The 102,389-nt window shown below is 42.5% G+C and overlaps 5 protein-coding genes across 14 annotated transcripts; all 5 read right to left on the bottom strand.

Moving 5' to 3' along the window:
- Nucleotides 1-16,521: 16,521 nt before the first annotated feature.
- Nucleotides 16,522-20,724, bottom strand: LOC139367686 (lysosomal amino acid transporter 1 homolog). 2 transcript variants are annotated; one of them, XM_071105971.1, is made up of 8 exons: nucleotides 20,620-20,724; nucleotides 20,089-20,295; nucleotides 19,868-19,997; nucleotides 19,542-19,629; nucleotides 18,527-18,672; nucleotides 18,323-18,415; nucleotides 18,027-18,212; nucleotides 16,522-17,707 (listed from the first exon to the last, which is right to left on the bottom strand). In XM_071105971.1, exons 2-8 carry the CDS (start codon nucleotides 20,292-20,294, stop codon nucleotides 17,618-17,620), a joined length of 939 nt encoding a protein of 312 aa, XP_070962072.1. In that variant the 5' UTR covers nucleotide 20,295; nucleotides 20,620-20,724; the 3' UTR covers nucleotides 16,522-17,617. The 2 variants fall into 2 exon arrangements, with proteins under 2 accessions (XP_070962072.1, XP_070962073.1); XM_071105972.1 differs by having other exon boundaries at nucleotides 20,407-20,675.
- Nucleotides 20,725-26,828: 6,104 nt separating this feature from the next.
- LOC139368670 (E3 ubiquitin-protein ligase TRIM33-like) lies at nucleotides 26,829-46,245 on the bottom strand. Of its 7 annotated transcripts, none has more exons than XM_071107841.1 (21): nucleotides 45,452-46,245; nucleotides 41,675-41,793; nucleotides 41,392-41,539; nucleotides 40,845-40,977; nucleotides 40,506-40,622; nucleotides 40,093-40,207; nucleotides 39,569-39,715; nucleotides 39,256-39,373; nucleotides 38,161-38,579; nucleotides 37,593-37,778; nucleotides 37,083-37,139; nucleotides 36,410-36,619; nucleotides 35,233-35,374; nucleotides 34,978-35,041; nucleotides 34,565-34,727; nucleotides 32,552-32,970; nucleotides 32,228-32,351; nucleotides 31,232-31,306; nucleotides 30,710-30,862; nucleotides 27,846-27,896; nucleotides 26,829-27,659 (listed from the first exon to the last, which is right to left on the bottom strand). In XM_071107841.1, the coding sequence occupies exons 1-21, from the start codon at nucleotides 46,224-46,226 to the stop codon at nucleotides 27,408-27,410; spliced, it is 3,987 nt and encodes a 1,328-aa protein (XP_070963942.1). In that variant the 5' UTR covers nucleotides 46,227-46,245; the 3' UTR covers nucleotides 26,829-27,407. The 7 variants fall into 7 exon arrangements, with proteins under 7 accessions (XP_070963942.1, XP_070963941.1, XP_070963943.1 ...); XM_071107840.1 differs by having other exon boundaries at nucleotides 38,161-38,583; nucleotides 39,257-39,373; XM_071107842.1 differs by having other exon boundaries at nucleotides 34,565-34,709; nucleotides 38,161-38,583; nucleotides 39,257-39,373.
- A 1,159-nt stretch (nucleotides 46,246-47,404) lies between these two features.
- Nucleotides 47,405-50,244, bottom strand: LOC139367685 (pre-mRNA-splicing factor SPF27). The gene is made up of 7 exons (XM_071105970.1): nucleotides 49,799-50,244; nucleotides 49,183-49,275; nucleotides 48,947-49,017; nucleotides 48,634-48,795; nucleotides 48,319-48,369; nucleotides 48,069-48,149; nucleotides 47,405-47,975 (listed from the first exon to the last, which is right to left on the bottom strand). Exons 1-7 carry the CDS (start codon nucleotides 49,889-49,891, stop codon nucleotides 47,849-47,851), a joined length of 678 nt encoding a protein of 225 aa, XP_070962071.1. The 5' UTR covers nucleotides 49,892-50,244; the 3' UTR covers nucleotides 47,405-47,848.
- A 13,315-nt stretch (nucleotides 50,245-63,559) lies between these two features.
- Nucleotides 63,560-72,396, bottom strand: LOC139367340 (DENN domain-containing protein 2C-like). Its single transcript, XM_071105546.1, has 9 exons — nucleotides 71,933-72,396; nucleotides 71,769-71,890; nucleotides 71,297-71,542; nucleotides 70,939-71,048; nucleotides 70,493-70,562; nucleotides 70,059-70,136; nucleotides 65,105-65,245; nucleotides 64,187-64,335; nucleotides 63,560-63,743 (listed from the first exon to the last, which is right to left on the bottom strand). Exons 1-9 carry the CDS (start codon nucleotides 72,111-72,113, stop codon nucleotides 63,560-63,562), a joined length of 1,281 nt encoding a protein of 426 aa, XP_070961647.1. The 5' UTR covers nucleotides 72,114-72,396.
- Nucleotides 72,397-79,820: 7,424 nt separating this feature from the next.
- On the bottom strand, nucleotides 79,821-100,584 carry LOC139368669 (AMP deaminase 1-like). Of its 3 annotated transcripts, XM_071107838.1 has the most exons (16): nucleotides 100,396-100,470; nucleotides 97,425-97,537; nucleotides 92,535-92,700; nucleotides 90,170-90,335; nucleotides 89,408-89,573; nucleotides 89,068-89,290; nucleotides 86,337-86,466; nucleotides 85,386-85,580; nucleotides 85,011-85,142; nucleotides 84,768-84,931; nucleotides 84,370-84,496; nucleotides 83,951-84,114; nucleotides 83,674-83,794; nucleotides 83,385-83,558; nucleotides 83,063-83,173; nucleotides 79,821-80,368 (listed from the first exon to the last, which is right to left on the bottom strand). In XM_071107838.1, exons 3-16 carry the CDS (start codon nucleotides 92,684-92,686, stop codon nucleotides 80,213-80,215), a joined length of 2,181 nt encoding a protein of 726 aa, XP_070963939.1. In that variant the 5' UTR covers nucleotides 92,687-92,700; nucleotides 97,425-97,537; nucleotides 100,396-100,470; the 3' UTR covers nucleotides 79,821-80,212. The 3 variants fall into 3 exon arrangements, with proteins under 3 accessions (XP_070963939.1, XP_070963938.1, XP_070963940.1); XM_071107837.1 differs by lacking the exon at nucleotides 97,425-97,537 and having other exon boundaries at nucleotides 100,396-100,584; XM_071107839.1 differs by lacking the exons at nucleotides 97,425-97,537; nucleotides 100,396-100,470 and adding an exon at nucleotides 93,578-93,610.
- Between the last annotated feature and the right edge of the window lie 1,805 nt (nucleotides 100,585-102,389).

The following is a 102,389-nucleotide window of genomic DNA, read 5'->3' as shown; positions in this document are numbered from 1 at the left end:
GAGAGCATAGAGGGATATATAGGAAGTATGCGGAGCGGAGGGGAATGTGTGTGTGATGGTGTGGGCTCTGGCCCTGCAGTGAGAGAGAGCAGGCTCATTAAGACATTCCCAGTATTGTGTGTTTATAAACAGCCTCTTGTTCGTCCCAGTGATGGATGATGGCCCACTATCACTGGCTCTTCCTGCTGCCCTCTGTAAGAAGCCCTGGGACTGCCTAGGAACACAACCTCTTTGCCACTGTTTCACAACCGACTACAACTACATGCACGCACACACTCCTACTCCCTCACTGTCACTGCATGAGATCAGCCCCCCACACAGTTCATCTCCTTTTAGAACCCATCGTGATAGTTTTGTTCTGACCTTTCCTCCCTCGCTGGGTGGGCCCTCAATGTCACTTATATGTGTGTACGTGTGTGAGGGAGAACGTGTATGTGTGCGTGTGTGAGAGGAGGGTTTCTCAGGGTCAGAATTCCATAACTAGTTTTTTTCAATAACAGGACAGTAATAACAATAACTGCACTAATAAAGAGAAACAACATGGCTGTGTCTTCCAGGAACATTAGAGTCAGTGACAGATCTACCAGGGTCCCCCAGGGTCTACCAGAGTGTGGAGTGGAAAGGTCAGAGGTCAGCTTGACCTCCACATGACATGATAAATTAAGGTTGAGTGTACACGGGGTAAAGTCAAGGTTACAGTTGGGTAAAATGGTGAAATACATGTTACTATTGAAATACAAGATAGTATTTAAAGGGTGCTGCATTGCATCTATTTCTAGATGTTTGATTATGAATGTCTTAAAAATATACTTTATTTTAGTTTTTACAATCAACAGTAAAATGTTTTTGGTTGTCATTAAAGGACAAGTAAAATCCACACACACATATACATACACACACACATATACATATACACATATATACATATATATATATATACAGTGGGGCAAAATATATACAGTATATATATATATATATATATATATATATATATACAGTGGGGCAAAAAAGTATTTAGTCAGCCACCAATTGTGCAAGTTCACCCACTTAAAAAGATGAGAGAGGCCTGTAATTTTCATCATAGGTACACTTCAACTATGACAGACAAAATTATTTTAAAAAATCCTGAAAATCACATTGTAGGATTTTTTATGAATTTATTTGCAAATTATGGTGGAAAATAAGTATTTGGTCAATAACAAAAGTTTATCTCAATACTTTGTTATATACCCTTTGTTGGCAATGACAGAGGTCAAACGTTTTTTGGAAGTCTTCACAAGGTTCACACACACTGTTGCTGGTATTTTGGCCCATTCCTCCATGCAGATCTCCTCTAGAGCAGTGATGTTTTGGGGCTGTTGCTGGGCAACATGGACTTTCAACTCCCTCCAAAGATTTTCTATGGGGTTGAGATCTGGAGACTGGCTAGGCCACTCCAGGACCTTGAAATGCTTCTTACGAAGCCACTCCTTCGTTGCCCGGGCGGTGTGTTTGGGATCATTGTCATGCTGAAAGACCCAGCCACGTTTAATCTTCAATGCCCTTGCTGATGGAAGGAGGTTTTCACTCAAAATCTCACGATACATGGCCCCATTCATTCTTTACACAGATCAGTCGTCCTGGTCCCTTTGCAGAAAAACAACCCCAAAGCATGATGTTTCCACCCCCATGCTTCACAGTGGGTATGGTGTTTTTTGGATGCAACTCAGCATTCTTTGTCCTCCGAAAACGACGAGTTGAGTTTTTACCAAAAAGTAATATTTTGGTTTAATCTGACCATATGACATTCTCCCAATCTTCTTCTGGATCATCCAAATGCTCTCTAGCAAACTTCAGACGGGCCTGGACATGTACTGGCTTAAGCAGGGGGACACGTCTGGCACTGCAGGATTTGAGTCCCTGGCGGCGTAGTGTGTTACTGATGGTAGGCTTTGTTACTTTGGTCCCAGCTCTCTGCAGGTCATTCACTAGGACCCCCGTGTGGTTCTGGGATTTTTGCTCACCGTTCTTGTGATCATTTTGACCCCACGGGGTGAGATCTTGCGTGGAGCCCCAGATCGAGGGAGATTATTAGTGGTCTTGTATGTCTTCCATTTCCGAATAATTGCTCCCACAGTTGATTTCTTCAAACCAAGCTGCTTACCTATTGCAGATTCAGTCTTCCCAGCCAGGTGCAGGTCTACAATTTTGTTTCTGGTGTCCTTTGACAGCTCTTTGGTCTTGGCCATAGTGGAGTTTGGAGTGTGACTATTTGAGGTTGTGGACAGGTGTCTTTTATACTGATAACAAGTTCAAGCAGGTGCCATTAATACAGGCAATGAGTGGAGGACAGAGGAGCCTCTTAAAGAAGAAGTTACAGGTCTGTGAGAGACAGAAATCTTGCTTGTTTGTAGGTGACCAAATACTTATTTCCCACCATAATTTGCAAATAAATTCATACAAAATCCTACAATGTGATTTTCTGGATATTTTTTCTTCTCATTTTGTCTGTCATAGTTGAAGTGTACCTATGATGAAAATTACAGGCCTCTCTCATCTTTTTAAGTGAGAGAACTTGCACAATTTGTGGCTGACTAAATACTTTTTTGCCCCACTGTATATATATATATATATACACACACACACACACACACACACACACACACACACACACACACACACACAGACACACACACACACACACACACACACACACACACACACACACACACTTGGGTCATTAGAAATGTCCTTGTTTTTGAAAGAAAAGCACATTTATTGTCCATTAAAATAACATCAAATTGATCCGAAATACAGTGTAGACATTGTTAATGTTAATGTTAATGACTATTGTAGCTGGAAACAGCTGTTTTTTTTAATGGAATATCTACATAAGTGTACAGAGGCCCATTATCAGCAACCATCACTCCTGTGTTCCAATGGCACGTTGTGTTAGCTAATCCAAGTTTATCATTTTAAAAGTCTAAGTCTAAAACCCTTTTGCAATTTTGCTGCACAGCTGACTACTGTTGTTCTGATTAAAGAAACAATACAACTGGCCTTCTTTTGACTAGTTGAGTATCTGGAGCATCAGCATTTGTGAGTTCCATTACAGGCTCCAATGGCCAGAAACAAATAACTTTCTTCTGAAACTCGTCAGTCTATTCTTGTTCTGAGAAATGAAGCCTATTCCATGCGAGAAATTGCAAGAAAATTATGATCTCATACAAAGCTGGGTACTACTCCCTTCACAGAACAACACACCTGGCCCTAACCAGAATAGAAAGAGGAGTGGGAGGCCCCGGTGCACAACTGAGCAAGAGGGCAAGCACATTAGAATGTCTAGTTTGAGAAACAGACAAGTCCTCAACTGGCAGCTTCATTAAATATTAACAGCAAAACAACAGTCTCAATGTCAATAGTGAAGAGGCAACTCCGGAATGCTGGCCTTCTACTGAGGAGTATTTCTGTTTGTAATAAAGCCCTTTTGTGGGAAAAACTCATTACGATTAGCTGGGCCAGGCTCCTAGGTGGATGGGCCCCTGCCCAGTCATTGGAAATCTATAGATTAGGGCCTAATGAATTTATTTCAGTTGACTGATATCCTTCTATGAATTGTATCTCAGTAAAATCGTTTAAATTGTTATATGTTGCGTTTATATTTTTGTTCAGTATATATACAGTACCAGTCAAAAGTTTGGACACACCTACTCATTCAAGGGTTTCTTTATTGTATATATGTGATAACCTTTGTATGTTTGCAATGCGCAATGATGAAAAAATACTGGGTAATGGAGATGTACTGCTTTAGTTCTCAGGCTGAGAACTAAAGCACCTGCTGATAGTCACTCAGCCTCAAGGATGAGATAGTAGAGTGAGAAACCACAGTCTAGACATGTTTTTCTCATCTTAGATCATCTAAAAACAAGGCTCCCTAAATTTTATCAGCATATCGAACGCGTGACCCGGGCTGGCAAAATTCTGGATCATTGCTACTCTAACTTCCGCGATGCATACAAAGCCCTCCCTTGCCCTCCTTTCGGCAAATCTGACCATGACTCCATTTTGTTGCTCCTAGCCTATAGACAGAAACTAAAACAGGAAACCCCCGTGCTCAGGTCTGTTCAACGCAGGTCCGACCAATCTGATTCCACGCTTCATGATTGCTTCGATCACGTGGACTGGGATATGTTCTGAATAGCCTCAGACAACAACATTGATGTATATGCTGATTCAGTGAGCAAGTTTATTAGCAACTGCATCGGTGATGTTGTGCCCACGGTGACTATTAAAATCCTCTCCAACCAGAAACCGTTTGATGGCAGCATTCACGCAAAACTGAAAGCGCGAACCACTGCTTTTAATCATGGCAAGGCGACCAGAAACATGACCGACTACAAACAGTGTAGCTATTCCCTCCGCAAGGTAATCAAACAAGCTAAGCGTCAGTATAGAGACAAAGTAGAGTCTCAATTCAACGGCTCAGATACGAGATGTATATGGCAGGGCCTACAGTCAATCACGGACTACAAAAAGAAAACCAGCCATGTCGCGGACACCGATGTCTTGCTCACAAACAAACTAAACAACTTCTTTGCTCGCTTTTAGGACAATACAGTGCCACTGACACGGCCTGCTACCAAAACCGACGGATTCTCCTTCATCGCAGCGAAAGCGAGTAAAACTTTTAAACGTGTTAACCCTCGCAAGGCTGCAGGCCCAGATGGCATCCCTAGCTGTGTCCTCAGAACATGCACAGATCAGATGGCTGGTGTGTTTACGGACATATTCAATCAATCCCTATCCCAGTCTGCTGTTCCCACATGCTTCAAGAGGGCTACCATTGTTCTTGTTCCCAAGATAGCTAAGGTAACTTAGCTAAATGACTATCACCCCGTACCACTCACTTCTGTCATCATAAAGTGCTTTGAGAGACTAGTGAAGGATCATATCACCTCCACCCTACCTGACACCCTAGACCCACTCCAATTTGCTTACCACCCCAATAGGTCCACAGACGACGCAATCGCAATCACACTGCACACTGCCCGATCCCATCTGGACAAGTGGAATACCTATGTAAGAATTCTGTTAATCAAATCAAATCAAATTTATTTATATAGCCCTTCGTACATCAGCTGATATCTCAAAGTGCTGTACAGAAACCCAGCCTAAAACCCCAAACAGCAAGCAATGCAGGTGTAGAAGCACGGTGGCTAGGAAAAACTCCCTAGAAAGGCCAAAACCTAGGAAGAAACCTAGAGAGGAACCAGGCTATGTGGGGTGGCCAGTCCTCTTCTGGCTGTGCCGGGTGGAGATTATAACAAAACATGGTCAAGATGTTCAAATGTTCATAGATGACCAGCATGGTCGAATAATAATCGATTACAGCTCAGCATTTAACACCATAGTACCCTCCAAACTCGTCATTAAGCTCGAGACCCTGGGTCTCGACCCCGCCCTGTGCAACTGGGTCCTGGACTTTCTGAGGGACCGCCCCCAGGTGGTGAGGGTAGGAAACAACATCTCCACCCCGCTGATCCTCAACACTAGGCCCCACAAGGGTGCATTCTCAGCCCTCTCCTGTACTTCCTGTTCACCCATGAATGCGTGGCCATGCACGTCTCCAACTCAATCATCAAGTTTGCAGACGACACTACAGTGGTAGGCTTGATTACCAACAATGACGAGACGGCCTACGGGGAGGAGGTGAGGGCCCTCAGAATGTGGTGTCAGGAAAATAACCTCACACTCAACGTCACCAAAACAAAGGAGATGATCGTGGACTTCAGGAAACAGCAGAGGGAGCACCCCACTATCCACATCAACGAGACAGTAGTGGAGAAGGTGGAAAGTTTTAAGTTCCTCGGCGTACACATCACGGGCAAATTGAAATCGTCCACCCAAACAGACAGCATGGTGAAGAAGGCACAACGGTGCCTCTTCAACCTCAGGAGGCTGAAGAAATTTGGCTTGTCACCATAAACACTCACAAACTTTTACAGATGCACAATCCAGAGCACCTAGTCGGGTACGGCAACTGCTCCGCACACAACCATAAGGCTTTCCAGAGGGTAGTGAGGTCTGCACAACGCATCACCGGGGGCAAAGTACCTGCCCTCCAGGACACCTACACCACCCGATGTCACAAGAAGGCCAAAAAGATCATCAAGGACAACAACCACCCGAGCCACTGCCTGTTCACCCCACTATCATCCAGAAGGCGAGGTCAGTACATGTGCATCAAAGCTGGGGCCGAGGAACTGAAACTTAAGGCCATCAGACTGTTAAAACCTGTTGTAACTCCCCATCCCGTGTCCGGGATCGTTGTCATCATCTGACACTAATTAGCATAACGCAACGGACATAAATGTTACTAGAAAATATTCCTATTCATGAAATCACAAGTGAAATATATTGAAACACAGCTTAGCCTTTTGTTAATCACCCTGTCATCTCAGATTTTTACAGCCAAAGCAAGACAAGCATTTGTGTACGTTTATCGATAGCCTAGCATAGCATTATGTCCAGCTAGCAGTAGGCAACTTGGTCACGAAAATCAGAAAAGCAATCAAATTAAATTGTTTACCTTTGATGAGCTTTGGATGTTTTCACTCATGAGACTCCCAGTTAGATAGCAAATGCTCCTTTTTTCCAAAAATATTATTTTTGTAGGCGAAATAGCTCCGTTTGTTCTTCACGTTTGGCTGAGAAATCGACCGGAAATTGAGGTCACGAAAACGGCGAAAAATATTCCAAATGAGCTCCATAATATCGACAGAAACATGGCGTCTCACAGTACGGACATTGCAATTTATTGCCCTGGCCACATCTGCTGTCCTCATGCCTCCTTGCAGCATGCCTAAGGCACATTCACGCAGATGAGCAGGGACCCTGGGCATCTTTCTTTTGGTGTTTATCAGAGTTAGTAGAAAGGCCTCTTTAGTGTCAAATCAAATTGTGCCCATCTAAATTCAGCGGGTGAATTTAGATGGAGCCCTTGGAAAGATGATACCCAAAATTATTATTCTCGGATATAAATACTATGTTATATCAACAAAAAAACAGATTTCAACTTGATAACATGCTGGAAGAAAATGACAGACAGGCGCAACAACTTCCAAATTTGTTTGACATTTGAAGCTGCACAAAGAACAGTAAGTCGTGGATAATGTAGCCGACACCTATATAATTCATAACTTTGCTAGTGTAGCATGTTGGCTAACATAACATTAAATCAATGAGTCTCCACACAGTCAGTCAGTGCGGGAACGTGATCATTGCACCCAAGATTGAGCTACAACTGGTTAGGCAGTTGGTAGCCTAAACCCTGCATGATGTCAATGGCTTTAGGAACAGCAGTAACATATGTTAGCCTACTGTAACCATGAAATATAAAGTTTATTTGGAAAGAAAGAAATATATTTTTAAAAGCATTCATGATTTGCATAAATGTAATATACTAACTATTACTCTTGCTAAAAATATGAAATGGTATTACATTTGGTGAAGAGCATGTTGTGACTTGTTTAGGACTCAAAACTCTGTCACACCCCTCAGTCCCGAGCTACCCCTCAGTCCCGAGCTGCCCCTCAGTCCAGTGGGGCCCTTTGTTAGGGTTCCTAGGCCAAGGTCGGCGGCGAGGGTCGCCACTCAAAGGACGCTAAGGAGGTGGAATAAGACAATTATGGAGTGGGGTCCACGTCCAGCGCCAGAGCCACCACCGCGGACAGATGCCCACCCAGACCCTACCCTATAGGTTTAGGTTGTGCGGTCGGAGTCCGCACCTTGGGAGGCGGGTACTGTCACGTTCTGACCATAGCTCTTGTGTGTTTTCCTTGTTTTAGTGTTGGTCAGGACGTGAGCTGGGTGGGCATTCTATGTTGTTTGTCTAGTTTGTCTGTTTCTGTGTTTGGCCTGATATGGTTCTCAATCAGAGGCAGGTGTTAGTCATTGTCTCTGATTGGGAACCATATTTAGGTAGCCTGTTTTGTGTTGGGGGTTTGTGGGTGATTATTTCCGTGTCTGTGTTTGTTTCACCACACAGGACTGTTTTCGGTTTTCACATTTATTGTTTTGTATATGTGTAGTGTTTTCGCGGTATTCGTCTTTTTTAAAGATGTTTAACCCAAACCACGCTGCGTTTTGGTCCGCCTCTCCTTCCCAGGAAGAAAGCCGTTACACCACCTGCGTTTGTATTGTTTCGTTTTGGTTTAGTGCTATGTGCGCTACGAACTTCACGTTCGTTTATTCTTTGTTGTTTTTTGAAGGTTCACTTTAATAAATATGTGGAACTCTACTCACACTGCGCCTTGGTCCGCTCATTATGTATACGACGAACGTGACAAACTCAAAGTTTAGGACTTGAGAATTGTTGGTCTTGACTTGAGACTTGACTCGGACTTGCCTGTCTTGACTTGGGACTTAAGTGCTAAGACTTGAGACTTACTTGAGACTTCCTTGTAAAACAATGACTTGGTCCCACCTCTGGTAATAAATATCAGAGACTCAAACCATCTGCCTCCCGGGTCTTGCCTTGTGCCCTTATACCATGACAGATTCAACCAAAGGCAGTGTAGAGACATTGGGTCCCACACCAATGAAACATATTAGTCCTAGAACATTTGATAAGACTAAGTGTGATGTGATAAGTCACATAGTCAAGGGAAGGCAAGGCAGTAAGAAGAAGAGTAAGAAGGTTACCATACTGTCAGCCACTATATTGGGACTAATTCGGATTGAAGGACAGACGTTTTATGCTCAAAGTCAGTTGAAACAGTTGAAGGGTAAATGGGTGGCGGAACAAGGGAAAAGAGAGACCCAGGATGTGGGCCCCTTCATCCTACAGCTCCCCCACCTTATGAAGATAAAGAAGGTATGGAAGTGAGAGAAGGTTTATACCCTTTAATAGCTACTGGTACAAAGGTAATTTATTAAGGGGAAACTAATGAAAGAAGGAAAGGGTGAGTGTCTACAAATGGGAAAAAAATAATAGAATGAGATGCAGAAAAAAGTTTCAGTAATTGGCGAATTGCGGAATTAGGGTCCACCGGGTCCTCGTCAACCCCTCTAGGAAACCCAGGCAAAGACAAAGGCAGGGAGATTCCGCATATGGTCAACAGTTCATATAAGGGCAGTAGTGGACCCTGGGATCCGGAGAAGGACTGGGAAACAGGCAGTAAGAAAAATATCTCATACAAACCAGTGAGGAATTGCCAGACATATGATGGAAGATCAAAGTTTGGAACGAGTAAAAGAATAGTGTTTTCGAAGAACAATGGAAAGACTTAAGGCGTAAAGTCTGCAAACACCGAAAACAACTGAGGGATTTACAGGATGACAATTCTGAGGAAAACAGGAGACAATATGACAAACTAAGAGAACAACTCACAGAAGAGGAAAGAATGGAAGGTGATATAGAAGAGAAAATGGAAAGAATGAAACTGGAAGAGGAAACATGTAGAGGGGCAAATGCATGCTGAATAGAAGCCCTGGAGTTTTGGCGATATTGCAATTGCTGCTAAATCCCTACCAATAATGTTGAAAGGAGCCGAAGTCTGGATAAGAGAATTTGAAACAAGGCAAGGCCACCAGACCCTATGCCTTGGAGATATGAAGGCAATTTTATCCCGGGCGTTCACCCATGGACAGTTCACTGATGTAATGATCCGTTGTGGGTTAATGAATCAACCCGCTGAGCTGGAGTTAAGCCAGTGCACACAACACCTATGGGACTGCTTGAGCTATATGCAGGGTTTTGTATTGTGACAAATGATAGAATCACTCACATACAACAACCATTACCAGATACTTTCTCAGCTCAACAGGATGAACTTTTGGCACTAACCACTGCCTGTAAACTGGTAGAAGGAAAAAGGATTACAATAGAAATATGGTTTTAGATCTCTTGGAGGCTATGATGCTGCTCTCTGCTTTAGCTATTGTGAAGGTTGCTGCTCACACTGGGGTGAAAGATTTTGTGAGTATGGGTAACGCCATGGCAGATGAGGCTGCTAAATTGGCTGCCTCAAAATATCATAGCCACTCCATGTTCTTCTCTGTTACTGTTGGGAAAGACACTGACGATTTGGCATCTAAACAGGCTTTGGATGATGGTTCTCATTTGGTATGGCAACAGCGGGGTTGTAAACTTGACCCCATTTCTAGAATTTGGAGACAGACTGTCTGGCAGACCGTGTCTGCCAGCTTGTCTTATCGCCTTTGTTTGCCAAGTGGCCCACGGTATGGCCCATTTGTCAAGGGGGATATGATAGAGGCAATTTCTTTGGATTGGTTTTGTCCAAATTTGACTCAGCATGTGAAACAGTTTGTTTCGATGTGCATGCATGCTACGTGCATGCAATTTAACACTGCCAAAGGAGCATCTCTAAAACCAGGTCATTTCCCTACGCCAAGAGGACCATTTGTCCATCTTGCCATGGATTTCATAGATCTTGCAGAAAGAAAAGAAAGGAAAAGGTACTGTTTAGTCCTTATTGACAGGATTCACTAGGTGGGTGGAGGCATTTCTCACCACACACTGTGATGCTAAGACAATAGCAAAGCTACTAGTAAGGGAGATAATAGATTTGGTGTTCCTGAGGTTTTATCTGCAGACAATGTTACCAGATAGTAGAGTGAGAAACCACAGTCTAAACATGTTTTTCTCATCTTAGATACGGTGAAGCATGGAGGTGGCAGAATCATGCTGTGGGAATGTTTTTCAGTGGCAGGGACTGGGAGTCTAGTCAGAATCGAGGCAAAGATGAACGGAGCAAAGTACAGAGAGATCCTTGATAAAAACCTGCTCCAGAGCTATCAGGACCTCAGACTGGGGCGAAGGTTCACCTTCCAACAGGACAGCAGGATTCTTCAAAAACCAGGGATGCGACACTAATACGTAAGCATTGTGTGGAATGCCAAACCAAACAATGGACGGATCTAAAAGAAAAAGTAAACAAAAGGACGATACCACAACTTCAGGTAAGATACTGTATTTATTGTTAGCCCACTTTTACGAATCTGACTCGCTTTGAAATGTTAGTTTTCTTGTGTAATAACACAGTGGGCCTAAATTGATTTGTGACAGAAATGTAAAACAAACTATCATACATAATTACTAATATAATTTTCTATATTGTCTTGGCTTTAAGGACCTTAAAGACGACAAAATGTTGTTACTCGTAGGGAGTGTTTCAAGACTGGAGGCGGACCCCCACTAAGACCAGAGACAGATGAGCTGGGTGACTTGACTGGGTCAATTGATAGCCAGCAACCCCTGGAACTCTTGATGATGACAATCTGGACAGTTCAGGTGGAAGACCATTCCAATCCTCATTTCGTTGGACACATTCATTTAACATGTGCCATCCCTGTAATGTTGTCAGTCATCTCTTGCACTCCCATAATACAAATGATTTAATGCACTCAACTCTTGAATAAATAATGTCTGTAATGCAGTAATATAATCATTTTCTAGAGGCAGATCACCATAGTTTGGAGGGAATAAGTGCAACATAATGTATTTAAAAGAAGAGCATGATACACTATACATAGAAAGTATGTGGTGTTGGGTGGCCTAGTGGTTAGAGCGTTGGACTAGTAACCGGAAGGTTGCAAGTTCAAATCCCCAAGCTGACAAGGTACAAATATGTCGTTCTGCCCCTGACAAGCAGTTAACCCACTGTTCCTAAGCCGTCATTGAAAATAAGAATTTCTTCTTAACTGACTTGCCTAGTAAAATAAAAAAAAGTAGCGGTATTGCTTTAAAACACCGAGGTGCATTATGGGTAACGTAGTAAGCTAACTTTTGATGCAATTGTGTGTGACGGGGATGTAGCCGAACTGTGAGCCATGCTCTTTTTCTCCGTTAGCCCACTATTTTATTTTGTCATTCGGACTACCTCAAATTATGTACAAGTTTTAAAAGTGAACTTCTTCTGTGGAATTCTAGACTAACTCTTCATTAGCAGCGGATAAGATCCCCAAATGTGGGAATTACCCCAGAACATCCGTAAATTGATCAAGCTCTGGAGCTAGCAAGTAAACGCTCCCCTGAGCCGTCCCGAATACGGTCTGGAGGCGAAGCAGGAAAGATAACGGTGTTCCCTCTAAACTGCGCTCGGGTGCGCAGTTGCCCGATACGGCCACGCAGCTCATCCGGGCCTACTGCGCAGAATAAACTGAATATCAGCCATAAAGAGAAGCACGATATTGAATTTCACTCAACTTTCCAGAGCAGTGGTCACCAACCGGTCCATCTCAAAGTCATTCCTATTCAATCGCCAAACATTAATGTAAAAATGTGTTCCTATTTTTTTTTATTCGTCTTGGGCTGTTGACGGTAGGTGCACCCAATTCAGCTGTCTTGTGCGCTAGGTAGGAGAACTGTTGCCATTTTAACCATTGCACGTGTCTGAAGTTACAACCTCTGCATTCCCGGCGAGCCTTGAGAGCAAATCAAGTGCACTATATGGTTACCCACCGCTAGCCTATCGGATGGCCCAGATTACGATGTCTGCAGTAACCTAGTAGGCATAAAAGAAAGCTACAGCAAAGTTGATACTGTGAGATTTCAAAACGTTTAAAACGATGATAAGAGAGAGGCCGTCAACAGCAAAGAGCGTCTGTTTTTTTCAGTGAGTTCATGTTTTAGTTCTTACTCAGCATTATTCAACACTTTTATAAACCACTTCCTATTTCCACTCAGCGCTACAAAAAGCACTGCGTTAGTAAAGAATGAAAGGAAAGTGAATATATAGGTTTGCGTTGTAGTTATTATTAGCAGCTTGAGTATTTTTTAATATAAAGGAATATTTCACTTTCTCTGTTCATAGGAGTAACAACGTGAATTTGTGCATGAGGCACAAATTATGGGGTGTGACTCATCACCCAGTTGGTGTCCCTTTTTGGTCAGTGTCAGTGGAGGAAAGGTAGAGCGGAGGGATGTTGCAAGGCGGACCCTCAGTCTGCTGCTCTCCCACTGCCGAGACTGACCATCAGATGCAGGCACCATCAGCCCAGTAAAATACATTTAAATGTATGCTTCCTCAGCTGTATATCACAAGTAATACAACAAGGGATCGATTACCAGTGTGATCATATTGCCTACCTCAAATTTAGAAATTTATTTTGTGAAATGGCCCCAACAACAGTGCATTGGCAGGGCAATTCAAGCAAAGCCAATATGCGGTGATAATGTATTGAGCCTATAGCTTACTACATAAACCTCATTGCTACAGTACCATTTTTAATTAGTTAATGTTGCATAGGCTTACATTTCTGTTTACATTTTTACTCAAAGTGATCTTGACTCAGAAAAGGTTGGTGACCCCTGTTCTAGAGTTTTCCCTGTTAGCACTATCAATGTTTCCCTTTACAGTGCAATTATGATTGATTCAACGCAATATTAGCCACTTTCAATGCAACTTACAGAAACAAAAATAACTGCAAGAGATTTTGTTATAGGCAGAATGCATCGGAGTAGGATTCTATTGTATTGACACGCACGACTCAGCCAATAAGAGATGCATATATGGATCTGTGCCATTTACTTTGAACTGTACTGTGTTTACAGCATACGCGGTCTTGAGTAGATGCGCTGGTTTTGAGATCAAAGCAAGAGCTGCATGTCAAGTGTGTACATTTTGTTCATATCCTTTGGTAGTTAGTAAGTTATTAGTCAAGTTATACAGTGCATTCGGAAAGTAATAAGACCGCTTGACTTTTGCCACATTTTGTTACAGCCTTATTCTAAAATGTATTCAATTTTTCCCTCATCAACACACAATACCCCATATTGACAAAGCAAAAACATGTTTTTAGACATTTTTGCAAATGCAAAAAAAAAAAAAACATTACATTTACATAACTATTCAGACCTTTTACTTAGTACTTTGTTGAAGCACCTTTGACAGCAACTACAGCCTCGAGTCATCTTGGGTATGACGCTACAAGCTTGGCGCACCTATATTTCAGGAGTTTCCCCTATTCTTCTCTTTTTTTATTTCACCTTTATTTAACCAGGTAGGCTAGTTGAGAACAAGTTCTCATTTGCAACTGCGACCTGGCCAAGATAAAGCATAGCAGTGTGAACAGACAACACAGAGTTACACATGGAGTAAACAATTAACAAGTCAATAACACAGTAGAAAAAAAGAGAGTCTATATACATTGTGTGCAAAAGGCATGAGGAGGTAGGCGAATAATTACAATTTTGCAGATTAACACTGGAGTGATAAATGATCAGATGGTCATGTACAGGTAGAGATATTAGTGTGCAAAAGCCCTGTATGGGGATGAGGTATGTAAAAATGGGTGGGCTATTTACCGATAGACTATGTACAACTGCAGCGATCGGTTAGCTGCTCAGATAGCAGATGTTTGAAGTTGGTGAGGGAGATAAAAGTCTCCAACTTCAGCGATTTTTGCAATTTGTTCCAGTCACAGGCAGCAGAGAACTGGAACGAAAGGCGGCCAAATGAGGTGTTGGCTTTAGGGATGATCAGTGAGATACACCTGCTGGAGCGCGTGCTACGGGTGAGTGTTGCCATCGTGAACAGGGAACTGAGATAAGGTGGAGCTTTACCTAGTATGGACTTGTAGATGACCTGGAGCCAGTGGGTCTGGCGACGAATATGTAGCGAGGGCCAGCCGACTAGAGCATACAGGTCGCAGTGGTGGGTGGTATAAGGTGCTTTAGTGACAAAACGGATGGCACTGTGATAAACTGCATCCAGTTTGCTGAGTAGAGTATTGGAAGCTATTTTGTAGATGACATCGCCGAAGTCGAGGATCGGTAGGATAGTCAGTTTTACTAGGGTAGGTTTGGCGGCGTGAGTGAAGGAGGCTTTGTTGCGGAATAGAAAGCTGACTCTAGATTTGATTTTCGATTGGAGATGTTTGATATGAGTCTGGAAGGAGAGTTTACAGTTTAGCCAGACACCTAGGTACTTATAGATGTCCACATATTCAAGGTCGGAACCATCCAGGGTGGTGATGCTAGTCAGGCGTGCGGGTGCAGGCAGCGAACGGTTGAAAAGCATGCATTTGGTTTTACTAGCGTTTAAGAGCAGTTGGAGGCCACGGAAGGAGTGTTGTATGGCATTGAAGCTCGTTTGGAGATTAGATAGCACAGTGTCCAAGGACGGGCCGCAAGTATATAGAATGGTGTCGTCTGCGTAGAGGTGGATCAGGGAATCGCCCGCAGCAAGAGCAACATCATTGATATATACAGAGAAAAGAGTCGGCCCGAGAATTGAACCCTGTGGCACCCCCATAGAGACTGCCAGAGGACCGGACAGCATGCCCTACAGATCCTCTCAAGCTATGTCAGATTGGATTGGGAGCATTGCTGCACAGCTATTTTCAGGTCTCTCCAGAGATGTTTGATCAGGTTCAGCCACTCCTGCATTGTCTTGGCTGTGTGCTTAGGGTCGTTGTCCTGTTGGAAGGTGAACCTTTGCCCCAGTCTGAGGTCCTGAGCAGGTTTGCATCAAGGATTTCTCTGTACTTAGCTTTGTTAATCTTTCCTCTTGATCCTGACTAGACTCCAAGTCTCTGCTGCTGAAAAACATCCTCATAGCATGATGCTGCCACCACCATGCTTCAACATAGAGATGGTATTGGCCAGGTGATGAGCGGTGCCTGGAATTCCTCCAGATGTGACTCTTGGTATTCAGACCAAATAGTTCAATCTTGGTTTCATCAAAACAGAGAATCTTGTTTCTCATGGTCTAAGAGTTCTTTAGGTGCCTTTTGGCAAACTCCAAGTGGACTGTCATGTGCCTTTTACTGAGGAGTGCCTTCCGTCTGGCCACTACCATAAAGACCTGATTGTTGGAGTGTTGCAGAGATGGAAGAACTTTCCAGAAGGACAACCATCTCCACAGAGGAACTCGGGAGCCCTGTCAAAATGACCATCAGGTTCTTGGTCACCTCCCTGACCAAGGCCAATCTGCCCCGATTGTTCAGTTTGGCCAGCTCCAGGAAGAGTCTTGGTGGTTCCAAACATCTTCCATTTAAGAATGGAGGCCACACTGTTCTTAGGGACCTTCAATATTGCAGAAATGTGAGACAGGTGTCCGTCTTTCCAAATCGTGTCCAATCAATAGAATTTACCACAGGTGGACTCCAATCAAATTGTAGAAACATCTCAAGGATGATCAATGGAAACAGGCTGCACCTGAGATCAATTTCAAAGTCTCATAGCAAAGGGTTTGAATACTTAAGTAAATAAGGTGTTATTTGTAATACATTTTCTTAAAATATAAAAAAAACATGTTTTTGCTTTGTCTTTATGGGGGTACTGTGAGTAGCTTGAGTCTAAAAAAAAATACATTTTAGAATAAGTAACAAAATGTGGAAAAGTGAAGGGAAAGTCTGAATACTTTCCAAATGCACTGTATATGAAATTCTCATGTTTTATTAATTGGATTATATAATCTTTAAATCCATTCAAAAACAGTATAGGATATGGAAGGCAGCAAATGACATCACTTTCTCAGCATATCTAGCAAACTATTGATCAGAGTTCCATAACCATTTTCAGTTTCATTTAAAAACTTGATTTATTATGCAACCCATTGAGCGTGTGGGTGAGAAATAAATAAACATTTATGAAAATGAAACACACACATCCCAGTAAATAATTTATTCTAAAATGTAGCAGTATATTGGGAATGAGACACTATCAATGTGATAAAATCTTAAATCACCCAAATCCTTGCTATGCATATCAGTCAATGGTGATGCATCACCATGTGTTTAGGGAACAGATCAATAGGAAAAAAAGAAAAACAGGACCATTCCATCACCAAAAATCTTTAGTGAGCATCATGATATGCTTACACTGAACAAACAGGTCAAGTCTCCAGATCTGAAACCATACCAAAAAAGTAATAATAATAATAAACATTTAAAAAAGGGCACATGGAAAACGTAATCCAGTCTCCTTTTCACCTCATTTAGCACACGGTAATCTTACCAAAAGACACATCTCAATAGGTAGTCTAAGTAACTCATTACTTATCCCAATGTACAAATACTTATGCAATCACTTAAAAATATATATACAAAAAAAAAAAATCACTGGAATACACCTAAGGCAATTGATGTAAATGATCAAATATAATTAAAAAGTACAGTACTTCAGACATTAACACTTTAGTTACAATAAATCCACATGAACATATTAAGACACTAAGATGTCTTTGTGTACTCAGAAGACAGGTGAAGTGATCTGCAAAAAATATTTCTAGTTAAATCATCACTTCTGAAATACAACAAGACTTTTCCAATACAACCAGAAGAGGGTTCCATGCAGTGACAAGTAGCATGATTGTCAGAACAGGTTTGAAGCAAACTACAAGTGTTTATTGAGTAACGGTGGAACGGTCTGTCACTAAAAGATTAGAGCCATTAACAGTAAACTACAGCTGCACCCCAATGAACAATGTGGAGTCACTCGAAACATTAAAAATGACAAAAAAAACAGATCGTATAAATAACAAATACAACTATAAAATCTAAAAGAAAGGGATATCCTGTGTTTGCCAAAACTGTTAAGGAATGTGAATTGAGAGTCCATTTGGTGGGGATAAGTGTCTGTACTGCTAGATCCAGCACCCAGGGAGTAGTTTCATTTGTCCAGCAGAGCAGCTCTCTCGCCGTGCTGCGATTCCAACTCTAGAGGGGCATTATTGCGGTATATCAAGAACTGTATGGAGATCTGATGCTGCGAGTCAAGGGAATTCAAGAAGTTCATGAAATTAAATAAAAATTATATTCTTAAAAAAGGCACTGGAAAGGAAATGCATCCCAGACTACAGGCTTAGATATAGGATAATGTACAGGTACATACTTACAGCATACCAGTCACAAACCAACCTGAACCAATTGCCTTTAAGTAAGTTCATTACGGTCATTGTAATACAAGGACCGAGCCAAAAGCACAAGCTAAGTGTTAAGTCAAAGCAGACTAAAAGTTACAAGTACACATGTGATTGAAGAGACCAGAGGCCCAGCAGGCATTGTAATGAGAAGGATACCAGCAGGTCTAGAGAGAGGGTGCCCAGGCTGCCGACGAGCCAGGGCAGGTGGTGGATGATGTAGCTTCCCTCTCCCTGGCCCTGCTCAGGGTTCTTCAGCAGCACACTCAGGCCGTACATGGTGTTACCCAGGATGACCAGGGCAAACAGAAAGTAGGACACACCCTCCGTCGACTTTCTTGTATACTACAGAGAGATAGAAATAAAATATCCATGCAGCACTTTTACAGGTAGGAAGCCTACCCAGTATTCATTCACTCAACAACCTTTCCCAAACTCCCCTTCTTCAGACTCACATTAATGTGCATCTGTGGCAGTCTGGAGCAGAGGTAGAGCACTGAGGATATGGAGCCAATGATATACCCAATGATCTCCTTGGTGCTGAAAGCCTGGACACACAAAAAAGTTTGAATGTCACGCATAACGTTTAGCCAGGGGCCAGTGTCATATCAACACAAATTACATTAGCATCCACTGATTGCTTAAAGACCACGTTTCACCTTTATACCGTCCACAGTGGTTGACAGCAAGGCCCGCCCTTTAAACCCAGAGAGGACCACATCCTGTTGGGACGCAGGTAAGGCCACGAGGCCGGCAGAGAAGCCCAGGACATAGACCACACCCACCACATTTAAGACCAACCTGCCTGGGTTGAGAGAAAAAAATAAAGGGCTTAGTCTTCATTTTTGGAAGACGCTGCCTCAGCAAACTCCTGCAACAATGAGTTGCTGCGTCATCAGCTGCCACACAAATAAGGAAACAAAAACAGAATGTTGTGGTGATGCACAGTATTGCTGACATCAGTATTGGGTCATTTTTTACATTGGACAATGAGTGGAAAAAATGCAACACTAATGTAGAAAACTTTGGATCTGTTAGTGTACTAAAACAAAAAAGCAAAGTTGGGGACTTTTAACATCACAAGGTCTAGTATCGAGCAGTGTTTCTCAACACCAGCCTAATCCTAGGGAGCCTCTATGTATAGACCAGAACAGTCCAATCTGAAGCTATTCCAATGCTAAAATACACACCTGTTAGGTTCACTGAACCGTTAAATAACTAAGCCTATATTCAATTTAAACAACCTTGCAATGTTTTTTGGCATAATGAGACATTTTTACAAAGGTGTCTTGGAAAGAACATTTGCTGATTCGGCAGAACATGGACAAGCCATACCATGTCATTCGTGTGTGTGTGTGTTAAACTGCAGTGTTTCCCAACTCCAGTCTTCAAGTACCCCCAACAGTACACATTTGTTGTAGCCCAGGACAAGCACACCTGATTCCACTTGTCAACTAATCATCAAGTCCTCAATGAGTTGAATCAGGTGAGTTTGTCCGGGGCTACAACAATGTGTACTGTTTGGAGTACTCAAGGACTGGATTTTGGAAAGACTGTTATACACACACAAAGGTCCCTCGATTAATAGTCAATGGGTGGAATGTACAATGACCAGTGGCCTTGATTTAGTACTGACAAATGTCACAGCAGATAATTTGACAATAACAAACTCACTGTTATTCATCCTGTTCTTAGCCACATAGTAAAAGTACATTCCCAGCATCAATAAGTCAGCCAGGACATAATACACTGCTGTGTACATCTGTATGAGAGAAGGGGGAGAGAGAGACATGTCAGTGGGGTGGACAAGGAATACTTATATGCCGAACATTAAAACGTCATTATCTTTACATCAGTATCTTGATGAGCTGACAATTTCAGTTTATCCTTATTCTCATTTTAGACTGACACCATTTCAGCAATATTGACTGACTCCTTATTCTCATTTTAGACTGACACCATTTCAGCAATATTGACTGACCCAGACAGCCATCACTTACCTGTAGTGGCAGTTGGTCAGCTAAGAATGAGCCTACAAGATTGCAGGAGTCACCCCCCAGCCACAGCAGCAGAAACCAAATGGACAAGGCACTGTCCATATTCCCACTCTTACAAGAGTTGTAGTACTGCCTGCATTCATGAACATAACAATAGGAAGAGTAACAGTGCTGTCCTTAAGTCAGAAATGGACTGAAATAATGTAAACCCAATCAAGACTTACGGCAAAGAAGAGACCATGAAGCACATTATTGACAGCAGACCCAGAATTACACTGGCCATGTCCCTGGCGTCCTGGGCACATTCCCGCAGCCCTTCCCAAACCCATATTGACCCATTTGGGCACACAGCGCTGAAGTTTCCATCAGTGTTCCATCCAATGGACACCAGCGTGAGGACACCATCAGCCGACCCCAAATTCCGACTCATTCTATGCACAGAGGAAAGGGTTAAACGCACAAGTTAGACAAAATAGCTAAATAAGCAATAAATTACAGGTAGGTATGTGCTTATTATTTCTGTAGGTAAAACTTGTTTATACCTCAGTCTCAAATGTTACGATCTGCTATGGAATTCAGAGTCGAGTGACCTCGGTTTGAACCAAGAATGGACTGACTGTTTCCAGCTGGGCAATAAAACAAGTTGCTAGCTTACGTTTCCTTGCTTGTTAACCGGCTGCCTCCTCAAGGTTGTGGCTGATTCAAACGTCTAAAACAAGGTAACGCCGGTCGAACATTCAAAATACTGATCTTACCTGATACTCGGACAGTTATTGAAGTGTGTCCAGGAATCAACGTCTGTTTGCCGACTGGCTTGCAAAGATAAAGAAAACAGGCATAGACGTAAAAACAATTGTTTTCGGAGTGACCTAGCTAGTTATGATTGGAAGATGATCTCTAACGTCAGGGAAAAGGCGGAGCTAGACGGCAGATTGAGGGAGTTCTATTAACCTGAGCCGCCGTGCACCGTGAACGAGCAAAAGCGGTCAGGGAGGAGCGCCTTTCTCAAATCGAACCGTAATATGCGCTGCTCGAACATGTTAACGAGGCAGTATAGTGCATAATTTAGAAACATATATTTTCAAACTGGTTTTCATTGGGGAGGCAGATAAAGCGTTTTTATCAAAAGCAATCTCTGTTGCATCTGAAAACACAGAATGCTACTCATTACCCCAAGTGCTTAAATGGATACTTGGCAATGAGGCCATTTATCTATTTCCGCAGTCAGATGAACTCGTGGATACCATTTTATGTCTGTGCGTCCAGTATGAAGGAATTTATAGTTTCACGAGCAAATGCTAACTAGCGTTAGCGCAATGACTGGAAGTCTACCTTAAAGCTAGTTAGCAACTTCCGCACGCAGACATAAACATGGTATCCATGAGTTCATCTGACTCTGGGTAAGTAAATACATTACCTTATTACCAAAATCCCTAAGTATCCCTTTAACTAGCTCTCAGCAGTTACATTCGCCCAGTGTTGCCTCCATTGAACTACAATTCCGACCTTGTGTTAATGTGCGAGCAAGCATCGGGGTTCTTAACAAAACACCCTCAGTCAGAAGAAACTATCATCAATATGCGCTAAAGCAGTCAGGGTCTATGAATGGGATACTCTTTAACCTACAGTGCTTCACTTCTGTTATGAGCCGACAGTTGGCCAGAGATGGACACCTTGCTGGCTCATGCACGGAAGGTAAACCGGATCCAAAACTAATACAATCCCCTTTCACAGAGGCATGACGAATCCCCCCCCCCCCCCCCCCCCCCCCAATTATGTAGGTAATAAGGGACCTCGGTTAAATAACAAATCAACTAAATTTTAAGTTTCCAAGCTATATCACAAAATAACCATCACAAACGATTTAACTTCGAAGTTCTACACGCTTTGTATTTTTTCAAAACACTGAAAATTAAGACCATAATGAATGGTGTCTTAAGGTGGCGTATTGCTGCCACTCAGATTTGTTTTGTATAAAATTATTACGAGATACTGTAAAATCATGTTATGAAATAATTCAATAACTCATTATAATGAAATAATCCATTATCTCGTTATTGTGAGAAAGATCACGTTATAACGAGAAAGATTACATTGTTACAAAAATAATCAGGTTACACATTATTATGAGAAATAGCCTTTGTTATGCTGAAACGATAGCATAGGCTACATGGCATGCACATGTTGCCATTATAATTCTTGTTTATTTTTTAAATTGAACCTTTATTTAACTAGGTAAGTCAGATAAGAACAAATTCTTATTTACAATGACGGCTAACCCCGGCCAAACCTGGATTCGAACCAGGGACTGTAGTGACTCATTTTGCACTGAAATGCAGTGCCTTAGACCGGTGCGCGACTCGGGAGCCCTTAATGGGGAGCCCATTATGTCCGGTTTGCTTGAGTTGATCAACTTTTATTTTTCTCTTCAATTTGAGGTATTGGGAGATATTAGTGTTATTGAGCAATATAGATGGTGTTGTCATTAGTTTACCTACATTGTGTTGAGTTATCGACGGCCCTACAGCACACGGAAAAAACACAGTAGCTAGCTTTTCCTTAATTATTAACTGGGCAGACATGGGACACTTAATGGATACAAACTAATGCATCTTAAATACATCCAAACAGGTTATGTGGTGACCCAAAACACAGTCAGGCGTTTACTTCACATTCTAGACCCCCATGGACTGCGCATTTGGGCGGTAAAGAGATTAACTAGCTACTTTACCTTCACAACCAAGAGGACATAAAGGAACAGTTTAGGTAATTGTCATTTTTGTCTTGTACTTTCACATTTGGAAGGTGCTTTGAAACAATTAGCTAGCATGATTATATATTTTCTAGCACAACCAACCCATTAGCTAGCATGCTATATCTGAATGATGCACTGAAATTAGGTACTCTCAAGGGGATCACAATAGTAGCTAGCTATGGCTATTCTCAAAAATAAGCACTGTGCTAGGGCAACAAGTGAGTAAGAATCCCGGATGTCTCAACTCCTCCCTTTCCTCTACGCGAAACATACTTTTTTTTAAATGTACAGACGTGTAGCCTATGCCGGCATTGTGGGAGACAAACCATCTGTCGAGACTCTAGTCTAGAGAGACTACTATCTTATGTATTATTGATTGATGACTGTTGGAACTGGCTAACAAACAGAAAGTGCCAGTGGCTTTAATCTTGTAATTGAAAGAGAAACTTGTAATAAAATTATATATTTTTGATATAGTGTTGTTTGGTCCATTGTAATGCTCAGAGGGTCATGATCCAACTCAATAGGTGGTCGGTCACTATCCAGTCTTCCTATGGTTGAGGTGTTTCCCCTCAGTAAAAAGGAACTGCCGTAGTCTGGTAGTGGTGCCATTTTTAGTAACCCTATAGGTGTTACGTAGTCATATGGCCAATACTGTATTCTGTAAATATAATTACAATATAGACTACTTCTGTGCATCTTATGTTGGAAACCATATTCACGGAAACCTAGTTGCAGACTACTTATAAAATTGTAACCTGTTTCATGAACACCAGTGCTCTTTTAGGACAAGAATGACTGCGTAACCTTAAGGACAATGTCTCCATCACAGGTCCCCAAGGGTAATGTTATAGTAAGGCAATATCGTTAACATAACTTGTGATGGTTTAAATGTTCAGATTGGGCATGTCAAATCAATGAACTATATCAACGTTTTTATTTACATTTTACCTCACAACCTTTTGATAGGAAAAACTTGATCTGCATTGAATGTAGGACTTTTACCCTTGTGAAGTAAGATGTATCTTTAAAAGTATTGACTCAGGCAACAACTTTATTGTTCAAGCAAATATGGTGTAAATGTAACAGTATAGACTTTACGTCCGTCCCCTCGCCCTGTTGGGCGCGAACCAGGGACGCTCTGCACACGTCAACAGTCACCCTCGAAGCATCGTTACCCATCGCTCCACAAAAGCCGCGGCCCTTGCAGAGCAAGGGGAACCTCTACTTCAAGATCTCAGAGCAAATGACGTCACCGATTTAAAACACCACTAGCGCTAACTAGCTAGCCATTTCACATCGGCTACATAAGCAGTACTGGAGGGGCAGAGCAAGCAGGCGGGCTTCCTTCAACTTTGGGGATACATTGAGGGTGGAGTTTCAGTCCCCGTCTGTGCAAGGGGTGAAGCCAAAGATAGTTCACTCAGGCTGTTTGCCATTGTCTACTTAAGGGGGTGGCTCGCCCATTGACACCCAATGCGATAGCAGCTGGGTCAGGTCTACTTAGTTCATTGACTTCAATTGAAACAGAAAAAAATAGGGAGTGGGATGTCTCGCTTCCTCTTCAATCTCTGGTGAAGCTCTTCATTCACCTGGCTACCCAGAGGTTATGCGTTAGGGTGCAGTTGAGGCCACTATAAAGTAGATGGGAGACAACGTGGTAGCTAAGGTGGAGAAAGGGAGCTTAATGGGATGGGAAGGTACCTGTGAGTCGAGTGTTGTCAATATAAGGTCAAGTCAAATGTGAGTGTGCGTGTCTCTGCCTCACTGCCTGTCAGTCAGTTGCTATTCAAAGCATAGTCTACCTCGTCAGTAGAGCGTTGCATGGTGATGAACATGGCTCCTACTTCGGCTGGCGGACTTCATCCTGGCATTAACGATGGTCAGCAGAATGCAGAATAAAGTTTCTCTCATGGTGATTGGATGTCAAATAAATTCTTGCCAGTAGTTGAGAAGAGCTGCTGCTGCTAGGCTAGTCCCAGATCTGTATGTCCACTCACCCACATCTACTAATCATTGTCCAGGGGTAAATCTGAAGTTATAGAAGGAATGAGGGAGAGAGAATTCGCCATCAGAGGAGTACTGATCTAGGATCAGGTCCACTCGGCCCATATAATATTTATTATGATCTTACATTTTGCAAATTCTTAGTCTGGATTGTTCTCTTGAGCCAAAGTGGACCCTGTACATTAATGAAATATTATTCATACTGTAAATCCATATGTACTTGTACTAGCTAGCACTGTAGTACCTAATATAGGATACTTGTATCAGTTGTTATAAATTAACTTCATGAAAATTAGCTCCAATAAAGTTGCCCTCCAGTGGCCACCATGACTCCCCCAGCCACATCTGGAACTCCAAGAAACACACACAGAGCTGGGCAAAATAAAGAAATGCAAAATACATTTAGCTATTCATAGGTTGCACCTCTGTCACAGGTTCGCGGCATGCCATTTGTGGAGGTAGTTTTAGATGGACAAATATGGTAGTGAGAGGAAGCCCAGTGGCCGGCAGTGGGAGAAGATGGAACGAGATGGATTTTGGCCGGCATTCTGCGCATTTTCTCATCGATGAAACATTTGATCTCAATACAGTTTTCTGTTCCCAAGACTAGCATATGCTATGAACATAGTGACTACTTTTGGAGACTTTAACCTATGCCAAAGTTGTAAAAAAATAAATAATGTGTGCAACAGAGACTTGTTATCGCACACTTCACAGAGTAGGCGTTCCCTAATGGAAATATGCAGATAAATGCTAGAACGGGCTAGGATGTCGCTAGCTCGTGCATGGTTCTCCCCTCTATGACTAATTTGTTAAAATTGGAATCGACAGGCTGTGGTCTATCTTGGTGTAGTTATACAAATATGTGGCATAGCTGTGCCCAAAAGTTGTGATAGGTGGAGGCTAAGAACTGTTTCGTGTAATTAACATTATAGTGTCCTGGAAATATGACATTGCTAAAGTAGGCAAATGTTTATTAGAAAACAACTGCCATCATTATCATGTCGTCAAATGAATGGCAATGTCGTTAGCTAACAAAGTTCGTCAACAATAGCCAGCAATGCTAACTGTAGCTAGCTCAAATCTGAGTTGGTCTGCCCTCAAATTTAGCTAGCTAACGTTATACATCTAAAGTCATTCTGACGACATCCAAATGACTAAAGGTTTTCCTAATAATAATTTGACTCCTTTTGAAATGTCATATTTCCAAACCACTGTAGTGCACTTTTGATTAAGTTAGCGCTCATTGAGTACGCTTGATCAGTCGGAAATTGTTCTCAGATAGGGACTTGCTTGTTCTTGAGAATAGCCATAGCTACCATAGTGATCCTCTCGAGTGGCGAATTTCAGTGCATAATTCAGATATAGTTTACTAGCTGGTTGTGCTAGAAATGCTAATCATGCTACCTGATAGCTTCAATGCACCTTCCAAATGTGAAATTTCAGGTAGCTACTAATCCCCTTTCCAGAGATTTAGGTCCAAATGTACAGTCCATGGGGATCTAGAATATGAAGTAAACGTCTGACTATTTTGGGTGCAAAAGAGGAAGACAAGCGTGCCAAGTAGCCTATGCTAACGTTTCAGCACAATAAAGGCCATTTCTCATAAAATACAACAAGAGTTATTTTGCAATAAATACATCTTTCTCGTTGTAACGTGACTTTTCTCATAACGAGTTATTTAATTATTACCTAATGTGATCTAATTTCGTAATAGTCATAAAAAAATATTGCTGAGTGGCAGCAATATGCCACTTTATACAGCTGAAGTTCACTGCAGCCACATTTCTGCCTGAAACACGTGCCATTTTCCAGCTATTCAACCGGTTGCATGTCACTGAAGGCTCCAGTGCAGATAATGCAGTTCTGCCTGTGCACCCATATGTAGACTTGATAACAAATGTCCACATGGCAGTTGGGGGCGGGCCACAACCTGCTGTATCTGGGCTATTGGCCATAATTGGCTAAAGTGGGCATGCAAGTAATCCATAGCCAACCCTGCAGTAAATCGTGACATACTCACAAATCACAGTTTGGGACAAGATCGACTTCATTAACAAATGTACTCATATAGATGCCACATAGGCCATTTGAAACCAGAGAAGTTGGTTCTTAGGGGAAGTTGACCTTAAAACAATTTTTTTCTCAGCCTGAAATGAAGTCTTGTCTTGCAACATTGATATCAATACTATTTACAGGAAATATTTGAACATATTTTATTTATTGATGAAATACCAAACAAATCACTGGTTTTTCCTCAATTGTTTTCTCTTATTTACAGCAGGTCAAATATTTCAACAAACATACAACAAATACTTGGTAGGTAATTAATGTCAAACTTTATAGTACATCAAGATTAGGGGAAATAGGAGTTTCAGATACTTTATAAAGCAAGTTTCACAGATTTACAAACATAAATGATAATAGAAAAAAAGACATATTATTCATTTAACTACTGCAAACAAAATTATACTTTAAAACAAATCATACTTTAAAATCTGTACAAGCACTTTCTTAAACATCCATAAATTGCCACAGAAGAGGAAATGGAGGTCTTTAAAAAGTCCAGTTTGCCGGAAACACAGATTGATTTAATTTCTATTTTACAATAACTCTTTAAAAAGAGGAAAATGATGAAATAAACCTGTACATTTGTACAATAGGTCCTGCATTTTACGTATGTGGTCTTAAAGGGAAAAAAAGCAAAAAACATGAGATGAGGAAGACAAAATCCTTTTACTTCTCTTGACCTTCTCTTTTCCTCTTTTAACACAATGATTCTCACTTGATGTGCATCGGCTTTTCATCCGTTTTTAACCGCTTGCGTTTAGGCTGCACAAACTCATCCTCGGAGTCTTCTGTGAGATCCGCCTCCTCTCCCTCTCCAGCTGGGGCCTCGGGCTCCTCGGGAACCTCTGGTACCTCGGGCTCCTCTGGTACCTCAGGGAAACTCTCATCTGGATAGAGCTCCAGCAGCCTCTCCTCAAAGTACAAACTCACAGCTTTCCCTGCCTCCGCCACCTCGGAGTCCGCCTGCCGGGAGGGAGGGAAGGAAAGAGGTGGAGAGTATGAGGAAGGGCGAGGTGGGGTGTGCGGGTACCATTGAACAGGAGGGATGAATGGGTAAGGAATGGGAGGAGTACATTAGTAGGTTAACATTCCTAGTGGCAGAGTGGGCAGCTGAACCTTTACCCTCCATGTGTATTAGAAACAGCTTACCTGCACATTACTCTGTTTCTCCTCATCATATACCTGGATTATTCGAGACATCTAAAAAAGGGGCGATAACAGTACAATAAAATACAAAAAAGCAGAAGGGGAGGGGGGGATTTCACAGTACAGACAGGTTATAGGTAACAACCATGTGTACCGTCACTACCCTAGGTCTTTGGGCCTAAGGAAAATACACTCCTTAGTTAACTTGTGTCCAAATATGGTTTGTGTCTGTCATCCCTCCATAAACTTGTTTCACTTACTGAGGTTGCAGCTTACAATCATTGGGTAAATCTTGTCATTACATTTCCAAGCTAGTCTAGTCTATGGTCTGTCTTTACCTGGCTGCTTCTGCCTGCTGAGAGAATTCTGAACAGCATCCATAGCCTTGCTCTGGGTCCTGGCATATTCCTGGGAGTGACAGCTTTCACTTTCTCTCCCTGCTAAATTGTTTAGCTTGATATACTATCCTTGACACTGACAGTTCCTTCACTGATACCTAGTAAGTGTCCTTGGAAATCGTAACTTATGCATAAGTAGCATATATGGCACATTGAGCTGAACTGCTGACTATGTCAACTGCAGTTAATAGGAAATATTTTAACGTCACTATCACAACTCAGTTCCTCATTGATTTTCTCAAGGTATCATATTGTTTCCCTCTGTTCCATTTCAAATCAATGTTGAATACCAACCACTTTGTAAATTACCTTTCCCCCTAAACACATCACTTGAAAACATGTTCGACACTATATCAAAAGGTCCAATTCAGATAGACATGTTGACTTACAAAGCCAAAGATGAAAATCCTACACACATGGGACAAGTCTTTTACATTCAAAAAGTTAAGTATTTGGATTAGTATCAGATTTAAACTATTCATTATTACACTAAAAAGGAGAATGTAGCTTCTTTTTCTTTTTTTTTTTTTACAACCAAATCTAATTTTGATGGAAACAGCATCTTAAAAAAGGTACCAGACCCTTTTCGTGCAATTTCACTTACCACTAACCAGCGCTTCATTTCCTTATTCTCTTTGTGGAATATGTGGGCTCTGATAAATATGAACAAAGGCTTCAAAATCACCCAAATTAGTCATTTTAGAAACAGAAAAGCTATTAGTATATTGTTGCAGGTCTTTACATGTTGTACACATGAAATTGTGGCATTCTGAACTTAATCCACAACGTTATATTTCATTTTGTTGCAAGTCGACTGCTTCGTCCATTCTACAGGTAACTGCCAAAGTAAAAGGAAACACTTGAGTAAATGAGGGGTATAAAGTATATTGAAAGAAGGTGCTTCCACACAGGAAGTTCCAGACACTTATAGAATTTATGCCAAGGCGCATTGAAGTTGTTCTGTTGGCTCAACACCCTATTAAGACAATGTTGGTGATTCCTTTATTTTGGCAGTTACCTATAGCAGCAGGCTACACTGAGAATGGAACAGCTGAATAGGGGAAACAGCTCAAGTCGCACAAAATGGAATATAATGTTGCAGATAAAGTTCGGAACGACAATTTCATGTGTTCAACATCCCGAAGACCTACATCACTATACTGAGAGCGTTTCTGTTACTAAAATTACGCATGTGGGTGTTTTTAGAGCATTTGTTCATGTTTTTTTCAGAGCCCACATACCACACAACAAGGATGAAGAAACATATATATTTTTTAAATCCCTAGTTGCAGTACATTTCTCAAAAACAAGTGAAATCGCAAAATGTATTATTTTTTGAAGGGTCTGGACCATTCTATAACATTTGGTTGTAAAAAAGCTAAATTCTGCTTTAAGATCCAGGACTTGTGTGGCACAGTCAATGACAACTACACTGAACAAAAATATAAACGCAACATGTCAAGTGTTAGTCCCATGTTTCAAGAGCCAAAATAAATAATTCCAGAAATTTTCCATATACACAAAAAAACTTATTTCTATTAAATTTTATGCACAAGTTTGTTTATATCCCTGTCAGTGAGCACTTATCCTTTGCCAAGATATACCACCCCTGTCAGGTGAATGGATTATCATGATCATTACACAGGGGCACCTTGTGCTGGGGACAATAGCTTCTGACAAGGGGAACTGAGGAGTATTTCTGTTTGTGATTAAAGCCCTTTTGTGGGGAAAAACTAGATCTGATTGGGTAGGTGTGCAGCCATGGGGTGCCAGTCATGTGAAATCCATAGATTAGGGCTTAATGAATTTATTTAAATTGACATTTCCTTTTGTGAACTGTAACTCAGTCAAATCTTTGAAAATTGTTGCATGTTGTGTTTATATTTTTGTTGATAGAAACAGTTAGCTATAATGAATACAGACAAAAAGCAACCCATTAGCTGTTTAAAGGGTAATCTCTGCAAGAAAGTTATTTAGAATGACAAATCTCTGAACTAATATATTATGGCAATTATAGTCAATGCTTTATAAGTTTGCTTGTTTTGTTAACTCCTCAGTAAACAAATCAAGAAGTCTTATGACAGCAGACTATCCCACTACGTACAAAATAACTGACCAGAAAGACATTACATTAGTGGCCATGAAAATATTCAGGTTAGAAAAACAGCAAATTAGTTTGGCAACACCACATTCACAACAAACAGTAGTGTGAGTACACAGTAACTGCATTCAGTCATCCAGTGTTAATCCCTGTGGGTGCACAAGTCCATGCCAAACGGTGTGATAAAGATCAACCTTCTGAATAATGTATTCCCACTGTCAGCATACAGTATTAGTGTGCATGTGGCCTCCTGCATCCATTCAACTATCAATCAGCCCCCTCCCCTAGTTAAATAAAGGTTAAAAATAAAAAATAAAACCATATTTTTTATTTTTATCTCCTCATGCCTGGAAGTCATGCCCACTCACCTCATTGTACTTGGCACAGTTGCTGAAGACCAGGCGCACATCCGAGACAAACTCCTTCGGGCTCTGATAGTGTTGGACATGCTTCAACTGTAGCTTCTGTTTCACCAGGGTCAAGTCCATGGGCTTCTTGATGATCTTGTAGTAATTAGGGATCTGGTGAGAGGGGAACACTGTGGTTTGAGAGCCATATTGGTTCATTCATTTAACATACAGAACATTATGGTTATAGCCACAATGATTAAGTAATGTGGTGCTAGGTGTATAGGGCAGGGTCCATAAACCAATCAAATGTATTTATAAAGCCCTTTTTACATAAGCAGTTGACACAGTGCTTTTACAGAAACCCAGGCCAAGACCCCAAAGAAACCAATGGTATAATAAACAACACAGTGGCCAGGAAAAAGTCCCAAGAAGGAAGAAAACCAGAGGAGGCTGTACTCAGTAAAGGGGAAGAGTATATTTGGCCATCAAGGTCAGATAGAATAACGGTGGCATTGCCTTTTACATGCTTGAGATACTTACAGAGGGAGGGACAGGCTCCTGGAACCCCTCACTGAGATCATGGCAGAAAACATACAGCAGGAGGCGCTCACACCTCTGCAGGGAGTGAGAGATAGGGGTGGTGGTTATGCAGGAGAACATTACACAAGTCCTTATCATTCCTCAGCTAGAGAGAGACTGAGGCATGTGTCCCAATGTCTGAACGCAGCAAATAAAAATGGAAGGAGTCTGGCTTCATGACTACAAACATACTCAATACAAGTTGCCAGGAACTCACATACTCCATTTTAGTCTTTTAACAGACGCTCTTATCCAGAATGACTTGCAGGAGCAATTAGGGTTAAGTGCTTTACTCAAGGGTACGTCGACCAATTTTTAAAAACTTAGTCGGCTAGGGGATTCGAACCAGCAACCTTTCGTTTACTGGCCAAACGCTCTTAACCGCTATGCTACCTTAGAGAGCTGTACTGCCTTCATTCACACTGATTCACTCCTCAAATATGAGGGCATCTTAAGTAGGGCTCTACAACTCTGTTCCCAGAGAGCTGCCTTCCTGTAGGTTTTCGCTCCAACCCCAGTTGTAACTAACCTGATTCAGCTTATTAAACAGCTAATTATTATTACCATCAGGTGCGCTAAATTAAGGTTGGAGCGAAAACGTTCAGGGCGATATCTCTCCAGGAACAGGGTCAATGAAAATTCACTGATGTACGTAGTGAGGAAATGTATTGAATTGGCAGTGGCAGTAGAAACTACTAATCCTATGGAAAGTCCTTCCAACTGTAAGCAGGGAAAGACCTAGGTGTGGGGTGTCAAACTTATTCCATGGAAGGCCTAGCGTCTGCTGGTTTTTCCTTTCAATTAAGACCTAGACAATCAGGTGAGGGGAGTTCCTTACTAATCAGTGACCTTCATTCATCAATCAAGTACAAGGGAGGAGTGAAAACCTGCAAACTCAGCCCTCTGTGGAAAGAGTTTGACATGTTCTAGGTATTACAGGTGGATGGCTCCACTGACCCTCTGGTCCTCAGGACTCAGGCCCTGCTCACTGTTGTCCTTCTCGTCACGAGGCTCGTCGTCAGGCTGGTACTCCATCTCCGGGCTTGCCAGGCTCCGGCAGAACGTGCACATCCACTCACCACTGAGAGGGGAGAAACAGAAAGAAAATGTGAAGCAATAATCCAGATATATAGACATAGACATGGAAAAATGATAGCTGATGTATAGCAAGTTATCAGCATCCAATGTAAAAGGCTTTGAGTTAAAGGTGCTATATGAATGAAATTCATTCTCATTCTGACATCTACTGTAGTCAACGCCGGCCGCGCATCCGGGGCTCACCTCGGGGAGCACTTCAAGGTGGGGATGTGACAGGTGATGTGGAAGACTTTGGGGCAGCGGTCGCAGCAAAGCAGCTCTCCCCCGTTGTTGCACACAGCACACCAGTCCTCGTTGGGGTCGTCCTCCTTCCCACCTGCCCCGCTCTGGTTGGTCCCCTGTGCAGTGCGTGGAGAGCGCAGGGCAGCGGATGCGGCTCCCTTACCATTGGTCAGCAGTGCGGCAGAGGCCACAGTGGATGTGCTGCTGGTGGTGATAGGGGCGTTGCCAGGCCTGTTGGCCCCACTGCAGGCCTCCTGGTCCTGGGGCTCAGTTTTGACATGCTCCCCCACCTTCTTGAGGATGTCCTGGACAGAGGAGCCAGAAGTCACAGAGCCCAACACGGGGAGAGGGGGAGTACATCTGCTCTCTGAACTACTCATCTGTGGGACAAAGCACACACACAAGAACAAAAAAACTGGGTTAAGTACATTTAGAATTCTGGTTTAGCGTCAAGAAGTGAGGCCGAAAACCTCTGTTGTTCAACAAACAAGCATCTTATATAGATAGCCTCAGGTAGACCGATACCTGCTAGATATAAACTTAGCAAAAAAATAAACATCCTCTTTTCAGGACGCTGTCTTTCAAAGATAATTCGTAAAAATCCAAATAACTTCACAGATCTTCATTGTAAAGGGTTTAAACACTGTTTCCCATGCTTGTTCAATGAACCATAATTAATGAACATGCACCTGTGGAACGGTCGTTAAGACACTAACAGCTTACAGACGGTAGGCCATTAAGGTCACAGTTATAAAAACTTAGGGACACTAAAGAGGCCTTTCTACTGACTCTGAAAAACACAAAAAGAAAGATTCCCAGGGTCATCTGCATAAACGTGCCTTAGGCATGCTGCAAGCAGACATGAGGACTGCAGATGTGGCCAGGGCAATAAATTGCCATGTCCGTACTGTGAGACGCCTAAGACAGCGCTACAGGGAGACAGGACGGACAGCTGATCGTCCTCGCAGTGGCAGACCACGTGTAACACCTACACAGGATCGGTACAACCGAACATGACACCTGCGGGACAGATACAAGATGGCAACAACAACTGCCCGAGTTACACCAGGAACGCACAATTGCTCCATCAGTGCTCAGACTGTCCGCAATAGGCTGAGAGAGGCTGGACTGAGGGCTTTTAGGCCTGTTCTAAGGCAGGTCCTCACCAGACATCACCGGCAACAACTGGACCAGACAGGACTGTCAAAAAGTGCTCTTCACTGACTAGTCACGGTTGTCTCAGCAGAGGTGATGGTCGGATTTGCGTTTATCGTCAAAGGAATGAGCGTTAAACCGTGGCCTGTACTCTGGAGCGGGATCGATTTGGAGGGTCTGTCATGGTCTGAGGCAGGGAATCTCAACGCTGTGCGTTACAGGGAAGACATCCTCCTCCCTCATGTGGTACCCTTCCTCTTCCTGACATGACAATGCCACCAGCCATACTGTTCATTCTGTGCGTGATTTCCTTCAAAACAGGAATGTCAGTGTTCTGCCATGACCAGCGAAGAGCCTGGATCTCAATCCCATTGAGCACATTTGGAACCTGTTGGATCGGAGGGTGAGGGCTAGGGCCATTCCCCTCAGAAATGTCCGGGAACTTGCAGGTGCATTGGTGGAAGAGTGGGGTACTATCTTACAGCAAGAACTGGCAAATCTGGTGCAGTCCATGAGGAGATGCACTGCAGTACTTAATTCAGCTGGAGGCCACACCAGATACTGACTGTTACTTTAGACCCCCCCCCCCCCCCCTTTGTTCAGGGACACATTCAATTTCTGTTCGTCACACGTCTGTGGAACTTATTCAGTTTATGTCTCAGTTGTTGAATCTTATGTTCATACAAATATTTACACCTGTTAAGTTACCTGAAAATAAACACAGTTGACAGTGAGAGGATGTTTATTTTTTTGCTGAGTTTAGAGATTGGTCTAGCAAGCTAAAAGGAGCTGAAAGAGCGGGGCAGTTAGGTGTGTTACCATGCACGCGCTCCTCCCTCCATCCTTCCCTTGTTCCGTTTTGACGTTGGAGGTGGTGGTTCCTGAGAAACCACACTCCTTCTCAGCTCCGGGCTCCTGCTTGACTTTGACCTGCTGTTCCATTGGGCCGCTTGCTGGCCCTGGCCTACCCGCAGATCCACAGCTTATGAGACACACACACAAAATACCTCCCTTACATAAATATATGTATAACTATGTATGCCAGTGAGATTAATTGTTCAGGAGTGACTAGCTTACTCAAATGGTTCAGTATCTGCAATGCTACCTTCTACCCATCCTATGGATGTTTCACAGTTTTATGTAATAGTGTCATTTTCTCATCATTGTCTCACAGTAATGCGAGAGCCCTTGTGTTTGAGCAGAGGTCTAGTGCTTGGCCTGTGTGTCATTACCTGCCCCTGCTTCCTGTGCTGGACGTACTGGATGGCCGCACAGGCGTGTGGGAGTTTGATAAGCCTACGGGTGGGAGATAGACAGTGAGCAAGGATGAGGCAGTAATATAGAAGTCATGTAAGAAAAACAATTTCTTCGTTAAACGTGATAGCCATGACAGTGATTTGAGCAAATGATTTAAAATCATAGATTGGATTGAAGCTGTGTGTGAAGAAAGTGTTTGTGCTCGTTGTAGTAGAGTCGTCCTCCAGTACCTGAGGAGCCAGGGGAGTGTGTGGAGGGTCCGTGGGAGAGGTTCATGTTCCCGGGGGGCCCCAGGCCCAGCTGAGGGTATGTGCTGGCTAAGATGTAGCGACTCAGTAGGGCATCCAGGCTGCTGGAGCCCGCGTCTTCCAGCTGATGGCGCCACAAACATCCAGCCACAGGATAACACTGAATTAGTGGTCATTTTTAGTTCACCTTGTGAACATTTCTGATGAAGTATCGCCATGTATATGTATGAGCACCACATTTGATTTTATCTAAGTTGAGCCAGGTTCCGTTCCGCTTCCTACCCCCTTCAATGAGAACAGATAGGTATGAAGCAGTATGGCAGAAACTATACTGAACAAAAATATAAAAACACAACACGTGAAGTGTTTCGTGAGCTGAAATTTAAAAAAAATCTCATTTTGCTCACAAATGTGTTAACATCCCGGTTAGTGAGCATTTCTCCTTTGCCAAGATAATCCATCCACCTGGCAGGTGTGGCATATCAAGAAGCTGATTAAACAGCATGACCTTTACACAAGTGCATCTTGTGCTGGGGACAATAAAAGGCCACTAAAATGTGCAGTTCTGTCACAAAACACAATGCCACAGATGTCTCAAGTTTTGAGTGAGTGTGCAATTGGCATGTTGACTGCAGGAATGTCCACCAGAGCTGTTGGCAGAGAAATGACTTAATTTCTCTACCATAAGCCGCCTCCAACATCGTTTAATAAAATTTGGCAGCACGTCCACCCGGCCTCACAACCACAGACCACGTTGTAACCACGCCAGCCCAGGACCTCCACATTTCTATCTGTAATAAAGCCCTTTTGTGGGGAAAAACTCATTGATTGGCTGGGCCCTGCTCCCAAGTGGGTGGGCCCAGTCATGGCTGCACCCCTGCCCAGTCATGTGAAATCCACAGATTAGGGCCGAATGAATTTATTTCAATTGACTGATTTCCTTATATGAACTGTAACTCAGTAAAATCTTTGAAATTGTTGCATTTATATTTTGTGCAGTATACATTGAATATTCATCATATTACTCATACTTATCCATTCCCCTCAGATCTACAAAAAGCAAAAGGGTGGGGGCCAGGAGAAAGGATGAGAATGGAAGCAGGCATGGTGAGATTTGGAAGTGCGTGACATGTGCCTGGTCCCAGAGGGCTGTGTGCACCTGAATGGGGGGGATGTTTGGTAGGCATGGCAGGTTCTCTGGGTTGGTGACGGAGGGGATGAGGTCGATGGCGCCCACTATGGGGCTGGCGGGGCCACGGTGGGCATGGGCGCTGGCCATGCTGGCACTGGTGGGACTGGTGGGGTTGGCAGCGCTCACGTTGTGGAGAGATGCCACTGGGAAGGGTCCAGCATGACCTGGGTTTGAATGCTACAGGGACAGAGAAGGAGGAAGTCAAAAACTAGAGATTTTCGGCAGGATTGAATATTTATTAATTGTTTAATTCTACCAGGTCTACAACGTGCTGAAAGGTCATTTTTGGAAGCATAATCACGAATCATGCCCATGCAACAAGAAACACGACTAATAGGACTGTGACGATACCAATATCGCAATATTCTTTCTATGGCAAAAACACAAAGCAGACCGAACTATTTGGTCCTTTAAAAACCTGCTGTATGTAAAATATAGTGTGCTATAGCTAGGACAATAAATAAATGTGACTCGAGACAACATCATGATGTTTGCTTCCAACATTAGGGATGTTTTCCTTAAGACGTTAAATCGGCTTTGCGTTTTGTTTCCTTGCCACGATACCAACGAGTATCGCGATACTGGTATAGTCCCGGCCGTAACGACTACCATTCACGTATAAGTAGAAAAAGTGCCAAACCCCAGTGAGATGTAACAAACGAAACCTGTGGTCGCTCATCTCAGAATCTACAGTCATCTAAACACAAAAAGGTACCCATACATACACAGTGAAAATCCTACTACCAAATGGCAACAGTTGTGCCAATCAGTAGTACCGGTTTCTGCATAAAACATATTACATTTTAATCATTTAGCAGGCGCTCTTATCTAGAGCTTACAGGAGCAATTAGGGTTAAGTGCCTTGCTCAAAGGCACATCAACCGATTTTTCACCTAGTTGGTTCAGTGATTCGAACATGGGACCTTTCGTTTACTGGCCCAACGCTCTTAACCGCTAGGCTACCTGCCGCCCTATTGTTTACTGTATATGTGATTGTTCTTGTTGATTATTTTATGGATATCATCTTTGGATGTGTTGACTGATCAATTTCCCTTTTGTGGAGTAATAATGTATCTATATCTCAACTATAACTCAATTCATTAAATCTTTTTATCCCCTCAGAGACATAATGCAGGTGGTGTAGTCTGACCTGTCTCTGCAGCTGGGGCTGCATCATGGGGGAGTACTGCTGGCCGTTGGGCATGCGTGGCTGGGCGCTGGAGCTGGGCATGCGGCCCTGTCCCGGGGGCAAGCGCAGGTGGTGGGGGGGGTACATGTTGGGCCCGCCGTTCATGGGGCCCCTCTGCTGGGCCTGCATACTGATGAGGCGCGGGGGCTAGTGAGAAGACACAGCAGAGGACAGGCAGTTGTATTTTCTGATAAAAGTATAACTCATGAACAAAATCATTATAGCAACAGATTATAATATTCAGTACTATTATAGATCCAAAAAAACATTTAACCTGGGTTGACTAAAGCACTTCCGAACAGTGATGTAGTGGGTGGGTGGGTAAATGCTGATCACTGTTCACAGTGAGTAAATTAACACTTTCTATATTTTCAATGCCTTTTTCCACAATAAGTGGATAAATGCTTGTGCAAAATAAACTAAGTGAGTAAGCGGTGTTAAAATGAATTTACCCTCCACTACACCACTGCTATCGATGAGAACAATGGTACCCTAAAAACATAAAGACATTCAGTACTCCTCAGTCTACCTGCTGCTGTACCATCTGAGGTACAGCCTGCCTGGGGTGCTGCTGAGACATTTGGGAGGCAATACGCATCTGTTCCTGGATCCTCTGTTGGTGTTGCTGCTGTTGTTGGTGCTGCTGCTGTTGGTGCTGCTGCTGCTGCTGCTGTTGTTGTTGGTGCTGCTGTTGTTGCTGCTGCTGCTGTTGTTGTTGCTGCTGCTGTTGTTGTTGTTGTTGGTGCTGCTGCTGTTGTTGGTGCTGCTGCTGCTGTTGTTTCTGCTGGGCGAAGGCTTGCTGCTGCATGTGCTGCTGCCGGAGCTGGGCCAGATTGATCTGCCCGGGGCTTTTGCCGTGGCCTGGATGGCCGTGGCCCGGGGAGATGGGCCCCACCATAATGTTGGGAGGGTGCTGAGCCTGGGGCATCTTCTCGATCACCAGGTTCCCTACAGTTGGGGGATGAGAGAGGAGAGGCTAAAGTAAGTGACTGAGTGTATGTCTATTCCAAACCAAACCATCAGCTGTAGGTAGTCTATGCCAAACCAATCCATCAGCTATAGGTAGTCTTTGCCAAACCAATTCATCAGCTATAGGTAGTCTATGCCAAACCAATCCATCAGCTATAGGTAGTCTATGCCAAACCAATTCATCAGCTATAGGTAGTCTATGCCAAACCAATTCATCAGCTATAGGTAGTCAATGCCAAACCAATCCATCAGCTATAGGTAGTCAATGCCAAACCAATCCATCAGCTATAGGTAGTCTATACCAAACCAATCCATCAGCTATAGGTAGTCTATACCAAACCAATCCATCAGCTGTAGGTAGTCTTTACCAGTCCCCTAGACATTACTGTGTCAAATGATCTGCCATCCTACCACGATGCAAAGGATACAAGCGTAAAAAGAAAAAGGCACAGACATTTAATGCACCGAGTCCAAACTGTGAAACTATGCCAAACAATCTGCCAATCTTGTGGTCACCATTGGGAAGCACTATCATCAGTGTGCAGGTAGAGAGGCATATCTCCCGTTCTATGCAATGCTTTATACTGTACCATCGGTGGCCAGAAACAGATTTCCCTGCATACTTCCCTGCATGTAGAGTAGTAAATCCTCTCACCTAGGTTGACCACGTTCTTGGCCCAGAATGTGGGGTCACAGAAAAAGCGAACAGCTCCGTTAGCCTGAGGCACTGGTTCCAGTCCAGCCTTCAGAACCTTGCGCAGCTGGTAGATGATCTGCAGACACATATGAAGATATTGGGATGTTATTGGTTTGCAGATACTTTATAGACTATAGTTTATAGAGAGGATCAATTTAGGATAGGGCAACTTCTGCATATTATAGTGCACTCTTTGGCCTTTGTGGAGAATAGGTTATGTGCGAGCTTTTCCCGGAGACTGTTTTTGTGTATGTTTATCTGTTCTCCGTACCAGCCTCTTGCTGTAAAGCAGGGCGGTGCTGCTGCCGCTGTTAATGGCAGAGTGGGTGAAGTTGAGCACATGGAGGATCTGCCTGGCCAGGTTGGCGATGTCTGTCTGCTGGGTCAACAGCTTCATGCTCCTCTCCTTAGTCACACTCTGGAGGACCATGGGACAAACGGTAGGGAAAAACATTACCAACAGGCATCCATCCGCCTATGTAATCAGGGTAAAGGCTGAACCCTTTTTTATTAAATTAAAACAGTATCCAAGTAATGTCACAGAATAAACTTCACATCATATGGCAATGTAGGAGCCAAATTAAGTTCATAGTGATTTCTTTGGTATTCATTCTTCTCAATACATAGGCCTAGACAAAACACTGAGGGTCGGTTTACCGAACCCTCGTCTTGGATTAAAAATCTCCATTGAAAGGGTGTTTTAGTCCAGGACTAGGCATAATCTGTCTCTAGGCCTGAAAGCATAATGAGTTGAGTTCAAATGCATTCCTTGCATAGGTACCATGATGGCCTTACCTCAAGCTGCTGCAGTAAATACTTGCCCTTCTTGTTGATTTCGTTGATAAGAGTGAACACGGCTATCTTGATGTCATGTTCCACCTTCTTATGGGTATCAGTAACTTCCTTTATCCTGGATGGAAACGGGGATGGAAACAAGGACACTTAAACTAGAGACACACTAGTAAACAATAAAAGAGCACTTTACTTCTCAACCCATAAACAAGCTCTTATGAAATCTCTGTAGGGTGGGGAAGTGGCCCCTAGATGCTGATCTTGGGTCAGTTTAGCCTTTTCCCCACCTATGGTTAAGATTAGGATTGGAGAACGGGAAGATGATTCTAGATCTGTACCTAGGGGAAAGTTCACCCTGCAGCTATGAAGTCGCCAAACAAGCCCCGTTCACAGGAGAGATGGGAATGCTGCTGTACCTGCTTGTCACCTGAGAGTGAGAGTAGTGAACATAGGTCTTTTTCTCCTGCAGTTTGACCATGTGCGTCTCAATGATGCCTTTCTGGTTCTGGAAGGCCTCCTCCAGAAACTGGTACCTGAGAGAAGAGAAACTCTGTTCAGCAAGGAACACCAAGGCTTAGATCACTGGACTAGATTGCGGTTTTTCTCATTGTGCCCAATCCTCAATGGATATGTGTGAATGTAACACAAAACCAAACTTATTACCATCCACCACCACTACCGACCAGAATTCACTACAGATTTTGATTTCCTATTCTAAAGATCATATGTTGTCTATGCAGTACTGCATGTCCTACCTGTGCTCCTTATGCTCCAGCAGTTGGCAGTCCCGGCAGGTGAGTGTGTCACAGGTTTCACAGAAGAGTTTCAGGGGCTCCTGTTTGTGGATGGGACAGAACACAGGCCTCTGTTCCGACACACCTACAGACTCTACAGAGACCGAGAGAAACAAAAGAAAGTATGAAATAGAGAGAGCAATAACAATACAATTGTTTTTATTTGTTTTTAAGAGTGAAAGAACATGTGAGATAAAGAAATACATTAATTAATACAGAGTATAGTACTGCATGTCAGCTATTCTGAGAACCAGCAGGGCCAATCTACTACTACTGGAGCACTGACTGATTCTGCAGCATGTTACCATGACAACAGCCAGTCAGCTGTGAAGTTATAAGGCCTGGATAAACTACAGCCATCCTAAGAGTCACCAAATGCCTACACCAGAGCCTTCTACTTGCAAATAGAAACCTCCAATCTACAAGTCCAACTAGGCTATGTCAAATTGTCACTTGATATTCTAGGGTATCCATCACATATTGTGTTTAGGTTTGTTGGACAATTTACCTTCAGAGACATCCTCTTTCTTGCGGATTTTGTGGTCCTTGGTGATTTTGACCCTCTGGTGAGCCTCGATGCAGGTTTTGCACAACCACTCTCCACATTCTGCACAGAACCCAATGGTATCGGCATTGTCCTCACAACTGGTGCACATCTGAATGAGACAAAACACACAACGCCACTTAGATACCTAACTTTGGCTAGATGCAGCTGATAATGAGGGAGTTGTATTAAATCAACCATCCACTTGAACTTAACTGAATTAAATTAGAGTTAAATTGTGGTATACCTGTGCAGATTTTTCATCTGAAGTCTTGGAGGCCTCGGTGGTGTCCTTGACAAAGTAGTTGTCAATGATGTCACTTTGTTTGCAGTCTTGACAACAAACTACACACCGCATGACATTCACTAGAGTAGACCGAGGAAAGAGACAAGATAGAAGCACTGGTTAGGCCTATAGCCTAAGTGGTGAAATTGACAAAGAAATCATCATTTGAAATCAGCAACAACAACAAAAAACTATTTTCTCACTAATAGTTTGCATACAGATACTACAGAGGTCAGAGGCAATTCAAAAGGCCTGTGTAGAAAAGAGATGGATGCAACCATCAAGTTGGATCAACTACTTTTAAACTTTTGGCAACTTGTCCCAACCACAAAAAAAATTGTGAAAATGAGTTTTATTGCATCTACAATCTGAACTGTGGGGGTAGCTTTGTTTAAAAAACATCTGCCATGTCAGTTCACCTTTTACAATTGGTTGGTGCTTAAATGTATTAATAATAAAGATGCTACAACTGAATTGTTAAGTACCATAATAGCGGACTATGAAATACATTATAGGGCCTAAGTAGGTGGGTGCTACACATTGGTGGAGGATGAGGCAGTTCCCCTTTGAGGGTTGGGATTATAAATCCATTAAATTATCATATTCACCCCAATATTTCATATTATTTTCAAGATTTCTGAATAATGACAGATTCATATATTCATATGAGACACACAAATCAGTGAGCTGTATCAAAAGTGGGCAATGATGTGATGAAAATACATATCCTTCAGCTAAATGTTGAATACATAATCCTTAACTGCTCCACCCCCATACTTAACTCCTCTCAACTCCCTTAAACCCATTAATTACATTTCCGAGTACATTACTGGATGCAGCACAAACCAGCTCAATCCAGTTTGAGCCAGTCTATACCGGCTCATGCTGCACACAGCCGGTTTGGTGTAAGCCCCAGCTGCAAGGGGCTGTGAGTGATTGGCTGTGAGTGCAGCTGAAAGGGTTTAGGAGACCACACCACCAAGACTGATCTGCCACTGCAGCTGTGAGACTTTGAACTGAGGCAAGTCAGGGAGCATACAAAACGCATACATGCAGTGCACTGCATAAAAACTGTATCGAAATAGAATTTCACATTTTTCAAAATCATGGTCTGTTATTGTTACATTATACCATTTATATGACCAAATAGGTGAGGCAGAATGTCATGCATGAATGTTTGAATATAACATAGAAAAGCAGACTAGGGGAAATATGAAAATGGCCAACTTATTAAATAGACATAGCCCAATTCTGTTGCACCTGTCATGCCGGACCTTTCGAATAGCCTAGCATATGATGCTGACAATCTTGTACCATTAGTTCACATGTTTGTTTATTTAATGGTTAGGCTGTACTGCTACATATCTACATTGAATCTAAAAACAGATTCCACATTCAGACAATTGCCTTGAGGGCAAGGCAAATAAACCAAAATATAACATTGTATGATTGGCCTAATACTTAATTTAGGCCTATGATTATCATTTGAATCTTTGTAAATAAACAGTGTGTATCTTCAAAATATGTTTAACACCATGATATTGATCTCATGGACTGCATCCATAGTTCAATCTTTAAATGTGAGTGTTTACATTTCCCCAAAACAAATTCATCAGCTGAAGGGAGTCTATACCAAACCATCAGCTGTATGGAGTCTATACCATCGGCTGTAGGTAGTTTACACCAAACCAAGTGGCAATTTTTTCCCCCCCTAGACTTAGTGCAAATAAGGCAATATGAGCTGGCATTGTAACGAGTTAGGTCTAGGTCTATTATTCTTATTTAGGAGTTTATTTAAGTTTTACATCAAATTCATTGAATCTTTGCCATGTTGATAAGACAAAGTGGGTCATAATAGAAAAAAAGAACAACCCTTGGGTAGTTCTGACCACAGTGGCCAAAATACCATAGGCATCGAATAGAAATAGGCTGGTCCCAGATCTTTTTCTGCTCGTCGGCACTCATTGCCTTCTCAAATGCCATTATGACACATCGGCCTACACCTGGTCTGGTCCTCCTAGATCTGTTTGTGCATATTGCAGCCAACCCCCTATAGTCATTGTCAATGCCAAAAGTTTGGCACATCAACGACCATAAGGGGATGGCTGCAATACGCAAACAGATCTTGGAGGACCAGACTAGGTGTAGGCCGATGTGTCATAATGGCATTTGAGAAGGCAATGAGTGCTGGCAAGCAGAAAGGGCAGTGTTCCTGGGCATTATCAAATGTATCGTAATGGTCGGGGATCAGACATGTTCAGCCCATGGCCTAACTACATGGTCTGTCCACATGACCACCCCTAGAAGGTCCCAACTATATTGGAAAACATTTTACCTTGATTTAATGCCAGAAATAAATGCTGGAATTGTGTTCTTGGTTGCCCATTATCTAGACCTAAGCATTTACTTACCCATAAAATGTATGTAAATTAGTTTTGAATGTCAGTAGTTAGCCTAAGGTTAATGTAACAAGATCTGGTTTACTAGAATTTAGTATTAATAGAGTCAAAGTAAATAGTAATCCACAATTGTGCCTAGGGAAAAATAGGCATGGACTAAACATTACATAAAACTGCAAAAAGTTGGTGAGTTGACTTTGGACATTACTGTGTAGGTGAATTGAATCTGCAAAATGCTGAATAATTACACCTGGAAAGCCAATAATTTATTCTTAGCAGAAATCAAGAGCACCATGTTTCATCTGTCATTTGATTTGACAATGGCATTATAGGTCTATGTATAATACATATAAAATAATTAGGTGGATGCCTATATTGTCCTATTACACGTGTATATTATAAACATGTATGAATGCAAACTATATTTTTTGCAAATCCCAACTCCACATTATTTGTGTTAAATGCCAAGATTTTTCGCCTTGTCGGTTCCAGTATTCGAACTAGCTACCTTTCGGTTACTGGCCCAACGCCTTAACTTCAAGGCTACCTACACCTATTCTGGTGTAGTTGTCATGTCATGCAATGATCATGTTGTGCGGATGGACAAACCTCCCACCTTGAGAAAGGATGGCGAAACTGAATTTTGGGTCCTAGGCCAAGGCGCTTTACTGATAAGAGAAACTGAGAATAATTATATTCTGTATCTGGCTGTGGGGCACATGTGACATTCAATATGAATCTTCTTCTGGCATAAACGAACCATGCAACTCTATGTACATTTACTTGAAGAGCAGTGCAGACGCAAAGTTAGGTAACGTTAACAGAATGACGGCACAAACCATATTCTGTTATCAAATGTTGCATATGGACTGTTCTTCGAGTAAATGTGTTTCTGTAACATTTTCAGTGGAAATTGTTACATAGTCCTTGTGCATAGAGTTGTATGGATTGTTTAACTTTACAATCATTGGTTTTTGTTTGACACACATTTTAGAGCAAAAAATCTGAGTCTGGGTGTTACCTTGGAATAGCCCATAGCCAGCCTATCAGGCCCAGGGGCTGTTGCCTATTCAGTATGCTGTTGTATTACCATAACTAGATTAGGGCCATTGTGAAACATGTTATTGTAAGAGTCACAATATGAGTAATATATATATACACACTATCTATCTCCAAATCACAGCTAGTAATCAGTGAAAAACAATATTATTATGCTTGCTGACCATTTGGCAGCTGCATGGTACTCAACGTTTATACATAATTGTTGATACTTGGTACCTACACTACAGTAGGTAGCAATTGTGCATCCCCTGCCCACTTCAAAGTTAACTACACTCACCTATGTGGGTGTCTGGCTGTCCGTTCGGCCCAGGCACCTGTACGGTAACTTGTCGCTCTGGCAGTGGGATACATTTCAAGCAAAATGAGTGAAGACACGGTAAGAGTTTAGGTTCACAGTCACGGGTCTGGAGACTTTGTTTACACACAGCGCAAGTATCCATAAGGTTTATTGGGATGACGGGGTTGGCTGGTGGAACTGTTGGAGGTGGGGACATATCGGTTGTGAGTGCTGGTGAGGTTCCAGCAGTATCCCCAGCAGCCGAGGACTCGGTTGTCCCCCCATTGGTGTTCCCAACTGGGCTGCTGCTAGTGCTGCCTTCTCCCACTGCGCCCGCGCTGTTGCTGCTAGCGTCCCCTCCTCCGCTAACGTTAGCGGGTGTAGGCACCTGGGAAATATTCTCCTGGGATTGTGAATCCTCTCCTTCTTTCGAGTTCGACTCTATGACAATCACCGCATTCACATTTTTCAATTCGGTTGTCCCACCATTGGTGTTCCCAACTGGGCTAACATTACTGCTAATGCTGCCCTCTTCCCCTGTGCCCGCGCTGTTGCTGCTAGCGTCCCCTCCTCCGCTAACGACGTCGTTAGCGGGTTTAGGCATCTGGGAAACATTCTCCTGGGATTGTGAATCCTCTCCTTCTTTCAAATTTGTCTCTATGGCAATCAGCGGAATCACATCTTTCAATTCTGGGTCTCCGCTATCCTCTCCCTGAGGTTCTGAATCTAATTTGGAAGAGCTCTCCATATCCTCTTCGCCTTTGTTGTCCGCCATCTTCCTTCCTCTTTGAACCGCAACCGGCAGGACGTCCTACGTACCGAGTAAAAAACGTGTTGTCCACGTCATTACGTAATTCACGGTCTTAATCTTTGACTGTGTCAATAACAGAGTATAAACATTCCAAAATAATTCGTAGGACCCAAATATGACAGGACATTTTAATGTTTGGATAATATCAAAGTAATGCTTTACATTTCCAAAACATTTGAAATATTAAAATAAAAATCTAATTTCATGCACAATTTTTTTTGCATCTGCTTAGTTTAGTCACGCAAAAAAATAGTAGGCCTGACTCATTGTCATATGACAGCAGGGAATTCTGCAATAGAGTACCACAGTATGAGTCATAATACCTAGCGGTCAATCAGGGATATGGTTCCAATCATTTTCCCACCATTCATTTTCCCATAGGGGATTTTAGAAACACTAAAAAAGGGCTGTTTCATATAGGCTTACCCTGGCGTGACGTTTTGATAACCGTATAGGTCTCTCTAGGACAAGGAGACTTATCAATTTATTTGTCTGTATTTACCCCCCAAAAATGAAACGCTAATTAGCTGCTAATGTGGCTATCATAAAAACTGCAAATGCCATGATAATCTGGACAAAACTGCTGAATCGAGGCAAAAGTAAGAATCTCTGGATTAACTAAATTGAGTAATGAATAAATTGGCTACATTTCTTTAAATTGACAATTCTATGAACTGTCTTGTGCAAGTTTTAAATTGACACATTACCCGTTAGCAAAGGTGTCAGAAATGACATGCAGGAGCTTGCTAGGATTTGTAGTTTTGCATATGTCTACTTCCATGCTAATTAGCATTTTCAAATTGAGAGTAAATAGAGCCGAATATACTGATAAGTCACCTTGTTTGAGATTTACATGGTTATTAAATAATCACACCAGGGTAATCCTACACGAAACACAGCCCTTATTTTAAGTGTTTCTAAAATCCCTATTGGGAAAAAATAATGGTGAAATTACAATTGGAACCAATTCCGTTTGACCGCCAGGTTTTATTGGCATTATGACACCTCCACTGTGGGGCTCTATAGCTTCTCATTTTCAACTTGGTTAATATTCACTGACAGGCTTTTTACAGGCAAGAATCAGGGCCCATCTGTTGGTAGTACTTTTGACAGTAGACATAACCAATCCATGAACAAACACACATGTTTCAACATCATTTTATTATAAGTCTATTTAAAAAAATTAAAATATTACATGTACAAAAACTTATTGTATCACAAATGTTCTAAACATGCTAGCATGTTTTTGTGCTTGTCTATATGGGAAGAAATCATGTGAATTTGGTAGACAGCATCATTAGTTATGCTTAACTCTACCTCAATTTAGAACTACTTAAATTGACAAACATTTAAAAATTGACCAGAGTTCACTTCTTAAGTGATCTCGAGGTACAATGAAAAAGTTCTTTACACGACCCATGGTTTTTGAATGGTCACTGTCTGACACTAATGTAAAGAAACTGTGGAGCCAAGGCAAATATGTTCTTCTGAAAGTTTGGAGAGTCCTTTTCTTTTCATGTTGGTTCTCAGCTGCAAGCTTAACATTTTATTTTTTTGTAGAAGGGGTCTCGCACAAGGCTTGAGTTCTAGAAGTCCTGTCGAATATTTTCCTTGTTCTCGTCACCCTGTTGCTGTTTGAGCTTTCCAACTTCATTCTCCAACTGGACGATGGCACGTTCAATCTCATAGTTCTTACTTACGAGGGACACCCAACTGTTATGAGAGATAGCAAGGATTTAAAAATCATTGACAATCATACCACATTTAGAGAACAGTAATGAAAAATACAACATTTACAGAACTGACTTTGACTCCAGCTCTCTCAGCTTGGCCCCGCCTGCAAGCTGATCATTCTTTCGTTGCCAGTTCAAGTCCTGAATCTGCTTTCTGCAAAAAATAACACACAAACAGAAAAGGCTGTTAAAAAAAACATTATGCAGAAGCTTGTTGACAGTTTGTGTCAGACTCTTTCCAAAACTACAACTAAACAAGCTAACCATGAATGTGATACATGACTTGTAAATCGTAACAGAATGTTTTCACACCATTTACTTACCTACATTTCTGTAGTTCCTTTTGAGCCAATTCAATCATAAAGGCCAGGTTACTGTAGAGTGAAATAATGACCAATATTAAGGCAATGTCAAAAAGTTCCTGTGAACCTATACTTTACTCCTCAGGACAAGCATGTGTTAAAAAAACAAAAAAACAAAACAAAACAAAACAAGGATATTCTTTCCTGTCCGATTTAAATCACTAATCGAGCCCCATTTGTTAAATCAAATCAGTTTGGTTTTCCTCTGTGACTCTTTCCTGGACTTTAAGATAAATGAAGAGCTCTACTGTGCACAGGCAGCAGCCACTGACTCACTCATTGTAGACCTTCCATGCGTTGGTGCCATAGTGTGCCATGAGTTCCAGGTTCTCAATGCGCACTGCCTGATGCTCCAGCTGAGCCATGGAGTTGTTCACACAATCCTGCCATGCAGTGATGTCATTCTTCTGCCCTGACGATGGAGCAGGAAGCTCATATCTGCACAGGTGAAAAATAAAACAGTTGGGTATACACTCAGGACAACGAGGGTTTAAAGGCATCACTTCCGAACTGAATGTGTGATTGAATGTTAGCAATATTTTTTAACAGGACTTTTTTTGCTATGTGCAAAAGAGTAGACTGGGTTGACCTCTTCATGCTGAGAAGTTCCAGAGGCTGCCGGGCTGCTAGCCTCTCAAACTCGTTCCTCATGATTTCAGTCTGATGGGTGATATATAAGCATTAGTATTTGCTTCACATAATGTAATTGTAGAGCATCACAGTTGACAGTCAAAATCCATAAGCATATTACAGCATGACATTATGTGCATATTCATTTATGGCTTTTTGTTTTAATAGAATGTGGAACGTGTAAGTGATACTTACTTCAAAGGTAGTGAAATCAGGTGTGGGTATATAACTGAGATAGTTCTTTGTAGGTCTGTATCTGCGAGTCTCCTCTTCTACCAAGGCTGCTGCCTGTGTATGGAAATGAATACATATGAACAGTCAGCATAGTACTACAGTAACTAGCTAGACTCGTACCTCTTTGAGGGGTGACCTGGCTAGCTAGCTACTGTATGTTATTGTACGTTAGCCGATGATGGCGGTTGCTTGAGGCATGATTCTAACACGACCAGATTAGCAAGATAATACTTTTTTTTATTGACAGTAGCCACGTTGACGTTACTTTGCTTCCATGGCTTACTCATGTCTATCATAGGTCCTTGGGACGTCACCCCATTTTACGTTGACATTTTAGTCACTTAGTAGACGCTCTTACGCTTTGATCACACCGATAGTGTTATGGTACACCAGCAGTACATTCACTGTTGCCATCCCAATAAAGTTGACATGTGAAATTATTAAGGTTAGGTAAGGGACGTTCTAAGGATCCCTGATTGCACTAACTTTGTCAGTTACTTGCCTGCTAGCTAACTATAGCTAGACTAGCGAACGTTAGTCAGCAACTGATAACTATGCCTATAGAGCAGATACTTACCGCCTCTCTGACGCCAGCTGCATCATAACCCTGGTCAAAATACGGCAGGGCGTCTACAAATACTTCACCAGCTACTGATGAAGTTCCAGACATATTCAGTTCAGTTGTTTGTTTACTAGCTAGCACCGCTAACTAGCTAGTTGTTTTAGCAGCAAAACAACGCGGTCGTCACTAGTTACCACAGCCACAAAGTCATAAACCCCGCCATTTATATAATTTGTCTTATCATTTCAAACCTAACCCATCTACCAACATCAACCCCAACCTTAAATTATGATCAAAAAGCAAATGTTCGTTTTCATGATTTTTTTTTACGATACAGACAATTTGAACTTTGTGGCTGTGCTAATTTGTGGAATCCTAACAACGTGGCCGGCCCGAAGATTTTTATAACTAAATCAAGATAGCCCACAGTCTGCCATTTTCAATGGGAACACATTTGTCATAGAGGGGAGAACAAGCAAGGATGTGGGCCGAGCTTATAACACGAGCTTGCAAGATCCTATTGGCGCGTTCTAGCCTATATCTGCATATTTCCGTTAGGGAACGCCACCTCTGAAGTGCGCGTGTGCAATAACTAAATTCGCCTTTGCACTCCTTTTAAATAACGATTTAAAAAAAAAACTTTTGCAAAGGTAAAGTCTACTAAACTTAGTCCACTCTGTTCATAACATATTCTAGTTTTGGGAACAGAAAACTGTATCGAGATCAAATGTTTCATCGATGAGAAATTTTGCACAATGTCGGCCAAAATCAATCATATTCCATATTTGGTAATGAGTGGAAACGCCAAAAGTATGCAACACATTTATACATCCGGTGAAAGATCTGTCTCATTGTTCTATCTGTGGCCACTCGCTCCTGCTGTCTTCCGGGAGGCTGAACATATTTTCCATTGGCGTTTGATGGTGGCCTTTGGTTTTACAGCGCTCCCTACGCCCTGGAGTAGTTCTTTATCTAAATTAGTTTTTCATATGCAACATAGTAAACATAGTAGTAATAACATAGTAGTAATAATATCTAATTTGCATCCTGAAGTAAGTGTTTATTATGTAATAGTTTATTTAGGTCAGTGTTTCCCAAATTCGGTCCTCAGGACCCAAGAGGTGCACGTTTTGGTTTTTGCCCTAACAGTACAATGCTGATTCAAATGATAAAAGATTGATGTTTACTTGAAATCAACTGTGTACTGCTATGCCAAAAACCAAAATGTGCAGAGTTTGGCAAACCCTGGTTCAGGTCATTAGGACTAATTAACACAAAAATAGCATGCCATTAGGAAATAAAATATAAAAATATGTTGTTGGTGACAGTAGTGGAGACATGAATGAATACCACACTCACATTTAGTACGAGCACATTTATTTAAAAAAAATGTATGGTGGACATTTCACTTGCAATTTTTTAAATATATATACATAGTACCAGTCAAAAGTTTGGACACACATTCATTAATATTTTTTTTTTTACTATTTTCTACATTGTAGAATAATAGTGAAGACATCAACACTATGAAATAACACATGGAATCATGTAGTAACCAAAAGTGTGAAAAAAATCAAAATATATTTTATATTTGTGATTCTTCAAAGTAGCCACCCTTTGCCTTGATGACAGCTTTGCACACGCTTGGCATTCTCTCAACCAGCTTCGAGGTAGTCACCTGAAATGCATTTCACTTAACAGGTGTGCCTTGTTAAAAGTTAATTTGTGGAATTTATTTCCTTCTCTATGCATTTGAGCCAATCAGTAGTGTTAGAAGATGGCCCTATTTGGTAAAATACCAAGTCCATATTATGGCAATAACAGCTAAAATAAGCAAAGAGAAACAACAGTCCATCATTACTTTAAGACATGAAGGTCAGCCAATGCAGAACATTTCAAGAACTTTTAAAGTTTCTTCAAGTGCAGTCACAAAAAACATAAAGTGCTATGATGAAACTGGCTCTCATGAGGACAGTCACAGGAAAGAAAGACCCATAGTTACCTCTGCTGCAGAGGAGAAGTTCATTAGAGTTACCAGCCTCATAAATTGCAGCCCAAAAAATAATGCTTCAGAGTTCAAGTAACAGACACGTCTCAACAGCAACTCTTCAGAGGAGACTGAGTGAATCAGGCAATCATGGTCAAATTGTTGCAAAGAAACCACTACTAAAGGACACCAATGAGAAGAAGAGACTTGCTTAGACCAAGAAACATGAAAAATGGACATTAGACCGGTGGAAATCTGTCCTTTGGTTTGATGAGTCCAAATGTGAGATCTTTGGTTCCAACCTCAGTGTCTTTGTGAGACGCAGAGTAGGTGAACTGATGATCTCTGCATGTGTGGTTCCCACCATGGAGCATGTAGGAGGAGGTGTGATGGTGTGGTGCTGCTTTTCTGGTGACACTGTCAGTGATTTGTTTAGAATTCAAGGCACACTTAACCAGCATGGCTACCACAGTATTCAGCAGCGATACGCCATCCCATCTGGTTTGTGCTTACTGGGACTATCATTTGTTTTTCAACAGGACAATGACCTAAAACACATCTCCAGGCTGTGTAAGAGCTATTTGACCAAAGAGAGTAATGGAGTGCTGCATCAGATGACCTGGCCTCCACAATCAGCCGACCTCAACTCAATTGAGATGGTTTGGGATGAGTTGGACCACAGAGTGAAGGAAAAACAGCCAACAAGTGCTCAGCATATGTGGGAACTCTTTCAAGACTGTTGGAAAACCATTCCTCATGAAACTGGTTGAGAGAAAGCCAAAAGTGTGCAAAGCTGTCAGGCAAAGGGATGGCTACATGGAAGAATCTCAAATATATTTAGATTTGTTGAACACTTTTGGTTACTACATGATTATTCTACAATGTAGAAAATAGCAAAACTAAAGAAAAACCCTTGAATGAGTAGGTGTATCTAAACTTTTGAGTTGTACTGAGATATGTGTGTGTGTGTATATATATATATATATATATATATATATATATATATATATATATAGCTGAAGTCGGAAGTTTACATACACTTAGGTTCGAGTCATTAAAACTTGCTTTTCAACCACTCCACAAATTTCTTGTTAACAAACTATAGTTTTGGCAAGTCAGTTAGGACATCTACTTTGTGCATGACAAGTCATTTTTCCAACAATTGTTTAGATTATTTCACTGAATCACTATTCCAGTGCGTCAGAAGTTTACATACACTAAGTTGACTGTGCCTTTAAACAGCTTTCTGGAAAATTCCAGAAAATGACATGGCTTTAAAAGCTTCTGATCGACTCAAATGATGTCAATTAGCCTATTGGAGGTGTACCTGTGGATGTATTTCAAGGCCTACCTTTACACTCAGTGCCTCATTGCTTGACATCATGGGAAAATCAAAATAAATCAGCCAAGACCTCAGAAAAAAATGTAGACCTCCACAAGTCTGGTTCATCCTTGGGAGCAATTTCCAAATGCCTGAAGGTACCATGTTCATCTGTACAAACAATAGTATGCAAGTAGAAACACTATGGGACCACGCAGGCGTCAAACCGCTCAGGAAGGAGATGTGTTCTGTCTCCTAGAGATGAACGTACTTTGGTGCGAAAAGTGCAAATCAATCCCAGAACAACAGCAAAGGACCTTGTGAAGATGCTGGAGGAAACAGGTACAAAAGTATCTATACCCACAGTAAAACGAATCCTATATCCACATAACCTGAAAGGCCGCTCAGCAAGGAAGAAGCCACTGCTCCAAAACCGCAATAAAAAAGCCAGGATACGGTTTGCAACTGCACATGGGGACAAAGATGGTACTTTTTGGATAAATGTCCTCTGGTCTGACGATACAAAAATAGAACTGTTTGGCCATAATGACCATCGTTATGTTTGGAGGAAAAAGGGGGAGACTTGCAAGCCGAAAAATACCATCCCAAACAAGAAACATGGGGGTGGCAGCATCATGTTGTGGGGGTGGCATCATGAGGTAGGAAAATTATTTGGATATATTGAAGCAACATATCAAGACATCAGTCAGGAAGTTAAAGCTTGGTCGCAAATGGGTCTTCCAAATGGACAATGATCCCAAGCACAAATTCCAAAGATGTGGCAAAATGGCTTAAGGACAACAAAGTCAAGGTATTGGAGTGGCCATCACAAAGCCCTGACCTCAATCCTATAGAAAATGTGTGGGCAGAAGTGAAAAATCGTGTGTGAGCAAGGAGGCCTACAAACCTGACTCAGTTACACCAGCTCTGTCAGGAGGAATGGGCCAAAATTCACCCAACTTATTGTTGGAAGCTTGTGGAAGGCTACCTGAAACATTTGACCCAAGTTAAACAATGTAAAGGCAATGCTACCAAATACTAATTGAGTGTATGTAAACTTCTGACCCACTTGGAATGTGATTAAATAAATAAAAGCTGAAATAAATAATTCTCTCTACTATTATTATGACATTTCACATTTTTAAAATAAAGTGGTGATCGTAACTGACCTAAAACAGGGAATTCTTACTAGGATTAAATATCAGTAATTGTGAAAAAACTGAGTTTAAATGTATTTGGCTAAGGTGTATGTAAACCTCCGACTTCAACTGTGTGTATATATATATATATATATATATATACTGTATTATACTGTATATGCGCACACTGTACAATAGTTCAAAAGTACTTCAGTCAATAGGATTGAGGTGTGACTAGTTTCTGGTTCTCTGTTTATGGCTTTCTAAACCCACATGGGAACATGTTTTTATCAAACTTTGTGAAGCGCTTTCATCTGTCATATCAAATTGCTAAGGTATTCAAACAGGTTCATACAATGTCACATTAAGTTCACAATGCGAACAATGCATAAGAGTAGCTAAACATTGTAAACAAAATATTTTGTTACAGAATGAGCTATACAGAATTGAGCTATTCAAAATCTGTTAGAAATGTCAATATAATGTATTATCTTAATGATCCAAACATTACTTGGAACAATTGTCAAGGACATCAAAATGTCAGGGAAAACATACATTAACCTCAGTTTAAAAACTGATGTCATATTTAAAGTTACAATCATGCACACAATATAATTATTCTTACATTGTTTTGTAACAGAGAGCTGAAGGGTTAAAAGAGTAGCCTACCTTATTTTTCTCCAACTAGACAAGTTCAAAACTAAATTTAAAAATAACTATATCCATAATACTGAGCGCAAACACTCAAAACACTTGATTAAAACCAAACATTTAAAAAATTAACAGCAAAAACAGAAATAGGCACGGGTTAGTTTTGTAGCTGAAATGTTTTGTATAAATTTCATAAGTACATGGTGTTGCTCCTGCCTTTCTTCTGCCATGTCAAGTCTTCATCGAAATGTGTTTGCACATAAATGCAAATGTCCAGTTTTCCTCCAATTACAGTCACACTTCCTTCTGCCATGGAGTGCTTTTAGGGCAATACGAAGAGTATGGTCCTGTCTCAACCCGAGCCCTATATCTAAGACTGTCGGCCTATGTGCCAAACACCGTTATGTTCTGATCGATTCAAGTGCATATCTATATCCGTGACATCATTTGCACACGGCCAATCCCGCGGAAGATCCTCATCTTCTCCTACAGAAGCATTTTCAACCAGACCGCTGACATTGTCACTTCTTCGGTAGGAATTTCATCCCTGAAAATAAAATGGACAAATTATTTACCTATAGAACTATTGTAAAGTAGACTTGTGTCTGTAGAATGTGTATAAAATGTATGGATTGAAGGTAGAAGCAGAAGTGTTTATTAGTTTACTTCAATTGGGGGATCGGTGGTAGGGTTTGCTGGGAATAATAATAAAGGTATATTATTTTTAAAAGTATGTATGCCTATATAGGTATGTGTATGTATATAGGTGTATATATATGCATGCGTGTATGGATATATATATTTACCAAAAAAATATGGGGGATTGGAAATAATGCAGACAATTGCAATGGTTCGCCAACATCACGCTGAAACAGTGTGGTAGCCACAGGACCAAAACAGCGGAGAAGTTGAACCTTGCGCTTAACCTCTCTTAGTTGTTGTGAAAATTGACCCCCTATGCGGTTTACTTTCTGCATCTACATCATATCGCGGAGTCTACCTTTAATTCTGGTAAACAACTGTGCGCAACAGAATTGTAAGTAACCCTAATCCTATATCAAGGAACTAGTCATCACTGCTCATCAATTCTGATGAAATAAAACAATTTTTCCTTTGTAGCATGGCCATCTAGTGACTAGCCACTGGGAATCAGACCTCCTCTATGGGCAGCTCCAGAAGTTTGGACAGGCAGGGCGCCAGCGCCCCCATGAGGAAGGGAGTGGGAGAGCAGCTGATGTCTAGCATGCTAGCGGGCAGCACAGGCACAAATGTATGCTGCCAGGTGAACGGGAAGAGCAGCGCCAGCGCGGCATGGCCACAACGAGACAGCACACTGAAGAGAAGAGAGAGGGATGAAGAGATGATCAACTCCTGAGAAGAGGCACCCACTTTACAGACAACGCATGTCAAGGTAGGGTAGCCTAGTGGTTAGAGTGTTGGACTAGTAACCAGAAGGTTGCAACTTCAAACCCCGAGCTGACAAGGTACAAATCTGTCGTTCTGCCCCTGAACAGGCAGTTAACCCACTGTTCCTAGGCCGTCATTGAAAATAAGAATTTGTTCTTAACTGACTTGCCTAGTTAAATAAAGGTTAAAAATGTAATATATGGAGTCCATACGTATAATACTATGTACATTTACACCGACCAACAGGAGAGCAAAGCACACAATACATTCCACCCTGGACCAGTGCTTTGCTGTTCCTGCCCTCCTACTGTCTCCCAAGCCGAGCTGGAGACGACAGTGAACCTGTGTGTACTAGAGGAAACTCCTTACCTGAGTTTGTCAGCAATGAAGATGACCCTCCTCTCCAGTAGCAGAGAGGCAAATACCTGTAGGGGTCTCCCAACGCTCAGGCACTGCAGCAGGCTCTCAAAGTCCACATGCTCCAGCCTTGAGTCTACCGGCCGGAACAGCATCAGCACCTGATCACACAAGTACACACCCAAACACACACCCCGACACACAAACACACAGGTTGGCTATTGCTCAGTTATTTGACCAAATAAAACTCTTACAACAATAGTTGATTTCTGGGCAGAGACATTGCACATGATTGCAGATGTTGTTGACATAGTGTCTGCAATAAAGAGGTAGGAACTTAACTAAACGTTGTCACTTCCTCTTGTTACTTCTCCGAACTCCCTGAGAGATTTTTTATTTGTTTTGCTCGAATCCTTGCCTACTTTTGAAAAAGGTCAAATGTAATCGAGGAAGTGAGGAAACAAATGTGCTTGTATGAAATGGGACTCTCCTCCACTAGCACGTCATCATGCAAATTTGGTTTGCAGGGGTTGAATCCCAAAATAAATGTGTAAAGTAGTAAAAATGTTGCTAGTTGTGCAAAACATTTAATATGTAAAAGGATAAGTAGTGTATCGTTTTCAAATGTGTACATGCTTTTCTCCTTCACGAAAACAGCTGATTCAAAGAGGTTGTTGTGGATTTTGAAACATTTACAGGCTAGCCGCCGGGAGAATACACTTGTGCTTCCTCGGCGGGAGGAGGTTATCGAGAAGAGGAAGACACTCACTCCTCTGTTCGCCTATTAATGAATTGACACTCTCCTACATACGGCGACCACTTTGCAGTTTCTGGGTCACGGAGGAGAGGACAGACTTTTGCCCCATCTCCCCCTGTAGTTACTCTTTACATGGAGTCCTAGAGGTCCTCTTAGTGGTGTGATTGTGTTACCTCATTTCCTGAGCCTGGGAGGAAGCTCCTGAGTGTGATGGTGCGTCCAGAGGCGGGAAAAGGAGCCTCCAAGACGCTACGCATGAAGGGGGACACCAGGGCTGGACAGATCTCCCTGCGCCTCTCTACCTCCTCCAAGATCTGAAAACACACACACAGTATATTAGTGTTGCATGGTATACCGTTACCACTGTAATATCACAATACAAAAACGTCATGATACCAACATTTTAGAATACCGTAGTACCGTTTCATATGATACTACTGATTTTTTTCTAAAATGTTTGAACTGAAGCATCCACTAGTCTGTTGTTTGTGCAGGTCCAATAATATCCACTTCACTTTAATGTGCATATCACATGTGGCAGCTGTAATCAGCCAGCCGCATCCCCTATCAGTTCCTCACCTGCTTCTCTCCGTCCACTCTTCATGCGTGTCTATTCCGCCGTCATTTAAAAAATATATATAATTTAGCAGTGATAGCGAGGGGGGATGCAGACCCAGACGAGTCTTCAGTTGTTACATTTGTAACATTGGAGCAGCGCGCAAAGCGAGCAATGTTGACACATTGTATAATTTCGTCGCCTGTTATAACCAAGAGCACAGACCAGTCTAAGTAGACTAGGCAAGGTCACTGTCATCAGCCTCTCAGTGTCAGAGGGAAAATGGAGCACTGCTTTGTGACAATTGATTGCAGCTTTACAGCAAAGAAAACAGCTTGTCTCTAGCCTAAACCATTTATATATATATATATATATTTTTTTTAATGACCCATATTACCGGACATGTCTTTTTCTTTCTATTGGGATTCACACGCATTTTATATAATTTCACAAACCATGTCACAGGCCGTTTGAAACTAATCCAGGGTCGCTAATTATTGGTTTGATAACAAACAACGTTTTCAGTCATGTTACCTAACAACAGCTAACAACCTGGTAACATGACAGTAGGTTTAGGCAAATTTGATTGGCACAGGAAGAAAGGAAAACTTTACTACTCATGAGATGTGCTTCAAAAGGTAGGATTCATTCAGGCCTAATGTAAGTAAACTATATCAAAAATATATTTCTTTCTGGTGTTCCTTCAATTCTGTTTGGTGCCTAACGTTTTCAAAATTCAAAAAGACCCTCGAACATCTGAGCCATCTCCTCTGCAGGTGCACGGTAACAGTTGAACAAGATGAGAAAAAATAAGAAATCCGCACACTGCTCGATAGGATCGCTGCTCTTTAATAAGCTGATGTAGCACTCCATCACTCCCCTTCTTGGTCAAATAGCCCTTGCACTGCCTGGAGGTGTGTTTTGGGTCATTGTCCTGTTGAAAAACAAATGATTGTACCACTAAGCGCAAACCAGATGGGATGGCGTATCGCTGCAGAATGCTGTGGTAGCCATGCTGGTTAAGTGTGCCTTGAATTCTAAACAAATCACTGAGAGTGTCACCAGCAAGGCACCCCCACACCACCACAGCTCCTCCTCCATGCTTCATGGTGGGTACCACACATGCAGAGATCATCAGTTCACCTACTCTGCGTCTCACAGACACGGAGGTTGGAACCAAAAATCTCACATTTGGAATCATCAGACCAAAGGACAGATTTCCACCGGTCTAATGTCCATTGCCCGTGTTTCTTGGCCCAAGCAAGTCTTTGCTTCTTATTAGTGTCCTTTAGTAGTGGTTTCTTTGCAACAATTCAAACATGAAGGCTTGATTCACGCAGTCTCCTCTGAACAGTTGATGTTGAGATGTGTCTGTTACTTGAGCTTTATTTGAGCTGCAATCGTGAGGTGCAGTTAGTTGCCGATTTCTGAGTTGCAGTTAACTCTAATGAACTTATCCTCTGCAGCAGAGGTAAATCTGGGTCTTCCTTTCCTGTGGCGGTCCTCATGAGACAGTTTCATCATAGTGCTTGATGGTTTTTAACAATAGAACTTTAAGAAAACATGTTCTTCAAAGTTCTTCAAATGTTCTGGATTGACTGACCTTCATGTCTTAAAGTAATGATGGACCGTCATTTCCCTTTGCTAAAAATAAAGAGAAATGAGTAGGTGTCCAAACTTTTGACTGGAACTGTACACTGAACAGTGTGAAGTTCTATTCAAAACATTGAATATAAGTGTGAATTTAGGTTTTTGGAGAACGTTTAGAAAGAGCTAGGCCACAGTTTATTTTTACACCGTAGTATCGCAATACTACTCGGTACTGTGATACTTGGCCTGGTATCGTATAGTTTGTAAAATGTTGCCTTCGTGACAAGCCTACAGTATATAACTCCATAACTACACCCCTAAACACAAAGAATATCCTGATGACAAGTATCAACAAGGGACTACACCAGGATTACATAACATACTAGCTGCTTGCTTCATTGTCTATAAACAAAACTTTTATTTACAATAATTTCACACGACTCGAAAATGGGTGGAACATAACAATCCTAAAATATATAGATTATCATTCTCAAAACACACCATTCTGATTTGCTAAGACATTTTAATAGACTTTAGTTTGAACCCTTTGAATCTATGTGTACAAGCAGGCTAAAATGTATTTTATAAACTGGTTTGAGCCCTGAATGCTGATTGGCTGAAAGCCATGGTTTTAATTACTTTGGTAACCAGTTTATAATAGCAGTAAGGAACCTCAGGGATTTGTGCTACAGTGCATTCGGAAAGCATTCAGACCCCTCAACTTTTTCCACATTTTGTTATGTTACCACCCCCCAAAATCTACACACAATACCCCATAATGACAAAACAAAAACAGTTTAGACATTTTTGCAAATGTATATAAAAAATGGAAATATATATTCACGTAAGTATTCAGACCCTTTACGCAGTACTTTGTTGAAGCACTGTTGGCAGCAATTACAGCCTCGAGTCTTCTTGACACTACAAGCTTGGCACACCTGTATTTGGGGAGTTTCTCCCATTCTTCTCTGCAGATCCTCTCAAGCTATGTCAGGTCTCTCCAGAGATGTTCGATCGGGTTCAAGTCCGGGCTCTGGCCTGGCCTCTCAGAGACTTGTCCCGAAGCCACTCCTACATTGTCTTGGCTGTCCTGAAGCCACTCCTGCGTTGTCTTACTGTTGTTGTCCTGTTGGAAGGTGAGCCTTCACCCCAGTCTGAGGTCCTGAGTGCTCTGGAACAGGTTTTTGATTTAACTGTCATGTGACATAGGGAGGAGCCAGTATAATTTATTTTATTTTATTGATCATAACTCACACATGACAGACAGACACTCATGACAGTGTGGTTTTCAATTGTACAGTTCTGACTCAGTGTACTTTGCTCAGTTCATCTTTCCCTTGATCCTGACTAGTCTTCCAGTCCCTGCCGCTGAAAAACCTCCCCACAGCACAATGCTACCACCACCATGCTTCACCATAGGGATTGTGCCAGGTTTCCTCCAGAAGGTATATACACACACATATATATATAAACTCAACAAAAAAATGAAACGTCCCTTTTTCTCCAAAACCGCAATAAAAAAGCCAGGATACGGTTTGCAACTGCACATGGGGACAAAGATGGTACTTTTTGGATAAATGTCCTCTGGTCTGACGATACAAAAATAGAACTGTTTGGCCATAATGACCATCGTTATGTTTGGAGGAAAAAGGGGGAGACTTGCAAGCCGAAAAATACCATCCCAAACAAGAAACATGGGGGTGGCAGCATCATGTTGTGGGGGTGGCATCATGAGGTAGGAAAATTATTTGGATATATTGAAGCAACATATCAAGACATCAGTCAGGAAGTTAAAGCTTGGTCGCAAATGGGTCTTCCAAATGGACAATGATCCCAAGCACAAATTCCAAAGATGTGGCAAAATGGCTTAAGGACAACAAAGTCAAGGTATTGGAGTGGCCATCACAAAGCCCTGACCTCAATCCTATAGAAAATGTGTGGGCAGAAGTGAAAAATCGTGTGTGAGCAAGGAGGCCTACAAACCTGACTCAGTTACACCAGCTCTGTCAGGAGGAATGGGCCAAAATTCACCCAACTTATTGTTGGAAGCTTGTGGAAGGCTACCTGAAACATTTGACCCAAGTTAAACAATGTAAAGGCAATGCTACCAAATACTAATTGAGTGTATGTAAACTTCTGACCCACTTGGAATGTGATTAAATAAATAAAAGCTGAAATAAATAATTCTCTCTACTATTATTATGACATTTCACATTTTTTAAATAAAGTGGTGATCGTAACTGACCTAAAACAGGGAATTCTTACTAGGATTAAATATCAGTAATTGTGAAAAAACTGAGTTTAAATGTATTTGGCTAAGGTGTATGTAAACCTCCGACTTCAACTGTGTGTATATATATATATATATATATACTGTATTATACTGTATATGCGCACACTGTACAATAGTTCAAAAGTACTTCAGTCAATAGGATTGAGGTGTGACTAGTTTCTGGTTCTCTGTTTATGGCTTTCTAAACCCACATGGGAACATGTTTTTATCAAACTTTGTGAAGCGCTTTCATCTGTCATATCAAATTGCTAAGGTATTCAAACAGGTTCATACAATGTCACATTAAGTTCACAATGCGAACAATGCATAAGAGTAGCTAAACATTGTAAACAAAATATTTTGTTACAGAATGAGCTATACAGAATTGAGCTATTCAAAATCTGTTAGAAATGTCAATATAATGTATTATCTTAATGATCCAAACATTACTTGGAACAATTGTCAAGGACATCAAAATGTCAGGGAAAACATACATTAACCTCAGTTTAAAAACTGATGTCATATTTAAAGTTACAATCATGCACACAATATAATTATTCTTACATTGTTTTGTAACAGAGAGCTGAAGGGTTAAAAGAGTAGCCTACCTTATTTTTCTCCAACTAGACAAGTTCAAAACTAAATTTAAAAATAACTATATCCATAATACTGAGCGCAAACACTCAAAACACTTGATTAAAACCAAACATTTAAAAAATTAACAGCAAAAACAGAAATAGGCACGGGTTAGTTTTGTAGCTGAAATGTTTTGTATAAATTTCATAAGTACATGGTGTTGCTCCTGCCTTTCTTCTGCCATGTCAAGTCTTCATCGAAATGTGTTTGCACATAAATGCAAATGTCCAGTTTTCCTCCAATTACAGTCACACTTCCTTCTGCCATGGAGTGCTTTTAGGGCAATACGAAGAGTATGGTCCTGTCTCAACCCGAGCCCTATATCTAAGACTGTCGGCCTATGTGCCAAACACCGTTATGTTCTGATCGATTCAAGTGCATATCTATATCCGTGACATCATTTGCACACGGCCAATCCCGCGGAAGATCCTCATCTTCTCCTACAGAAGCATTTTCAACCAGACCGCTGACATTGTCACTTCTTCGGTAGGAATTTCATCCCTGAAAATAAAATGGACAAATTATTTACCTATAGAACTATTGTAAAGTAGACTTGTGTCTGTAGAATGTGTATAAAATGTATGGATTGAAGGTAGAAGCAGAAGTGTTTATTAGTTTACTTCAATTGGGGGATCGGTGGTAGGGTTTGCTGGGAATAATAATAAAGGTATATTATTTTTAAAAGTATGTATGCCTATATAGGTATGTGTATGTATATAGGTGTATATATATGCATGCGTGTATGGATATATATATTTACCAAAAAAATATGGGGGATTGGAAATAATGCAGACAATTGCAATGGTTCGCCAACATCACGCTGAAACAGTGTGGTAGCCACAGGACCAAAACAGCGGAGAAGTTGAACCTTGCGCTTAACCTCTCTTAGTTGTTGTGAAAATTGACCCCCTATGCGGTTTACTTTCTGCATCTACATCATATCGCGGAGTCTACCTTTAATTCTGGTAAACAACTGTGCGCAACAGAATTGTAAGTAACCCTAATCCTATATCAAGGAACTAGTCATCACTGCTCATCAATTCTGATGAAATAAAACAATTTTTCCTTTGTAGCATGGCCATCTAGTGACTAGCCACTGGGAATCAGACCTCCTCTATGGGCAGCTCCAGAAGTTTGGACAGGCAGGGCGCCAGCGCCCCCATGAGGAAGGGAGTGGGAGAGCAGCTGATGTCTAGCATGCTAGCGGGCAGCACAGGCACAAATGTATGCTGCCAGGTGAACGGGAAGAGCAGCGCCAGCGCGGCATGGCCACAACGAGACAGCACACTGAAGAGAAGAGAGAGGGATGAAGAGATGATCAACTCCTGAGAAGAGGCACCCACTTTACAGACAACGCATGTCAAGGTAGGGTAGCCTAGTGGTTAGAGTGTTGGACTAGTAACCAGAAGGTTGCAACTTCAAACCCCGAGCTGACAAGGTACAAATCTGTCGTTCTGCCCCTGAACAGGCAGTTAACCCACTGTTCCTAGGCCGTCATTGAAAATAAGAATTTGTTCTTAACTGACTTGCCTAGTTAAATAAAGGTTAAAAATGTAATATATGGAGTCCATACGTATAATACTATGTACATTTACACCGACCAACAGGAGAGCAAAGCACACAATACATTCCACCCTGGACCAGTGCTTTGCTGTTCCTGCCCTCCTACTGTCTCCCAAGCCGAGCTGGAGACGACAGTGAACCTGTGTGTACTAGAGGAAACTCCTTACCTGAGTTTGTCAGCAATGAAGATGACCCTCCTCTCCAGTAGCAGAGAGGCAAATACCTGTAGGGGTCTCCCAACGCTCAGGCACTGCAGCAGGCTCTCAAAGTCCACATGCTCCAGCCTTGAGTCTACCGGCCGGAACAGCATCAGCACCTGATCACACAAGTACACACCCAAACACACACCCCGACACACAAACACACAGGTTGGCTATTGCTCAGTTATTTGACCAAATAAAACTCTTACAACAATAGTTGATTTCTGGGCAGAGACATTGCACATGATTGCAGATGTTGTTGACATAGTGTCTGCAATAAAGAGGTAGGAACTTAACTAAACGTTGTCACTTCCTCTTGTTACTTCTCCGAACTCCCTGAGAGATTTTTTATTTGTTTTGCTCGAATCCTTGCCTACTTTTGAAAAAGGTCAAATGTAATCGAGGAAGTGAGGAAACAAATGTGCTTGTATGAAATGGGACTCTCCTCCACTAGCACGTCATCATGCAAATTTGGTTTGCAGGGGTTGAATCCCAAAATAAATGTGTAAAGTAGTAAAAATGTTGCTAGTTGTGCAAAACATTTAATATGTAAAAGGATAAGTAGTGTATCGTTTTCAAATGTGTACATGCTTTTCTCCTTCACGAAAACAGCTGATTCAAAGAGGTTGTTGTGGATTTTGAAACATTTACAGGCTAGCCGCCGGGAGAATACACTTGTGCTTCCTCGGCGGGAGGAGGTTATCGAGAAGAGGAAGACACTCACTCCTCTGTTCGCCTATTAATGAATTGACACTCTCCTACATACGGCGACCACTTTGCAGTTTCTGGGTCACGGAGGAGAGGACAGACTTTTGCCCCATCTCCCCCTGTAGTTACTCTTTACATGGAGTCCTAGAGGTCCTCTTAGTGGTGTGATTGTGTTACCTCATTTCCTGAGCCTGGGAGGAAGCTCCTGAGTGTGATGGTGCGTCCAGAGGCGGGAAAAGGAGCCTCCAAGACGCTACGCATGAAGGGGGACACCAGGGCTGGACAGATCTCCCTGCGCCTCTCTACCTCCTCCAAGATCTGAAAACACACACACAGTATATTAGTGTTGCATGGTATACCGTTACCACTGTAATATCACAATACAAAAACGTCATGATACCAACATTTTAGAATACCGTAGTACCGTTTCATATGATACTACTGATTTTTTTCTAAAATGTTTGAACTGAAGCATCCACTAGTCTGTTGTTTGTGCAGGTCCAATAATATCCACTTCACTTTAATGTGCATATCACATGTGGCAGCTGTAATCAGCCAGCCGCATCCCCTATCAGTTCCTCACCTGCTTCTCTCCGTCCACTCTTCATGCGTGTCTATTCCGCCGTCATTTAAAAAATATATATAATTTAGCAGTGATAGCGAGGGGGGATGCAGACCCAGACGAGTCTTCAGTTGTTACATTTGTAACATTGGAGCAGCGCGCAAAGCGAGCAATGTTGACACATTGTATAATTTCGTCGCCTGTTATAACCAAGAGCACAGACCAGTCTAAGTAGACTAGGCAAGGTCACTGTCATCAGCCTCTCAGTGTCAGAGGGAAAATGGAGCACTGCTTTGTGACAATTGATTGCAGCTTTACAGCAAAGAAAACAGCTTGTCTCTAGCCTAAACCATTTATATATATATATATATATTTTTTTTAATGACCCATATTACCGGACATGTCTTTTTCTTTCTATTGGGATTCACACGCATTTTATATAATTTCACAAACCATGTCACAGGCCGTTTGAAACTAATCCAGGGTCGCTAATTATTGGTTTGATAACAAACAACGTTTTCAGTCATGTTACCTAACAACAGCTAACAACCTGGTAACATGACAGTAGGTTTAGGCAAATTTGATTGGCACAGGAAGAAAGGAAAACTTTACTACTCATGAGATGTGCTTCAAAAGGTAGGATTCATTCAGGCCTAATGTAAGTAAACTATATCAAAAATATATTTCTTTCTGGTGTTCCTTCAATTCTGTTTGGTGCCTAACGTTTTCAAAATTCAAAAAGACCCTCGAACATCTGAGCCATCTCCTCTGCAGGTGCACGGTAACAGTTGAACAAGATGAGAAAAAATAAGAAATCCGCACACTGCTCGATAGGATCGCTGCTCTTTAATAAGCTGATGTAGCACTCCATCACTCCCCTTCTTGGTCAAATAGCCCTTGCACTGCCTGGAGGTGTGTTTTGGGTCATTGTCCTGTTGAAAAACAAATGATTGTACCACTAAGCGCAAACCAGATGGGATGGCGTATCGCTGCAGAATGCTGTGGTAGCCATGCTGGTTAAGTGTGCCTTGAATTCTAAACAAATCACTGAGAGTGTCACCAGCAAGGCACCCCCACACCACCACAGCTCCTCCTCCATGCTTCATGGTGGGTACCACACATGCAGAGATCATCAGTTCACCTACTCTGCGTCTCACAGACACGGAGGTTGGAACCAAAAATCTCACATTTGGAATCATCAGACCAAAGGACAGATTTCCACCGGTCTAATGTCCATTGCCCGTGTTTCTTGGCCCAAGCAAGTCTTTGCTTCTTATTAGTGTCCTTTAGTAGTGGTTTCTTTGCAACAATTCAAACATGAAGGCTTGATTCACGCAGTCTCCTCTGAACAGTTGATGTTGAGATGTGTCTGTTACTTGAGCTTTATTTGAGCTGCAATCGTGAGGTGCAGTTAGTTGCCGATTTCTGAGTTGCAGTTAACTCTAATGAACTTATCCTCTGCAGCAGAGGTAAATCTGGGTCTTCCTTTCCTGTGGCGGTCCTCATGAGACAGTTTCATCATAGTGCTTGATGGTTTTTAACAATAGAACTTTAAGAAAACATGTTCTTCAAAGTTCTTCAAATGTTCTGGATTGACTGACCTTCATGTCTTAAAGTAATGATGGACCGTCATTTCCCTTTGCTAAAAATAAAGAGAAATGAGTAGGTGTCCAAACTTTTGACTGGAACTGTACACTGAACAGTGTGAAGTTCTATTCAAAACATTGAATATAAGTGTGAATTTAGGTTTTTGGAGAACGTTTAGAAAGAGCTAGGCCACAGTTTATTTTTACACCGTAGTATCGCAATACTACTCGGTACTGTGATACTTGGCCTGGTATCGTATAGTTTGTAAAATGTTGCCTTCGTGACAAGCCTACAGTATATAACTCCATAACTACACCCCTAAACACAAAGAATATCCTGATGACAAGTATCAACAAGGGACTACACCAGGATTACATAACATACTAGCTGCTTGCTTCATTGTCTATAAACAAAACTTTTATTTACAATAATTTCACACGACTCGAAAATGGGTGGAACATAACAATCCTAAAATATATAGATTATCATTCTCAAAACACACCATTCTGATTTGCTAAGACATTTTAATAGACTTTAGTTTGAACCCTTTGAATCTATGTGTACAAGCAGGCTAAAATGTATTTTATAAACTGGTTTGAGCCCTGAATGCTGATTGGCTGAAAGCCATGGTTTTAATTACTTTGGTAACCAGTTTATAATAGCAGTAAGGAACCTCAGGGATTTGTGCTACAGTGCATTCGGAAAGCATTCAGACCCCTCAACTTTTTCCACATTTTGTTATGTTACCACCCCCCAAAATCTACACACAATACCCCATAATGACAAAACAAAAACAGTTTAGACATTTTTGCAAATGTATATAAAAAATGGAAATATATATTCACGTAAGTATTCAGACCCTTTACGCAGTACTTTGTTGAAGCACTGTTGGCAGCAATTACAGCCTCGAGTCTTCTTGACACTACAAGCTTGGCACACCTGTATTTGGGGAGTTTCTCCCATTCTTCTCTGCAGATCCTCTCAAGCTATGTCAGGTCTCTCCAGAGATGTTCGATCGGGTTCAAGTCCGGGCTCTGGCCTGGCCTCTCAGAGACTTGTCCCGAAGCCACTCCTACATTGTCTTGGCTGTCCTGAAGCCACTCCTGCGTTGTCTTACTGTTGTTGTCCTGTTGGAAGGTGAGCCTTCACCCCAGTCTGAGGTCCTGAGTGCTCTGGAACAGGTTTTTGATTTAACTGTCATGTGACATAGGGAGGAGCCAGTATAATTTATTTTATTTTATTGATCATAACTCACACATGACAGACAGACACTCATGACAGTGTGGTTTTCAATTGTACAGTTCTGACTCAGTGTACTTTGCTCAGTTCATCTTTCCCTTGATCCTGACTAGTCTTCCAGTCCCTGCCGCTGAAAAACCTCCCCACAGCACAATGCTACCACCACCATGCTTCACCATAGGGATTGTGCCAGGTTTCCTCCAGAAGGTATATACACACACATATATATATAAACTCAACAAAAAAATGAAACGTCCCTTTTTCAGGACCCTGTCTTTCAAAGATGATTCATAAAATTCCAAATAACTTCACAGATCTCCATTGTAAAGGGTTTAAACACTGTTTCCCATGCTTGTTCAATGAACCATGAACATGCACCTGTGGAACGGTCGTTAAGACACAAACAGCTTACAGACGGTAGGCAATTAAGGTCACAGGTATTAACACTAAAGAGGCCTTTCTACTGACTCTGAAAAACACCAAAAGAAAGATACCCAGGGTCCCTGCTCATCTGCGTGAATGTGCCTTAGGCATGCTGCAAGGAGGCATGAGGACTGCAGATGTGGCCAGGGCAATAAATTGCAATGTCCGTACTGTGAGACGCCTAAGACAGCGCTACAGGGAGACAGGACGGACAGCTGATCGTCCTCGCAGTGGCAGACCACGTGTAACAACACCTGCATAGGATCGGTACATCTGAAATTCACACCTACGGGACAGGTACAGAATGGCAACAACAACTGCCCTAGTTACACCAGGAACGCAAATCACTCCATTAGTGCTCCGACTGTCCACAATAGGCTGTGAGAGGCTGGACTGAGGGCTTGTAGGCCTGTTGTAAGGCAAGTCCTCACCAGACATCACTGGCAACAACGTTGCCTATGGGCACAAACCCACCGTCGCTGGACCAGACAGGACAGGAAAAAAGTGCTCTTCACTGACGAGTCACGGTTTTGTCTCACCAGGGGTGATGGTCGCATTCACATTTATCGTCGAAGGAATTAGCGTTACACCGAGGCCTGTACTCTGGAGCGGGATCGATTTGGAGGTGGAGGGTCCGTCATGGTCTGGGGCGGTGTGTCACAGCATCATTGGACTGAGCTTGTTGTCATTGCAGGCAATCTCAATGCTGTGCATTACAGGGGAGACATCCTCCTCCCTCATGTGGTACCCTTCCTGCAGGCTCATTCCTGACAATGCCACCAGCCATACTGCTCGTTCTGTGCGTGATTTCCTGCAAGACAGGAATGTCAGTGTTCTGCCATGGCCAGCGAAGATCTCAATCCCATTTAAGCACCTCTCGTACCTGTTGGATCTGAGGGTGAGGGCTAGGGCCATTCCCCCCAGAAATGTCCGGGAACTTGCAGGTGCCTTGGTGGAAGAGTGGGGTAACATCTCACAGCAAGAACTGGCAAATCTGGTGCAGTGCATGGGAAGGAGATGCACTGCAGTACTTAATGCAGCTTGTGGCCACACCAGATCCTGACAGTTACTTTTGATTTTGACCCCCCCCCCTTTGTTCAGGGACACATTATTACATTTCTGTTAGTCACATGTCTGTGGAACTTGTTCAGTTTATGTCTCAGTTGTTGAATCTTTTTAGTTTCATAGAAATATTTACACATGTCAAGTTTGCTCAAAATAAACACAGTTATTTTTTTTGCTGAATATTACATATACACACACCACACCACACGCCTTATTGCTTAATTATATGAAGAGTTTAATCACACTGCTGGTTACCTTAGCAAACAGGTTGAAGCAGCCCAGCCTGCTTAGAATGCAGTGAACTTCAGGCAATCTTTTCCCCTTTCCTCTTGGCTAAAAGGCACAAATAAACACAGAAATCAGCATGAAAACCAACCCTGCCATTCAGTATCAACAATGTTATTGCAACGCTGTATCAACGCTGGCATTCCAGGGGTAAACAAACACTCAGTCCAGACCATAAAATAGTCAAAATAAACAACAGCGCAATACATTTAAAACACACAAACCTAACATTAAATGTACAGTCATGGATTTAACACGTGGACAAATAGGAAATGATTTAGTTTGGGTCACTGATTCAGAGGTTTTACGGCCTATGACTGTGGTATATCTCTTAGAGATGTTGCGTAAGCACTTTACTGCCTAGTCCTCACACACAACGTAATGACTCATTCACACACACTCACCAGAATCTTACGACAGTAACAAAAGCACCGGCTGCCATCCTCTCCCGTCAAGACAAAAGGGAAGGTTTCACTACAAAGACGGATAAAAGCATAGACAATAGGACAGGGATGCACAAAGTGATAGAGTTAAGCAGTGTTCTCGTGCAGTCTCCCTTGGGGGAAAAGGCAAAGCATGGCATATGAACTGCAATCATGCTCCTCTTTGTCTGAATCACTAGATAATCTCCCTTTCATTGGACATGTCTTGGACTTAATTCTTACATCATCATATAATAACTTAATTTTAGCACAGTAATTATTACAAAAACGTAGCTACTTTTGAAATGTTTTACCTGTTCCAATGCTCATATTAAGTGGTTGTATGCATATTTATATTACATGAATACCCTTATTGTAACACCACTGCTACATACTGTGACCATAATGTGAATGTAACAGAAGCTTACCTGTGCAGGTGTCCAGAAGGCCGCCAGTCCTGAGAGTCTGGGAAGCAGAACATGGGAATGGCCTTTAGCCGGTCGTCGGCTTCACGGGAGTGACGAGAAGACTTCTCAAACTATAGCGGTTAAGAAAGGATAAAGATACAGAGCGTCTAATTTTATTCCCCGGCCAGCAAAACAGAAACAATAGTACAATGGTAACTAAAAAAACGAAACATTCTGGGGTTTCCTTTGAGCTGAGCCCATCCATGGTACATCAAGCAGTATTTCCCCTATACAAAAATGTGTAAGTGGGTCTATCCGCCTAGCTCTGTTGCCCCCATCTGAAAGAGGTTGGCTTTAATTGGTTTCAATTGACAATAACCTTGTTGGGAAAATGTTGCGTGATCTCAGGGGTGTAGGTGTTTCCCGGGGAACTCTTCCAGAGTGACACCACCACAAAGAACTGAAAGAGCTGCTGTTGCTGGAGCTGGATCAGGTCCCTCTCCAGGAAGCGGTAGACTGGCCTCCGCGTCAGCGTGGACTGGACATAGACCGAGCGCCTGGACCCTCCTGGTGGAGACAGTGAACATTTTTCAAAATACCTAATAAGTGAATCTGATTGGGAACTCTCTTTAATTAAATGGTAATAGAATGTGATCAAATGTGAATGGAAAATGGATGGATCTATATGAGTGTAGACGGCGTGGGACATTGACTGAACTCAACATTCTCAAAATGTCTGCCAAACATTTATTTGGGAGTGAAATTTCACTTTAAATATGAATGACAATTTGACAAGTAGCAGGTCAATGCTATAGTAGTTTCACATTTCCTGTAACAGCTGTCATTACTACCTTTGGGGTGAAAGGGTTCTGTCTCTGTGCCATGGTCCAGGGTCGGGGATGCACAATGGGGAGACACATAGTAGGAGACAGCTTGACATCCTCATATGTGTTGTCTCTGGTCAGGTGTTCAGCTGGACATGGTCAAAGGTGAGGGAGATAGATGACTCTGAGGCTCTGCTGAGGTATTTCCCAGAACAACTCGTCTCCCTCCAGCCTCCGCCAGAAGCCCCTTGAGGTATAGAAATTCCCTGGGGGCAGGCTCTCTCCATGGTCATCCACTGACAGAGGTAGGTGTTTGGTCAACTTAACTTCCAACACAACACCCACATTCAGTTCACCATTGTTGGGGATCATCCTGTCTAATTGGAAAATGTTTGTAGTGTCTGTTGTAAGAGATCGCAAAGGCTCTATAAATGGTTTGGACTCTGGTATTGCAGTTGAAGTCTTACTGAAACAGGAGTGATTCTGAGGGGGATCCAACTTCCCCTCCACCTCTCCCCTGCTCTAGGCCCAAAGCCAGCATGGTGAGAAGGGGCACACTGCCAGCTCACCCTCACTGCATGGTTGATGTAGGCATGAAGGCCCTTCCAGTGTACAGACAGACACTGTTAAACACAGTGAGCCTGTCCTGCGATTGGTTTAGCCACAGTAGCCTATGGAAGGCAATGAGTTTTACAGGGGTCTGTGTTCGATCCTTTTCTTTTTAAACCACTCTTCTTTTAAACAGAGTCTGCTCTTTTCCCTGCTTTCCTCTTAAAGAAAGACCTGCAAAGCAAAAGACACAAGTTACTTACCCATTAACGCTTCCAAACAAGTTAAAACACTCCGAAAAGAAAGCAAAGAGAAACCTGTCGAAGAATGTACAATCTAGTGAGAAGGACAACACTATTTCAACAGCACACTCCTGATGTAGTGGAAGGCGTACGGGATGTGTTTGGCTGGAGGAAGCAGGAAAGGATAGGCTCCTGTCAAGGTCAGTAGCCAAAAATAAAACCCGGAGGAGAAAAGAAGGCAACGACAGGAACAAGGCGCTGGAGCTTTTAGCAGCCAGAGGGGTGTCTGTCAGTCAGTCAGTCTGGGAGCCCCCCCCCCCCCCCCCCCGGGGAGTTGGTTGTCCCTCAGTCCCATCATTAACCACAGCTGTCCCATTACAGAACACCATGATAGATTAAAACATTTGATCTAATTTACTCTTATCTCAAACATCTCTTTCAGTGGATGAGGAAGGAGAGATATTTCAAGTATGCTTATGCCGACTTCAGCACATCTAGGCCTTAAAGCCGTGAAAACATTAACTGAAGATAGGAGCAATGACGGACAAAGGGCCCGTGACAAACAATTAAGATAAATTATTGAGGATTCCGGTTAATCCATATCACAACCACAGTAATGTTGTATTACTGTAAAATGTGTTATATATTGCTATTCCTATTTGATAGGAACAGACAATTGAAACATTGACATTTTGAGTCCTTTACAGTGAATTGCTCCATATTGGGTTTAGCTTGTGCTAAAACTACAACTGAACAGTTTGGCATGCAATACTCATATTCATGATCTTGCACAGCCTCCTCATTGTATTGTGAGGCACAAGTCCCTATGTGAAATCTTCCCTAAATATATTCAGACTCCTGTTCCGGGCAGATTCCTTTCCAATTTAGTTAACGTACTCTGTTTGCTGGAAGCACAGTTCTTGGACACGTTGCACATCTTTTCGAAAGCTGAAAGCATTTAGAAAAGGGAGACATGGTGAAATTCCACAGTGCTGCTCATGATAATAATTATTATGTGCTGCATTCCAGCAGAGCCAGCTAGGAGGAGGCTAGGGAATCAATTTGACCAGAGACAGTCGTCATTCAGGCTCTGCAAATTATGCCTTTTGTTTGGTTTGACATAAATCTAATGTATGTAGTGTACTCTCACAGCCAGGACATCCTACACTGAAAACTGTGTTATACAGGAAGGCCTATCCTGCGTTTCCTGAGACTAAGGACGAAAGCATCAACCGACTGTCCATAATTATGGTTAGGAGACTTGCATCCAGTTAGAAGCTTTGGTTTCAGAATTGTTTACCAGCTATAATTAGCATTTTAACAGTCATGAAGGATGGTCAGGTTGTCATTCCAGGGTACCTTTGAACTTGTAGTGTCACCCCAGTAGAATCCAAACAGGGATCATCAAGACCCAAACCTACCAATATAAAACCTAATTGCACCTTCAAAATAACCACAGCTAAACCGCCCTCTCCAAGAATTGCTGCATGACTGAACTTGCCCTAGGTGGGGTACCAGAGAAAAGGTAAGGAGTCTGGTTTCTCTTAAACAGTAAATTAAGCTTCTATTAGGTAATGTGGAATCTATTTTCCGTCTCACACTGGACAGAGGGGTATACTACAGAGCAGGATCAATGGGTTTAGCCAGCTAACTTTGATGAACCACCAGAAACTACTATTGATTTTCTGGTTCATTAAGAAAGCTAAACTTAGATGTGTTTTTGGTTGTTGAGTCAATGAGACCATGCCCATTTAATGATTACATTTCAACAACAAAAAACTTGTTTCAGAACACTTAGGCAAGTTAGCTGGCTAACTTATAGAACAAAAGCCGACAGATGGCAATAATGAGTCGTTTATCTTAGCATCCAAATGCATTTTACGCAGCCGGCAATACATTATCCACTCAGGATGCATAGGCTTCGGTTTGAGTCCAGGCTGCATCACATCCGGCTGTGATTGGGAGTCCCATAGGGCAGTGCACAATTGGCCCAGCGTCGTCTGGGTTTGGCCGGGGTAGGCCGTCATTGTAAATAAGAATTAGTTAAATAAAGGTTAAATTTAAAAATAAAAAATTGTATGGAGGTCAATTAATGGCTTTTATTCTACATGAGGTTTATTTGATCGAATATAAGTTTTGTAATGCTTAAGTTGTTACAAGTGTTCCTCATAAGTAGGACATGTGACATCCCGGCAAATTTCAGAAAAAACATTTTATATTGGAGTTGCCTCGAGATGGCTATGTTAAAGAGGCGACAACCAATAGACACAGAGAAAAGGCAACTGTGTGTGAGAGCCAAACGCTTGCTGCATGAGTGTACCAAACTGCAGACTAAGAATGGAATCCTTGACAGAAAGGCAAGTTAGTCATCACAAGAACACAAGAACATCACGTTAAAGAACATTCAAGGCCACTGTGTTGAAACACCTACATAATGACATGGGGCATGTGAGTGCAGATAAGGTTACTCACCTGGCGAGAGAGCAATTTTATTGGTCATTTATTCAACAAGAAGGTGAGGACTATGTCACAAAGAAATGTAGTTGCATCAAGCAAAAAATACCAAATGTGCCACGGAAAGCTCCAATGGGCAAGCTCACATCAATTGCTCCCTTTGAGTTGGTCTCAAAATACTGTTCTACGTGTGTGTGTGTGTGTGTGTGTGTGTGTGTGTGTGTGTGTGTGTGTGTGTGTGTGTGTGTGTGTGTGTGTGTGTGTGTGTGTGTGTGTGTGTGTGTGTGTGTGTGTGTGTGTGTGTGTGTGTGTGTGTGTGTGTGGGGAGGGGAGGGGAGGGGGGGTATGAATACATCTTAGTATCAGTCGATAATTTCACAAGGTTTACACAGACCTACGCCACCCGCAACAAGTCTGCAAAGACAGCAGCAGAGAAAACCGGATATCCTCAAGAGGCGCCACCACGATCAAGGCTGGGAAATTGAAAACAAACTATTTGGAAGACTTCAGGAGCTGGCAGGGGTCGGCCACTCCCGCACAACGCTAGATCCTCCTCAGGGAAACCTAGTGGAAAAGATTAATTGTACGCTGCTACAGATGCTTCGCACTCTTCCTGAAGAAAATGAATCACAATGGAAAGACCACTTACCTCATATCGTACATGCAAACAACTGCACTCGTAACGAAGCAACAGGCTTGTCACCACACTTCCTTCTCTTTGGCCAGCCACCTCGACTGCCCATTGACCGGTTGTTTGGCCGCAATCAGACTGATGAACAGGTGTCACACCCAGTCTATGCTCAGAACTGGGCCACCAAAATGTAGGAAGCTTACCGAGTTGCATCTGAAAACAGTCAAAAGTCCTCTGCTAAAAGCACAAGACACTACGACCATGGTGCAAAGGCAGTGGCCCTCCAACCTGGAGACAGAATCTTGGTGAAGAATATGTCAGAGAGAGGAGGACCGGGCAAATTGCAGGCCTACTGGGAGGCAGGGTGGTAGAGAAGATTGGGAAGGACCAGTCTACAAGGTGGAAAAAGAGAATGGTGCCAAGGGCATCAGAGTGCTCCATCACAATATGTTGATGTTTAAGAATGACCTACCTGTGGCACATGAGACCTTGGAAGAGAGGAAACAGCCTGCTTGAAAAAGAATGTCAAACACAGAACGTGGAGATGGGGATGAAACTTCAGAAGACTGATGAGGAGGAAGCCATCTGGTCCCAAGGAGTTAACCCAGTTGCAAGCACCCAAGACCTCAGACAAAAATCCCTGACAGAACAGGTCTATGCGTTTCATCCCCGTTTTCAGGATACAGAAGGTAGTCAGTATGAGAACATGGAGCAAGAATCAGAGATCCTAGAAGAACCAAACAATGAGGATGGGGTCAATGCCAAAGGGAGAGAAGATCATGTGGAAAGGAGATATGATGCTCCCAAAACTCAAGACAATGAGACAAAAAGACAATCTGCCACGCTGATCCTCAACACTGGAGCTCCACAGGGGTGCATGCTCAGTCCCCTCCTGTACTCCTTGTTCACCCATGACTGCATGGCCAGGCACGACTCCAACACCATCATTAAATTTGCAGACGACACAACAGTGGTAGGCCTGATCACCGACAACAACGAGACAGCCTATAGGGAGGTCAGAGACCTGGACTGGTGGTGCCAGAATAACAACCTATCCCTCAACATAACCAAGACTAAGGAGATGATTGTGGACTACAGGAAAAGGAGGACGGAGCACGCCCCCATTCTCATTTCATGGGGCTGTAGTGGAGCAGGTTGAGAGCTTCAAGTTCCTTGGTGTCCACATCAACAACAAACTAGAATGGTCCAAACACACTAAGACAGTCGTGAAGAGGGCACGACAAAGACTATTCCCCCTCAGGAAACGAAAAAAATTTGGCATGGGTCCTGAGATCCTCAAAAGGTTCTACAGCTGCAACATCGAGAGCATCCTGAATGGTTGCATCACTGCCTGGTACGGCAATTGCTCGCCTCTGACCACAAGGCACTACAGAGGGTAGTGCGTACGGCCCAGTACATCACTGGGGCTAAGCTGCCTGCCATCTAGGACCTCTATACCAGGCAGTGTCAGAGGAAGGCCCTAAAAATAGTCAAAGACCCCAGCCACCCCATTCATAGACTGTTCTCTCTACTACCGCATGACAAGTGGTACCGGAGTGCCAAGTATAGGACAAAAAGGCTTCTCAACAGTTTTTATCCCCAAGCCATAAGACTCCTGAACAGATAATCAAATGGCTACCCTGACTATTTGCATTGTGTGCCTCCCCCAACCCCACTTTTTACGCTGCTGCTACTCACTGTTTATCATATATGCATAGTCACTTTAACTATACATTCATGTACATACTACCTTAATTGGGCCGACCAACCAGTGCTCTTGCACATTGGCTAACCGGGCGATCTACATTGTGTCCCGCCACCCGCCAACCCCTCTTTTACGCTACTGCTACTCTCTGTTCATCATATATGCATAGTCACTTTAACCATTTCTACATGTAGATACTACCTCAATCAGCCTGACTAACCGGTGTCTGTATGTAGCCTCGCTACTTTTATAGCCTCGCTACTGTATATAGCCTGGCTACTTACCTATTGTTCACCTAACACCTTTTTTGCGCTATTGGTTAGAGCCTGTAAGTAAGCATTTCACCGTAAGGTTGTAATACTGTAATACCTGTTGTATTCGGCGCACGTGACAAGTAAACTTTGGTTTGATTTGAATGGTTCCACATGTATGAATGACCTCACTGATTCAGATCAGTAGTGCGTATAGGAAGGGATGGATGTCAGAAGATCCCAACAGATCCAAAGACCAAGGGGCATACTAACCTATGGCACACTTGGACAGCCAGCCTACCAGGTGTGGAGACCTAACATCCGAAACCTATACAGAACACCTATACAGAACCCACTCAGTTACAGACAATGAGTAATGTCAGGAGACACAATTTAAAGAGGGGAAGTGTGTAACTGGTTGAAAATCTTTGAGTTAGAACTAAAAGTAAAGGGGATAATTTTTTATTTTTGATGTCAGGCATTTATTATGCAGTAGTAGATGCAATTACAGCCAGGACACAAGAGGGTACTCTAACTTTTGTGTTGGTTTAGGAATCAAGGGAGTTCTGAGCTGGCTTCATTATTAAAACAGTGTCAAACAGAGGAGACAGAGAGACAGCCTGGTGCGTGGGGCTGCCACAGGAACCACCAGGCTGGGGAGACCTTCAGGAGGCTTGGGGTTAGGAGGAGGCACCTGAAGGACCGGGCTGTGGGGGAGCACTGGAGCTCTGGTGCGCAACCTTGGCACCACTTCCCCAGGCTGGATAACCACTCCAGCCCGGACCCTCCAGAGTGCAGGCACAGGTTGAACCGGGCTGTGGGTAAGCACGGGAGATCTAGTGCTTACTACACGCACCTCTCCCTTAGGCTCCATTCCCACATTCGCCCGGCACGAGCGGAGCGCAGGCAGAGGACGCACTGCACCCTCCCAGCGCCCCGGAGACACAGCACGCAGAGCTGGCGCAGGATACCCTGGACCAAAACTGCGTACCGGCGACCAGACCCGCTGAGCAGGCACCATACGCCCTGGCTCGATGCCCGCGCTCGCATGACACTCTCGGGGGGCTGTCCTATAGCGCACCGGGCTATGGACACGTACTGGCGACACCGTGCGCTTAACCGCATAACACCGTGCCTGACCAGTAACGCGCTGTTTATAATAAGCACGAGGAGTGAGCGCAGGTCTGCTACCTGGCTTAAGCTCCACCCCTCGTGTGCCCCCTCGTGAGCCTCTCGTACCTGTAGTATACCTCTCTGATCGCAGTGCCTGCCATAATTTATTTGTAAATTCATGAAGAGAGGAGTTGTGCTGTTTACATCCAATTAAGATTATCCTAACCAGGATATTTAATTACATTGATATATTTTCGTTGAGTTAACACCGTGCATGGTTTGTTGGTGAATTAGCTGAAATTAAGATCATTCTTAGGACTTTCTTTCAATAACACCAGCACTAATTTTTTATTAATTGATTGTGACAAAGGATCAGCAATAAGTTACTGATCATTAGTAGCAGCTCATCAGCAAATTAAACACGAGACCAGATAACGGGGACACCAAGCAAAACGCCTAATCTCTGACAGTTAATATTTTGCTTTACTTTTAATCCACTGAATCGTAGGAAAATATATTAACGTTACCAGTGTGTTGCTTTCGAGGTCCGCTTGCAGCAAACCCAACTTCTTAAATAGCAAATCAAGTACTGTAATGTAGCAAATTAGACCTGTTCCCTGGGTTTAGTTTTCGGCATCAGTATTACCTATATTTTCCGTTTTAGTTGACTCATTACAATTGTTTCCCACAGAAGCAAATCACGATGCCTTCTAAATCGGGCGTTCCATTTCAGTCGCTAGTTCGCGAGCGAGCTAGTTGGCCACACACTAGTCCTAGTTAGCTGATTAGCCGCTATCACCAAAATGTCTTATTTTAGACCAAAAAATTATGTTTTCTTCCAACTACCGTCCACCAATCTTGGACAGCAAGGAATAAGCTGGCACCAAAAAATTAGCTAGTGGCACAACTCGAACCAAGTGAGAGTTTTTAGGGGGCTCCATATTGATCCTGGGAGCTAAAACGTCACCAGCTCCTGCTGTCATCGACGACTGGATGGAGGAGGCAGATTGACACAATCACAGAAATATGTCATTTGTATCCCCTCTGAAATAAGCAATTGACCGGGCAAGGGCATCAATTTAAGCAAATCAATTCAGTCATGGTTTGGTTTGACAAAAGAGATTCATACAGAAATCAAATGAAACCATTTGGCATTTTATTTATTTGTTTTCAATCCTTATTGTAATTGTGTCATCCCACAATATGGCACATTAAGCATGAAATGTGTTTTCACATAAACAAGTAAAATAACAGTGAAACCAATTAAATGAAAAGATGGAATACATCATACAGGATGATCACTATATATGCAACATGCATGTTACATTTATGTTAAATTAAACATATGTTACATTTAACGGAGTTGAACACAGCCACGAGATAACACTAAAAGCACACGACCCATTCTAATAATTAGACCATGTGGTTTGCCATGGAGAGAACACTAGTACACAATAAGGGTTTGTCTTAAATAATCGATACATTTAGCAGGGGCTGTCAACATAAAACATTAAATCTAAGATTTATCAGTCAGTCTTCAGACCCTCCTTGATGAGGTTGAGCTCATAGCACAGTGTCTCGTAGCGATAGGCCATACGGATCTGGGCGACATTGGTCTTGCGGATGTCGTTGCCCTCAGGGCCCTCCTTCAGATAGCCGGCACCCAGAAAGTGAGTCTTCTCCTGTAGATAAAAACCCAAGGCAACAAGGTTCAGACAAAATTTAGCCATGGCAGTCTATGACAGTGTTGTGTAATCCAACACATTGCTTTATTGTGTATTGTAACGTAACAAAATGCTTGAAAAGCCTGAAATTAACCATGAATCATGGCATGTCTTGGTAAAAATATTTACAGTTGAAGTCGGAAGTTTATATACACCTTAGCCAAATACATTTAAACTCAGTTTTTCACAATTCCTGACATTTAATCCTAGTAAAAAGTCCCTGTCTTAGGTCAGTTAGGATCACCACTTTATTCTAAGAATGTGAATAGTCAGAATAATAGTAAAGAGAATTATTTATTTCAGCTTTTATTTATTTTATCACATTCCCAGTGGATCAGAAGCTTACATACACTCAATTAGTATTTGGTAGCATTGCCTTTAAAATATTTAACTTGGGTCAAACGTTTCAGGTAGCCTTCCACAAGCTTCCCACAATAATTTTTGCCCATTCCTCCTGACAGAGCTGGTGTAACTGAGTCAGGTTTGTAGGCCTCCTTGCTCGCACACGCTTTTTCAGTTCTGCCCACACATTTTCTACGGGATTGAGGTCAGGGCTTTGTGATGGCCACTCTAATACCTTAACTTTGTTGTACTTAAGCCATTTTGACACAACCTTGGAAGTATGCTTGGGGTCATTGTCCATTTGGAAGACCCATTTGAGACCAAGCTTTAACTTCCTGGCTGGTGTCTTGAGATGTTGCTTCAAATATATCCACATACTTTTCCCACCTCATGATGCCATCTATTTTGTGAAAGGCACCAGTCCCTCCTGCAGCAAAGCACCACCAAAACATGATGCTGCCACCCCCGTGCTTCACGGTTGGGATGGTGTCTTTGGCTTGCAAGCCTCCCCCTTTTTCCTCCAAACATAACAATGGTCATTATGGCCAAACAGTTCTATTTTGTATCATCAGACCAGAGGACATTTCTCCAAAAAGTACATACCGTAGTCTGTCTTTTTTATGGCGGTTTTGGAGCAGTGGTTTCTTCTTTGCTGAGCGGCCTTTCAGGTTATGTCAAATCAAATCAAACTTTATTTTTCACATACACATAGTTAGCAGATGTTAATGCGAGTGTAGCGAAATGCTTGTGCATCTAGTTCTGACAATTCAGTAATTTCCAACTAGTAATCTAACCTAACAATTTCACAACAATTACATTAAACACATAAGTGTAAAGGAATTAATAAGAATATGTACATAAAAAAATATATGAATGAGTGATGGTATAGAACGGCATAGGCAAGATGCTGTGGATGGTATAGAGTACAGTATATACATATGAGATGAGTAATGTAGGGTATGTAAACATTATATAAAATGGCATTGTTTAAAGTGGCTAGTGATACATTACATCAAGATGGCAAGATGCAGTAGATGGTATAGAGTACAGTATATACATATGAGATGATTAATGTAGGGTATGTAAACATTATATGAAGTGTCATTGTTTAAAGTGGCTAGTGATACATTTATTACATCCATTTTTCCAGTCAGTATGTTGGCAGCAGCCACTCAATGGTAGTGATGGCTGTATAACAAACAGTCTGATGGCCTTGAGATAGAAGCTGTTTTTCAGTCTCTTGGTCCCAGCTTTGATGCACCTGTACTGACATCGCCTTCTGGATGATAGCGGGGTGAACAGGCAGTGGCTCGGGTGGTTGTTGTCCTTGATGATCTTTTTGGCCTTCCTGTGACATTGGGTGGTGTAGGTGTCCTGGAGGGCAGGTAGTTTGCCCCTGGTGATGCGTTGTGCAGACCTCACTACCCTCTGGAGAGCCTTATGGTTACGGGCGGAGCAGTTGCCGTACCAGGCGGTGATACAGCCCGACAGGATGCTCTCGATTGTGCATCTGTAAAAGTTTGTGAGTGTTTTTGGTGATGTCGATATAGGACTCGTTTTACTGTGGATATAGATACATTTGTACCTGTTTCCTCCAGCATCTTCACAAGGTCCTTTGCTGTTGTTCTGGGATTGATTTGCACTTTTCGCACCAAAGTACGTTCATCTCTAGGAGACAGAACGCATCTCCTTCCTGAGCAGTATGACAGTTGTGTGGTCCCATGGTATTTATACTTGCGTACTATTGTTTGTACAGATGAACGTGGTACCTTCAGGTGTTTGGAAACATACTTGTGGAGGTCTACAATTTTTATTCTGAGGTCTTGGCTGATTTCTTTTGATTTTCCCATGATGTCAAGCAAAGAGGCACTGAGTTTGAAGGTAAGCCTTGAAATACATCCACAAGTACACCTCCAATTGACTCAAATGATGTCAATTAGCCTATCAGAAGCTTCTAAAGCCTTGACAACATTTTCTAGAATTTTCCAAGCTGTTTAAAGGCACAGTCAACTTAGTGTATGTAAACTTCTGACCCACTGGAATTGTGATACAGTGAATTATAAGTGAAATAATCTGTCTGTAAACAATTGTTGGAAAAATGACTTGTGTCATGCACAAAGTAGATGTCCTAACCGACTTGTCAAAACTATAGTTTGTTAGTGGTTGTGGTTGAAAAACACGTTTTAATGACTCCAACCTAAGTGTATGTAAACTTCTGACTTCAACTGTATATATATATACTGACAATAAATTGTGGGTCTCTGAGGCAGTGTATTGTTTATCCTGTTTGTCGTCTGTTGGGTTTGTTACCTCATTAGACAGGCCACTCTGCAGCACACTATTCCTGGAGATCTCACACATGTCACAGGTGCTGAGCTTGAACACCTGGGCTGCAATGGCGTACTCCTCCATCAGGGGCTCCTGAGGACACAGTCAGAGCAGAGTGAGCTGGGCATCTTGCTTACTCTCTATCAACCATTGCCATTTTGAACTTAAAGGTTAAACCAATGAACGGCACCCTAGGTCAGTTGATTGGCACGAAATGCACCAACATGAACCAAGAGAGCCCCAAACATACATATCATCCTACACAACACAGACAGTACCGAACGGGAACCCAGTTTGGCCTCACCTTGGTGTAGTGGAACTGCATAGGGTCATCAGTGGACAGGGAGACGATCAGGCCCTTCTTGAGGAACTCCAGAACAGGATTCTTGGCATACTCCAGGAAGAGACTGTTGTTGCTGAGTGGAGACATGGCAATGGGAATCTGGGCCAGGAAGTAGAGGTACTGCAACACGGGGCTCTGTTGGGTGGGAATGTTAAATACAAACATCAACATTAAGACCGTAGGAGTTAGTTGTGTCATGTGTTGATGGTGCCAAAGAGAGAAGGCTATTTTGTTTGGAGAGGTTACTGACCTTCTTGAGATTGAGGCCGTGAGAGATGTTGTCAGCGGTCATGAAGGAGGCCAGCAGATGGGTGACGGCTCCAGCCTCTCCACAGTGGGGCCTGAACTGGAAGGTGTTCATTCCCCTAGCTCTAGGAAGCAAACATAAACACAGACTCAGAGACAGAATGATGGCCATGCACTCTAAGACACTGATAATGACACGGGTGTATCATGTTTGATTTGTACTTTTTCTGAAACAATTTCTTGAAGGACATGTGGATTGTGATTTGACATGTGATACTCACTTGCGTAGCTGGTTGATCATAGTGATGTTGGCATACATGTAGTAGATGTAGTAGCTGTAGGAGGGGTTCTTGACAATGTCCCACTCCTCTGGCTTGGGGCTCTTGGTGCAGAACATGTGACCACTGTGCTTGGACTCGTCATCCACACTGTCGAATCCTGTCACCTACAGAATAGAGAAAGATGGAGAATTAAGAGATTGCCTTGAAATTCAATACTTTTTCGACATACCAATCTTTCTTTTTATAAAGTGATTGAAAATGTCAAATTTAAAAAATCTAATTTCTCCCTTCTGAAAACATTTCCATCAAGGCTGGAGAACAATCATGAATTAGGACATTCGAGTGAAATACCCCTTGAAATTATAAATAAAAAATGTAAACCTCCTTTATCCCTGGTCTCTCATTCCAGTCTCACTCACATGCTTGAGGAAGATGCTGAGCTCAGGGTTGGCGTGGGGTTCGATGGTGGCCTGGAAAATAGGCATGAAGATGTTCTCCAGCATCTTTCCAAAGTGGGGCACAAAGTTCCTGCCTCTAAAGATGTCACTGAGGTGGAAGTACAGAGAATGAGCAGTTAGAAGTTAGTCAGACATCATTCTAAATGCACGAATATCATTATTTAGAGAGGCGTTTAAAAATATATTCTGTTCAGGTTTTGTTTTTTACTTTGAGTGCCAACATGATGCTCATAAAATAGTATAATTTTTTACTGTGTTTGCCAAACAAGTATTTCTAACACGTCCTGAAGAATCTAATCGTAAAAAGGGTACAGAAAGAGGGAAGTACATTCACTGATGAACAGAGGGATAGAACTTACTAGATCCTGGGCACTTGAATCATCCACTTGAGTTGAGGGGAGAAGACTCTATGCTTGTTGAACCAGCCGGAGAGCTTGGTCCACTCGTTAGGATTACAGCCATAGATGGAAAGACGGGGCTCAGCATATTGGTACCTGGCATCCTCCAGGTCAGATGCCACTTCCTGGGTGCGAAAAAAACGGAGAATTAGTAATTGAGCAGTGTTTACAAAAGGGATACTAACTCAGCCATAGCAGTCTAACCTTAATGATCCTGGCAAAGTACTCTCCGTCGATGTGGTTCTCTGTTTTCATGTACAGGTCACGCAGCTCACTGGCTCCCACAGGGTTGTACTTGGCATTGAACTTGTCAAAACGCTGAAAGGTTTGTCTGCCCTTGAGAGAAGAGGGTGAGAGAAGCATGTAAGACCAGGGAATGTACACACTGGCAATGGAAAAATAATACAAATATCAAAGCTGCATATTGTTTCACTATATGCATTTGACTATATAAGCAATCTACGGCTTCTGCCAAGAGGTCTGGAACTTTATTACACAGGAGGTCGTATCACACTTTCACTTTGGCCACAGGACTGCATTTCCCCTTTGAACGCTACACTAGCTAGAGGTAGGACTCACAGCGTGCACATCCAGGGAATCGACAGTGAGATCATAGGGGTGTAGGTTGAGGTTGGCAAACAGTTCCTTCATGGTCACATCTTTGCCCTTAATATTTTGCACTACACGGTCAGCGTCCACCCTGTATGACTTCTTGATGAAGCGCAGGAGGTGCTTCTGGTTCATGCAGGCAGCTGCATGGATGTGGGTGTCTACCTACAACAGCACACACAGGAGTTATGAGAAAAAATAGTTATGAGTTACTTACAAGTTATTATGAGTTCTCTTTGTGGTGTACTGACACTGCTTGAACAACAGGGGGAGCAGAGCACACAACGTGCTATTTGCGAGCAGAAGCGGAAGTCGCACCCAGGTTGTAGGAAGTTAAAGTAGCCTACTCTAAAGCCCATAGACGTCTTTTGCATTCACAATTATAAGATATCTGTTGAAAGGTCTTTTTTGTCATTTTGTTATTGCTCTCATTTTTATTAATTGAAGTTAAACTGATGTAACAGGGTGAATATTTCCCTGTTACAGGCAGTTCTTTTCAGTGTTGAATGTGCTCTGTGATTGACCATGTCTAGGGCCCTACTTTTAGGTGCTTTTACGTTCATGACTAGGGAGGATACAGCTTATGTCAAATTGATGCCAAAAATGTGCTTTTTTGCCAAAAATGCCAAAAATTTGATTTTCCTAACTTTAATCTAATTCTCCTAACCGGCTACAAAAAGTACACTCTGACAAACTGTATACTACCTAGCCAACACCTGCTTTTACCGGTATTTTCAACATTATCCACTATTGTTGCTACAGGCAGAAAATCCTAGTAATTGTTCTGTAATTTCCGATCAATAAATCAATGTCTGGTTATGCATGTGTGTTAAGCCAGCACCTTAACCATTACACCAAGAGGTTTTGGGTTTAATAAGCTAGGCCAATACTAATATGTTTTGTAAGGTGGCAGCTATCTACCTTCCTGCAGTTGTAGAAGTCCCTATGGGGGTTCAGCTTCAGCTCCTTCATCTCCTCCATCTCGTTCAGCATCTCATGCACGTTGAACTTGGACATGAGGAACTTCAGACGACGGTGACTGTATGTCTTACTGCCACCCAGGAAAGACAGACATAAATGTCATGTGGATCTTGTAAAGTTGTTAGGCATTTCATGGTGTGATATGTAGTCCATATGTTGGATTATTTGTTCCAGACCAGCCATAAGGCTGCATTTACACAGGTAGCCCAATTCTAATATTTTGCCCAATTATTGGCAAAAGCTGATCTGATTGGTCAAAAGACCAATTAGTGGAAAGAAAAAAAAAGATCAGAAATGGTCTGGCTGTGTAAACGCAGCCTAGGTCACTTGATGCAAGTGTTTAAGCAGGGTTGGATCAAAAGCCACCACATACACACTACTGTGACTCTGCTGGGTTGGAGTTAACCTCGCTCCCAGGCTATTGCACACAGCACATATTACCAAATTCATAGATGCTAACTACCTTTAGCGTGTATTGATGAAGGTATCCTCTTCTAGGGAGACTTATGTGTTAAAATGCTCGATGCTCTGTCTGAACATGAACATGCATAGCTTGTGGAACATATCTTTAATATCAGCGAGAAATCATTTTCAAAAAAACAATTACTACACACCTTTATAGAGTTAGGACCTTAAGGAGTAACGGTAGGCTCGCCTACACCCCTTAAGAGTACATTCTTGGACTAAGTGCAAATAAGCATAGGACATAGTCCCGTGAGCTCAGTTGGTAGAGCATGGCACTTGCAACGCCAGGGTTGTGGGTTTGACTCCCATGGGGGACTCGTATGAACAAATAGGAAAATGTATGCACTCAAAGTCGCTCTGGATAAGCACGTCTGCTAAATGACTAAAAATGTAAAAACATCAACGTTTAAAAGTTAGCTTAGTGGGAGTGACAACAGAATTCAATGGGTGTGACCTCACTGATTAAAGTATTTGTAATTAAATTAACGAATCACACAACTGCTTGGCGTGGCTCCAAATGGAGGCAAGACCCAGGCAAGAACTTGTGTTGCGCACAAGACACGTACCGGGGAGGGTGAAGAGGAAGGGGTTGTGGGAGATGATTGGTTGGTAGATTAAGCCAATGCCTGTGTGTCAGGAGTTTCTCCTGATCATTCTGTATTGGTGATTCCGAGGGGTTTGTGTTGATTATACGGAGATTGTGACAGTTGGTTAAATGGCGTCCCTTGAGAAGGCAAGATCAAGATGTATGTCAGGATGTCAGTGCAGTATTATCATAAGGAGACGCATACTTGTCAGTGCAGTATTATCACAAGGAGACATATACTTGTCAGTGCAGTATTATCATAAGGAGACGTATGCTTGGAACACGGAGGAGGAATGGAGGGAAAAAGACAGGCAGAGGAGGTCTAAGAGAGAGAGGGAGAAAGAGGGTGAGCTTGAGTAGGTTAAAAATATCAGGAAAAAGGGAGATGGTTTTTTAAAGAAGAATGGTAGAAAGTGTAAGCAGAGTGAGCTGAAGACAGGAGGACAAATGGAAGTGAATTAGGTCAAAGTATCGGAGGTGGTAGGTGTGGTGAAATTCTCGGAGCCCGAGGCTTGCGCTAAGGGTCAGGATAAAATGAGTCTGTGACAGTAGGAGTGAAGTTTTTGGAAAAAGTGGCCCCTGGCCTTTTGGCTGATCCATTTGTGGTTTCATTGTGCGTGAGTTGGGTGCTGTGGAATTGGTGAGGGTAACCAGAAGTGGTCTTTTGATAATTGTTTGTGTTTCTGCTGGTCAGAGGCAGAAGGTGCTCCGCATTAAACTAATGGGGGCAAAAAATGTGAATACGTTGTTACAGGTGTCAAGCTTATGGGCATGTGTCAGCAGTGTGTAGGAGGGAGGTTCCTAGGTGTGAGAAGTGTGCAGAAGGGCATGAGACAAAGGAATGTATAGCATTGGGGAAAGTAGTGGTATGTGTTAATTGTAGGGGTGCCCATGGGCGTGGGGGTCAGAAATGTCCTGTGTGAGAGAGGCAGGCTGAGGTTTCCAGGGTTAGAGTAATGCAGAAGTTGTCATATGCTGAGGCAGTGAAGAAAGTAGAGGAAGATGGGTCAAAGAGGAGGGATCCTGGGAGGAGTGGTGTGAGTAGTAGATCTGTACCAGTACAGAAGGATAGGACAACAAGTGATATATATTATTCCGTAAGATTGGATTTTTTGCATTTACAGCAATGGTTATCAACTGTCCTGCAGGGATGGAACGTAAGTCACAGAAAATTGAGGTTGTGGTGGCAGCTGCAGAGAGGTATTTGGGTGTGCGAGACTTGACATCAGAAGAGTTACAGGGTGTGTTAAGTGGTGGTGTCCCATCCTTTCAGGTTGTTGGCCTGAGGTAGGACTTAATAGATTTAAATAGTAGAGAAGTGTGGTGTCCTTTTGTATTATTTGTATTTTTTTGTGAGTGTAGTGTTAGATGGTAGGGTACTTGTTTATTTATTTATTCTTTCAAGCAAAGTATAAGGGAGTTGTACTCCAGTCTAGTAGGTGGCGGTAATGCAAAATGTATATGATGCCAACCGCCGTTAAACCTCATCGAATAAGTTCTGTATTGGCTAACCAAGGCCAAGTTTTCCGCTTTGGTCCACCAGACTCTTCGCATTTGGCCGGAAGTGTCTTGTAATGAGATTAGGTTGGAGTTGACCTCTCATTGTGCAGTAAAACTCACGTTGGGCCCTGTGCAATCAGAGCAATGAGGAAGTTCATGTCGTCGATGAAGGTTTCGTAGTGGGGGCCGGGCATGTTCTCGATGGGTTTGTGTTGGTCGGCCTCTGCTGCGTCTTTGTACACGTAGATGACACCGTCCTTCATACGCGCTACCCAGCTCAGGTTTTCGGGCAGGCACTTGGTGTTGAAGGGGTCCTCGCCCTCCTTGGGTGGGGATGTGAAGACTGACAAACAAAATGGTAGCTGTTAGATACTTTCTTGGCAGTAATCATCTGTCACGAGAAACTACTGCATGCATACCCCAGACATTTACATTCACACTTGCCAGCCTATTCACTTACCTGGCTGCACGGAGTGTTCAGGCTTAAAGGGCTCTCCCTCAATGTCCCTCAGGTACTGGGATGTGGTGAGGGGGAAGCGCTGGTAGGCCAGCCTCATGTACTTCTCTCTGATGGTCAGAGCACGGTACACACCCTTACAGGAAAGCTCAAAGTCATCCATGGTCACCTATGAGTAGCGAGGGGAATGATGGAATAAGTGCCCTGTTCCAATACTTTAAAAAAAAGCATCCTTCCATCCCTTGAAGTAATCACTGATCTAACACAAATGGATAATTGTCAGCAAGTTGTCAGTTTACAATGGGACCAAATAATTTGATAATATTCATAAGTGGGTTATGTAGTAATGCTTAAGTTGGCAGAGGGGAAAGTGAACAGTTTGATAAGCAGGCCCCACGTCCTCCTAATGATTTCTCTCTGTAAATGTCAGAGACATTTTTTAAACTTAAACCCAGGCATCTGCTGTGGGCTCCTAGTCTCCAGTGTAGAGGGATCTATTCCTTGAGGAGGCTTCCCTACAAGAGGTTAATGACCCAGACCCAGAGACACATACTAGCCATAGTGGTCAAGTTCACACCCGAGCCACAAGACATTTGCTGCTATTTGAGGGGGAGCGGGAGGAGGCAGCATAGATAGTGTGTTATGTATGCGTTTATGAGCGGGTCCATCCTGTTGGACCAGGTCTCTCTTGCAAAGGGGATTTGATCTCAATAAGTCTAACCTGGATAAGAGAGAAACATAGGCTACATAGCTAAAATATAATACCCCAGAGGCGTAGTCTCCAATGATGGCCACTCTCTGGAAGTCAGGCACTTCTAGGTAGGTCGGGGTGTCCATCAACACCTCCGCCACAGGTGCCAGCACCTTCCTGGCCTGGTCACTCATGGATGGAGGCAAAGTCATGGTGCGACACTTTTGTAGTCTCTTCTTACTGCCGAGCGACAGGGGAGGTGCGACAGACAAAGAGTGGATTTAGTGATAAGGTAATGGGCGAGACTATATGGACATGCCTGGTACACCCAAATTGATGACATATGTCACCCAGCTGAGACGAATGGATTCGGTTCAGTCAGTTATACCGTCGTCCTGATGAGCCCATCCCAGCTAGTTAGTTTATGCTGATTAGCTGGCTTGGCAACAACAGCAGTATGGCGCTAGATAAAACTGCTAATATAAAGTGATATTTAGTTCAATCGGCGAGGGAGAAATAACTTGTATTGGTCTCCATCTGGATATCACCGTGACATGCCAATTAAAAGTTCTACAGCTGCACCATCAAGAGCATCGTGACCGGTTGCATCACTGCCTGGTATGGCAACTGCTTGGGATCTGACCGTAAGGTGCTACAGAGGGTAGTGCATACGGCCCAGTACATCACTGGGGCCAAGCTTCCTGCCATCCAGGACCTATATAATAGGCAGTGTCAGAGGAAAGCCAATAAAATTGTCAGAGACTCCAGTCACCAAAGTCGTAGACTGTTCTCTCTGCTACCGCATTGCAAGTGGTACTGGAGCGCCCATTCCAGGACCAAAAGGCTTCTTAACAGCTTCTACCCCCAAGCCATGAGTCTGCTGAACAATTGAAAAAATGGCCACCGGACTATTTAATTTGACACCCCCTCTCCATTTGTTTTGTACACTGCTGCTACATTGACACCTCAACCTACATGTACAAATGACCTCAACTAACCTGTACCCCAACACACTGACTCGGTACCCCCTGTAAATAGCCTCGTTATTGTGTTACTTTTTACTTTAGTTTATTTGGTAAATATTTTCTTAACTCTTCTTGGACTGCACTGTTGGTTAAGGGCTTGTAAGTAAGCATTTCACAGTAAGGTCTACACTTGCTGTACTCGGCACATGTGACAAATAAAGTTTGATTTGATTAGCTAACGTAACGACAAGCTGGTGCGAATGACCAGTGCAAAGGTCTGTTTTCGAAGTGCTTCCCACTGGGCATTTGTATCACGTCGCTGGCGGTAGCTAATGTCATTAGAACGACTGACTGAATTGAATTTGTTCATCACCATTCAAGCGTGACATAGAGCTTGTTGTAGTCCTAAAAAACGGAAACGAGTTACCTCTGGTTCGTTCAGCCATTCCTATGGTTTTTGAGATAAACACAGAGGTTAACACAGGCTTAAGAAATCGTATAAGTTTTGTCCTCTAATATAAGTCAGTTACCATGACCTTTATGAATTATGAAGCCTTTGTGCTTTACGTGCTTTTCACAATTATGTACATGCTTCAAAATTCACAAAAAGTTACGTTATCTGATGAAGATGATCATAGAACAAAACGTATAAGATCTAAGCCTGTGTTTACCACAGAAATTAAGGCTATTCCATGAGAGAAATTTACAAGAAACTGATGATCTCGTACAACGCTGTGTACTACTCCCTTCACAGAACAGCGCTTTATCAAACTAGACACTCGAATGTACTTGTGCTCTTGCTCAGTTATGCACCGGGGCCTCCCACTCCTCTTTCTATTCTGGTTAGCGCCAGTTTGCGCTGTTCTGAGAAGGGAGTAGTACACAGCATCGTACGAGATCTTCGGTTTCTTGGCAATTTCTCACATCGAATAGCTTTCATTTCTCAGTTCAAGAAAGGACTGACGAGTTTCAGAAGAAAGTTCTTTGTTTCTGGCCATTTCGAGCCTGTAATTGAACCCACAAATGATGAGGCTCCAGATGCTCAACTAGTCTAAAGAAGGCCAGTTTTATTGCTTCTTTAAACAGAACAACAGTTTTCAGCTGTGCTAACATAATTGCAAAAGGGTTTTCTAATGATCAATTAGCCTTTTAAAAGGGTAAACTTGGATTAGTTAACACAACGTTAACACAATGATTAGTTAACACAACAGGAGTGATGGTTGCTGATAACGGGCCTCTGTATGCCTATGTAGATATTCCATTAAAGAAATCTGTCGTTTCCAGCTACAACAGTCATTTACAACATTAACAATGTCTACACTGTTATTTTAATGGACAAAAAATTTGCTTTTCTTTCTATAACAAGGACAAACTTTTGAACGGTAGTGTATATAAGTTGATGAAATGCCATGTGCGTCCACTTATATCAGGAGTAAACCCTCTATTTCACATCTTCCTCTCTGCTAATACCCACCGTTTCTCAGTATCTTCTTCAGTCTGCAGGTGGTAGGCCATTTCCTGTTTAAGGATGGGACAGTCATCTTGCTCTTCAAACAAGGAAATCTCATCGCGGACGCCCTCACCTTTGGTCTCAGATGCAAAGACTTCCTCTGCAAAGGCACGCATGTGCTCATCGGTCTCTGGCAGAAACATTTACAAACGTGTTACAAACCCCATTTTGCTGTAAGGTAATAGCAAGTTACTAAGTGTGCACTTTTCTTATGTCATATGCCATATCACATTTTGTTTCCCAAAAGCTTTTAAGTGCACTACACAGGACATGATGCAATGAAATGGACAACATGGAGCGCTGACCTGAAACAAGCACTGAACATGAAACAAGCTATCAACAGCATAGATACAACAGGTGTGAATGATCAAGAAAGCTAGGATGGTCAAATCCATCATGATTTAAATTATTGGTTGAAATGATCTTGTAAACAACAAGGTAGTACCACAGAGGGAAACATTAGACATGCCTTACTGCAGTTGAAAACACTCTCCAGCAGCACATGCTTTGTGTGTGTATAAGACCAAGCAGAACTTGGTCCAACGTCAACTCCCACAGCTCTGATCACTAGCTTGGACTGGTAACACAAGGTTCCATGCACACAGAGCTACAGTAATCCAGCACAAACAATAGGGCCCGACGACTCACATAAACACTCAAAGTCTTGCTCTACTGATACATCAAATATCTACAGTACAAACAAAACAGCCTTCTAGAGCCAAACAAGACAAAAGAGGCTGTGATACTACACAACTGCAGAAACTCTTGGCCTATCTTGCTCATGGAGTCAGAGTATCTCTGGACTCAACAAGGCCCAGAAACCTCATGCGCCATCAGACTGACACATTTATTGACTCATTCATTTGTCTAGCATCCACTGCAAACTCTATTCTATGACAAATAAGTGAGTGAATGAATGTTGGCAGTCACACATTTCAATGGTGGGACATAGACGCAAGGTCAGGCTACTCTAGGATTGCTGTCTTCTTCTCACCCTTCATACTTACTTTGACCTGATACTGCATTCCACAGCAGGAGAGAAGAGGATAAACCAAAAGGCAACCAATGAAACAAAATAAAAGTCAGGTTACAGATTAAATTAATGAGTTAGATAATGTTAATACACATTAAAATGAACGAGACACCCTTCCCTGGTCTGTTTTATTTGATCAAACGACGGAAAACCCTTTCCCCATTTAGAGATGCAACATGTAACCATCCAAGGATTCAGCATGAGATAATGAACATAATGAAAGTCAATTGAGTTAACTCATGAATGTGTTGATAAAATACTAACAATGAATCACAACATGACTGAAAATACACAACAAAATCATCTAAAGTGGCAATGGATGTTTATCGAGGTTAAACATTAATTAACAAGCATGAAATTACTTACAGAAGTAAGTCATTGTTTTTGGTAGAATATGAATCACGATATTTAGGGAACATGTTACGTTTAAATTAAGGTTATTGCAAAACAGTATGTCATGGTTCTAAAATAGTGGTCAGTCAGACACTGGTTAATTTCTAATGTTAGATGGTTCCTCCCCCTGACAGTAGCATATGGGCCAAGATTAACTGTAATCTATGGTTTGTTTGTTTGTTTTTTACCAGCTATTAAAAACTTAAGTTAAATTTAGCCAATGCTAGATAAAATCAAAATGATAGGGGCATGCGTTCAATTTTCTAAAATCCATGGCCAAATTATTTCAAATCAACTTGGTTTGATGTGGTGATTTTATTTTACATTGCATGAATGTACCCCTATGAATGTACCCCTATGGAATGTACCCCTATGAATGTACCCCTATGGAATGTACCCCTATGGAATGTACCCCTATCACTTACATGGAGTTTTAGCTAGCGTTGGCTAAAGTTAGCTGAAGTTTGTAGTAGCTGTAATGAAAACCGAACCATGGATTACAGTATCTCCTAGCCCATAGACTACTTTCAGGGTGAGGAACCATCCAACGTTGAGTTGTAAAATACTGAACTTCTCCTTTAAACCCAACTTTTAATATAGATTCTCTATTGAGCATGCATTTTAGTCCAGTAGTAGGCTTAATGGAATTATTAATGTTGTATCTCTAAGATCCATGCAAAGAGTAGAATCATCCATGAGATTCCCAACATTCAGGGGACGGGGGAAAGAAAACATTTACTCATCCCTTCACAGCACAAACAAGTCTGGAGAACCAAGAGCATCGTGTCTGTTGAGTTTCCTGTCATGCATTCCCATGTACAGTGACTCACTGAGACAGGCCACCTTTGATTCATTTATTCTCTATACCCCCTTATACTCAACTGGCGGACCGGATCCGGACCCAGAACAGGGTCAATAGGCCGGTAAATAAAACAATTAAAAATAATATAAACACACATTAGACATGGAAGAATGCATAGAATTGCAGAAAATGAGCTTTAAAACAATAACATTTTCTCTCCAACAAGAGGGGTGTGAAGAGTTTGGGGTTGCATGGGTTGGCGAGGTGGGGGTCTGTTACTACGCCGATAATTGACATTATCCATCCAGACGTGTGTGACCGGAACTTCTCAAATAGTACTTGAGTACTCCTGCTCTATACGTTATCCTTGGATGAAGAAAACATGTTTTTCTAATCTGTTTCACCTCTCTTGTGCTTGTCTCCCATTTCCCCCATTATCCCCTGTGCATTTATATCGGTGTTTTTTGTTGGTCTGTTGCTAGTTTGTCTTGTCTCGTCAAGTCTACCAGCGTGTTTCATCCCGTGCGCCTTTTCTCTCTAGTCCCTGTTTTCTAAACTCAGCAAAAAAAGAAACGTCCTCTCACTGTCAACTGCATTTATTTTCAGCAAACTTAACGTGTAAATATTTGTATGAACATACCAAGATTCAACAACAAAGACATAAACTGAACAAGTTCCACAGACATGTAACGAACAGAAATTGAATAATGTGTCCCTGAACAAAGGGGAGGGTCAAAATCAATAGTAAAAGTTAGTATCTGGTGTGGCCACCAGCTGCATTAAGTACTGCAGTGCATCTCCTCCTCATGGACTGCACCAGATGTGCCAGTTCTTGCTGTGAGATGTTAACCCACTCTTCCACCAAGGCACCTGCAATTTCCTGGACATTTCTGGGGGGAATGGCCCTAGCCCTCACCCTCCAATCCAGCAGGTCCCAAACGTGCTCAATGGGATTGAGATCCGGGCTCTTCGCTGGCCATGGCAGAACACTGACATTCCTGTCTTGCAGGAAATCACGCACAGAACGTGCAGTATGGCTGGTGGCATTGTCATGCTGGAGGGTCATGTCAGGATGAGCCTGCAGGAAGGGTACCACATGAGGGAAGAGGATGTCTTCCCTGTAATGCACAGCATTGAGATTGCCTGCAATGACAACGAGCTCAGTCCGATGATGCTGTGACACACCACCCCAGACCATGACGGACCCTCCACCTTCAAATCGATCCTGCTCCAGAGTACAGAACTCAGTGTAACGCTCATTCCTTCGATGATAAACGCGAATCCGACCATCATCCCGGTTGAGACAAAACCGCGATTTGTCAGTGAAGAGCACTTTTTGCCGGTCCTGTCTGGTTCAGCGATGGTGGGTTTGTGCCCATAGGCGACATTGCTGACAGTGATGTCTGGTGAGGACCTGCCATACAACAGGCCGACAAGCCCTCAGTCCAGCATCTCTCAGCCAATTGCGGACAGTCTGAGCACTGATGGAGGGGTTGTGCATTCCTGGTGTAACTCGGGCAGTTGTTGTTGTCATCCTATACCTGTCCCGCAGGTGTGATGTTCGGATGTACTGATCCTGTGCAGGTGTTGTTACACGTGGTCTGCCACTGCAAGGACAATCAGCTGTCTGTCCTGTCTCCCTGTAGCGCTGTCTTAGGCGTCTCACTGTATGGATATTGCAATTTATTGCCCTGACCACATCTGCAGTCCTCATTCCTCCTTGCAGCATGCCTAAGGCATGTTCACACAGATGAGCAGGGTGTTTTTCAGAGTCAGTAGAAAGGCCTCTTTAGTTTTCATAACTGTGACCTTAATTGCCTACCGTCTGTAAGCTATTAGTGTCTTAATGACCGTTCCACAGGTGCATGTTCATGAATTGTTTATGGTTCATTGAACAAGCATGGAAAACAATGTTTAAACTTTTTACAGTGAAGATCTGTGAAGTTATTTGGAATTTTAGGAATTATCTTTGAAAGACAGGGTCCTGTAAAAGGGACGTTTATTTTTTTGCAGAGTTTAGTTCTTCCAGTTTTGACCTTTCTACCTGAGCCTGCCTGCCGTTCTGTACATTTCTGACACTGCCGTGGATTACTGACCTCTGCCTGCCCCGACCCCGAGCCTGCCTGCTGTTCTGTACCTTACTGACTCTGCCGTGGATTACTGACCTCTGCCTGCCCCGACCCCGAGCCTGCCTGCTGTTCTGTACCTTACTGACTCTGCCGTGGATTACTGACCTCTGCCTGCCCCGACCCGAGCCTGCCTGCTGTTCTGTACCTTACTGACTCTGCCCTGGATTACTGACCCCTGCCTGCCCTTGACCTGTCATTTGCCTGACCCCTATTTTGTTAATAAACATCTGTGAATCGAACTGTCTGCATCTGGGTCTTATCCTGAGCCTTGATAGTACGAACTGGCCATGACTGACCCAGCAGACTCGGACCAGCTCCGCAACGCCATCTCCTATCTAGGAGCCACCACTGGGAGACACAAGGAGTTACTTCGAGATCTTATGAAAGGATTCCAGACCTTGGCGAAATGCCATGACCATGCCTTGAATACATTGCTGGAGCAATTCTGCAGATTTAGGCAGCAATGCCCTCTTATGATTAGAATGACACTCAGTAACTTGTTAGTCTTACAGGGTGCTGATGGTGATGATACAGTTCTATTCAGTACCGGTATTCCAAGGAAGACATCACATGACCCAGCTGTTTAACATAATGTTTGGATAACAATAGCCTAAGAACAAAAAAGATCAGAAATGGGCTACTTGTCTAAACACAGTTTAAAAGGCATCACACACATACAGTTGAGTGGGAAGTTTACATACACTTAGGTTGGAATCATTAAAACTCTTTTTTTCAACCACTCCACAAATTTATTGTTAACAAACTATAGTTTTGGCAAGTCGGTTAGGACATCTACTTTGTGTATGACACAAGTCATTTTTCCAACAATTGTTTACAGACAGATTATTTCAATTATCATTCACTGTATCACAATTAAAGTGGGTCAGAAGTTTACATACACTAAGTTGACTGTGCCTTTAACCAGCTTGGAAAATTCCAGAAAATTATGTCATGGCTTTAGAAGCTTCTGATAGGCTATTTGACATCATTTCAGTCAATTGGAGGTGTACCTGTGGATGTATTTCAAGGCATACCTTCAAAACCAGTGCCTCTTTGATTGACATCATGGGAAAATCAAAAGAAATCAGCCAAGACCTCAGAATTGTTTTTGTAGATCTCCACAAGCCTGGTTCATCCTTGGGAACAATTTCCAAATGCCCGAAGGTACCACGTTCATCTGTACAAACAATAGTACGCAAGTATAAACACCATGGGACCACGCAGCCGTCATACCGCTCAGGAAGGAGATGCATTCTGTCTCCTAGAGATGAACGTACTTTGGTGTGAAAAGTGAAAATCAATCCCAGAACAACAGCAAAGGATCTTGTGAAGATGCTGGAGGAAACAGGTACAAATGTATCCACAATAAAACAAGTCCTATAATGACATAAGCTGAAAGGACGCTCAGCAAGGAAGGAGCCACTGCTCCAAAACTGCCATTAAAAAAGCCAGACTACGGTTTGCAACTGCACATGGGGACAAAGATCGTACTTTTTGGATAAATGTCCTCTGGTCTGATGAAACAAAAATAGAACTGTTTGGCCAAAATGACCATTGTTATGTTTAGAGGAAAAAGGGGGAGGCTTGCAAGCTGAAGAAAACCATTCCAAACAGGACGCACGCGGGTGGCAGCATCATGTTGTGGGGGTGCTTTGCTGCAGCAGGGGCTGGTGCACTTCACAAAATAGATGGCATCATGAGGAAAGACAATTATGTGGATATATTGAAGCAACATCTCAAGACTTCAGTCAGGAAGTTAAAGCTTGGTCACAAATGGGTCTTCCAAATGGACAATGACCCCGAGCATACTTCCAAAGTTGTGGCAAAAATGGCTTAAAGACAACAAAGTCAAGGTATTGGAGTGGCCATCATAAAGTCCTGATATCAATCCTATAGAAAATGTGTGGGCAGAACTGAAAAAGCGTGTGCAAGCAAGGAGGCCAACAAACCTGACTCAGTTACACCAGCTAATTCACCCAACTTATTGTGGGAAGCTTGTGGAAGGCTACCTGAAACGTTTGACCCAAGTTCAACAATTTAAAGGCAATGCTACCAAATACTAATTGAGTGTATGTAAACTTCTGACCCACTGGGAATGTGATGAAATAGATAAAAGCTGAAATAAATCATTCTCTCTACTATTATTCTGACATTTCACATTCTTAAAATAATGTGGTGATCCTAATTTTTACGAGGATTAAATGTCAGGAATTGTGAAAAACTGAGTTTAAATGTATTTGGCTAAAGTGTTACGACTTCAACTGTATTGGTCCACATCCATGTTCAATATAACATATCATAGTCATGTCTATATGTTACAGAAATACTGGACCTGGGAAGACTCCCCAACACTCTGAAGTATTTTGTAATTTTGGATTGCTTGTCCATAGGTAGAGGTTCAAATTACACCTTAATGACTTCGTATTAAAGCTGTCAAGCCAATTCTCTGCCCACCAATTACAACGTCAGAGTGGTACTGACAGACAAACAAGTGCCTCAATGGGAATTTATCACCTGAACAGTTGGCTAGTCTGTGCTCATGACCTGGTGCGACTGGATTTGTCAGTCAACATATCAAAGCTTTCTGATATTGAGTCAAATTGAGATTAGGAACTTTTATCCTGTATAAATCTTTACAATTAACATTTCTGAATGGATTGTCTGAAAGAAAAATGATTCTGACAAAACACGAGGGGACAAATCAGCAGAGGTAAGTGACCATCAAATTAGAGTTACCAACACATATTTAGAGTTTGACGTTCACAATAAAATATGGGTAGTCCATTAAAGGTCAACTGCCCTTTACTGGCCTATGTGGCATTGATAGGAGCCAAACATTTATACTAGCGTCAAAATGTACTACAAAGTGTAAATAGGATCATTTTGGTCGTAAAGTCAGTCTCGTCCAAAACGGAGTATGGCTAGTCACTGCTTCATGACTTACTTGAGGATTTAGTTTGGATTACAATTATGTCAACAATTAATTCCCCCTTTTGCCTATTAACATGTGTGGTGGTTTTCTGTTAAAAGACAACTCAGGTTCGCTTTGCATGGCCCGGTGCCCCGGGTGGGCAGAGACCTCTCCTTAGGATGACCAATGGAATGGTCAAAAATAAGCAAACCCAGCCCACCCAGGTCACGCAAAATGAACTTGCTAGCATTTCTTAATGATCATTGTTGAAACATTAGGTTAAATTAGGAAGTGCAGTCACCCTTTAATAACAAGCTTTTAAATAAATATAAACCCTGGAAGATTATGATTAGAGCGAGAAATCATTGTACTTGAATAAAGGCTATTTACAAAAGAACTACGTTTTCATATATAAAATACTGCACTCTGGAAATCTGTGTTCTACTGGCTACAATGCTGCATGACAGGACTACCAACAATCTAAGGCCTGGGCATGGCTTGAAAGTGGGGTAGCAGTCTGTCAATACAATGGCAGTGGCACCCACCAGACGACTCACCTGGCATATTGACTTTAGGCATGTTTCCCTTCCACAAACTCGATCCCTGAGGACTGGCAAAGCTGGTCAGCTACTGGACTGGTGCAGCGGGAAGTGTGGAGCCCTCTGCCTCTCCAATGCAATATGAAACTGTGCTTGCGCTGTGTAACCAGAGCTTGCTGTGCCCACACTGGATGCATGACAGAGGATTCCGCGTCACCACTCTATTTTAAGTTTTAACATGCCAAGTCTCACTGACTAGTACACATAGCAGGAGAGAGGGTGAGGGTCTGGTGTTACAAGTTCAAAAGCACACACTCATTTGCGTCACTTTAGTGGGTTGAGTCACTGGCGTGATCTTCCTGTCCGGGTTGGAGCCCCCCATTTGGTTGTGCCGTGGCGGAGATCTTTGTGGGCTATACTCGGCCTTGTTTCAGGATGGTAAGTTGGTGGTTGAAGTATCCCTCTAGTGGTGTGGGGGCTATGCTTTGGCAAAGTGGGTGGGGTTATATCCTGCCTGTTTGGCCCTATCCGGGGGCATCGTCAGATAGGGCCACAGTGTCTCCCGACCCCTCCTGTCTCAGCCTCCAGTATTTATGCTGCAGTAGTTTGTGTTGGGGGGCTAGGGTCAGTCTGTTTTATCTGGAGTATTTCTCCTGTCTTATACGGTGTCCTGTGTGAATTTAAGTATGTTCTCTCTAATTCTCTCTCTCGTTCTTTCTTTCTTTCTCTCTTTCTTTCTCTCTCGGAGAACCTGAGCCCTAGGACCATGCCTCAGGACTACCTGGCCTGATGACTCCTTTCTGTCCCCAGTCCACCTGGCCGTGCTGCTGCTCCAGTTTCAACTGTTCTGCCTGCGGCTATGGAACCCTGACCTGTTTACTGGACGTGCTACCTGTCCCAGACCTGCTGTTTTCAAATGTCTAGAGACAGCAGGTCCGGTAGAGATACTCTGAATGATCGGCGATGAAAAGCCAACTGACATTTACTCTTGAGATGCTGACCTGTTGCACCCTCGACAACCACTGTGATTATTATTATTTGACCCTGCTGGTCATCTATGAACATCTTGGCCATGTTCTGTTATAATCTCCAACGGGCACAGCCAGAAGAGGACTGGCCACCCCTCATAGCCTGGTTCCTCTCTCGGTTTCTTCCTAGGTTCTGGCCTTTCTAAGGAGTTTTTCCTAGCCACTGTGCTTCTACACCTGCATTGCTTGCTGTATGGGGTTTTAGGCTGGGTTTCTGTACAGCACTTTGTGACATCAGCTGATGTAAGGGCTTTATAAATACATTTGATTTGAGATCACATGATTTTATGGGTGTGTGGATCCATTTCCATCATGCAATGGTCCTGCTTGTCTTGCACTGCAGAATTGACATCCTCCACTCCCTGACAGGGTAAGGGTATGTAAGAAAATGTTCACTGAGGAAAAGATAATGTAATCTGAAGTATAAAATATTCTCTTTTCGCCCACTGTCATGCTCTGAAAGGGTGCCAAAACTCAACAATTTAGCTAATAGGACTTAAACTTGCTCATCAAAGTAAACCAATCTGACAAGATACTTTTACAACATAAAGGATGTATTGAGAATAAACAAAACGTTCTGAAATGTATTTTGAGTAACCTTGAAAAGACAAGTTAACACATATCTCCCAGTTTGGAAATTTGTTTGGAGTGGCAGCTCATGGAAGCTTTTTGAGGACATTGTTTTTTTTTGTACACTTTTGAGATGGTACTGGGATAGAGGCCAAGAACACACTGAACAACTGAGCCCCTGCCCCAACCTCATGCCCGAATCTCCAATGCCACCCCCTCCCCTCCCCCAAAGACACAACCAATCTATTTAGAGAATGCAATCCCAAATGTCAAAGCTTATTTCCGTGTGCAGCCAGTTAAAGACATCAAGTCAGAGAGATGAGGAGGGAGGTGGGCAGTGGGGGGCACTGGGTAAAGAGAGGAGGTGGGCAGTGGGGGGCACTGGGTAAAGAGAGGAGGGAGGTGGGCAGTGGG

Source organism: Oncorhynchus clarkii, chromosome 16, assembly GCF_045791955.1.
Source record: "Oncorhynchus clarkii lewisi isolate Uvic-CL-2024 chromosome 16, UVic_Ocla_1.0, whole genome shotgun sequence".
Classification (NCBI taxonomy): domain Eukaryota; kingdom Metazoa; phylum Chordata; class Actinopteri; order Salmoniformes; family Salmonidae; genus Oncorhynchus; species Oncorhynchus clarkii.
This window is presented reverse-complemented; position numbering and strand designations above follow the sequence as displayed.

What these genes read in the sequence shown, in the direction of transcription:
- LOC139367686 (XM_071105971.1), bottom strand. Translation starts at nt 20,294, where the DNA reads ATGAGTCGGAATTTGGGGTCGGCTGATGGTGTCCTCACGCTGGTGTCC. An exon ending in TAAGAACAGGATGAATAACA is followed by an intron (nt 18,673 to 19,541) that starts GTGAGTTTGTTA and finishes CTCTCAACCCAG; the next exon opens with GCAGGTTGGTCTTAAATGTG. An exon ending in CCCTCTCTCTAGACCTGCTG is followed by an intron (nt 17,708 to 18,026) that starts GTATCCTTCTCA and finishes TCGCAGCATCAG; the next exon opens with ATCTCCATACAGTTCTTGAT.
- LOC139368670 (XM_071107840.1), bottom strand. Translation starts at nt 46,226, where the DNA reads ATGGCGGACAACAAAGGCGAAGAGGATATGGAGAGCTCTTCCAAATTA. An exon ending in CTCAGATGGTACAGCAGCAG is followed by an intron (nt 37,779 to 38,160) that starts GTAGACTGAGGA and finishes TCTTCTCACTAG; the next exon opens with CCCCCGCGCCTCATCAGTAT. An exon ending in AGAAACAGAGTAATGTGCAG is followed by an intron (nt 27,660 to 27,845) that starts GTAAGCTGTTTC and finishes CCCTCCCGGCAG; the next exon opens with GCGGACTCCGAGGTGGCGGA.
- LOC139367685 (XM_071105970.1), bottom strand. Translation starts at nt 49,891, where the DNA reads ATGTCTGGAACTTCATCAGTAGCTGGTGAAGTATTTGTAGACGCCCTG. An exon ending in CAGCTGGCGTCAGAGAGGCG is followed by an intron (nt 49,276 to 49,798) that starts GTAAGTATCTGC and finishes TTCCATACACAG; the next exon opens with GCAGCAGCCTTGGTAGAAGA. An exon ending in AAGGAACTACAGAAATGTAG is followed by an intron (nt 48,150 to 48,318) that starts GTAAGTAAATGG and finishes TATTTTTTGCAG; the next exon opens with AAAGCAGATTCAGGACTTGA.
- LOC139367340 (XM_071105546.1), bottom strand. Translation starts at nt 72,113, where the DNA reads ATGATCCCCAACAATGGTGAACTGAATGTGGGTGTTGTGTTGGAAGTT. An exon ending in AGAACCCTTTCACCCCAAAG is followed by an intron (nt 71,543 to 71,768) that starts GTAGTAATGACA and finishes TTAATTAAAGAG; the next exon opens with AGTTCCCAATCAGATTCACT. An exon ending in CCTTCTGGACACCTGCACAG is followed by an intron (nt 70,563 to 70,938) that starts GTAAGCTTCTGT and finishes CCGTCTTTGTAG; the next exon opens with TGAAACCTTCCCTTTTGTCT.
- LOC139368669 (XM_071107837.1), bottom strand. Translation starts at nt 100,417, where the DNA reads ATGCCTAAAGTCAATATGCCAG. An exon ending in TGAACACTCCGTGCAGCCAG is followed by an intron (nt 89,291 to 89,407) that starts GTAAGTGAATAG and finishes TTTGTTTGTCAG; the next exon opens with TCTTCACATCCCCACCCAAG. An exon ending in TCAGCATCTTCCTCAAGCAT is followed by an intron (nt 84,115 to 84,369) that starts GTGAGTGAGACT and finishes TCTATTCTGTAG; the next exon opens with GTGACAGGATTCGACAGTGT.